At 40.6% G+C, this 124,605-nt stretch overlaps 4 protein-coding genes and 1 long non-coding RNA gene across 9 annotated transcripts; 2 read left to right on the top strand and 3 right to left on the bottom strand.

Annotated features, from left to right (window-relative positions):
• Positions 1-5,518: 5,518 nt before the first annotated feature.
• Positions 5,519-6,911, bottom strand: LOC119731634. Its single transcript, XR_005271477.1, has 2 exons — positions 6,640-6,911; positions 5,519-5,786 (listed from the first exon to the last, which is right to left on the bottom strand). It is a non-coding gene; the product is annotated as an uncharacterized LOC119731634 (long non-coding RNA).
• A 220-nt stretch (positions 6,912-7,131) lies between these two features.
• Positions 7,132-34,179, top strand: LOC119731633 (ras-related protein Rap-1b-like). Of its 2 annotated transcripts, none has more exons than XM_038204833.1 (8): positions 7,132-7,234; positions 8,979-9,052; positions 10,029-10,097; positions 17,910-17,966; positions 25,430-25,570; positions 27,632-27,729; positions 29,468-29,662; positions 30,607-34,179. In XM_038204833.1, exons 2-7 carry the CDS (start codon positions 8,996-8,998, stop codon positions 29,616-29,618), a joined length of 573 nt encoding a protein of 190 aa, XP_038060761.1. In that variant the 5' UTR covers positions 7,132-7,234; positions 8,979-8,995; the 3' UTR covers positions 29,619-29,662; positions 30,607-34,179. The 2 variants fall into 2 exon arrangements, with proteins under 2 accessions (XP_038060761.1, XP_038060760.1); XM_038204832.1 differs by having other exon boundaries at positions 7,133-7,248.
• Positions 34,180-37,162: 2,983 nt separating this feature from the next.
• LOC119731993 (intraflagellar transport protein 122 homolog) lies at positions 37,163-86,543 on the bottom strand. Of its 3 annotated transcripts, none has more exons than XM_038205334.1 (26): positions 86,424-86,543; positions 79,033-79,099; positions 77,452-77,615; positions 76,497-76,573; positions 75,479-75,612; positions 74,039-74,118; positions 71,306-71,323; positions 66,735-66,810; positions 64,264-64,455; positions 61,713-61,910; positions 60,277-60,420; positions 58,255-58,392; positions 56,764-56,928; positions 56,299-56,537; positions 52,583-52,736; positions 50,603-50,764; positions 48,612-48,778; positions 46,206-46,413; positions 45,221-45,287; positions 44,717-44,857; positions 43,877-44,075; positions 42,895-43,060; positions 41,963-42,074; positions 40,160-40,374; positions 38,496-38,660; positions 37,163-37,286 (listed from the first exon to the last, which is right to left on the bottom strand). In XM_038205334.1, the coding sequence occupies exons 1-26, from the start codon at positions 86,480-86,482 to the stop codon at positions 37,203-37,205; spliced, it is 3,591 nt and encodes a 1,196-aa protein (XP_038061262.1). In that variant the 5' UTR covers positions 86,483-86,543; the 3' UTR covers positions 37,163-37,202. The 3 variants fall into 3 exon arrangements, with proteins under 3 accessions (XP_038061262.1, XP_038061261.1, XP_038061263.1); XM_038205333.1 differs by lacking the exon at positions 71,306-71,323 and adding an exon at positions 69,381-69,476; XM_038205335.1 differs by lacking the exon at positions 71,306-71,323.
• Positions 86,544-93,656: 7,113 nt separating this feature from the next.
• LOC119731726 (ras-related protein Rab-7L1-like) lies at positions 93,657-108,770 on the bottom strand. 2 transcript variants are annotated; one of them, XM_038204951.1, is made up of 7 exons: positions 108,529-108,770; positions 105,449-105,682; positions 104,168-104,239; positions 100,025-100,060; positions 96,382-96,563; positions 95,484-95,605; positions 93,657-94,156 (listed from the first exon to the last, which is right to left on the bottom strand). In XM_038204951.1, exons 2-7 carry the CDS (start codon positions 105,564-105,566, stop codon positions 94,018-94,020), a joined length of 669 nt encoding a protein of 222 aa, XP_038060879.1. In that variant the 5' UTR covers positions 105,567-105,682; positions 108,529-108,770; the 3' UTR covers positions 93,657-94,017. The 2 variants fall into 2 exon arrangements, with proteins under 2 accessions (XP_038060879.1, XP_038060880.1); XM_038204952.1 differs by lacking the exon at positions 100,025-100,060 and having other exon boundaries at positions 108,529-108,769.
• Positions 108,771-108,886: 116 nt separating this feature from the next.
• LOC119731725 lies at positions 108,887-118,479 on the top strand. Its single transcript, XM_038204950.1, has 5 exons — positions 108,887-109,138; positions 111,933-113,121; positions 114,232-114,333; positions 116,298-116,390; positions 117,863-118,479. Exons 2-5 carry the CDS (start codon positions 112,218-112,220, stop codon positions 118,156-118,158), a joined length of 1,395 nt encoding a protein of 464 aa, XP_038060878.1. The 5' UTR covers positions 108,887-109,138; positions 111,933-112,217; the 3' UTR covers positions 118,159-118,479.
• The last annotated feature ends 6,126 nt before the right edge of the window (positions 118,480-124,605 follow it).

Genomic DNA, 124,605 nt, shown 5'->3' with positions numbered 1-124,605 from the left:
CAAAACTTCAAACATGTCAGTGTAACAATATTTGATCTATTATACTTACCCCTCAAATAGTTCATTTCTGAAAATTACAGCACAAGCCAATGATGTACATTCCCTTTAAGTGTCTTCACTCAATGGTATCGAGATTTACTCACCAAGAATATTTGTTAACAGGGGGTTTAAAATAATTTCTAAATTGGCTGATACACCACCAAATGCTTTTTATTAGTCGAGGTAAAATGGGTTTTGCTGAGCGAGTCGTTTTTGTAAACAACATGCTTCCAGTTGCCGCTGAATGTTTCAGGCAATAAATATTTTAAAGTTACACATTTCGACGTGTCGTTTTCTCTGCCAAAAATGTGTGCAAACTGTATGGACTGTAAGGGTATCTAAATTCACTGTAAAACTTTGGAGTGTTTTTGGTTATTTTGTTGTTTTAGTTTAGGATGTTGCTTTTTCAGATATTTTCAAGTTCTTGGTTTATCAACACTGCCATATTAGCAACGACGTGTATTCGTTATGTGATCAACGAAATGAAGAATTTGTTTTTTACAAGTTTTGTTCGGACATTTCAGAGATTACCGATGCCAGAGTTTAGTAAAAGTTGTTTCTAGAGTGTGTGATGCTTACAGTTAAAAATGGCTGCTTGCATTTAAAAAAAAAAGGATAGATGCTACAAGATGTGAATAACTTGAACTATGTACATGCCATTTTGGAACAAATTGTTTACGTCGTACAGGGCGAGTAAAAAAAGCAGAACCCAAACCCCATAAAATATATTTCATATTTAAAAAAATATATGGCACCAAAAATAATGACAGGGAAAGCCAATTTCATAAGCTACTTTTAGATGAAAAAAAATACTTAATTGCTCAATCTGTTCACAGAACATCACCATTTAAACACGATGATCCTAAAATCTGTCTCGTCCAAAAAAAACCCAGTTCATTGTGTGTTTTGACTGTTGGGAACAACAAAGAAAATGACACAGAATACTTGTTTCAACAACTGTCACCAACTGTAGTACACAATATCTTTATTAGCAAGCCCGTTTAGGCAAACAATATGATTGATAAAATCTACTTCTTTTTAAGGACAGGCCTTCAAAGGGATTCTGTTGAATATTTTTAACGTTTAAACTGAGTTTTTATCGCTGGTGAAACTGAGTTTTTATTGCTGGTGATGTTTGAAGACAATTGCGACAACGATTCTTGAAATCACATTTTTTGGACGAGACAGGTTTTAGGGTCATTGTGTTGAAATGGTGATATTTTCTGAACGGATTGACCAATTTCAGTCATGTTTTTTTCATCTAAAAGTAGCTTATGAAATTGGCTTGCCAGTCATTATTATTTTTGGTGCTACATATTTTTTTAATGAAATATAATTTGGGGGTTTGGGTTCCGATTTTTTTGACTCGCCCTGTATGTAACCATCACGCAATGTACTGTAAAGCTGTAGTGAAAAAAATTGGAATGTTATCGTAAGCCATTTGTGAAACTGAGGCTTTTCTTCTGGCTTTGGATTCTTTTTCCACTCTGGCTCAACCCATACACTCAAATAGTGTTCCCAACATCAAGGGGATTGATTTCAATGAGCTGGAGTCGAAGCTGAAGCCAGTGTTTGTGAAATGAGTGCAGTTCCATTATGTCATCATCCTAGTAGTTGTCACTGTACTTTTTGAACTGTTACGCCCAACTGTAGCAATTGCCCATACTATAGGTGGGACAAACCTAACTAGTCCCAACTATAGTTGGAGCCACCTTAACTATAGTTGGGACTGTTCCAACTATAGTTGGGACGATGCTACAGTTGGGGCATAAACAGAATCAATAGTTTGCGTGTTGTACATACCGGTAAGCCCAATTGTTGGGCGTTGTGGTGCTGTTGATGTTGTACGTATGTGTGGACAAAGTTGTGAAATAGAACCCTGCTATTTGTGAAGATAATATGTACCACAACCAAACCTGCACACCTATGCACAATGCAGCTACTGTGCTAAACAGTTAGCAGAATTGAACTAATCCAAGCAGATTAGCTGAGCTAACCTTGACTGTATTTCACAGCATGAGTGTGCTACCGCGTATGTAGGTTTCTATTGATGTTTTGGCAAATTTAAAAGAAAAAAATGACGGGGTCAGTTTACTTTACCATGTGCTTACTGCTACTGTCTCAGTAAAATGTGTGAAGACTATCACATACTGAACAGCACTGCAAAATGGAGCCCAACTTCCTAAGAATAGTAAATGTACTTATGTGCCAAATGTTACTGATTAAAATAACGTAGGAATGAAGAGACTATGAAATATAGTTGAATCATTGGGCATGTCAAATTCTTAGATTGTTTTTTTGAATGGCAATAAACAGACATCTGAAGAAAATTTTCAGTTTTTTCAATATTTAAAAAGTTGAACTGAAGAGAAGCTTCATAAATAGGAGCGACAAGTCGATCAAAACGGATAACCGTCTACCAAAGGAGCCGCAGGTTGTGGCATGTAGATGACGTAGATATGATGAACCCCTATTTGTATATTCGAATATTTTCTTTTTGCTTAATTTGATAAAAATAATACAAATTATTTGATTTTAATATGTTAATTGAAAAAGCAGCAGTACAATTTAATGTTTCTATTATTAAATGTGTCAGCAGTGCAAACTCTATTTTTTCAACTCAAATTGATGACGTACGGTGATCCTGGAGCAGTTGCCAAATACAGATGATATTATTATTTTAAGTATTTACAGTAAGAACATTGAGCTATATAAATAAGGAAATTGCTCTAAACTCCACCTTGGGAACTCACTTAGTTAATTGCCAAACACTTGAAAAACTGTCAAGTTTTGTTATGTAATTTGGGGGTCCGTTCATAAGTCCGACTCTTCATAGATCAGACGCCTCATAAGTCCGAAATTTATGAGGCTTCAGACTTATGAGGCGTCGAACTTATGAGGCATAGCATTGATTTATTCTGCCTCATAGGTCGGACACCGCATAAGTCCGATGAGTCATAGCTCCGATGTGTCAATGTCGGACAATGTCGGACCTATCGGACCTATGAGGCAGAATTTATGTCTCATAAGTCCGACGCTTCATAAGTCTGAAATTTCGGACTTGTGATGTGTCGGACCCATGATGAGGGGTCAGACTTTTATGATGCGGCCCCATAATTTGCATGCTTTCTGTGCTACATTCATTGTTATGTACATTACTCCTTATTGATGTGCAATGGTTAACATCATAATTGAAATTGATTGAATTCAAAAGTGTTCTGGCAAATGATTTTCCCATGAGCTTCTTGGGGTTTATCAAAAGAATCTTATTTGATAAGGCCGATACTTGTATAAAGACCATATTTGGAAATTCATGTAAATTATGTCAACCCAGTGTTTCTGAAAACTAGGGCAAGTTGCCACTGCGCAAAGTAACAAAACATGTGAAATTATGAAAGCATTTCATACAAATTACAAAATCTGAAAAGTTTTACATTTGCATACTTCCCCCCCCCCTCAATTTAGTTGAAGCCCCTCCCGCTTATTTACTTCGCCCAAAAAAGTAGGGTGGTGTGTTGCAAGTATGCATTATCACTGTCAAAAAAGTCAATGAGGTTATTTATGCATAATTTGTAAATGCACATCAGCCTAGACAAAAACAACAGTTAAGAAGAATAAGTAGAATACTTAATTGTAGAAACTAGTTTGTCAATTCCTTAATGAATCATAGTGTGTGATTTTGTTGCTTCCAAGCTCCACCCCCCCCCCAAAAAAAACATGTACTTATAAATTCTCCAAGTCCTAGCTAGTTTTTATCAGTGGACTTGTTAACATGGCATGTGCTTTGTCTTTAAAAATGTAGTTTTGGGTATGATATTACCCAATTATGTCAGTTTTGGTGTACTGTGTCTGATAGGCTCAATCGATGTTAATGCTCAAGTAAATGCCAACTCTGCAAGCTAGTATACCTAAGATAAAAGGGTAAAGTTTTTTGCTGGAATAAAATTTTGTCAGTCAATTGGAAAACGGCAGTTGTGAATTGTGTTTGTGTTAAGTTCATGGGTGGCGATTGTTTAAAGAGTTCCAAGAAGCAAACGGGGTACACATTACAGACCAGCAAAAATGGATGCTGCGAGGTATCTGTATATTATAGTCGATAAAGCATCCCAGGGGAAACATCACACCAATGTAGAGAGAAGACAATGAGAAGAAATTACAGTTTTAGAGGTGGGAGGAAAATCCCAGAAAACATTCTGGGGAAACCCACGGAAGCAGGTAGGGACTGAAAAGTTAAAACCCATTCCACATATTGACCCAGGAAGGATTCGAACCCGAGTCACAGCGGTGGAAGGCGAGGAAAGTACCGCTACGCCAACCCGACTCCATCACAAGTCCAGTCACAAGTCCAGTCACAAGTAAAAATCACAAACTTCTTTTCACAAGTCCAGTCACAAGAAACTTGTGGATGAATAACTAACAAAGGAATGCTGTTGTCAAAGCTCATTTGAATGATTTGAATTTGGACTGGAGGACTTGCAGTGGACTTGTGATGAACTCAACTACATGAAACATCCCAGCCCCCCCCCCCCCCCCCCCCCGGGCCCCCTCCCACCCAGTTCAAACTTTGACTACTTTCTTTAGGCCTAGGCTTTTCTTTCAAAGCCTTCCTGTTTTCTGCTTGGCTAACCCATTCCTTGTTCTATGGCTAGCCCACAAAGAAAACATTTTTGTAACCCACAGACTTTATGTACAGGCAATCTCCTTGCCTTGAATAATGAACATCTGCTCCATTCATTAACTCAACTTATATGCTACAGCTTTTCTTTTTGTCATGAACATTCATTCAGGGCCTATTGTGGAAAACTACCCTCCATGTTCACTCTTCATTGAACAGTGTTAGTCATTGATAAACAAAGAGTTGGCTGTGCATGCTTATAAGTGATGTGCAGTGAGGTGTGGGAGTAGGGGGTTACTTAGGCATGTCTTTGTGATACTACTGCTTGTAATTATTGTCTGGAATTTAAATGACAATAAGCTGTAAGTTTTGTCTCTTTCTTAACCATGGATTCACACACAGACACAGGACTGCACAAACATGCACTTCTCATGGAAGCATTCGGAATATGTTGGATCAAACACACTCAGAATTTGAAACCAAAACACTGGGACACTTGACAACTCCAAGTACTTGCAAGCAAAAATTGTCCAACTTTACGTGGTTCATCTTAAGCATATTCATAGTGATTTCACATTTACATCAAGAACAATGAACCTTACAGATACACACAACAGCATTCATGCCTACACCTATTTATTAAAGGCCTCTGCCAGACCCAAACTGGGGCACCAGTAGTAGTACTCCTCGTAATTTTGGACTTGGTCTGTCGCACTAGCATGACAGACCAAATCCAAAGAAAACAAGGAGTTCTCAATAACGCCACGGTCAGACAGTTACTGGATCTAGGCCTCTACTATGTCTACATGGGATGTATTGTAAAAAAGTGATGCAAATGAAGTAATTTGTTCGTGAAGCCATGAATGCTGGAAGTACTGGATCAGGCAGGAATGATTTAACCATATATCATTGACTCGTCATAGCACAAAGCTACAACAAAATAAATGATGGTCATCTATCCGTTCAGTGTCATCATATCCAGTAGATTTTAGTTTCTCAACTAAAAGGAGCTGTTCATTGCTAGATATTAAAGCTCACAGCATCCCGAGATATCATCACTTCGGGTTCATGAACAGTATAGTACATGAACCCGATCAAATAAGATCATGTGAACAATGTAGTGTAGTAGAACCTAGCCCGACTGCGTCTGGCCGTACAGTACTATCGCAAGCTCTGTAGTACGGCCAGACGCCCGATGCTTCCACAGAGACTGAATTTTGTTGGCCGCCGATGTAGCGATTTTGCTACATCTTTCGATCGCGATTATCTTTTCATCCAGGACACACATTTCCAAAGTTAAGGTTCGTAGTCGTAGAGCAACTCATACCTTTTCGAAAAAACGTTCTTTGGTCTCAATATTTTCATCCATCTGGCCACAAGACGAATTTCAGTCATCAGATTCCACAAATATCGTCCCCCATGCGATCCCCCATGCGATTTCAAAATGGCGGCCGCGCTGTAATGTATGCAATATGCAGGCGCGCCCGCGCAAACTCATGAATATGCATAAACAGTCTGTGACGTATGACCTCGTGTTTTTGGACGTGCGTGCGGACCCGTGCGGGGCCATACGTCACGAGGTTATACGTCACAGACTGTTTATGCATATTCATGAGTTTGCGCGGGCGCGCCTGCATATTGCATACATTACAGCGCGGCCGCCATTTTGAAATCGCATGGGGGATCGCATGGGGGACGATATTTGTGGAATCTGATGACTGAAATTCGTCTTGTGGCCAGATGGATGAAAATATTGAGACCAAAGAACGTTTTTTTCGAAAAGGTATGAGTTGCTCTACGACTACGAACCTTAACTTTGGAAAATTGTGTCCTTGATGAAAAGATAATTGCGATCGAAAGATGTAGCAAAATCGCTACATCGGCGGCCAACAAAATTCAGTCTCTGTGGAAGCATCGGGCGTCTGGCCGTACTACAGAGCTTGCGATAGTACTGTACGGCCAGACGCAGTCGGGCTAAGTAGAACCCTAGTACAAAACAAACGGACCACAGACATGACAGAAAGACTGCAACACACGTTTTTTGGACGTGACAAAAATCAACAACACGAACACCCACACAGACAACACCGGAATACCGACGAAATGTCACCCTGTATTGGGCAACATGACACGGACAGGAAGAAACCTGAACAAGTTATACAAAACGCAGACAAACAACCTGTAGTTTTGTGTTTCGGAAACCACAAAACGACCATACACGACCGACAAGACGGAACACACCACGCGTAATGATTTTGATCTGTTTGTCGCCCTCTCTAGGCGAAATATTCACCATTACGCCATACATGGGCGGCAACCTCCCTCTTTTTAAGTATGATTCTTTTTCATGGAATTTCTTAATTTTTCCCGAAATTTTATTTCTAACATAAACGAATGGTGTGTTTAATTTTGTAAATAAATTGCCCGATTCGAGACTTTGACGTATTTGCAGTTCAAAGAAAGGAAACAAATCTGATCTATTTTTAGAACAGCTCTGCATTTTATAAATGTGACGTCACGATCGGAGACCAACAGCTAGACGAGACCTCGCCCAACGCGTTGATCCTTACTGAGATTGTTGTGAGTTTTAACAGGTTTGTACCCATTTTTCGCTCTGAATTATTGTTTCAGTATATTCATGGTTGAGATTACAATGTACCTGTCTTTCTGTTGTCTTCACTTTGATAGGGAAATGGGTGTACTTATTGTTTTCATTTATAAATTGTGTCGATACATTTGATCGCCGGTGCGAATTTGACAAAGCGTGCGTAAATTCTATGGACAAAAAATGATTGGAACTAGGAAGAATGAACATGATGAATGTGACAGTCGACTGTACTGATGACAGTGTGGCCTAGTTCGGATTTGAACTGACATTTGTGGGTTCATGGGCCTTTACTTTTAACTATTAATTTATCATGTTTATGTGTTAAAACTGGTAAGATTTCACCACTGTTCACTGAATCATCATATCATTCATGTGCCAACAATAACATGCCAGAATTGATTGAAATTTGATGGGAGTCGGGGGGTGGGGGGGGGGGGGGAGGAGGCTATTTTCAGAAACTGACATGACTGATAAAAAGTGATATGATGTGACAGGCATGACAGGGCTCGGACAACTCTACCGTTTGCCAACTCGACTCGAGACAACTTGACCAGTCAGACAACTCAACCGTCTGTGCGTCAAACATGTCAAATAGATAGATCTATCGACAAGTCTTCCGTTGAGCAGTTGAGACAACAAGGAACAGATTAGCCCGTCTGCCTCTGGCCGTACACTATCACAAGCTCTTGTACAGCCAGACTGGCATTGCTCCCCTACACACTGAAAAGTGATGTAGCGATTTTGCTACCGATTTTGATTGAGAGGACAGAAATTTCCAAAGTTAGGGTAGGCTAGGCCTACCTAGTCAAAGAGGAACTTGTACCTGTTCGAAAACACGTTCCTTTATCTAGAAATCTTCATCCATGTTGCCAAAAAGACGATCAGTCTTCATCTCCCACGAATATTGTCCCGAAAAATGTGTCTACATGGGATAAATGTCGGACGCGTTGTAATGTATGCATTTATGCAGGCGCGCTTGGGCAAGGGTATGAATATGTCATGTATGTATTGTACAGTTCATAACCTCGTGTTGTTGGGCGCACACACGGCGCGGATGGCCATACAAACACTAATTTTACCCAAGCGTTCACTCTTGCCGTGAAAAATACAAATATGCAATCTCTAAACGTGCATCCCGAAGTCGCAGCTCAGTAATCAATCCCATTTTGTATACATGGTGGACAGAAAAAAAATGGCGGCTGAAAAAAACCATGGGTTCTGGTATTAGAGCCTCTACTCCATACTAAATGGGCAAAGGTGGTTAAAACCCTAACCCCCTAGTGCTTCCTCAGGACTACCCTGCTAAATCCAACAGAGTCCAACCGGACTCTGCTGCTCAATCCACTGTGCCTCGTTTTCAGTTGTCTGCTGAATCCAACGGAGTCCAACAATGCGTTATAATGCGGTTCAGTTGCCTGCTGAATCTAACATTTTGCATGAGGAATGTACACAAGGGGTTAACTGCTCAATCCAACAGGCTCCATCGGGTATGTGACATAGTGGGATCCTGTTGGATTTAAAGGTAAAAATGAGTCTAGTTTCAATTTGAGTGGCTATACTTACAGTTACTCTGCATTCAGTCAAACCTGCGATGCGTACTTGCCTCCAAATGTTCAAACACAGCCAACAAACAAGTGTACATTGCAATCATGTTCAAAGGATTTGTGCAGTGTTCTTTTTGTCTAACTTAATTCCATTCTTTGTGTGTTTCAATAGGTCCACAGTCATCAAAGATGCGTGAATACAAGCTAGTGGTCTTGGGATCCGGTGGTGTAGGCAAGAGTGCCTTGGTAAATGGAGTTTCTAATTTGTGAAGTCATTTATAACCTTTCTCCTTTTCTGACCCCCCCCCCCAATTTAAAAAAAAAAATTGGGCAATGTATTGAGAAGAATCTCTACAGAAGGCAGAATACTTTACCAAACTCAGTGAAACAATTCTAGCTTGTCAAGGTATCATCAATCAAGTACCAGCTCGAAGGAACTAAAAAATTATCGCTGCATGCACTGAACTGTTTGGCCAGGAAATAGTCCAATTTTCAGCCCCAGCTGAATGGAACAAACTATTGTACATAGTCATGTAACAAAAGCTCATCCTTGGAATTTTTAAAACGCTGCATACTTGCAAGAAAGTTGTTTTTTTTATCACAAGAGCATACAGACCTTAATACAGTGTATGTATGATGTAGTGTGATGATATTTTAGTATTTTACTATCGCTTATTTAGAAGAAAAAAAGATTGAAATGAAGGTATCTTTGGCCAGAAATAATGACATTACGCTATAGACCAATATCTTGTTGCAGCCATCTGATTTTTTCCCATTCAAATCAATGTAACCAAAGCGAGGCTGGAGGGAAAAATAGTCTGGTTCCTTCTTGCACAAAAAAATTATCATTCAGTACTGTTATTGGATACAGGGAACATGACTACAATGGTGGAAGCGTGATGTAGGTCTATACACACTTACATGTACGCTGTTTTGGAATTTATGTTTGAGACTAGGAATGCAGTGCATGTATATTTTACTTTCACTTTGCACAGTAACTTCCTGATGTGTCAAATTGTTGTTGTTAAAGCTCATAGCATCTAATGAATTATTTCACGACCCTTCGTGTATAGAGTAAACTCTAGCTTGATTTTTCCACTTTCCTGATCGTTATTTAAGGCTGGTTCCTGTTTTGCTTTCTTTTGTTTTGTATTTCATAACCCCAGTATCAAAACCTTGATCAGTTCTCAAGCGTTTCTTGTTTCTTCTTGCTCCCTTGCAGACCGTGCAGTTTGTTCAAGGGATCTTTGTGGAGAAATATGACCCCACCATTGAAGACAGCTACAGAAAGGTATGTGCACGTAGATGTTGCCTCTCTACACTCTGTATCTTAGGGCTGTGCGCTTTCGGTTAATTTAGTATTCAATTATTCCAACCAGGTCTTGATTGAGTATTCAAATATTCGGAATGGGCTGATCAAGTTCAACATTTGCAAGCCCAAACTGGATGCCGATTTTCAATTGTGTGTGCCCACACTTGTAAATATTTGACTCAAAGGGTATTTGACCGATTTCATTGAAGAAATTTGGGTTTTAAATAGTTATCACAAATTAGCGAAAAGTGGCTTTCGACAAAGCTATGGCATCTTACACACAACGTACATACAATAAAACAACCCAAGTTGCATGATTAACCCAAACTACATCAGCATTTTGCTAGGATGCAACCTCAATCCTGCAAAATCCTCCAACTACCTCTGTGTAAAAATTGCATACAGCCTCAGTCTTCCAAAATCATCTGTTATTTCCTGAATATGTTTCCTTGGGAGGGGTGACCACTGCCTCAATCCTGCAAAATCCTCCAGCAATCACTGTCAATATGTTGAGGCAGAGCCAGTGACATCCTGGAGCAGTGCAGAGGATTTCAAGTATAATCTACACGTAGGCCTTAATTTATGAACGGCTGAGCATAAACAACCCAAGGTCCAGCCCAAGACCTTGACACAGTGCATCCTTCACAATCAGCCACACAATTTTGCCATGTAGCCTCATTCCTTCGAAAACCTCCACTTATGCACGGAGGATTTTGGAGGATTTGGGAAGGTTAGGGTTTAAAGAATAAACTGGACGTTTTTCATCATCTCCATGAGACCACTCACATTTTAGAATATTTGAATTAAGAAAATGCTATGCGGATATCCGGTCGACAACTCGACGATCGAATATCCAGATACTTTGGCACATTCGACACAGCCCTAATGTGTTTGTGAACAGGAATAACTGAAAGCTCAATACTTGTTGCTATATTTTTTAGTAAACTTATCCCTTAAGCGCTCTCCCCTCACCCCCCCCCCCCCCCCCAACCAAAAAAAGAAAGAAAGATGTTTGTCCCAATCACCTGATCACAACCATGCCTGGGCATCGATCCAACTTTCCAGTTTAAGTGCTCATGACGCCCGAGGCTGGAGCATGCAGCTGAGCATTGGGGAGTTGCTAGTCTTGTTGTCCTTCCTGTTGCCTTTGGCCATGGATTTTCTTTTATCATTCAATATTTTTTGTTAAATATTTGTCTTGGGTTCTTCATACCCATTGGTTTAATAGTGTGTATGGTATTGACTACACAAAACCAAGCCTTTCATAAACATATAAATCTAGATGTTAGATAAAGAGATAAGAGAAAAAAACAATTGCATGGAGAATGGTGTAGTTTACATCAAGCAAACAATTTAGAGCTACAAGGTGACAGTATTTCTGTTTCTATCTCATGCTTGTATTGAGGCTTTGTGTAATAACAACGTTAGCACGTTACTAACCCTGTTTTCGTGAAATCCTTAGTTACGGGATGTACGGTACCCATGTGCACAAGCTAAATTTTTAAGTCAGCTCGGTATTCCAAAATAGTCTGGTGCACAGCATTTTTTGGGGGGGGGGGGATAACCGCGGCAGATAAATGCACACAAGGCTATGGGGGACGTGGTAACCAAATCTGCATTCTGTGCAACTTTTCGTGCATCAAAAAAAAAAGATGGAACTTTCATTCGCACAAAAGTTTTGACACAACAAGACACCTACCGGTAAAGAAACTTCACTGTCAAAAGTTTTTTGGCAAAATGTTTGAGCCTATACCTCCGAACACAATGATCTCTTCAATTTTGCTGGTACCCCGCTATGCTTTTGCACGCATACGATGAAATTTTTGTCCCGAAAGAAAAATCAGCAAATCTTGATGTGCACATCAGTTGGAAACACCGAACTCACTTATTCCCTGCTGACCCGTGAGATACGCTGACCCCTAGCACAGAATTTTCTTCTATAGTCAGTGGGAATTCTCGGCTCATGGTGAAGCAGAGGCATGAAATTCATCGCAGATCAAACAAAAGCCATTTTCCAAAACAAAAGGAAAAAGAGAAAGTACTAAAAACGTCAAACAAAATCTGCTTGTTTGTGCATTTGGCACGGACGGCAAATAATCGAAAGGGTTAAATGTCTGCAGTAATTTTCGATGGTTGGATATAAACAAGATGTAACTTCCACTTTTGAATGACATTATAATTCATTTACAGTCAAACACCTTTATAACAAGGTCCTTGGGACTTAACGAATTACCTTGTTATATAACAGGTACCTTGTATTAACAGTATTGGAAAACAAAGAAAAACAAAGATTTGGGGCCTTAAATTGTGCTTGTTATAAGCAGGACCTTGTATTAACAGTGCTCTTCTTATTAGGGTTCGACTGTATATCCTTCAACGTTTCGTTTCATTTTAACAAACCAAGCAGTTTTCCACTACACTTTTTGCTGATTCCAACAGAATTGCTACAGTAACGTTAGAAGCATGGTTTGGGTATCCGACCCAACTGCCCACAGTCGATATGGACTGTTCTCTCTTGCGTTCACAACAGCTAATACAGCTCTCTTCCTTAAAGGGAATGTACAACATTTGCTTTTGCTGCAATTTTCAGAAATAAATGGATCTGGAGGATAAGTGTGTTACAGAAAATATTGTTAAACTGACTTGCTTCACGTTTAGGGTTTGGAGATGCTGGAAAATCCAAGAAAACTAACCATGTTCTTGTAGTCTGGTTCCTTGACCCCACTTAAGATGAAATGGAGCAACTTGTAGACTTTGGGGAATCCAAGGTCAAAGAATCTGTCTAGCAGGCTTGTACCCATTCACAAGTGTGTAATCAATTGCAAAGAATGTGCAGAATAACTAAATATGAACAATTTGGAACAGTTTTTGAAGAAAAGCTAGTTTTCTCCAACGCTGGTCGGCCGACCAGCGTTGGAAAAATAGAAGTTTTCTTGAAAATTTCAGCACGCCAGAAGCCACGGTTTTACAGGATGCTTTATGCAGTCATTCCCTAACAATCCAGTAAAATATTTTGTGATAATTTGATCATTTAGTTTTTTGATGTTTGCAAATGTTGTATCTTCCCTTTAACTTGCTGCATCAGATCCCCCATGTTTTCCCCTTGCCGGATCTAGTGTGAACACAGTGATAGTGATTGTACATAATGTACATGTAGTTGTTTGCTACGTAATTACTGTAATCATACATGTACACTGCAGAAAAACTTTGAGTAGAATCCAATGGCGAATTTCCCTATAGATACATGTACTTGTAGATTTCAGTCATCAATATTGTTTTATGACTTCCTCATCTCATTGTGGTGTAATGAAGGCTGTTTGAAATCAGTCCAAAAGGAATCTTGGACTGGAACTACATGTATAACTCGCCCAATTATACACAACGTTAGCCCAAGGAATAGTTTTAAGTTCTTGGTTCGTTCTTCTCCTAAATACTCCGCGTGGGAGTTTATACAGGAGGCCAGAAACACCGGGGCAAACCCCTTCTCTTAGCGATAAGTGTCACTGGGTTCTTTTACGTGCATTTATGCAACACACGGGACCTACGGCTTAACGTCCCATCCGAAGGACGAAGCAATAATGGTTAAGTGCCTTGCTTAAGAGCACAATTGTCCGCCGGCGGGCTCGAACCCACGTCACTGTTGCCTCTGAAACACCAGAACATGAGTCCGGTGCTCTTAACCGTCGACTTGTTATTTGAAGTTTTAAAGGTTTGGGTTTGGAATGAGTTTGTTGATGAGTTGGTCATGAAAATTATTTCCAGTCAAGTAAATGTATTGTTTTTCTTGGGTGTTCACTTCGACAGCATTCCTTCGGACCAGCATAGCATACTTTTTATTTTATTTATTAATTAATTTTTTGTAGTGTAGAACACCAGACAGAGCTGGTACGGTAGGTTACACAATGAATCTGAAAAATATTTATTCTGGTTTGCCATCCTGTTTTCCTAGTACCGTGTGACAAAACATGACGTCCTTGACGTACATGTACAAAAACATTCTGTAACCACATTTTAATGATGCATTTTATGCACGTCACATATTACATGATATTGATGACAGGATATTTCAAATACTATGGGTTACATGTACACGAACCATATGGTGGGTTTTCTTTATTAATTAAAAGACATCGACCATTTTATTGCAATCAGAGGTTCGTTTCATGGCTATAGTATGAACTCTGACATTCTAGGATCAGTATTCAATGGTGGCATATCTAATTTTTTTTTTTTTTACAAAGTTGATTACTTCTAATTTACTGGTTTGTTTTAAGACAATAGATTAGGTTTACTTGTATTTTGGAAGACTGCTTTTGGTAAAGTCTTTGGCAGTCGACGAAGAAACTTCAGCGATGAATGTGATTTTCTTTTTCTTTTATTGTTATCATGACAACATTGAGTAAAAACTATCCAAAAGTTGTGCTGTAATTTGTGCCGTTTGATAAACAAACAACATGTACATGTACATATTGTGCAATATTTGTTGGGATTGATTTTAGTTTCATGGGCAGTTTCCTTGTTTTGCTGCGTCTCCGCCACACTGTTCATGGTTGCCCTATTTTCTGGCTGCCCCAGTTTTCAGTTTTGAGTATTTTCTTCTTTGCGAAAACTCATAAGGAAGGAAATAGTTGTATGCATATTCTTATGAACAACAATTTTTACATTGTGCACATGTACCGGTTTATAGAAAGTAGTACATGTATGTATACAGTGTGTATACATGTAATTGGTAATTCCGTAAAATCCAACATACGGTACGTCCGACCACATACATGTACATGTACCGTCGACTCTCTTTAGTATAAACTCTGTTAATACAAAATTCTGGTTATAACAAACATAAAGCCTGGGTCCCGACTGTGCATTTATGTGCACAATGAATGGGACTGATGTTCCTCTTAATACAAAATTCTGATATAACAAACAATTTGGCTAGGTCTGAACGAGTTTGTTATAACGAGAGTCGACTGTATGTACATGTAGTTCAGTTGGAGGTGTACCGGTACCTTAGTTTGGTCTGTAATTGTTTTCTATACAATAGGGCAATTCCACGGTTAGGCCAACAAAAAAAAATACTCGGTTTCTGGTCAGCGCGCGCGTCGATTTTAATCATGCGCATCAACCTTTTTTTTTTTTTCAATTAACACGGTAGCTACAACAGCGCCCTCTATTGCCGCGCCTCCTCAAATTTTTGTACCAAGGAGCACCAAGGAATGGGGAAATTGCACCAAGGCAAATGATAAAGGGCACCAAGGCAAATTATGGAGGACACCAATGTATAATGAGGACACAAAAAAGCAAAATAGTACCCGCCTTGTCTGTACAATACAAGCTTGAAAAAAAAAAAGCCACCAAAAAAAACACGTCACCGCATCAATTCCAGACTTTGGTCTGACCAGAGACCGACTATTTTTTTTTGGGCCTTACTCACGTTACATTTTTGATGTACTTTTGAGTTTCCTTGGGCTGTAATTACCATATACTGAAAAGGTTTAATAACTGTTATCCCCATGGTAGATAGAGTAGACCTAGACCTACCTACATGTAAGCACCAAAGATGACATCCAGGAAAATGTGTTATGTATGCCTATGATAAACAAGACACACAAAATCAGTTACTCACATTACGAAAATGTAACGTGAGTAACCGTGGAATTGCCCCTTAGATGTCACATTATTATAGTGATACATGTACATTTTGTACATGTGTCACATTCGCGTTTCCATCAGCAAGCAGCTCATTAGCCCTAGCTGAACTCAACCCATCAAAGCCCAACAGCAGGTTTTGTTGAAATCTGTTAGGATGGGTACAGTACTAAACTGATGGTCTTTTACATTGGGTTTGGAACTAAGTCCAACAGTGTGTGTGTAGGATTTCCCATGTGGGTGTTGGAATTTGCCAGGATGGGAACAGTTCCTATAAAATTATGCTAGGGAGTTAGGGTCAAAGTGTTTGAAATGTACAAATGTACGGTACGCTTGAGTTTACAGAATTGCCCTTAATACATGTATGAGTAGTGTTTACATACCAGTACATACATTGTACGGGTACATCAGGTAATGTGCTTGTACATCATAATAATATAACAACAACAATTTACTGGTAGCCGTAGGCCTATATAGTGCCAAAGTCCGCCTACAAGAGACACTGAAGGCACTTCATAAAGAAACAGCTTAAAGAGGTTGTGGAATGCTCGAAGACCTTTCTGTCATTTTTCGGGTATACATGTATGTACATGTAGCCTAAGGTGTGATGAAATAAAAACGACTATTGTTTCTGTCATGAAATGAATACAAAAGGTAGGCCTACTTTTGAGAGCTGTTTCTAAGGTCCTGTTTCGACCCGAACGTGCAATTTGTGCAAAAGTCGTCGTTGGGGGCAGCAAACAAAACATAGTAAATCGTGACGTAATAAACAGGACTCGTTTATACTACGCTGCATCGGGAGTCCTGTTTATTACGTCACGATTTACTATGTTTTGTTTGCTGCCCCCAACGACAACTTTTACACAAATTGGACCTGAAAAACAGCTCTCAAAAGTACCTTTTGTATTCATTTCATGACAGACACAATAGTCGTTTTTATTTCATCACACCTTAGGCTACATATACCCGAAAAATGACGGAAATGTCTTTGAGCATTCCACAACCTCTTTAAAATCATGTACTGAAAGCACAGTGTGCAAGTGCATAGTATTGGTATTGCACATGGAAGCATATAGTATGAACACATTGTATACAACCTGTACATTCGTGTACATTCCGAATGTACATGTACATTTGTATGCTCAGGTTGAACATAAATTATACTCAATGTAGATCAATGCCAATTTCCGCAGTGCCAATGCCAAAATAAATATGGACTGATATTAATTAAAAGACAATAACAGTAGGCCTACATGTATACGCGGTTACTCGTAACTGATAACGTGTAGCTTGTACACACGTACAGTAGGCACAGTTCACGTCTTTTTGCTGATGGTCAACTGGGAGTCGATACAGGCAGTATCTTGTCTGAACGGTGTGTGATACGTTTACCCAGTGTCATATTACCCTGCAATAATATCTGATATTCCTGGCCTGTTGTGAGTGGATATTGTTGGAATTGTCCACAGCCGACGTCGCGCACAAAAGAAACGATGATTTTTCATTGGACGACCCGTCAAATACGTACTGTTCATGTACATGTACATGTATTTTTGTGCACGTTCATACCGGGCTGAGCATGGCAAGTCTACGTTATAGTAATAGTGTTCAAAATGTCTCTAGGGTAGTTCCACAATGTTGTACATGTACATGATACATTTTGGACAATTTAACAGTGTACATAAATGTAGTTAAAATCAGTTGCATATTTTACAACATGTTCAGTGATAGTGAAAAGAAATTATTCATCCAACTTTTTTTTGCTGTCAAAACACAATGGTGTTGGATGTACTCAAACATATTGATTTTTTTTGTACCCACTACCCAATTGTTAATTATTTAGTTGCAAGTAACAGCCATATTATTGAACATTGTTAGAAATACACTACATTGTACATATATTCCATAAAAGACAGTAAATAAGCTTCAAACAGATGTGTCATTTGTGGCATTTTGACCATTTCTAAATGTTGGCATTGAGGTTTATTATTTTGGTGAAGTTGCCCTTTGTCCTTTTTGGTTATTTCTTTAGTGATAACTAATCAACTTTTAGCATTTGGCATGTTTGGCAACAAATCAGCAGTCCATTGAGTTTCTTTATCAATTTGATGACATTGTGAATTGTTTTCTTTTCCCCTTACACAGCAAGTGGAGGAGTGTGGACTATCATGTATGCTGGAGATTCTGGACACAGCAGGAACAGTGAGTACTGTTTTATTATCATACAGTTGGTGCTGGAATTCTTATCACTTGGAATTTCTGTTTTCCATTTCATGTGCATTTTTATCCATAAATCTGTGTTATTCAAGCAATCTAGAAAAGAAGAATCCACTGTAAAGACTGTGCGGAAGCTACAAGCCTTTTCTTTTTTATCCCCTTGCTTTTAAGCCAGAAAGGAGGATATTGCGATAGTGTACATTTTGTGTACAAGCATTACATTCACTGTGTGGACTTCCGAACAAAAGAGGTCCACATAAAGTCAGGTAGCAGCGACGTTGTGTGGACTTGCCCACGTCCACACAGTGTTTCCCCCTCTCTGGAAAACAGGTTTAGAGGCATTTTTGGGTTAGGTTTATCCGTCGCAAAATGAAGAGAAACCCTAAGGGAATCGTGGAAACAAATTTGGGTTGAAAGAGTTTTCACAGTGTGAGTAAAATGAGTTTTTTCACAGGTCTTTCTTAAAGTTACACGAAAACAAAGGAATGTCCACACTACGTATAATGTAAACATGTGTGTCCGTCTGTGTGTTACATTTTGGTTAGGTTAACTGTTTAGTGCTGTCATATGAAAAGTCAGACTTCAATCTCGACCAAACTTGGTGACAATAATCGTTGGGCAGGGGACTCCAGATGACTTCAGACATTTGAGGTCAAAGGTCATCTTGGGGTCAAATGAGGTCATTGTTGTTTTTGGCTAGTTAAACTGAAAAGTGCTGTCATATGAAAAGTCAGGCTTCACTCACAACCAAACTTGGTGACAATAATCGGTGGGCCGGGGACTTTAGCTGACTTGCGACATTTTGAGGTCAAAGGTCATCTAGGGGTCAAATGAGGTCATTGTTGGTTTTGGTTAGTTAAACTGAAAAGTGCTGTCATATGAAAAGTCAAGACTTCACTCTCAGCCAAACTTGGTGACAATAATCGTTGGGCAGGGGACTCCAGATGACTTCAGACATTTGAGGTCAAAGGTCATCTAGGGGTCAAATGAGGTCATTGTTGATTTTGGTTAGGTACACTGTTAAAAGTGTGCTTACTAACTTACTGTATAAATACTGCCACCATGCCAAGGGGATCGCGCACATTTAACTTGCAGTAATTTTTTTAAGTTAAAATATTGTGAAAGAACTCAACTGTTTGGAATTACCGCTGCTGTAAATGTACATATTTGGATTTAAACATCGCCTGAATAAATCCCTGTCATCTGATTGGTGGTTTGTTGATCATGTGTCATTGATCATGTGTCATATTCATCCCAACCCACGGCCCCGCCGCACCGCAAAAATAAAAAGTTTGTTTCCATGGTAAATAGAAGTTCTATTCCACGGTGACACTATTAGTGTTCAGGCATTGTATGTTCAAAACAAATAATGAATGTTTCACATTCGTGCGATGGAAAGAATACTTTGATTCGGCGACAGTTGGAATGTACCATTCCACTCTGCATCGCCTCGTGGAATGGAACGTTCCAACTGTCACCTCATGCAATTATTCATACAGTTGCACTCATAAACATTTATTTTGTGTATATTATTTAGGAAAGATTTCCATATACGAAGTTCACTCAACACCCTGTGTGCAAACCCTATGAGATTGGACTGAAAAATTCTAAGTGTTTTCTAAGAAAATGCTTGTATTTTCTCACTGCTCAAATTGACTTTGATGACATGAAATTGCTATCTGGGAGCTTGTTAGTCAATACAGAGGAAAATTAGTGAACTTCGCGTAATCTTGCCATTATTTATCAGTTCTGACTGATTCACGTGCGCTTAACTCTCCAGAATGGCAAATTCTTTGTATTGAACTTTCCAGGGACACTGAGGCCCATGATGGCCGGGCTTGTACAATCCTTTAATAATCCGCCCCAAATCCTCCCTAAGCCTGCCAGTAGATTTGAGAGGATCTGGAAGGGTTTTATAGAGAAACCGTAGAAGCCACAAAGCAGCGAACAGTCAAAGTATTGTCAGCTTAGACAAAAGGCACAAAGGACCTTTTCATGCTCAATCACGACGAGCATCTTTGTTGTAAATACACACAAATGTGTACATGTGCCCATTCGGCGGACGCATTTAAACATTAATTTAGAATTTCAGGTTTCAGGTTTATTTCCATACTAAGCCTAAGGTAATTAAGTTAATAATATACATCAGGAAAACATTTTAATGGAACTTGAAATAATAGTATGGGGAGGCCAGACAAGAAGCCGAAGCTTGTACTAGGTCTGCCCCCTTCACAAAGAATACATGTAGTTATACAATTCATGATTAATCGTAGGATATATCAATAATATGTGATTACATTAAATTCACGAGCTCATGCAAAACTTTACAAAACAGAATAAGTTACTTGAAGTAAATTTACCATCCTTGGCTTTACATGTGTGTTGTTAATAATTTTACTTGGCAACAATTTCAAATCAATTCTAAAAGACAATTATAATAGAAGTCGTAAAAAATGTAAGTATTAAAAAAATAAAATACTCCTGATCACGTTTTTAAACCATCTGCAGAAAGTACAGTAACCCTGTAAACGCTGATGGTGAATCAGACATGTAGGCGTGTACAGTTCCTCCATGATACAATGTACTATGTGTGGGCTATGTATGCCTGTATCTCCAGCGTTATAACACAAAGAATCCCGCGTGCTGTATGGTATCACCACTCAAGCATGAAGAATGCATAGTATCTCTCTTCCTAGAGCTCACTGGCCGTGAGTAATAATTCATGACGGGATACTGGGTGTTGCTTTGACACCTACGTCATAGGTGCTGCATAGGTGTGTAGGTGCTATGGGTCATGTGTAGGTGCTGCACATGTGTCATGTGTGGGGGCAATAGAAGAATTAACCATGAAAGAAATATGTACAAATGCTCTCCTGTGATTTTGTACCGGGTATCATTGGTTCAGTTTTAAAGGGAATGTACCGTACATCATTGGCTTTTGCTGTTATTTTCAGATATGAACTATTTGAGGGGTTAGTATAATAGATCAAATATTGTTACACCGACATTTTTGAAGTTTTGTATTCAAAAATGCTGGAAAAACCAAGAAACACAACAACGTTCAAGTAGTCTGGTTCCCTGACTCTGCTAAAGATGAAACGGATCAATTGATAGATGCCAGAAAAATGTAAGGTAAAGGAACCAGTCTAGCTGGCCTGCACCCATTCATGAACATGTAACCAATAGCTGATAGCAAACAAAATTTGAACCCCCCAAAAATGGTAAATTTGAAGCAGTAGTTGAAAATAGTTAGGTTTTTCCAACGGTGGTCAGCCGACCACCGTTGGAAATGTATACAAAAATACCGCTTTTCTTGAAAATGACTTCACACCTGGTGCCATAAATTTTACAGGATGCTTTAGACTGTCATTTACCAACTTCCTATTAAGGTATTTCGTAAAAACTTGGTAGTTTTGTTTTTCGATGTTTGCAAATGTTGTATATTCCCTTTAAGGGATCTTTCCCAATACTTGGAATACATTTTCACTCATGACTCATGTTTACAATCACATTCTTGAGAATGTAATTTCCTGTCTTGGAGCCCAACCCTCAGAGCGGCATACAATGTCTTCTTTGTTGACTGTTTACTAGTGAAAGATTATGTGTTGCACAGGCCAATATTGGTTTAGATGGGCTTGGTTCCCAAATTTTGTTGAGTCACAAATAATGCATACTTGGGTTTAAACTGTGCAGTGTCAAATTATTGAGGACTTGAGAAACTCCTGGCAGAAAAAAAACAGGAGTTGTAGAAACTTCATCAACGTTATGGTTTTTGATGTACACATACATGTACATTGTACATGGATAGCCTATTATGTACATAATTTAGCCGACCTCCCAAATTGCGTGTATGTACATGTACTGTCCAAAAATTTTATAACTCTGTTGTTTACCAATGGAATTAAAGGGAATGTACAACATTTTCTTTAGCTGCAATTTTCAGAAATAAATGGATTTGGAGATAAGTATGTTGTAGCAAATATTGTTAAACTGACATGTTTCACGTTTTGGGCTTGTAGATGCTGGAAAAACCAAGAAAACCAATCATGTTCTTGAAGTCTGGTTCCCTGACCCCCGATGAAACAGAGCAATGTATAGATTTTGGGACATTGTTAGGTCAAAGAATCAGTCTAGCAGGCTTGTACCCCTTCACAGGTGTGAAATCAATTGCAAAGAAAATGCAGAATATAAAAATAAGAAAAATTAGGAGCAGTTTTTGAAAAATATCCAGTTTTCTCCAACGCTGAGTCAGCATACCAGCGTTGGAAAAATACAGTTTTTCTTGAAAATGTCGGCACACCAGGAGCCACAATTTGACAGGATGCTTTAGACTGTCATTTCCTAATACATGTAATTCAGTAAGGCATTTCGTGATAATTTGATCATTTTGTTTTTTGGTGTTTGCAAATGTTGTATTTTCCCTTTAAACCAAAATTTCAGATCATGGAAACAAGGCATTACAAATTGTATGGAGCGAGTTTCATCAGCTTTGTGCAAGAGGGCGAGATTTAACTGCCATACAAAAATACCGGTACTAACTTTCAGAATGTCGATACAGCACTGCATAAGACGGCGGCGGAAGGCGCGTGCTGTGGACGAAAGCTTCTGAAGGTGTGCAGGATCACCCCTGATGTTATTGCACACCCCGGTCGTGTTGTGCGCCAAACGATCACAGAGATGTGCAATGACATCAGGGGTGATCCTGCATTTCTTCAGAAGCTTACGGCCACAGCATGCACCTTCCGCCACCGTCTCCAGCACTGTACCGACATTGAAGGATGCCAAGTGCAAAGTGGCAGATTCTAAAAGCGAGTACAGTCGACTCTCTTTAAATACAAACTCTGTTAATACAAAATTCTGGTTATAACAAACATAAAGCTTTGGTCCCGTCTGTGCATTTATGTGCACAATGAATGAGACTGATGTTCCTCTTAATACAAAATTCTGATATAACAAACAATTTGGCTACCGGTAGGTCGGAACGAGTTTGTTATAACGAGACTCGACTGTATTTTTTTCGTATTGCATTTAAATCTCACCTTCTTGCACAAAGTTGATAAAAATTGCTCCATAAAATTTGCCATGCCTTGGTAAACAACAGAGTTTATTAAGGATCAAATACATGTATAGGGCATATATTATAATACATGTTGCATTTTTGACATGTACTCTGTAACATGGCCTGCTTGTAGTACAACTGTATTCAATATGTAGCACTCCAGCTTATTAGAGTACAAGTACTTGTAGTATTTTTTAGCATTTGGTACCACACCCATTGTACTTTGTACACATGTACATGTATGTACAAATGCACATGTACATGTACTGTACGAGTACATTACATGTGTACATGTACATGTACACATGATGTACATACATGTACATGTACCGGTAGCTTGGTGCAAATACAAAGTACCGGTACATGTACAAATGTAGTATTGTGTACGCGTAGCACATGGTGCCTCATCCCAAATTAATTCTGTGGCGGTTAGGGTTAAAATGCATTACACTATTGTGATGTTACACGTATTATTAAAGTACATGTACCAGCACCCAATTTTCTAATGCATAGATATTTTACGCTGGCGTTTCTCTGAAGCCCGTAATTTGTTAGCATTAACATATTATTCTCGTAAATGCCAATGCTTCATTACACACAGAATTACATGTCATTTTCAAGAATACTTCCCCATTATCATTATTGCAAATGAGTTTTTTTCTTTCTTTTCCTTTTTCTGGTCTCCCCCACTTTTTCCCCCCTGAAACATCGGCTCAAGGTTCAACAGTGTCAAGTGCACAATAAAAATGATATACTTCTGTACCAACATAATTTTGGACATTTGCCTATTGTGCAGTACCACGGGTAATTGTACAGTGTGTGAATACATTATGTGTGTGAACAATTCATTTAATAACATTCTGAGCTGGATAGCATCTGGTTCGGGTCTCAGTACGGTATCTTGATTGATAGGTCTCACCGTCTGGCCCAAATCACATTTTGTGTGTGTGTTTGTTTTGATAGCAAGGTTATATTAAGGTTTGGTAGGTCATAGCCATTTTTAGCTCCAATTCAGTCGCCCAAGGGTCTGCAGCTAGGATTGGTCTGGGCAAAATGGTGACAGAATCTGTACAAAACGAGAATGAATTTTTCAAAGTGGCTTCGGGAAACACAAAATGACTTTCGATTTTGCATTGCCCGTAACCTTCCCTGCGAGAACCCTGTTTGTTTGTGCAAGAGTCCAGCTTCTCAAGCCCCGTGTGAAGTAGTGAACCCATAAAAATCAAAACCATTGCCTGTGTGGGGGTGGATAATGGAGGATTCAGTTTACTTTGAGTTCGGGATTTAGATTAAAAAGACTAGACTGCTACTTAAATGGGCATGTGTATTAAATGCGTACATGTACAAGGGCAGTCACAATTCATATCGTGGACAAGTTGGGGACATTGTAACGGGTTTAAGTTGCAGGATTCTGAGCAACTTTCCCCGCAATCTTCTCGCAATGAAATTATCAGTATTGGTGAGTCAAGCAGCTGCTAATGAAAATGTCCCCGGGATATGTCCAGGACAAATGCAGAGCTTCTTCTGGATAAAGTGAATGATTCCACCCACAACAGGCCAAACCTAAGGCCAAACAAAAAAAAAGGCTCCGGTTTCTGGTCTGCGCGCGCGTCGCCGTAGCCATGCGCGTCGGCAAAAATTAAAAAGTTCTTTTGCCAACGTAAGATGATGTCTCAAAACTGCCAAACTCACTAGTTTGACTGGAATCCTGCTGAGCACTGCACAATTTTAACGTGTTTCTAGATGGGTTACGATCGAGTAAAAGCTTTATGTGGCTTCTCTGGGCCCCCATTTACATGTAGTTTGCACTAAATTTAGTCGGGCACCATTTGCAGTCATCAGCCAACATTTGACGGAAAAAAAAGCAAAAAAAAAAAAAAAAGCCACGTTGCTGCACCACTTTTGGTGCAAGCTCCATACCAGAAACCAAAGACCTTTTTTGGGGGCCTAAGCTGGAGGATGTTAACCCATCACAATGTTACCCTGTTTCTGCTGTTATGGAACTTCTTTAGGAATTTTTAGGGATTTGAAACAGTACGGCCCAGCCACTCATATGTGGGTTCCAGGAACTAAGAGTTGCCCGTTGTGTGCTGGACAGTGTTGGATTTGGGTGATGAAGAAGTTAGGATTAATACCAAGCGCATGTTGAAATCTGCGGCAACATTCTTAAAGCTGATACCACAGGTTTTTGAAGCACAGATAAAAGGGCTACCAGCTAAACTATCATGCAATATACATTGCATGTTACTGGTACCCTGTTGATTTTGGCGCAGAACATAAATTTGCTAATCAAGATTTTCCGCTTAGAATTTTTAAGGATTTTGTCCCAGACCATCAATCCTCTGTGAGACCATTGTCTGACAATCAAATGCTTTTTTTGTTTTGCCAGGAACAATTCACGGCCATGCGAGACTTGTACATGAAGAACGGCCAGGGATTTGTTCTTGTTTACTCCATCACAGCCCAGTCCACCTTCAACGACCTGCTGGACTTAAGAGAACAGATCCTACGAGTCAAAGACACAGATAACGTAAGAACACACAAGTATTGCATTGCAGTTGACTTAAAGCTATAGTCCATCATTTGCAGCTATCCGAAAAGTAGCTGGCGTAATTATTGTTGAAAAACATACTTGGTTGAAAGATAGTAAGGGGACTAAACTCCCTGTGAAATTATTCTTTCTGGCAAGCTGTCATTTTGAAGTAATCAACGAAAGAAGGCCTTTCCAACGGTGCTTCTTAAGACGCACCGTAGGAAAATTTAAATTAGTAGTTCGTTTTGTTATTCGGCAAAGCGCGCGCAATCATTGGCACGACGCACACGCGCGCGCGGCCGCTATAATTCGTCGGATTGCTGCGCAACATCGCGTATAGCTGCAATCGGCTCAGCGAGAACATGTCTCGGACACTGAATTCAGGCGCAATTCAAAACATGATTCAGAAACTTTTGATTTGAAATTGAGATCCTAGAATGCAGTTTTTCTCGGAATATACAGCTGAAGCTGAGCTGAAACTTCATCAGTTTAGTTGTTCAGTACCCTTCTTTAGATTTTGAGCACTTTTGTTGCTTCAAACGAACAAAATGCACAAATTACAAATGATGGACTATAGCTTTAAATACTTGGCAATTCCAGCCTTATGAAAGGAAGTGTAATGTCCGTGACAGAGCCAATGAACCATGATATCTAATAAATGATTCAGAGAAATGCTCCAAACTCCTAGTCTGAAATCTCCTTGACCATTACTAGATGGTGGATGTATAAGATTTGAAAAATACATTCAGGTCTATTCACTGAGCTCTTAAATGCTCTATCATGGACATTGCATAACACTGGAATTTCCCTAGTCTAGGGGCTAGACGCTGTTCTTGTTTGCTACATGATAACCCGCCACCGCTATAACCAGCCACCGCGAGAGGGTGCTATCACGACCAACCAATATCACCCACAAACCTGTTAGAACAACGTCTAGGGCACTTGCTATTGTGTAATGCGCGCGCATCTGTTTTGCGTAATGTATGTAGCGCGCATTATATATGTTGCATAATTACCCAAAATAACATGCATATTCATAGTCTAATCCCCTGATGTACCACACCGCGCCGTATCCCGCGGATTGAATCATGATGTACAATATGTGTGTATACATGGGTGTACGTGTGTGCGTGTACTTGTACGGCGGTACTTCTCCGGCATTTCTCCGTCGTATTTTACGAACCAAACAGCGCAAGCGTACTGCAATGCTACCCCAGGCGGGCCCGGCGCCGTACACGGCCGGCTGGCAACCTGCGGCTCGGCTGACAGCAGACAATTATCCACTGTACATGTATATCTGAAACTTCCAGCCAGTAGTATAGCGAGCTACCAGACTATTGTGCAATTTTATGGCAGATCTGTTTCGTGTGCGCGTGCGTGAAGAGAAAATTACGTACACAATTGGCGCACGCGCACTAGTTTCCCCCATTTTTCGGGGGGAAATTTAAGCAAGTGCCCTAGACGTTGTTAAGACAGGTTCGTGGGTGATATTGGTTGGTCGTGATAGCGCCTTCTCGCGGTGGCCGGTTATCGCAGTGGCGGGTTATCGCGTAGCAAACAAGAACAGCGTCTAGCCCCTAGACTAGAATTTCCCTTGTACAAGCTTGGTTGCAGTGAATTTCTGGTTATTTTAAACACAGTTTGACATTTTCCAAAAGACAAACTTACATGTATTGTTAAAAAGGTAGAAATAATTTATTAAGATTCATTGATCTGTTCATAAAAGTTGTACACTGCTTCCACCCCCTTCTTCCCTGTCCTGCATCCCTTCTCTATATGTCTTGATGCTCTTCGAGTACAGGCTACTGTTATTGCGGCTTGGAAAAATTTGCTGGCATAGTACTGACAAAGAGCATTTCACATCAAAATGGTAAAATGTATAGACACATGATAGATGTGGTTTACATGTAAGTGAAATAAACACACAAAATGGTGATATAACCAGCTTGTTTTTTTCCAAGCTGCATACGTATCCCGTACACGTACCATTTCTAATGGTCCCTATTATGTTTACAACAGTTACTGTCATAATTGTGTTGTTGTTTTCTGTGTCTGTAGGTGCCCATGGTTTTGGTAGGCAACAAATGCGATCTGGAGGACGAGAGAGTGGTAGGGAAGGATCAAGGAGTCAACCTCGCAAGACAGTTTGGCAACTGGTAAGTACACGGGTCGTCTTGATATGGGTGTTTTTGAAACCACGGGCTTCGTCTCCAGTTCGGCTTCATCTCATCATCATCATTGGGCGGCCGCAGCCGAGATGGAGGCAACCGAACTCTTCCAGACTCTCTTGTCCGCCATGGCCGTGGTGATGTCATCAACGTGCTGGCTCACATCATTGCATACAGTGTCAACGTAGTTGAGGGGTCTCCTCCCTCTGTTGGGGCAAGGCAATCTCCAGCAGATGAGGTCAGAGACAACTTGCTCATTGGCTCTGTAGCAGTGGCCGGCAAGGCGGGCTCTGCGTTGTGCCACTGTAGTTGAGATAGGTTGGATGTTGCCATAAATTTCTGCCTTTGTCTTATGTTCGGCTTCATTTATGGCTTCAGCATCATGGAGAAGCCTTTGATTTCCAAACCAAATGAAAATACTCCGGACTTCTACCTTGAACTCCAAACTTTGACCTTGTGCATGCGGTTTTCTTTCTCCAAACAAATTTTATTTTGACATTTGACTTTCATATTTTTTACTGAAAAAAAATGAAGTTTTTTTGTTTTCGGATAACTGCTGCAAGCAGATCCGCAACCTGCTAGTAGACTGGTTCTTAGTCCCTTCCTAACCAGCTTAAAAGGGGTGAAAACCATTCTACGAGGCAAGAACTGGAATAATGTCGGGCTGCAATTATGTGAAATTTGAAAATTACTCCATAATTAGACTTGGGTCATTATTTGTTCGGTTGATGTCTAATGCCAAAGTGAATACCTTTTGCGTAGTTAGAAAATGTGTGGTGCCTTTAGGGACTCCGACTCCTGAGGCCTACCGGTAACTGGAAATGAAGCCATGGTTTCAAAAACACCCATAATGATGAGCTTCACAGAATCTTGTGAAGGAAGTGGGGATGGGATTCTAGGTATATTGACCTATGTATAAAGCATCTGACTGTAGCTGTTTAAGAGCGCAGTTAGCCAATGTGCGCAAATGCTATCCAAAAACTTCCCATAGAAATGCATACATTCCATACCGGATGTGATTTCTTTTTCATTGCGGACCATGTGGACAAATTTTGAGCGTAGCATTTTTGACCCTTTGTGAATTCAAAACGGAGCCTGAGCAAGTGACGGGAATTGAACATTTACAGAGTTTCCTACATTATTACGTTTTCAACGAAAAAAAAGGATTTATGAATGGGCATAAAAGAGTGTTGACTCAGTCTTAACGGCCATTTGAAACCTTGCAAGTCATCTTTGCCGTGATGAATTGCAGGTCACAGGTCACGCAAAATCTATCCCATCAGAGCGTAAACTCATCAGCCCTTCCCAACGTCCTGTTTGCAGGGCGGGGGGTACGAGCGAAATAATGTCCATGCTTCAACTATGGGGGCGCTTTGGGGTGAGCCAGCAGTTAAGGAAGTAAGCACAGAAATTAAAATTTGGTTAGCAAAAAATAGGTCACCGGCTAAAATTGTATCAGATGTGTATTGTTAGTGACTGGTACCCTGCCTATCCCTGCTTAGCATCAAAATATGATCAGCAATATTTTCTGCTTATTTGCTCTATGATTTTGAGCGCACCGTGTCAACCTAGCTTAGAAAGTTCGAAGACTGTTGCGTTGCAATAACGGCACTTTTTCAAAACAGCCACTTTTTCTTCAGGGGTTTTTCCCGTTTTCTTAACACAGACTCAACTAGGTTTGATAACACCCTATGTCTTGTACTCTCATTTTCCCTGCTTATCCCAGCACGTTTCTGGAGACATCGGCCAAAGCCAAGATCAACGTAGACGAGATTTTCCACGACCTGGTGCGACAGATCAACCGTCAGACGCCGGACCCACGAAAGAAGACCAATAAGAAGAAACAGGGCAGTGGCAGGTCCTGTGTATTGCTGTGAGGGGTCAGTGGGGCAGTCTACAAGTTGGATTGCATGCTTAAAAGGTGGGTTCATTTTGTCATCTTGGCATGTTTGTTTTTTTCGTTTGAAGCAACAAAATTGTTCAAAAAATCTTAAGGGTGCTAAGGAACAAACCTGTTTTAGCTCAGTGGATGCTTATGTGGATTTCGTTGCTTGCACTTCCGATTGAAAGTTGCCGTGTCATATTTTGAATTGCACCCTTTTGTACGACGTTTGAGGGCAAAATGGATGGGTAATACGATCAAGCTAAATGAGTCGTTTGTCGACCCCCGTCAAACGTTATTACAGATTTGAAAAGAGCACAATCTCAGCATTACTGCTGTGAAAACTGCATTCTGATACCATCTTTAGTTCAAAAATTATGGAAGTCGGAAATCCAAGAGATGTGATGAAATGATGTGATGAATGAAAATGTGCTGTCATAACTCAAATCTTTTTGTGATCACAAGTCAGCTTTTAGTTAGTCTACCGTATGTAATAGACCACAGCAAATGTCTATGATATGTGAGCTGATTAATTAGGCAAGACAACCGCCTCTTGACCTCTTGATTTTGACCAATCAGTGGGTGCTTTCTATCATGTCTATATCGGGTCTTCGGTCATTCACCCATTGCGTTTCATAGACAATGGATAAAAAAAACCTGTGTCACGCGCTTTGTATCATGCTACGCGATAATGCGCTCGGCTGTTGTATTACAAAACATTGCATTCAAATTGACCAATCAAACCATTCAGTCCTGAAGATGGGCATGAAATGACGTCACGATTTAGTGAAGTCGACTCCGATTGGCTGCTGCGCGGCTTGCATATATCTGCATGTCTAGATATATCAGACGTTATACAGGAGACTCTTGGCTCGGGTGATACTCGGACTAGCTTTTAGTCTCCCGACTGAAACATTATGACAAGACCTGTGGCTTTATGTGAGTTTTGCTAAAAATGTTTTCATCCTTTTGATTATCTGTAGGGGGATTTGTGACATCATGGCACACGTTTCATTCAGCATAAATGTTAGACTTTCAACACCGGATCACATATCAGCTCTGTTTGGATCCATCGGCAGTCAACTCTCGTCTCGTCATCTGCAAAGTAATTTCAACCAATCGTCTGTCCACATTGTACATCGCCCATTTCGCAAGAAAACCAACTGTTTTTGAAACTTTCCGGCTTGGTGTTGCAAAGGATGTGTATGCTATAATTTTGTTGACTCAACTCTCAAATTGTCGAGTGGCGTTTTGCATGGTCAGTTGTACACTGTAATATTTTATTACTAAAAATTAACAAAAAAAATCCTTATTTACAGTGTTTTATCGTAGGGTCCTTGAAGGAATCAAGTTTTACTGTGTACATTTTTTCGTAATATTTAATCGGAATGACATCTGTATTGTTTCTTTTGACATTCGTCCATTAATAAGTATACGGAGAACCTGCTGGACAGAATCATACACATGAACGTTAATTGAAGTTTGTAGGATTTGTTGCCAGTTCATCATTGATTATTTTTTTAGTTATTTTGGTGAGCAGGTAAAGGATGTTTACATGTGCGGCTATTATCTGTTCAAAGTTGACTGAATCCGAAGGAAATGGCTTGCTGGGGTTTTTTTAGTTTGTTTTTCAGCAGTACAGCTTTTTTTAGTTGCATCTTTAAGGAAGAAATTTAATGTCCTAACTACTTTCCTTCCTATGTGGTCAACACATTTTTTACAAAGGAACTTCAGGAAACACCAGTTAAGAGCAGTTATATTTGTTCTTAAGTACATTTGTTCATGTTAAAATGAGATCATGCATACAACTGTAATGGAAGTGGTGGAGCTTGAATTGAGTCTGGCGCCCCCTATTGTCAGAGTTGGGCCATTGGAGCACATTTCAAAAGCTCTTGGATTAAAGGGCCATTTTCCAAACCACGGCTTTGTTTTAATATGTGGCTTTAGGTATGCAGTTTGGCACTGGAGCTGGAGACACAGCCTAAGCCAGGGTTTGGAAAATGGCGACATTGGTGCTTAAACATTGAACGGTATAAAAGTCTGACTGCCTGACTACACTAGGGAGAATACTGTTGATGGATAGTAAGGAACCAGGAATTCATTGGTTTGGGATGATCAATTATAAACTGTTTGCTAACCTAAACTGAATTTTTTTAATGTTGCATGTAAGTGATGCCATAAAAAGTGCTAATTTTCTTCCCCTTTTTTTCAACTTATATATATCTGTAAACTTGTTTTTTTTAGTAGGAAAATCATTGTTAAGGTGACAAAATGGGGTGGTGTACAAAGGTTTAGGCATCTCGGGCTAGACCCATAAACGTGGCATCATTAACACCGCCACGTTCCAGAGTTGCGCAGAAACACTCAACGCACGCGATTATACGGGTACCATTTCGCGCGTGCATGACTCAGAGTACCAGCATACCCTGCGTGACCTCAGAAAATCTAAAATTCTGCTCGTACGTTTGTTGTCGTGTTGAGGTCTTTTTTCCCCACAAATTTCTTGAGAATGCCAGATCCTACGCTCGCGTAAATTCACAGAAAGCTTCATATGTAAGTACTTATAATATTCAGGCATGCAATTTTTCTTCAGATCTGCTGATTTCCTCGTTTTTAACTTCTCATGAATGCCATTACAAATTGAAAAATGCTATACAAAGACTTGTGTGGTTTGGAGTTTCCTTGTTTTTCTAAATTTTCAGTTGCATGCCTGAATACTGGCAACCCGACGTGCCGCATAACAATTTCAGAGTGTTTTTACGCGAGGCTGGATCATGGCGTTGTCATTGACGCCACATTCGGGTCTACTTGGGCCGATGGCATGGAGCAATTTCACAAGCAAGTGTACTGTTTCGCTGAATTTTGTTTGAAGCCAAGTTCAGCTAATAAGCAAGTTTTAGTGTTGTACATGCAAGATGCTCAGCGAAATCATACTGTACTGACAGGCATGCAACTTTTCCTCGGATCCGCTGATTTCTTCGTTTTTCACTCCTCATGAATGCCGATACAAATTGAAAAACATTGTACAAAGTCTTATGTGGTTTGGAGTTTCCTCGTTTTTTTTTCTAAATTCCCAGTTGCATGCCTGTGTACATGTGGCGTCCATTTGTGTGTGGCCCATGTGCACAAAAATGATTAAATAATGATGAAAATCGAGTTTCGTTTTCAAGTTTAAAATGTGGAGTTGCAAATTATTATTTTATGCAATATACAATACATACCTCTCTACAGCGGACCAATGCAGGTTGATGTGTGGTAGAAATCCTTGTCCCCCCCCCCCCCCCCACCTTGCCCATTTGTGAAAAGTGATTGGAATAACTGAATGATACTTTTGGAAAAGTTGGCAGCGCGAAAGTAATGCAAGGCTGTGAATGGACGGAAAGATTTCCGTATACGAAGTTCACTAATTTTCCTCTGTATTGACTAACAAGCCCCCAGATAGCAATTTCATGTCATCAAAGTCAATTTGAGCAGTGAGCAAATACAAGCATTTTCTTAGAAAACACTTAGAATTTTTCAGTCCAATCTCATAGGGTTTGTACACAGGGTGTTGAGTGAACTTCGTATATGGAAATCTTTCCGAATGGACTTCCGAGATTTGTATGCTGTGATCTAGTCGGTCAAACACAACTGTTGATTGTAGTTTCTACTTGTTTTCCCAGTTATCTTTTAAAAATTATTTGAGTTGTTCCAAGTCCGAAAAAGCTATTTAATATCCAATAAATAAACTGTGCTTTTGGATATTATTATTATTATTATTTTTCTGGTAAGTACAACTTTGTCAAAGGCCATGATGTCAGGTGGCAGATCGTTTAGTTAAAAAACATTAACGGAATCTAGGAATTGGTCAAATTTGTGTACTTTTTCCCCCGACTAGTTCAAAAAAGTTGAGTGCCTACCCCTTGCAAATGCAGATTACGTGACACTGAAAAGGCTTTTTCAAAAGCGAGTACACTCTTTCTTGCAGAAGAACAATTTTTTTTGGTCAAATTTGTTTCGCTTTTGCATCGGGTACGAATCAGTCTTTAAAAAATCGCGTGTTTCTAGTACACATTGTAAATAAGTCTTAAAAAGTCATCTTCTGTACAAATATTTTTCTTTTTTCTTTTCCTTGATTACTCATATCACATTTGATTGTATTGTAATTTTTGTCGCGTAGTTGATGCGCCACTTCTCCAGTCTGTGTTGTGGGCGGGCAGAATAACACAAGGCAATGCAATGTTGTGTTTATGTACGCTTGAGAACTTTACAAATTGACATAATCTAAACCATCCTTTAATTTGCTCGAAATGTAAGAAGGGACAGAGATTCCTCATTTACTTCATCTATATGTATTTAATGTAAAATATAAAGTCTTCGGTCACAACTATTCAGTAGCCTTTTAATACGCAAAACAAAAATAGCATGAAAAGAAATTACTAATAGTAGAGTTTTGTAAGTACATATTTAAATTAGAATTGAGTAAGTAAAATTTGTCGATTGAAGGGTTTGAGTGTTCTCTCAGAGTGGTGTCTTTGACCAATTAAAGTGAGCTCCGTTTCCCAGATGTTGGCAAAGTGAGCATGCATGGCTATTTTTTTGAAAGGAAGAGGGCATGGTCCAATTTCGTACAGCTGCTGAGATGGTTTCACGTCAACATTAGCTCAAAAGCCAGTGTCGTCGCATCAAAATGATAACCGTGTTGCGTCCCAACTTGACCACTGTCCCAACTTAAGCTGGCACTGCCAATGTATGTATTCCACTTGGAACACTTTACATGTAGTTGGGGCAGTCCCAGCTGCAGTTGGGACTGATAATCTATTTGGGGCATAACAACCCTTTTTTTATTGGAGCAGTTTGGGGATTTTTGGCACAGCTAAAGCTCTGTGAAATTTGGCCATGTTCACGACATTTGTGATGCGATCAAGCTAAATGAGTCGTTCGTCGACACTGGTCAATTTTTTTTTAACCCTAATAGTCCTGAATCCTCCAATTTCAATATAATTTTGCACACCCCCTAGGAGTTAGGGTTAAGTTTTGAAAAGAGCACAATCTGAGCATTACTGCTGTGAAAACTGCATGCTGGTACCATCTTTAGTTCAAAAATTATGGAAGTCGGAACACCAAGAGATGTGATGAAGTGATGTGATGAAGTGATGTGATGAGGTGGCCCTATTTTGGCCTAAATCTCCAAATGAAAGTTCCCGACAAAGGACTCATTTAGCTTGATCGCATCACATTTGTAATGTAACCGGTAGGATAATGGATTGGTTATACAACGTTGTGTAGTACACTTCGCTTACTGTACATGTACGTGCATCCAAAACTCAAAATTTCTGATTTCAAAACATTGGTGCATCGTTGGTAAACTGGCTGTAGGGCATTGTTGGGTCACGTACCAATTTCTCCCAATGCATCATGGGAAACATTCTTTAATATTGATAACCTTTAACCTTTGACCCAGCAATGCCCCACGGGTCAACAGTTGTCCGACTTAAAGCCTTTGACTCTTTTTTAATATGTGATTACGGTTTATTGCTAAGATAACAATTTTTACACAACTGTACACATTTCAATGAATACCGACAACAGCTTAACAATAAATGAAGTAGCCAATTCTACACTGAAAGTTCCGTGCTTTGGTTTTTATTTTGTACTTGAATACAGAAAAACAAGGTGTTCGTTTGTTCCTTCAAGAAAGGTCAGCTAAAAACATACATGTACAATTTATGTTAAGATAGCTGTGTATTTACAAAATTAAGTATTTTATACCACTGCAGTATTTACACACACATTTGCACTCTTCATTAATTCAAAAAAATAAATAAATACAGTGGTTTCCTAGTTCCAGATCGCTTCAAATGAAAACCTACCTCTTTTGGATATGTTTCCAATACTTTTTTTCTGATGAAGTGCATTTTGAAAAGTAAAATGTACTAGCTTTTTGATGCACAAATATATGTTCAATATAATCTCTAGAAACAGAATTTTGGCCAGAATTGTTCTCCCTTTTGCACTTCGACACGTTTGGACAGTTTGTAGAAATCACGGGAGCCGCAAATCGACAATTAATTTTCTCCTCGGTACATCACTCGGACTGTGCGATTTCGAATATCGCTACAGTCATATTAACTCTTGCATCAAATGTTAGTGGAATCAAAATAAGTTGAAGAGTCTCCAGTATTTGAAAATTTGCCAAAGACTGAATGTATATTTTTGCCTAGTTCTAGATCGCGTGTTTAAGTTGGACCTAACAACATGCGCGTAATCAATTTTATGTGACGCGTTCTGATGTGATGGGTCAAAGGTTGTTTCACCCTCCAGCTGAAAGTTTCAAAAACATTTACGCAAGTTCTCTTTTTAAAATTTACTGGAATTCTCTTCAAAAAATAAATTAATACTTTATCATCTGCTTGATTCGGGGTGGTTCTGGCTGCAAAATTGAATTTCTTGCGTAAATATTTTCATGCATGAAGCAGTTTTTGACCCGATCCAAAACTGTTTGAACCTACTCAGAACTAGGAAAAGTCGCGACGACACTTTTTGAGCTTGAAAAGAGCTTGAATTTGGAAAACAATTTTGTAGTATCTCCATCACTCAAGGTAAATTATTAATCCCATTTCATTTGAATTCATGGATTAGTTGAGCCGAAAGCAGACTGAATAATGTTCGTGATCAGGCACTCGGAAAACAACTGTAGCCCATTCCACAGTATTTATCAAATGATATTTTTGACAATCTGTACACCATAAGACTCTGGTCAGATCTGGTCCTTAATGACAGATCCTCTACAAAACAATGTGGAATGGCAGTTTACGGAATACAAACTATGAATATCATCTATATTCAAAACTGAGGTCGAACAATGAAGTTGACTGGAGCGCGATTTGAAACTGCAGCCTCCGGAACACCGTACTGGCCGAGGAGCTTGGTAAGGATAGCACAAGTGAGATGTTCGAGAGGCCACCGGTTCAATTGCAACTGCAGTCAATTTCTTTGTCCGACCTAATATTTATTATTATATAACCGACATACAGATCCTTGTCATTTGATTGGTGGAACGCACATCACGTGACACTCGTTACTACTCCCTTTACGACGGGGCTCAAAAAGTCCCATTCGCCCATGGGGAATGGGAAATACTATTGAACAGTTAGGACCATTCTTGTTCCATGACGTAGTATTAGTGTGCAAATGCATGCTGGTGTGCACGTTCAGCGTTGCGCAAAGCGCGTATTGTTCCAAAGAGCCAGCGCTACAGCGTTCGGTTCAAACATTTTCTTGAAGGGGTGGTTTGGAAGAGAGGAACACATTTTCCACCAATTTTGTATTGAAATAAAAGTTCAAGTATATCAAATGACAAGGATCTATATGTCAGTTATATAAAACAAATATTGAGTGGCTTTAAATTGTGAAATGGGAGGAATATTTTTGCTAGGTAAAACCTGGACTTTTCCAGTTCACTTGGCGAAAAGTCCAAATTTTACCTTGCGATAATATTCCTTCCATTTCACTCTGAGCCACTCAATATTTGTATAACATCGATCCCAGTTAGCTGTTCCCGCTGATCCACACAAGTCCCCTCAAAGATGTAGGAATCTCACTGTTCTTTGGCCGACTTGCGGCAGAACGGGCAGTGATTCTTCTGCAGCACCAGCAACTCAAACTCGTCGGTGTGAAAGAACTGGAGATGACAAAGAAATTATGGTTAAGTTTTTGTATGTTCAGATACGATGGATCACAAATACATCACAAGTCTGGGGCCAATTTCATAGAGCTGCTTAAGCACAAAATTTGCTTAAGCACAAAAACGTCTTGCTTAATAAAATCAGGTTACCGGCCAAAACTCCATGCGATTGTTATGCTAAGTAAACAATAGCTAAATACCAGTCACAAGCAATGTACATCACATGGAGTTTTGGCCGGTAACCTAATTTTACTAAGCAATGTTTTTTCGTGCTTAAGCAAATTTTCTGCTTAAGCAGATCTATGAAATTGGGCCCTGGTCATAAGTAAATCAAAAGTCAATACTTCTGTGTGCAAGCATCTACATTGACTGTGTGGACCTCTAAACAAAAGAGGTCCACATAAACCAGGTAGCAGCGACATTGTGTGGACTTGCCAACGTCCACACAATGTTTCCCTTTCTGGAAAACAGGTTTAGAGGAAATTTGGGGTTATGTTTATCCGTCACAAAATGAAGAGGAATACTCAAGGAAATCATGATAAAAAATTTGTGTTGAAAGAGTGTTCACGGTCATTGTTGTGAGTAAAATGAGATTTTCGCCGTTTTTTCTTAACTACATGAAAACAAAGAAATGCCCACAGTAGGTATGTGAGGTAAACGTGTGGGCATCCATGAGCAATTATAGGAGATATTCAACAGAGCTATATTAAATTACCAGAGCGCTAACTTTGTGTACAAAGTAATGCCTGCTGGGTGCATCCATGTTTGTGCACAACCCTATGGAGACCTAGAAATTTTGTACTTGTACGGCTATTTGCATATCTGCGTTTGTATTCCATACCGGTGCGTTATCGAAGCCAATACGTCCAAAACCGAAATGCACGATCAGCAATGAGCGTGTCATTTTGCTCTATGCAAACAGCGCAACGCGTGCGCGGATTCGCTGCAGATGCTTTTTGCCGTCACGTTTTTTTGAACCGTCATTGACGTATGTTCTACTTGCGTGTTGCATGTAGAGTACAATTTCAAAATTCAATCCATCTAATTTCATTATGTTCTACAGACCCGCACATGAATTCAAAATGTCTGCGCCCAGGACGGCTTCAAAGCGTCTCCGCGCGCAGAATGACGAGTTAGCGCTCTAGTAATTTAATATAGCTCTATGGGATATTCAGATTTGTGATATTGGTTTTCCCACGGCCCTACCTGGTTGCATGATGGGCATATAGTGACAGCCACATCAGGCATGATAGTCTTGAAGTACTTGTAGCGTAACGGCGCTGGCCACTTTCTGATAATGACATGATGACGCTCCATGGACTGTAAGACGGATCGACCGACCACCACTGGTACAAACTCGCTTCCACCTTGCTGTTAACAAAAGAATAGAATTACAACAGAGTTTCAGATACTTATCCTGGATAATATGTGCTTTGCGAGATCATAGTCTTGTTTGTTTGTTTGTTGGTTATTTATTTGACAATTTCTATGGATATCTCACAAATGTAAACAGGACAGCAACAAATTTTTAATTCTTGAAAAGCAAGTACGAATACTTAGTGTAAAAAAAATAATACCCAAGGCGTTGTCGAGGATAACACAAAAAGCTAACAATAGCATATTTCCACTGTTCTCGGTGCAGGATTAGAGATAGCCTATCTGGCCCACTCACACAGCAACAAAATATCGACAACATTTGGCACGTTCACAAGGGCCTAATATGTTGCACTTACATGCTTGTTTCAATGAAATATGCATCCAAGGTGTTGTTAAGTGGACGGTTTGGGAATGGTTTGGGTTACAAATCTCAGGCAAAGAGCAACCTGAGCAAGAAGTATGGTTAAAGGGAATATACAACATTTGCTTTTGCTGTAATTTTCAAAAATGGATGAATTAGGGGGTTAGTATTTTCTAGCAAATATTGTTACATTGACTTTTTTGACGTTTTGGGTTCGTATATGCTGGGAAAAAAACCGAGTCTTGTAAATGGTCTTGTAGTCTGGGTCCCTGACCCCACTTTAGATGAAACAGAGCAATTTATAGACGTCAGGGAATTGTAAGTTTAGGGAACCAGTCTAGCTAGCTTGTATCCGTTCACAGGGTGTGTAATTGATTGCAAAGAAAATGGGGACTAACTAAATATGCTAAATTGGGAGCAGTATTCGAAAAAAGTCATTTTTTTCCAACGCTGATCGGCCAACCAGCATTGGAATTTGATACAAAAATACCACTTTTCTTGAAAATGTCAGCACACCAGGTGCCATGATTTTATAGGATGCTTTAGACTCTGATTCTCTAACTGCCCAGTAGGGTATTTGGTGATAATTTGGTAGTTTTGTTTTCTATTATTTGCAAATGTTGTATATTCCCTTTAACCATCCATTATTCAACTATATTGGCTCAAACTCATAGTAGTCGACTGTGGTTGGACTAGCCTATTGGACTTTTCAGAACCAACCTACCAAGGTAGGTCGCATTGCTGGTTACCGATAGCCTCATGCATCATAATGCACAGTAGGGAACCAGGACTAAAAAGTTTCGTATTGACTTTCAACCATCATTTGAATAGTGACATTGTACACTGCTGTTACTGTAATTTTCGGAGTAACGATTGATAATTCATTTCAGCAACAGATCTTTTCTTATACCAGAACATTAAATGCACATTTGAATATCATTTTTATTCTTCAAGGCTCGGCGTATAAGCCACCCTGTGTATAAGCCGCAGTAAACATTTTCATGGGCAAAATCAACGTATAAGCCGCGGCTTATATTCCGAAAATTATGGCAGCACACAGGCATGAGTTACGTCACGACCTAAACGCTAGTCGACCAAGGGTCCACCATCAAAACTTTCTTCACTGACTGACCTCAAAGCTGAGCAGCCTAGCGGTGAACGGATCCTCCTCAGTCCCCTCATTGCCGTACTCATCAAGTCTCATGGACTGAGCTGCCCCTACGGCAGACTCCTGCCAACCGTCCCCTCGCTGGGAGGCCTTCCTGACCGGTTCCATCTGGATCAGACTGACTGCTTCATCGTCTGCTATCCCTTCCTCCAGGACAAACTCCACCAAGGGAAGGATGTCTGTAAATGAAAGGTTCAGGGTTTCTGGTTACGGCAAATCACGAACAAATCGTTCATATTTGAGAGGAGGGAGAGCATGGTTTTATACCCCCCTTTCACCAACGTAATTTATAAACACTGTATACTCAATGTTATCCAAGGGCTTGGGTGAACAAACTCACAAGCTTTCTCAGGTGGGACTCAAACCCACGACCTCATGCTTTAAGTGCAGACATCTAACTACTCGACCAATGAGCTTGCCGGCGTCAGCTGGCCCGTTTTGGATCTGATGTACATGTAGCATGGGTACCACTACCAAACTTTTTTTGAGGTGTAATTTGCATCGGGGAGATGTTGAGTGTACAGTGTTTATAAAATACATTGGCGAAGGACAAAAAAAAACCAGAATACAATATAAAATGTTCGTCTCCCCGATGTAAATTCCATCTCATAAAAAAAAAATTTGGTTAGGCCAAAAAAAAAAAGGTCTTCGGTTTCTGGTATGGAGCTTGTCCCAAAAGTGGTGCGGCGACGCGGCTTTTTTTTTTTTCCCTCCTTTTTTTTTCTTCAAATGTCACCTGATGTTGCAGATGATGTTTTGATCCCCTTAAAACTCTCAAAAATATCCTTCAGGGTGGAGCTTGAGGTGACCTCAGTAAAGCCATAAGGCTTCAGAATTCTCACCCACTTACATCTCGACCAACACGAACATTCTTCGGGAAGTTTGGATAGTCAAGACAAAAATCAGAGAAAACGGTAACGTCAGACCATACAGCGACATCGACTCTGTGCTGCCAGGCTGGTCATTAGTCTGCTCCCTTACATACCGGTATTGCGCTAATTAAAAAGTGTTTACAGGTTCCAGATACACGACCTTCGCTTCCACACACACGTCTGGCTTCCACACACACAATCACAAAAATACAACACCGTCTGCAAATGGTGCCCGGCTATTCTGTGCAAAATATATGGGAGCCCAGAAAGGCCACATAAAGCTTATACTCGATCGTAACCCCATCTAAAACACATTAAAATTGTGCAGCAGCTGGATTCCAGTCAAACCAGTGAGTTTGGCGGTTTTGATACATCATCTTACATTGAAAAAAAAAACTCTTTAATTTTGCTGCCACGGCGACGCGTGCGCATGCCAGAAACCGGAGCCTTTTTTTTTGGCCTTAGCATAACAATTGTGTCAACTATAGCAGAAAACCTGTGCTAACCTAGCTAATCTAAAACATTCTAAGTACAGAATTAATTACTTTACTAAGATATGAACATTACGAAACAGACGCTTTGAAATTGTTACCAGCATACTGGCTAGTCTCTAACACAATCTATTTTGTATTTTGCGCCAGTTTGTACTTAAGTCTATTTCACAGAGTCGATGTTCTCGCTTTTTACGTGCAAATTGTTAACCAATTCTCCCTTTAAACTTAGCTATTTGTTAGTTAGTAGTTAGCTTTTTGGAGATGTCACATTTGAAAAGGTTACTTTCGAAAACATTTAGAGTGCAGTTGTAATATGAGAATAGGAAAAAAATACACGAAATTGGCAAACAGGCGTTCTGAGAATAGCCAAAAATTATACCAAGAGAAAAAAAATGACTAACCAAATGAAGAGAATGAGTGAACGAATGGCTGAGCACAGTTGATGCATTGGTTGCCCTGGTTGTTGAGTAGAGGGTTGGTGGTGGAACAGCGGTAACACATGGGTAAGATGTCCTGTAAAAAAATAGAAAGACATAAAAAAAAAACAGTCTTATACACTAAATTTTGTTATGCAATCCTTATGATCAGAGTCCCACAGTTGTCATGGAGTCAATCACAAGCCATCACAAGTCAATTGCAGGGTAACCAGTTTGCCTCAGGATTATTTTGACAAGAACGGAACGAGGCGCGGGAATATTTTTCACTCGACCTCAAGCCAGGCGGGTTGAAGCCATCACCCTCCCAAAGCAGCACACTCATATTTCCGGCCTCGCTCGCTATGAGCGTGTCGCTTACAGATATTTCCGGCCTCGCTCCCTGGGTGTTTATCCCTCATCCGTTCCGAATACCGCAAAACCTTTGTAGGTATGTACTTCATCCAGCCTGAACTGGTTAATCAGTCTTTTGTGACAAGCTAATCTCGTGACAAGCTCGTCATTGACTTGTGATTCGACTTATGATTGAATTGTGAGTTGATCACAGTCCATCACAAGGCCTTCAGTCTCAAGTCACAAGCTATTCAAATGAACAGCGGCAAAAGCAGTCTTTATTCGCCCACTGTTGCTTGTGACTGGACTTGTGACTGGACTTGTGACTGGACTTGGGACTGGACTTGTGACTGGACTTGTGAAAGGATTTGTGACTGGACTTGTGAAAGGACTTGACTCGACTAAAACACTGCCGTTAGGCCAGTTCATACATGATGTGAAAGTGAAAACGAAGCAAATTTCATGACACCAAAAACTAAAAGTTTCATTGTGACGATTGTCGCTACCACACAAATTCGCTTCACACTGAAATTTGAGTGAAGTGTGAATCGACCTATTCTCTTTACCTCTGCATCGTGGAACGGCTTAGACCTGATGGTGATGCTACCGACGTCGATGGACTCCTGAAAGCGCAGAGGGATCCTGAGCGACTGCAACTTCTCGAAAGCAAAGCGTGCCAGCTTGTAGGCTGCTAGGGAGCGACTCTGCTTGGCCAAGGCATACAGGGTGTTACTGATGAGGAGAGGTGGATACCGTCAAGGAAAGAAAAGTCCTTCACAGTTTGACCAAGAACTCATACTCAGCTACTTCATTTGGGTTTGACACAGAGCCAATACAACAGCCGAGGGCCAACCTCAAGAGATTTAAATTGTTTCTGCTGGTAATGCATTTTAACAAAGCAAATTATTTCTGTGCTTTCCTCAAGACACTAAGGTAAAAAAAAAAAATCGCAAAGTAAAATTTCTGAACAAGAGTACGAGCTGCCTTAACTGTTCAGGAAGGGAAGAGTAGTTCCCATAAAAAGAAAGGTCAATCTAAATTTGAAAATAATAACAATAATAATAATAATTTGGGAGGCTAATCATCCTTACTCACAGCTGGTATGCTGAATTGCGAAGGACGCGGCTACAACGTGGTCGGGCCGCTGGCATATAAAGGCGCCTATGGCTGCCGGCCACATCGACCCATATATGACCACGGAGCACAGCCCGAGATGGAAAGTGTTTGATTTTTCTGGAGGAAGGAAAACCGGAGGGCCCGGAAAAAAACCCTCGTGGCAAAGGAGAGAACCAACGCACAACTCTATTCACATGCGATCCACAGCCAGGATTCGAACCGTGGTCACCTTGGTGAGAGGCGAGCGCTTCACGCACAAGCCACCCAATACTGCCTGAAAAAATCATGGCTCTATTTTCCCCACGAAAACGTCAAGGCTTGCCGAAGTTTCATTTTCAGTTTAAGACATTCGTTATACCCAGTGTCTCAGTCAGTAGACAGTAAGCTGGTTCTTTGGATTCAGTAAAAGAAAAAGACACGGGTAAAGGATACACTTTGCTGATTCCGTGTGGGATGTCCTTGATGATAGCATGCCACAGGTAGCGTGCCATGTTGAATAGAGCATCGGGTAAGTGAGATGTGAAGGGTTCGTCCGTGTAGCGCTGGATGGAGTGGTATACGTAGTACATCTCAGCTTTGGATTGGAACTCGTGAAACTTGGCCAACATGTCCTCTTGCTTGGCTTCATCGGCTGTGAGTAAAAATATATATAAATAGCATCGACAATAATAATAAACCATGAAATATCACACTTTGTAAAACAAGGGGTTTCATTTTTACTATCTATCAAGTTGTTTAAAGATGGGATTTGCGTCGGGGAGGTGTTAATTTTATATTGGGTTTTGCCTTTTGCCGACATATTTTATAAACACTGTTTACTCAAAGTTGTGAATTTTTTTCTCACAAGTCCTCGCTGTAGATGTTCTACTTTCAAGTTTCATCATCAAAGATTTGTTTTTTTTCTATATAGCTATTTTTCTTGCAAAACAAAAATTATTCACTTTTGAATGCGACATCGAATGAAATAAAAAAAAAAAATCACCCCACATTTATTAATGGAATGAATGATTTGCTAATTTCATTTTTTTTACAGCCCGACAATACTCAGTTTTTGCAGGGTAGACTGGTTCCCACCTCCCAGCACAATCGACAATGTAGGAACTGAGAACCAGTCTAATCGCAGGGCGGATCCGTTTGTGCACAAAAGCAACCCAAATATAACAGTTTTTTTCAGAATTTTTTATTAAAATGGAACTTGAAGTTGAAAATTTGGTTAGGTGAATGTTTCTTTAGTAGAGACAGATAGAACTTCTTAAATGTTGTCTTGCCTACCTCCTGAGATCTCCAGACACTGCATGGACAGCATCCAGAAGTAATAACCAGCGTCGTTGAATCGACTCTCCAGCACGGCATTGTGGGTAAGCTGCTCCAACACCCTGACCGCCTCGTCCTGGCGACCAGCCTTGTGGAATGCTGGGAAGGGTAAGATGTGTAACCATGGTAACGTGAAAGCGACTTGTGAAGGCCAAACTTTTATTAATTTTTTTTTACCATTGTTACAATTGGCCTATTGCCATTTGCCAGTTAGCCCACCCCTTAGACAACCTTATGGAATTTTGTACATAAAGTTTTGTTTGTCTCAGATTTTTATTGTTCCGCGTCTAAGTATATCATGTAATTGGACAATATTTCACAAGCTGCGTTGATGAGTTTCTACCGCAATTGGTCAATTGCAAGGGTAATTACTTGAAAACAATACAAACTTTCAAAGAAAGTTCATCAATTTCAAGCCTAACAGATATGATGTATCTATTTTATATACAAGAATCAACCTACCTCTTTGTGCTTCTTCAAATCGATCATTTTCAGCCAACCATTGGGCGTAGGGTACATACACATCATCCTATGACAAAACAGAGACAGTAAAAAGAGACTTGAATTATACAAAAATTATTCAATTTAGAATGAGACATTGAACAAACACAAAAAACAATAATAATAATAATATTACCTTGGATTGGACATTTGGGAGACATTCCCATAGCCTTGTACACAAAGTTTGTCGAACTTAAATGTGCCCTAACTCAATACTCCCTCGTCCTTGTCCTTTTTCCACGAATTTCGATACATTTACTAATTTGAACACGGGCAACAAATATAAACTAATTGCGACAGAAGAACTGCGTCTCTAAAGGGGGGCTGTGACATACATGAAAATGTCTCCCTAATGACCGATGTCTCCCACCGTTCGAAGAAATTACGATAACATTTCTCCTTAATGGTACATTTAGTGGAATAATTGTGCTTATATAGCGCTTTCCATCGTATCAACAATCTCAAAGCGCTTTACAATTAGTACCCCGTTCATCAGGTCATGAGACCACGCGGCAGCCGATATCGGCGCTCATATCGGTCCTCGACCCTCACAGGTACCCATTCATACCCCTGGGTGGAGAGAGGCAATTGTAGTTAAGTGTCTTGCCTAAGGGCACAAACACCATGTTCCTGGCAGGGTTCGAACCCACGCACCTTCGTACATGAGTCAAACACCGTAACCACTGGACCATGGCATTCTACCATAATAATCCACCAATGATTAGTTATCGAATAGTAACTCAAAAAATGTTCCTTATTTTCAGCCTGATCATAATTTAAGTGATGCTTTTCATGAATTTCAGGTGAAAATACAACTCAAATAAACAATCTTTCTGAGGGGTTGCAGATGCCCAAAGTAAATAGAAAAGCAGCTTTTCCATCGAAACGAAACAAACTGAAGTTCATTGCAATAATACGAAGTTTAAGGTCGACAGCTTTCCCATACCTTAAGCTCTGGGTGTTTCTCCACCAGTGTGAATGCGGCGTCCCAGTGTCTGGTCTCCACATGCAGCAGGATCAGAGCCTTGGTGTCTCCCATCTTGGTGTAAGTCTCGCTGGCGTAAGCGTACTGCTCCATCTTCTTGAAGAAGTAAGCGCAGCGGGACAGAGGTTCCCTCTCCGCCTTGTCCAGCTTACGAGCGACATCGATCAGCCTGCGGAATAAAAAATAAAATCGCAAATTTAAAATCCTCACATTTTATTCATTGAAAATGTGTGGTAATGTCACTTACCTTATATGGTCCTCATACAACTAAAACTTCATGTCAACCTAGTTTTGGTCCCAATAATCCCCATAATAATGTTATGGTTGCCATGACCGTGGCGGTACTAGCACATCATTTAAATCTAGCACTTTAAGGTAAATCTTGTTATGGCCTCTAGCACTTTGAAGTAAACCTAGTTACTGTCCCCACAATCCCAATTTAGTACTTAAATGTTACCCTGGTTATGGTCCCCACAATCCTACTAGCACTTTATGTCAAGCTTGCTATGGTCCCCATAATTCCACTAGTACTTCATGTACAATCCCCAAAAGCATTTCACTCTATGTATTATCCCAATATTTTTTCATTTCAACCCCTCAAGTCTCTTTAGCCCTATGTCAGCCCAGTTTTGGTCCTATAAAGGTTTCTTTAGCCTTAGATGTTGGCCCAGTTATGGGTTCTATAAAGATCCTTGTAGTCTTACATAGCAGTTCAGTTATGGTCCTACAAAGGTACCTCTAGCCCTACCTATCAGTCCAGTTACGGTCATATAAATGTGCCTCTAGCCATACGCGTCAACACCGTTTATGGTCCTACAAAGGTCCCTTTAGCTTTACACATCAACCCAGCTATGTTCATATAATGGTCTCCAGTCTTACATGTCAGCCCAGTTATGGTCCTACAAAGGTTTAGCCTTACATGTCAGCCCAGTTATGGTCCTATAAAGGTCTGCAGCCTTACATGTCAGCCCAGTTATGGTCCTATAAAGGTTTAGCCTTACATGTCAGCCCAGTTATGGTCCTTTAAAGGTCTGCAGCCTCACATGTCAGCCCAGTTATGGTCCTATAAAGGTTTAGCCTAACATGTCAGCCCAGTTATGGTCCTTTAAAGGTTTAGCCTTACATGTCAGCCCAGTTATGGTCCTATAAAGGTTTAGCCTTACATGCCATCCCAGTTATGGTCCTATAAGGGTTTAGCCTTACATGTCAGCCCAGTTATGGTCCTATAAAGGTTTAGCCTTACATGTCAGCCCAGTTATGGTCCTATAAAGGTTTAGCCTTACATGTCAGCCCAGTTATGGTCCTATAAAGGTTTAGCCTTACATGTCAGCCCAGTTATGGTCCTATAAAGGTTTAGCCTTACATGTCAGCCCAGTTATGGTCCTATAAAGGTTTAGCCTTACATGTCAGCCCAGTTATGGTCCTATAAAGGTTTAGCCTTACATGTCAGCCCAGTTATGGTCCTATAAAGGTTTAGCCTTACATGTCAGCCCAGTTATGGTCCTATAAAGGTTTAGCCTTACATGTCAGCCCAGTTATGGTCCTATAAAGGTTTAGCCTTACATGTCAGCCCAGTTATGGTCCTATAAAGGTTTAGCCTTACATGTCAGCCCAGTTATGGTCCTATAAAGGTTTAGCCTTACATGTCAGCCCAGTTATGGTCCTATAAAGGTTTAGCCTTACATGTCAGCCCAGTTATGGTCCTATAAAGGTTTAGCCTTACATGTCAGCCCAGTTATGGTCCTATAAGGGTTTAGCCTTACATGTCAGCCCAGTTATGGTCCTATAAAGGTTTAGCCTTACATGTCAGCCCAGTTATGGTCCTATAAAGGTTTAGCCTTACATGTCAGCCCAGTTATGGTCCTATAAAGGTTTAGCCTTACATGTCAGCCCAGTTATGGTCCTATAAGGGTTTAGCCTTACATGTCAGCCCAGTTATGGTCCTATAAGGGTGCAGCCTTACATGTCAGTCCAGTTATGGTCCTTTAAAGGTTTAGCCTTACATGTCAGCCCAGTTGTGGTCCTATAAAGGTTTAGCCTTACATGTCAGCCCAGTTATGGTCCTATAAGGGTTTAGCCTTACATGTCAGCCCAGTTATGGTCCTATAAAGGTTTAGCCTTACATGTCAGCCCAGTTATGGTCCTATAAAGGTTTAGCCTTACATGTCGGCCCAGTTATGGTCCTATAAAGGTTTAGCCTTACATGTCAGCCCAGTTATGGTCCTATAAGGGTTTAGCCTTACATGTCAGCCCAGTTATGGTCCTATAAAGGTCTGCAGCCTTACATGTCAGCCCAGTTATAGTCCTTTAAAGGTTTAGCCTTACATGTCGGCCCAGTTATGGTCCTATAAAGGTCTTCAGTCTTACATGTCAGCCCAGTTATGGTCTCCGATGATCTCGATTGCCTTGAGGTGTTCTCCGGCTGACAGGTACATCTCGGCAGCTGCCCGAGGCTCGTTGATGTTCTTAGCCCAGTCAGCTTGCTTGGTGATCAAGAGCTTCTTGTCTTGTGGATCTCCCGAACCAATGAACTCCTTTCAAATTAAAAAAGAGATAATCTTGAGATCTCTCCTGTTTGTGTGAATGAGTTTGGAGCTGAATCGGAGCTGAAGTATTTGGTATCAAGATTTGAAATGTTATTTCTTTTTCAAATAAATGGCAGAATGCAACTTATGAATATCTTGAATATCCACTTCCCCTAAATCCCCCCCCCCCCAAAAAAAAAAAACCCCACAAAACCGATAAAATAATTATACAAAAAAGTTACAATCAAGAAATCAACCATTTTAAACAGGGATGAGATTGTCAATTGAAAAAAAGTCTGACAATTGACTAAATGTATGAAAATGCATATCTTTCTACACTAATAGTGTCTTTCTCTGCGATTCAAAAAGTCTGATTTCAGACAAACGTTTGAAAAATCTCATGCCTGTTTAATGTTATCTCACACCTGTTTAATTTAATGGTCAGAGCAGACTGACTATAAAAATAAAGTTAATACATCTGATTCTTCTCAGAACCAAAATCTTTCAGTTAGCCACTTCATGCAGAGAATCAAATTAACTTCTCCCAATGTTAAAGCTACAGTCCATCATTTGCAGCTATCCAAAAAAATGACTGACGTAATTAGTGTCGAAAAACATACTTGGTTGAAAGATAGTAATGGGACTAGCCTTGGTCAATGCTCTCGTCGTTATTCGTCCCGTACGCGGTCAATGCGCTAGCACATGCATGTAAAAATACAGCGCGAACAGCGACCTCACACGGCCACTATTTTTATGCAAATCAGTTGGAGACGATGTCGAGCCTTGGTTCAATCGTCCATGTGAATTTTTGGGGGTGGTGCTCATTATGTTAATAGCCTTAGCTGACCTTAAATGTCGTTTTCTTATTGGTCGATCGTTGCGTGGAAACTTGCATAGTGAAACGTTGCACCGTACATAATCCATACACTAACACATTGTGTGTCTCTGCACACGGCACCAATGCACAAAAACTGTGGTTCCTGTCACGTCCGCAAAAGGCGGAATAGCTGCAAATAATTTGATGACGTCCGGATTTACCAAGGTGTGATTGGACACTCCACATATTAGCCCTGCCTACATTATCTGTATTCGCATACGAGGTCGTGCGCTGGAAATCTAGCGCAAAGTAAAGAAAAACATAAGCTTTGGCCGACGATTGAACCAAGGCTCGAGATCATCTCCAACTGATTTGCATAAAAAATAGTAGCCATGTGAGGTCGCTGTTCGCGCTGTATTTTTACATGCATGTGCATAGCGCGTGAGGATATATACGACCGCGTACGGGACGAATAACGACGAGAGCATTGACCAAGGCTATAATGGGACTAAACTCTCTGTGAAATTATTCTTTCTGGCATGCTGTCATTTTGAAGAAATCAACAAAAGAAGGCCTTTCCAACGGTGCTTCTTAAGACGCACCATAGGAAATTCAAATTAGTAGTTCGTTTTGTTATTCGGCGAAGCGCGTGCAAGCATTGGCAGGACGCACACGCACGCGCGGTTGCTTTAATTCGTCGGATCAGTGCGCGACATCGCATAGCTGCAATCGGCTCAGTGAGAACGTGTCTCGAACGCTGAATTCAGGCCCAATTCAAAACATGATTCAGCAACTTTTGATTTGAAATCGAGATCCTAGAATGCTGTGTTTTTTTTGGAATATACAGCTGAAGCTGAGCTGAAACTTCATCAGGTTAGTTGTTCAGCACCCTTCTTCAGATTTTGAGCACGTTTGTTGCTTCAAACGAACAAAATGCACAACTTACAAATGATGGACTATACCTTTAAAATACGAAGGATTTTTCATCCTTCCGTTGGAACACTTTTTGCTTTTACCTTTGCATGGTCAAACATTCGTAGATCGGTGTACATGTTCATGGCCCGCTGCTCTTGGCCAGCTCTCTTGTACAGCTTGGCAGCCTCAGCAAACTTGCCCTGGTAGGCGTAGACATCAGCTAGGAATAACTGGTCGTTGACTTCACCTCGACGCTTGCGCTCCTGTCAACAAAAAAACATTAAAGGAATCTGTGTGTCTGCCTATTTCTGAAATAAACCTGTTCAGTATGTGCCAATTGCAAGTACAGTTTGTACGAGCCAATCGACTCAGCATGTTTGTCTTTATCTCTAGTTTCCTTTGCATGAACTGACTGAGTTTTTCTATTTTCCTGGGTGAGGTGTCAGTCCATCACAGGTTACACCTGTTATAGTCCTATAGAGGGACCTTTATAGGACCATAACTGGGCTGACATGTAAGGCTAGGGAGACCTTTATAGGACTAGAATAGGATTAATATGTAAAATTAGAGGGACCTTTATACGACCAAAACTGAGCTGCCATGTAAGGCTGGGAACCTTCATAGGACCATAACTAGGTTTACATAAAGAGGCTGTGTTTCAGAAAATGAAACAGAACGTTTGAAAAAGCCGGGTGCCTGCGGCCATGATGGTCATTTCAATTTATTACTGGCTGCTATGTCACTAAATATTAGCAAGTTGGGGTCTAGTGGCTTGCTGAAGGACATGATACAATGACAGCAGCTGGATTCTAACCCCTGACCCTCTGATCATAAGTCACAAACTCTAACCACTAGACCACACTGCCCTGGACATCTTGAGCAGGATATGTGTTACATCTTCAGACTCTGCTACCAAATGTGCTACACATTTTTTGTTTAAAGTTTGGACAGCCTTAATGATCAAGTTGGGAATAACAAACTAGGCCATGTCATTGTTAGCATCTCCTGATGACGGAGAGGAACAACTGAGATATTCCAACATTGTGCTACTTACCAATATTGTGCTAACTTACCAATATAAACTGGGTCCAATTTAATTGCGAATAGGTGACAAGCAAAACTGCCTTGGGTTGTACTCTGCCTTTCAATGGGTCTCAGCTGGTTTTCACTTGGCACATAAATTTGCTAAGTAAATTTTCAAGGGCTTATTTCACAGAGCTACTAAGCAGAATCTGTTACTCCGCAAATTAATCTGCTTGGAAAAATCTGCTGTGAGGGTGAGTCAAAAAAGTGGAACCCAAACCCCATAAAATATATTGCATATTTAAAAAAATATGTAGCACCAAAAATAATAATGACTGGAAAGCCAATTTCAAAAGCTACTTTTAGATGAAAAAATTACTGAAATTGCTCAATCTGTTAAAAAAATATCACAACTTAAACACAATGACCCTAAAACCTGTCTCGTCCAAAAAAAAAGCAATTCATTGTGTGTTTTGACTGTTTGGAACAACAAAGAAAATGACACAGAATACTTGTTTCAACAACTGTCACCAACTGTAGTACACAATATCTTTATTAACAACCCTGGTTAGGCAAACAATATGATTTATAAAATCTACTTTTTTAAAGGACGGGCCTTCAAAGGGATTCTGTTGAATATTTGTAACGTTTAAACTGAGATTTTATCGCTGGTGATGTTTGAAGACCATTGCGACGACGATTCTTGAAATCGCATTTTTTTGGACAAGACAGGTTTTAGGGTCATTGTGTTTAAATAGTGATATTTTCTCAACGGATTGATCACTTTCAGTATTTTTTTTTATCTAAAGTAGCTTATGAAATTGGCTTTCCAGTCATTATTATTTTTGGTGCTACATATTTTTTAAAATATGGAATATAATTTTTGGGGATTGGGTTTCGCTTTTTTTTACTCACCCTGTACAAAACATAACATTTGTGTCGGTAATCTATTTTTCCTGAGCAATATTTTTTTTGTGTTAAGCAAGTTTCTATGCTAAACAGCTCATGATATCAGCCCCTTAAGCAGCTTGCACCACCTGGTGCACCATGCCACCTACCTCTATGCTGTGAATGAGCTCCAAGTAGCGGATATCTCGCACCCTGATGAAAGCCTTCTTGGCCGTGTCAAAGTCCAAGCCTTCCATGGCCTCGTGTGCCAAGGCCGTCCAGTCCTTGTTGGTAACACCCAGGCAGGCTACACGGTAGGCATCCCTAACGCAGAAATATAATCATTTGGGTTTATACATTGTATAGCGCCGTATACCATAGTCTCAAAGTGTTTCAAACTTTTTACCCCTGTTCACCAGGCCATGAGACAGTTTTTTCTGCAACAGCTCGAGATCAGTGCAATCTGGTCTATACCATCACAGGTACACATTTATACTCCTGGGTGGAGAGAGGCAATTGTAGTAAAGTGCCTTGCCCAAGAACACAAGCACCATGTTCCCAATCAGGGTTTGAACCCAGGTACCATCACATATGAGTGGAACACTGGGAAAGATTTCCATATATGAAGTTCACTAATTTTCCTCTGTATTGACTTACAAGCCCCCAGATAGCAATTTCATGTCATCAAAGTCAATTTCAGCAGTGAGAAAATACAAGCATTTTCTTAGAAAACACTTACAATTGTTCAGTCCAATCTCATAGGGTTTGTACACAGGGTGTTGAGTGAACTTTGTATATGGAAATCTTTCCGAACACTGTAACGTCCAAGTTTTAGTTATCAAAGAGCATCTTTGTAAGCTAAGTAGCTCTCCAAAGAGAGCTGATCTTCAAACATCTCACGGTTACTCTCTTCTTTTCCCCTTTTTATTTTTAGTAGATAATGCCAAGAAAAGACAGGAAGCACCTTTAGTCCAAAAGGACTCTTGACCCAGGAAATAAGACTAGGAACGTGAAAAAAGATTGAGCTTTTTGATGAAGCTCTTGAAAGAGTGTGGCTTTATAAAATGATGGGAGCATGATGGCGGTTTTCGATTCTCGAAAATACCTCATTATAAATTGTTTAGTTTTGGAAGCTAGCTTGTTCTCTTAGAACACAATCAAGCCAAACTAACAAGAATATTTACAAGAACAGTATTTTACAATAAGGGAATAAATGTGTGCTCGAGAGGTTTTTATCACTCTGTTTAAGACCGCTTAGAGACTGGGTGCTGATAATTACCCGAAGCGGTCTTAAACAGAGTGATAAATACCGACTGAGCACATATTTATTCCCATTCATAAATACCTTTTTGGTAAAAAAAAATCAAATAATTCGTTCAAAAAATCCTGATTTTGTTCAACAAGTTCACTTCATGCTTTTTGAAACATCCCTCTAGCAAAATAATGGAGTGTTCAGCTGGTGAGTAAGATGTAAACAACCCTTTTATGGAGATTGACGCGCGCGTAGCATGTTCTGCGCGATGTCGCGCAGAACGCACCTGGGGCGTTGCGTGTTGAATTTAGAACTATTAAATTCTGACTCGCTGGTAGTGTTGCGCATGCCCACGTGAGGATTGTGAACGTTCAACCAATAAAACGGTAAGAGGCACCGGATTTTTAGGAGTCCACATTTTATTGTGACACTGGAAAAGCGTTTAAGACTAGCTAGCCATGTCTTTATCATCCGTTTAAGACCGGCCACGTGACGGGCTCTCGACCAATAGGAATAGCTAAACTGTCTGAGGTATTTATGAATAGGAGTTTAACTATCACTTTGTTACTTATCTCTGTAACTAGACTTCAGAGTGAAATGGAAGAAATTCAGATCATTTTTAAGTATTGTTGATTGAGGGTATGACCCGGGATGCCACAGTCGTGTGTAGTGGTTTATGCTTCAGATGGCCCTTGCGCGAGTATCACTCAACTAACTATGCATGCTGCTTGTTACAGCGGCACGCATAGTTATCATGGAAGTCGATGTCACACATTGACACCAACTCCTATAAGCAACATCATCATCAGCAGGCACTAACACACACGGTGGACTGTCATTTTACAGAGACAATTTCTAGCAATGTCATAGTTGAGTCCATCAAGAGTATACCATTCAGATAAACTGTGACAAAGGGATTCCTTTGTTATTGTTCATCCCATGTTACTTGCGACTGGACTTGTGAAAAGACTTGTTAACCTTAACTCCCTATATAGGCCTTTTTTTAGGATGTAGCCTCATCCTGCAAATTCCTCCATTATCTTTTGAATATGGTCCGTCGAAGGGTGACCACTGCCTGAATCCTGCAAAATCCTGCAGCAGTGACTGTCAATATATTGAGGCTTGGCCAGTGACATCCTGGAGCAGTATGGAGGATTTCAAGCATAATCCAGGCCTATATTTATGCATGGCTGAGCAAAAACAACACAAGGTCCGGCCCAAGACCTTGACAAAGTGCATCCTACAAAATCAGTACCACACTTTTGCCATGTAACCTCAATCCTCCAAATTCCTCCACTTTGGCAAAGAGGATTTTGAAGGATTTAGGGCGGTTAGGATATATTACTTGTGACGAGACTTGCAACAGCGTGGACTTGTGATGGACTTGACTACAACTCTGTTTCCTAGTTCTTATAGTTGTTCTTTAATGGCATGAAACTTTTGAGACCAATTTGTGAGGTTGAGAAGTATGGGCCTTATGCACAAGTTGGCAATTTTTTGTCACATTCCCTGAATGTATTTCATAAATTGTGAACTGTTGAATGGGATGGTGCCAGACTATTTATTCACTAGAGCCTCACTTTTTTTTTTTTTTTTTTTTTATAAATGTGGCTTAAAACATTACAGCATGTTTAATCACAAATTATAAACTATTCATCAGAGCAGACTGATATAAATTTGTAACGTCATTGCTTTAATTTCTCTACACAAATTCCAAAAATGTGATGCATCAAGCTAAATGAGTCGTTTGTCGACCCTGGTCATATTTTTTTTTTTTTACAGATTTAAAAAGAGCACAATCTCAGCATCACTGCTGTGAAAACTGCATGCTAGTACCATCTTTAGTTCAGAAATTATGGAAGTCGGAACACCAAGAGATGTGATGAAGTGATGTGATGAAGTGATGTGATGAAGTGACCCTATTTTGGCCTGAATCTCCAAATGAAAGTTCCCAACAAACGACTCATTAGCTTGATCGCATCACAAATGAAGATTTTCACTTCACTCTCAATCCAATATGGCTGACTCGTGAATGAGGCCAATTAGCTCAGTGATGGAACAGTTGCTGATAGTACTGTCTGACGATTCCCTTGTAATCAAAACTCATGGATCCTTGTACACAGTGGAACGCCGCTAAACAGAACACCGCTGTACCGAACATTTGGCTGTACCGAACATCATCGTTGGCTCCCAATTTTTGTGTACAAAACGTACCGAACATTGTTGTTGCAAAATGTCCACAGAAGAACGACAAATGACTATGACTTCCCCAAGGAAAGAAGGCAAAAGTCGCCCATGTAGTGACATGATTCAATAGTCAGCACGTGTTCAAAGTCGTTTTTAGTAACTACCAGGGCGTACAAGGTGAAGTTCTGCTTATGGAATTGAAAAGATGAATGGACAAGTTTGGCGAATCAGCGTGTGGTTTGTAAATGCCACCACACTACAATTGTCAAAAGAGGGCGCCAATAATGTGTGAAAACCACACATTGGTAAGTATCGACCTAAAATCGCTACACAGAACGATCGCTATTACGAACAGCTTATGTGGATCCCGCGATGTTTGCTATAGTGACATTAAACTGTAACTACAATTTTCCAGCAAAATCACCCATTTGAGCCTCGTCTACTCACTTGAATTGTTTCCTCTCCAGATACTGATACATAGGCGCTGACTGCGGCACCTCCACGGTCGTCATGGCGTACACGTGCAGACAGAAGATCTTGGACCCGGCGAAACCGACCACAAACCCTTGCAGCTTCTGCTGGTGGACGGGGAAGTTACTGGCCTTGATGTTCAGCATGCCGTTACCTGAGAAGCACAACATGTCCTCGTATTGGGTGTTCCAGGCTACGCTGTTGGCGTTGGGCTCCTACAGGAAGAAATAGAGCACGCAAGTTGACTAGACCTTTCACGTAAAATGTTACGAGAATACAGCACATCCGGGCACCATGTACAGCATGTTACAACTGATAATGTATCACCAACCGATAATGTCACAAAAATTAACCGATACTGCATAACTAACCGATAATGTAACAAAAAATGACTCGGAAGAGAACTTGACCACAATACTGCAACTTAACAGGTAGGCTTACCTGAAACAGCAGTTCCTTCGTATTGACGTCATACACCAAACACGTATTGTGCTCATCCACGACGGAGAGCTTGGTCCGAGAACAGCTGATATCCAGACATCGTACAGAGGTCTGCTGCTTCAAGATCAGGATGGGAAATGGGTTGTCGGCAAACAGCTTCAAAATCTGAAGAAGAGACAAAAATTGTGTGTCAATAACTCGTGCCGATTAAGAACAACTCAAAAGATACCGATACCCTAGGTGTAGAAACTTTGGAGGATTCCAGCACGCTTAAGCAGCATCAACCCTAACCCACCTCACCCCTCCAAAATCCTCCTGGCAGTTTTGGAGGATTCTAGAGGATTGAGGATGAATGGTGATTGAATCAAATGAGGATTCTGGAGGATTGAGGATGAATGGTAATTGAAATTTGAAGCACATGAGGATTTTGGAGGATTGAGGATGAATTAATGGTGATTGAAGCACAAGAGGATTTTGGAGGATTGGGGATGAATGCATTTTGAGGCAGGACTGTCTGATGATTTGGAAAGATTTGGCATTGGTTATCCTTCATTTAAACACGAGTGCAAAATTTTGGGATGAGGAGGATTTTGGAGGATTGACGATGAATGCATTTTGAGGCAGGACTGTCTGACAATTTTGAAAAATTTAGGCGGAGTTGCAAAATTTTGGAGGATTTGAGGATGGTTCTTAGCAAAAAGGGCCTAGGGGGTTACTGCAGTGGTTTAGGTCACAGTGGTATCCAACTGTCAGGCCTGTGGTTCGTCTTGGCGGGGCACCGGGTTATTTTTACAGATTGGAGAACACTGCTTGGGTAGTAGAGATATCATTACAATATCTGTGCTAATCAAAAACGTATCCCAAAATAGTTCTTCGCTATACACAATTTGTTACGAGTACAGTGAAATGCCACTATAACGAACATTGCGAGATCCACAGAAATGTTCGCAATAGTGATCGTTCGAGATAGCGATTTTAAGCTACCAGTGCTCCAGTACGGACTTTTCAATAAATAGTGCCCTTCAGATTTTTACCCTGCACGCCCTGGTAGTCACTGAAAGACGACTTCGAACACGTGCTGACTATTGAATTATGTACTTACACAGTTTTTGAGCTTACTACCTACGTCAATGGGTGGCTTTTCCCTTCTATTCCTTGGGGAAATAATAGTCACTTGTCGCTCTTCTGTTGACATTTTTCAACAACAATTTTGGGTACGTTTTGTACACAAAAATCGGGAGCCTAGACGATGATCGGTATAGCCGAATGTAGCCACCAAATGTAGCCAAAAGTAGCCAAATGTACAGCGACATTCCACTGTACCTTGTCTGCTTGTGGATGCTTTCAGATTAGGTACTGCATAGCTCGTATCACGACCACACGCTCAGGTGTTTGTGAGGTACAGCGACATGTGTCTGTATTTTATTTCATAGCCCGTTATGTTTGATTGGCTTTTAGTCTTGCAATAGACAACTTCCATTAAAGACCCACCTGTCCGTTCTTGAGACCTACAAGCAGTCCTTCTCTCCCCGACGGCCCACCGATGACCTTGATGTATCGGATCAAGGCCTCCATCACCCACTCACGCTCCTTGATGCCTTTGAAGCTCAGACTTATCAAACGTTTCTCCTGAACAAAAAAGTGGGAAAGCAAAGGAAAGTTTATGCTATGATCAAATAAAGTTTGAGAAAAGATATTTCTTAGCCCATTTGTAGGCTAGTCTAATGACGGATCCTCTACACGAAGAAAAACAACTTTCCCACATTTCTGGTTAAAGGGAATATACATCATTTGCTTTTGCTGTAATTTTCAGAAATGGATGGAATTGGGGGGTTGGAAATATATAGCAAAAATAGTTACACTGACTTTTTTGAGGTTTTGGGTTCGAAAATGCTATAAAACCAAGAAAAACAATCATTTTCCTGTAGTCTGGTTCCCTGACTCCATATAAGAAGAAACAGAGCAGTTTACATACATTGGGGAATTGTAAGGTCAGGGAACCAGTCTTGCTGGCTCGTACCCGTTCATAGGTTTGTAATCGATTGCAAACAAGTGCGATTGTCAATTGGGGCCAGTATTTGAAAAAAAGCCAGTTTTTTCCAACGCTGATCGGCCGATCAGCGTTGGAAATTGATACAAAAATACCACTTTTCTTGAAAATGACAGTATAACAGGTGCCATGATTTTACAGGATGCTTTACACTGTCATTCACTAACAGTCCAGCAAGGTATTTCAAAATGATTTGGTAGTTTTATTTTTTGATGTTTGCAAATGTTGTATTTTCCCTTTAAAGGCGTAATACGGCACTTGCGCGTCGTGTGCGTGCCAGACTTGGCACAGGAATGCAGTCTTTCCGTGGTCAAATTTCTGTCAGGACGCCAACTGTCGGCGATCATGGCGCGCGCCCATTGTTCTACACGTTCTATGTGTTGTTCTATGTGTGGACGCAGCATATCACGCATGTAGACAATCTGTTCTGTACATTTTGTACACAAGCTCAGATGAGTCGTTTATCCTTGTGTAGAGGATCCGTGGTCTAATCTAGTTGACAACTTTTAAGGCCACATCAGTGGAATGTAAAAAACGTGATAAAGTTTTACAGCTACAGTCCATCATTTGCAGCCATCCGAAAAGTAACTGGCGTAATTATTGTTGAAAAACATGCTTGGTTGAAAGATAGTAAGTGGACTAAACTCCCTGTGAAATTATTCTTTCTGGCAAGCTGTCATTTTGAAGTGATCAATGAAAGAAGGCCTTTCCAACGGTGCGTCTTAAGACGCACCGTAGGAAAATTGAAATTAGTAGTTCGTTTTGTTATTCGGCAAAGCGCATGCAAGCATTGGCACAACGCACACGCGATTGCTATAATTCGTCGGATCAGTGCGCGACATCGCGTTTAGCTGCAATCAGCTCAGTGAGAACGTGTCTCGGACGCTGAATTCAGGCCCAATTCAAAACATGATTCAGCAACTTTGAATTTGAAATTGAGATCCTAGAATGCTGTCTTTCTCGGAATATACAGCTGACGCTGAGCCGAAACTTCATCAGGTTAGTTGTTCAGTATCCTTCATTAGATTTGGAACACTTTTGTTGCTTCAAACAAACAAAATGCACAAATTACAAATGATGGACTATATCTTTCAGACAGTGGCTTGGACATACTGAGGCCACATCTGAATGACATGGCTACGGCTAGCAGTCACACACATGTCTATGAGATGTGGCTGCAGCTGCTTCCAGTGGCTTGGACATACTGAGGCCACATCTGACTGACATGGCTACGACTAGCAGTCACACACATGTCTATGGGATGTGGCTGCAGCTGCTTCCAGTGGCTTGGACATACTGAGGCCACATCTGAATGACATGGCTACGGCTAGCAGTCACACACATGTCTATGGGATGTGGCTGCAGCTGCTTCCAGTGGCTTGGACAAACCGCATACTGAGGCTACATCTGAATGACATGGCTACGGCTAGCAGTCACACACACTAATATAGACGCGGCCTTACCTGGCACAGGATCAGGTTGAGGGAGCAGACCACCAGCAAGTTGCAATCAAACTTCTTGTTGATTTTCTCTTTGACTCTGTAATGCATGTCTGACGCGTCGTCCGAAATCAGTTCATACACTACGATCTTGTCTGATAGTTGGACCTGCAGATAAGAAGGAAACAAATATTATTATTAGGCCAAAAAAAAAAAATATTCGGTCTCTGGTCAGACCAAAGTTCCGGAATTGATGCGGCGACGCGGCTTTTTTTTTTTTTTTTGCTTTTTTTTTTTTTTTCTTCAAGCTTGGATTGTACAGACAAGGTGGGGTACTATTTTGCTTTTTTGGTGTCCTCATGTACATTGGTGTGCTCCCTAATTTGCCTTGGTGCTTTCGATCATTTGCCTTGGTGCAATTTCCCATTCCTTGGTGCTCTTTGGTAAAAAAAATTGAGGAGGTGCGGCAATAGAGGGCGCTGTTGGAGCTACCGCAGAACATTTTGAAAAAAAGAAAAGATTGACGCGCATGATTAAAATCGACGCGCGCGCTGACCAGAGACTGACTTTTTTTTTTTTTTTTGCCTTATTAATTATTTCTGGTAATGAAACCAAGGATTCCTCAAAAGCACCCTACGCACTGTGGCTCGCAAGCCTGAAGAAACCTGTAGAGAGAAGACAATGAGAAAGAATTACAGTTTTAGGGGTGGGAGGAAAACCCCAGAAGCATATTCTGAGGAAAACCCACGGAATCAGGTAGGGACTGAAAACCTAATCCACATATTGGCCCGGGCAGGAATCGAACCTGGGTCACAGCCTTGGAAGGCGAGGAAAGAACCGCTACGCCAACCTGACTCCCCAAATGTAGAGAGGTAATATATTGAGTTCTTAAGATTATATATAGGATATACCGTTGTTGCTGGACACTTCCAATGATCCATTTTAACTATGCACTTGGTCTTTAATTATTTACATATTTATTTATTACTTCTGGTAATGAAACCAAGGATTCCCCAAATAGTGCCCTCTAGGCACTGTAAGCTCAAAAGCCTGAAGAAACCTGTGGAGAGAAGTGAATGTGAAGAAATTGCAGTTTTAGAGGTGGGAGGAAAAACCCAAAAGAATATTCTGGGGAAAACCCACGGAATCAGGTAGGGACTGAAAACCCAATCCACATTTGAACCCGGGTCACAGCGGTGGAAGGCGAGGAAAGTACCGCTATGCCAACCTGACTCCCCAGCATCCCTCTCGCATTCCTCTTGCTAAAAATGTTACTGGTTTCCGTTCAGTTGAAAATGTTTTTCGTTCAGTTGAAAATGTTTTTCGTGCACCTTGCGTGAATAATCCACATGAATGAATACACGCACATAACAGACCATTCATTGGTTTTGATATGACAAGACCACACAAAAGGCCGCACACCGTCATCTACTGTTCCCTTCCGGATATCTATAACTTACCGCCAGCCTATGTTTATAGATGGCAATCTTCTTGACCATGTCCCGACACTTGATGCGGACCTTCTGATCCGTGATGAGATGTTGAATGATGACGTCGGTCATGTTCTCCCGGTAAGCGTAGCGGTCACGGTACAAGCCATGCACCGTGCTGAAGACCAGCTGGTAGAATGCTATAGTGCCGTCCTGACAACCAATGGCCTGCAAAAAAATCCACGTCAGAATTATTACACATCGATGTTATTACTGGTAGCATGTAAAATATTTGCCCAGCAAAATTTGGTTACCAGCCAAATTATCATGCAATGTACACTGCTTGCCACTGGTTCCCAGCTGTAGACAGAAACTCGCTAAGCACATGAAAATTTTGCTTAGAAAAAAATTTGACCAGCCAAATTTAACATTTAATATATACTGCTTGTCACTGGTTCCCTGCTATCCACAGAAACTCGCTAAGCACATGACCAGCCAAATTAACTTGTAATATATACTGCTTGTGACCGGTTCCCAGCTTTGCAAAGACTGGCTAAGCACAGAAGATGATGCTTAGAAAACAAACTTTACCAGTGGAATTAGCATACAATATATACTGTTTGTGATTGTCTGTGTTTTTTCCCAGCTAATACTTGCTGAACACAAAAGCAAAATTTTCAACTTCATGAAACTGGACCCAGGACATTTCAAGAACAGAATTATTTCTTGAAACGACCGGTAAGCTGCCAAAATGTCATTGCAGTTTATGCTGTAAGTGATGGTCTCAAGCTAACTGCTAAGCACAAACATTTTCTAAGCAATATTTTTTGCATTGCAGTGGTACTAAACTGAGCTCAGTTATATGCATTATATTAAAGATATAGTCCATCATTTGTAATTTGTGCATATTGTTCGTTTGAAGCAACAAAAGTGCTCAAAATCTAAAGAAGGGTACTGAACAACTAACCTAATGAAGTTTCAGCTCAGCTTCAGCTGTATACTCCGAGAAAAACAGCATTCTAGGATATCAATTTCAAATCAAAAGTTGCTGAATCATGTTTTGAATTGCGCCTGAATTCAGCGTCCGAGACACGTTCTCGCTGAGCCGATTGCAGCTACGCGATGTCGCGCACTGATTCCGACGAATTATAGCAACCGGGAGTGCGTGTGCGTCGTGCCAATGCTTGCGCGCGCTTCGCTGAATAACAAAACGAACTACTAATTTACATTTTCCTACGGTGCGTCTTAAGAAGCACCGTTGGAAAGGCCTTCTTTCGTCGATTACTTCAAAATGACAGCTTGCCAGAAAGAATAATTTCACAGGGAGTTTAGTACCCTTACTATCTGTTTTTCAACAATAATTACGCCAGTTACTTTTCGGATAGCTGCAAATGATGGACTATAGCTTTAAAACTATGTACTACTACCGTGGACCATATGGGCACAAAGCGATGTGGGCACACACACTAATGATGTAGTGCACAAAGAATAGATGGTACTTTTCAGCATTTTTGAAAGCCCCAGTAGGAAGGGCACACCGTGTGAGCCTACTGCTTTGTGTGTGTACAGTGTGAAACACACAATCTTGTTCTGTAATTGTGGAGACCGCACACCTGTTGAGTGATAGCTACTATGGGGACCAAAGACCCTATGGGGACAGCAGAAAGTCCCCATAACTCGGTCCAAGTTTCCTTAACCCTAACCCACCTCACTCCTCCAAAATCCTCCTGGCGGTTTTGGAGGATTCTAGAGGATTGAGGATGAATGGTGATTGAATCAAATGAGGATTCTGGAGGATTGAGGATGAATGGTGATTGAAGCACATGAGGATTCTAGAGGACTGAGGATGAATGGTGATTGAAGCACATGAGGATTCTAGAAGACTGAGGATGAATGGTGATTGAAGCACATGAGGATTCTGGAGGATTGAGGATGAATGGTGATTGAAGCACATGAGGATTTTGGAGGATTGAGGATGAATGGTGATTGAAGCACAAGAGGATTTTGGAGGATTGAGGATGAATGCATTTTGAGGCAGGACTGTCTGATGAATTTGAAGGATTTGGCGTTGGTTATCCTTCATTTAAACACGAGTGTGAAATTTTGGGATGAGGAGGATTTTGGAGGATTGAGGATGAATGCATTTTGAGGCAGGACTGTCTGACAATTTTGAAAAATTTAGGCGGAGTTGCAAAATTTTGGAGGATTTTGGAGGATTGAGGATGGTTGTAAGCAACAAGGGCCTAGGGGGTTAGGGTTAACAATAGAAAACTTCCACATAATGCAGTGTCGGCTGGGGCATATGAAGCAGAACATGTGGCAAAATTCTGAGGCATCTTTGCCTGAGCATCAGGAGCCAACGATGATGCGATCAAATGTCCTCTCCCTTTGTAACCGTTGAGGAGGTATTTGTACATGGGGTCCATAACTATTACAAGTGGCTCTAATGAGTAGGCAACGGTTTCTTCACAGCATCTCAACAACTTCTTTCTGGGTCAAAGATGAAACACAAATTTGCCTTGCATGTTTCCAAAAAAAAGTGTGAATAAATCAATTTCTGGGAAGGACTTGAACAGCTTACCACGTAGTTCTGATCAGGTCTAACCTCACAGCACCAGACCCATGAGTTCTGTTCCCCGATCACTCCTAGTTGCGCCCCGTCCCTGGTGTACAAGGCAGCCTGCTTGTTGGCGCCACCTATCACCATGTATTCACCACGGGAGAAGTAGCTCAGGCAGCATGGGTCAAAACCAAGGCTCTTCTCTTTGCCAGTCTGGGGGATCAACAACAAAATGGTGAAAATTAACCCTGCGCAGAGTGACCTCCGTACCGTGGGTACGCAGGTGACCAAATTTTTTGGAAAAAAAAAAAAATTGAGGGCCAATGACGGTCACCTTCCATCTAATCCGCATTCAAGCCATGCCAAATCAGCTGGTTTAATGAACTTTGCAGCCAGGGCTTCACCCAAGCCGTGTCAACAAACTTTCGACCAGGCCGCCTGCCAAGTCTCATTGAAACATATACAAACACCTGTAACTTGACACAGCCATCTCCCTTCATAGCCGCAAACCACAGCCGCCAGTCAATTATATTTTAAGTGCACTGTCTGGCAACTGCCTGGACACTGTCTGGCACGTGGCTTTTTGTTGTTTTGACATGAATAGGGTCTTGCGTAGTGCAGGGAAGTACCTGTGGCACCATCACTGCAATGTGACATATTAACACAGAGTTTAAAAAGGCATTTGCGAGTGACCTTCACCCTTTGGGATTTAAATTTGAAAAACGTCTGGTACACTGACTTGCTCGGAATGCTTGGCACATTTTAACTTTGAATTCTCCAGACCAAAGACACTGTTGCTAATCACACGATTCGGGGCAAGCTCTTGCATAGTTACGTAAGAGACGCTCAGCATCAATACATTGTTCACAATGGGTGAGAATGACACAAAGACACCAGACCATGCCGGAACTGGGAGTTGTTAGCATAAGGCTTGCCCGAAATCTTGTGATATAGTACTCATTGGTCGGGAGAATGCAAAGTTAAATTGTGCAAAGCATCGACTTATTAAGTCAGTGTTCCAGATTTTATTCAAATGTAACTTGCAAATGGCTTATTACTGGTAAGTCATCACGTCATCCGATCTTAATTCAAAACTAAACAAAAGAAATATGACAAAGGCGGAAGTTAAGCAGTTGGTATTTGTGAACTGACATACGATTTGACTATCAAGGACTTATGATAAACTTGATTAAAAAAACACTGCTGCAGCGCAGTGCAACCGTACCGCAACATAACACATGACCTTGCTAAATCCGAAGCATCGTATAGAGACAAGGTCCTTCCCATAAAGTGCGGAACTATGTGCTTTGCGTATGACCTGTGATTGGCTATTGATCAACTGTGATGGCTGTTACCAACTAGTCACAGGTTCTGACTAGTGAGAAACTGTGATTGACTAGCGATTAACTTGTGCCGACTTAGGATTGCTTGTCACTGACTAGTGATTGACTTGTGATGACTTAGGATTACTTGTCATTGACTGGTGATTGACTTGTGATGACCTATGATTACTTGTGATTGACTAGCGATTGACTTGTGATGACTTAGGATTGCTTGTCACTGACTAGCAATTGACTTGTGATGACTTAGGATGACTTGTCATTGACTAGCGATTGACTTGTGATGACTTAGGAATACTTGTCACTGACTAGCGATTGACTTGTGATGACTTGGGATTACTTGTCATTGACTAGCGATTGACTTGTGATGACTTAGGTTACTTGTCACTGACTAGCGATTGACTTGTGATGACTTAGAATTACTTGTCAGTGACTAGCGATTGACTTGTGATGACTTAGGATGACTTGTCACCGACTAGCATTTGACTTGTGATGACTTAACTTGTCATTGACTAGCGATTGACTTGTGATGACTTAGGTTTACTTGTCATTGACTAGCGATTGACTTGTGATGAATTAGGATGACTTGTCACTGACTAGCATTTGACTTGTGATGACTTAGGATTACTTGTCATTGACTAGCGATTGACTTGTGATGACTTAGGATTACTTGTCATTGACTAGCGATTGACTTGTGATGACTTAGGATGACTTGTCACTGACTAGCATTTGACTTGTGATGACTTAGGATTACTTGCCATTGACTAGCGATTGACTTGTGATGACTTAGGATTACTTGTCACTGACTAGCGATTGACTTGTGATGACTTAGGATTGCTTGTCACTGACTAGGGATTGACTTGTGATGACTTAGGATTACTTGTCATTGACTAGCGATTGACTTGTGATGACTTAGGATTACTTGTCACTGACTAGTGATTGACTTGTGATGACTTAGGATTGCTTGTCACTGACTAGGGATTGACTTGTGATGACTTAGGATTACTTGTCATTGACTAGCGACTGACTTGTGATGACTTAGGATTACTTGTCATTGACTAGCGATTGACTTGTGATGACTTAGGATTACTTGTCACTGACTAGTGATTGACTTGTGATAACCTATGACAACGTTTTTGCTTTTTGTCTTACCTGTTGTCCACTAAGATGATAGAATGACATCTTCTGTCCCCAATCCACAACAGCCAAGGTGTCTTGGGTCTCCTCCCTGTAAAAAGCATGTCAAAGTCACACCATTTACCCTGAAACTTTTTAGCAGGAACATTTGTGAATTGGCGACAAATTCCCAACACCATTTTATCCTAGGAAACCATCTTTAACCCTAACAACCCTGAGCCCATCAAGCTCCAACAGCGGGTTTTGCTTGATTTTGGCAGGGTTGGTACCGAACACTGGCCAGTTGGTGTTGGACTTTGATTGACTGGGTACCAAAGGCCCAGGGAGACCCTGTTGAATTTTGTGAGGTTCGGGGCAGAAGGGCATGAGATTTGTGAACACGTTGGAGTTCACTGGCATTTCTTCGTGGGTATGCTCACCCATGGTCCTCAGCACAGCTTGTGGTCAAATGTGCATGTACATATTGCTTTATTTTGTTAGGTTTGGTACCATCCCTATCCAATCACTCGACAATGCATAGGCCCATCCATACCAAGTCAATCATACTCCAACAGTTGGAGTTTGGCAGGTTTAGTACTGTTCCCCGTACAAGGCCTGTTGGAGTTTGGCAGTTTTGGTACCAGTGCTTACAGACCTGTATGCAGCTGTTGAAATTTGTTAGGTTTGGTATACTTTCTAGTGCAAGAGCCTAGGGGGTTAGGGTTAAACATCACTTATTTAAGTTGGGCCACAAAGCCCCAGGCGCGAATGGTAGCTTAGCTCAGTGAACCAAACAACATGAAATGAGCATAAAGTCAGATATTTTTATAAGTAACAAGATTTTTGGTATTTCTGAATTCTGCAGAACAAGAGCTTTCTATACAACATGGGGGGGGGGAGAGGGGGTACTAAGTTCAGAAATGCAAATATAAATCGCTAACTAACTTTCAGTTGGAAATTTCATTTGTTCAAAAATGACATTTAAAAATCCTGATGTTGTATTACAGTGAAAGAACAGTCAACTGCTTACATGTAAATGAGATGAAAATAGGTTTTCATGGTGTTTGATAGAACCAACAAATGGAAAAAAGATACAACAGGACTTACAGATTGGGTTCACCTGAAAACACAAACTAATCGACCATCCCTTCAAATTTTGGCTTTGCCCCACTGTGCTGCAAAATGGCAATTTCTGACTCAATGCTAATTTCATGGTGAAAGGTCACATATGAGCAAAACCAACTGTTAGATTTTTTTTCCAGATTTGGGTCGGTCAGTGAAATGATTGATTATTAGAAAAAAGTCACAACCTCAGTGCAATCCAACCAAACAGAACGTGTAAATATGTTAGTTTGCCAAGAGACACAACAAATATGAGATGAAAGTGTTTAAACTGTTGAAACAAACATTCTTGGAGGCTCTTGAAAGCTCATCATGTAAAGTTAGAAGAAAAATCCACAATCCACTTTTCGTCGGCTGTTAAAGGCAAAAGTTGAGATTTAACAGAAAACATAAACAAACTCAAAACATAAAAACAATGCATCCATGCTGTTTTGTAAACAGTTTTAAATGACGCAATTAATGGAAGTAAAATAAAATCACAGTACTAACATCTTGTATTTTATATCTATTATGATTTATCATTGAAAGAGCCTTTTTAGAAAAAAAAAATCATGCATGACATGCACTCATAATGTCCCTTTGGGAAAAAAATTATGTTGCATGCATAATTTTACCTAAATGTCTTTTCTAGAGAACTGCTACCAAAATAATCTACACGTAGCCATAAACATGAGTTTAAGGCATGCTTTCATGCTCTGGAAAAACAGATTTAGAAAAAAAGGCCACTCTTCATATGCCTTATGTACTTCACTTTTCATTACCATGATGCATTGATCCTAATTTTTCGGCGGAATCAGGATACCTCCATATTGAAAAATGTGGAGGATTTTGATGGATGCAGGACATGAAGCCAAGCGGTACTGCAGGATTTTGATGGAGTCAGGATACCTCCATATTGCGCAGTTGGGGATTTGATGGATTCAGGATCTCAACAGATTTACTCCCGGCTAACTGGTGGATTCTGATGGACTCACTGGCCACCAACATTTTTTTGCATGGCAAAATTGATGGATTTTGGCAGATTCAGGATACTTTCTAGTAAATATACCCAAGGGGTTAGGGTTAATTTGGCTGTGCTTTGTTTAGCTTTTTTTTTTTAGGGAGAAACGGAAAATTAACTTGTTAAAAAGGCCGGGCATATGAACACTATTGACAAAAATTCATTTTCATGCAAAAGACAAAACTAGCTTTTCCAACTATGATTACAGAAATACATAACAGGCAAAAGTGCCCAATCCATAGACAATATACTATGTATGTAAAAAAAGAAAAACCTGACTCATAATAGGAATTTGTAAACATGGTAAATGTTTTAAGTGTTTCGGTACTTCCAATTGAAAAAAAAATGAACACAAGTAGGAACAAAGATAAGAAAAAAAATCATAAAATTCAAATCGAAAACAATCTTTTTCACCGTTCAAAAAAACAAAAAAACTTGGAGAACTTGAAAACTAAACGTGTTTTTCGTTTTTCAATTAAAAACAAATAAAATCTGGACAAATTTCAAAACAACTTTCAAGATTGAACTAAATGGAATGTCTACCTCATTATACCACTAACCTACGTCGAGAATACAAACAACTAGTCTTTTTAATGGACTCGTTACTGCTAGAAGCCAGGCATAATTCCTCAGATTTGGCCCAGGAGGACTTGGGTCTGCGTGAAAGATTGTCATTTTATTAAAAAGACCTGAACAGAAAGTTAGTCTTTAAAATTACAAGGAAAAAAGCTACCACTGGGTTTTGTCTCCAAACAGTTCGTAATTATGCAGCCTACGCTATTTTTGAAAAACCTTTTGCTATAGAAATATTGTTCAAGACATTTTTTTCAATGAATTCGGGCGATTCACAATGCAGTGCGCCACCAAGAGTTTGCCATGGAGAGTCAATATTTAAAGGTTACGGTCCACAAAACATGGTCCATTTGAATGAGTGTCAGTAGACAACTTGAGCTAATTTGCTGTAGATAGGGGCATAGCGTTCTGCCCCCTTACAAAAAAACAAATTATTGATAAAAAGAAAAGGGCAAACATATACTCGAATCATACGCTTACGAAACTACTGACCAGAAAAACTAACAATTTCAAATGTCCCGCGCTACGAATTTGTCGACCATCTCCCACAATGCACTGGGAAAAATGAACTCTCCGTGGCAAATGCTTGGTGGCCCACTGCATTGTGAATCGCCCGAATTGTAACAAAACAAGAGAAAGACAAGTCTAATAGAGCTGGTCCCAGAGTTCACACAATTCTATTCAATTGCTTCAGAATGGCTATTTCCCGTTAGTCTTTTCATGCATGTGGCCGGATTTAGCCCATTCATCTATTTTACAAGCAGTCCCATTTTATACTTTTGGGCAAAGGTTAGACTGAAGCAAGTCTAATTCACAAGTGGCAGTTGGTGAGTGCATGCGTCTGGTGCAAAGCAGACTGTAGGCTGGTCCCTCTGAGAACAACTTTTCAGGAAGTAATGTTATCAGATACAACCTTGGGTTTTTTAAGTGAAAGGGTGCCATGCCATGTGATAAGTGCTTGTGCATCTCATTCTATTCTAAGGACGTGCAAAGCTGTGAATAGTGAAGTTGTGTGCCTTAGATACAAACATTACGGTTGTGCTATGTTTATCTTTTCCCACATAAGGAACACATGGGTCTTTGAAATCATGGCTATATTCCAGCTTCGGCTTTTTCAGATTTGAAGCCCCTGACTTGGGGAACATGTACTTAGGCTCAATATGGGTCCATGTTCTTCTTAAGGAATATCCAGGGCTCCCACAGAAACTGAGAAACGAAATTCCATGACTTTTCCAGGATTTTTCAGGACAAAATACATGAAAGGGCATTCCATGACCAATTCCCTGTTTTGGCATCTTAGGAGCCTATTGCAAGGGACACCACTTTCCTTAAGCCTTCCAGTTTGGCACAAGACCACTGAGCAGCACAAAAGCATCGCAATGGTGCACCGAAAGAGCAACAAGTACAGAGCATGTATGCATAAAGACGCAGTATATGTACAGTAAACTGGATACAAACGGGAAGACTGCCATGTAGGCAAATATTACACATCATCACGTACGGGATGAGCTAGATTCCATGACTTTTCAGTGACTTTTTTTCTTGGAATATCAACTTTTCTTGACTCTTTGTAAAACAACAAATCCCATGAACTTTCTACGACTTTTCATGACAGCTTTACATTCCCGGATTTTCAATAACCGGAGGAACTCTGAATATCAAATAATTTGATTGAAAGCCAACTATTTTCACCTTGTACGGATATTACATGTGGTCCATAATTCTGCAGACAAAGATGAAACCGGAGCTGCAAACAAAGCCAATGTTTCAAAAACCCTGATTGGTTTCTAACATTTCGCCTTTTTTTTTTACAATCGTTTGTAAAATTAAAAGAAACCCACACCATTAGAAAAAAATAGACAAGACAATAAACATCTTCACTTGAAGAAAATAACATTAAATCAAGGCCCACCTACTGACATCACTGGTGCTTGGAGGCAAGGATAACAAAAGGGGGGAACAGAAAAACATGTAAATAACGTGAAATATTGAGATATCACTCGATCGACTTATTTCCACATGACAATTTTCTGCACATGGGTTAGTAACACAGAGTACATGAATATTTTACATCATATTACAAGAAGGGAAGGCTGAATTAACCCTTTTGACACTGAACCTTTCTTCAGATGTGGCACAAAAATATTTTTGTTTAAAAATAGAGTATATCTTTTGGCATAAATTTGTGATTTTTTTTTTTCATTTGAAGCAACAAAAGCGCTCAAAATCCAAAGAAGGGTGCTTAATAATTAACCTGATGGGCAATTCCACGGTTACTCACGTTACATTTTTGATGTACTTTTGAGTTTCCTTGGGCTGTAATTACCTTACTGGAAAGGTTTAATAACTGTTATCCCCATGGTAGATAGAGTAGACCTAGACCTACCTAAGCACCAAAGATGACATCCAGAAAAATGTGTTGTGTATGATAAACATGACGCACAAAATCGGTTACTTACGAAAATGTAACGTGAGTAACCGATTTTGTGCGTCTTGTTTATCATACATGTACATAACACATTTTTCTGGATGTCATCTTTGGTGCTTAGGTAGGTAACGTGAGTAACCGTGGAATTGCCCTGATGAAGTTTTAGCTCAGTGAATGCCGCATATTCCAAGAAAAAAAATATTCTAGTACCTCGATATCAACAATTCAAAATTGTGAATTGCGCCCAAAATCAGCGTCCGGGACATGTTCTCATTCAGCTGACTGCAGCTTACACGATGTCACGCACTAAACGCGCGCGTGTCACTGAACTGAACGCAATATTTCACGCACGCGCGTGTGCGTAATGTCAACGCTTGTGATTGACTTGTGATGTCATGTGATTGACTTGTGATGACAAGTGCGTACTTGTTATGACTTGTGATGATTTGTGATTGACCTTTAATCAACTTGTGATGATTTGTGATGAGTTGAGTTTTCACAATTGTTGAGTGCTGTGGGGTGCATCGCCTCGGGTGCTATGCACCCCGAGGGGGTTAAAAACGTCTTATCCCACAGCACAGCAGTCAACAATTGTTTTGTTATATCGTGCCAATAACTCAAAAAGATAAATGGTTGTAATTAACTGAGTGAGAAACAAATTAAATCACTGCGATGTAACCTTTGATAAGTGAAAGTTTTGATGTGCTGCCGGACATGAGACTGAGCAATTGACGTTGTATTTCTCATTGCGCAAAGCTAGCGCGCTGAAAGGGTTCCACACGCGCGCAATGCATGCAATGCGGTATCAAACCTCGGTGTGCGCCATGCATTTTCATTGTCCGGACACGTGGCTGCCCTAGACCACTGAAAATTATAGTATCCAAGTCCACGATAAAACAATCAGTTTTAAAGGGAAAATACAACATTTGCAAACATCGAAAAATAAAACTACCAAATCATTTTGAAATACCTTGCTGGACTGTTAGTGAATGACAGTGTAAAGCATCCTGTAAAATCATGGCACCTGGTATACTGTCATTTTCAAGAAAAGTGGTATTTTTGTATCAATTTCTAACGCTGATCGGCCGATTAGCGTTGGAAACAACTGGCTTTTTTTCAAATACTGGCCCCAATTGACCATCGCACTTGTTTGCAATCGATTACAAACCTATGAACGGTTACGAGCCAGCTAGACTGGTTCCCTGACCTTACAATTCCCCAATGAATGGAAACTGCTCTGTTTCTTCTTATATGGAGTCAGGGAACCAGACTACAGGAAAATGATCGTTTTTCTTGGTTTTTATAGCATTTTCGAACCCAAAACCTCAAAAAAGTCAGTGTAACTATATTTGCTATATATTTCCAACCCCCCAATTCCATCCATTTCTGAAAATTACAGCAAAAGCAAATGATGTATATTCCCTTTAATGACATATATATTGTATTTATAATATTTGCTTAACACCTATGCATTATTCAAATAATGTTTCATCTCACTGTATTGAATTTTATTGTATTTGTAATGTATTGTGTAATTATATATGTTTGTAGTCATTATTTATTGTATGCAGGGCCCCAATGGAAACCAGTTTTAAACTGTTTGGGCATACCCTGGGTAAAGAAATGGAATAAATAAATGACATGACTAAAATATAGTAATTTCACCAATGAATTGATTTTGAAAGCGCTTGTACACAGGTTATTGGCCAACTGACACACCGGTTAGAAATCCACAGTGATGGTTACGTGTTCGAATACAGGTCAACTCGTACGCGAGCCAACTCGTACGCAACCAACTCGTACGCAGGACAACTCGTACGCGGACCAACTCGTACGCGAGGCAACTTGTACGTTTTGGGGTAAACTTTTGGCGATCGTAAACATCGTTCAATTTCTTTACATTCGCTAATTTCGGTCCGCGTACGAGTTGGCTGGCGTACGAGTTGGTTCGCGTATGAGTTGGCCCGCGTACGAGTTGGCTGGCGTACGAGTTGGCTCGCATACGAGTTGACCAATCCGCGTACAAGTTGTCTCGCGTACAAGTTGGTCCGCGTACGAGTTGTCCTGTTTCCACGTGTTCAAGCTCCACCCTAATATTCTTGCAAGGTTTTCTAACAAAGCATAGAACATACAGTGCTTAAAATAAACATTACATCAATGAAAAGCAAAACCCAATATGAAAACTGACAGTTATTTAAATTTATATTTTGGATTTACCTTGATGGATTCCACTGTATGCTCCATATGGGACTTAGCCCTCCACCAGGGCGCTCAATCTTTGCTTTCTCATCACCGTTCTAGGAATACATAAATATTTATACAAACTATAGAAATAAAACTCTGGGCACGATTCCTAGCTACAAATTTTAAAGCTTTTGACTAGCACCCTTGAACAAAGATATTGACAAGTAGGGGAACCGCCAACATAGGGCTGGATAGCTCAGTAAGTAGAGCACTGGAACGGTAATTCGGAGGTCGCAGGTTTCGATCCCCACTGCAGTATTTTTTTTGTTCTATTATGAGATATGTCAATTTAAGGCTGGAAATTGAAGAATGAAAGGTCTGAAAGATGCACTTCTTTCTACATTGATAATGTCTTTCTCTCTGATTACAAAAAGTCTGATTTCAAACAAAAATCTGAAAAATCAATGCCTGTATTTTATAACAATTACACACCAAGTCAGTTTCCCTTGGTGCTATATTTGATGTTTCAATTCAATGACCTGATTTGCAATCCAGTTAAACAAAAATCAAGTCACATGTCAGATCACAAGTCGGGTGATTGATATGTGATTGACGAGTGATTGACTTGTGACTGACTTGTGACTGGCTTGTGATTGACTTGTGATTGACTTGTGACTGGCTTGTGATTGACTTGTGACTGACTTGTGACTGGCTTGTGATTGACTTGTGACTGATTTGTGATTGACTTGTGATTGACTTGTGATTGACTTGTGACTGGCTTGTGATTGACTTTTGACTGACTTGTGACTGGCTTGTGATTGACTTGTGATTGACTTATGATCAACTTGTGATTAACTTGCGACTGACTTGTGATTGACATGCCATTGACTTGTGATTGACTTGTGGTTGCCTTGTGACTGACTTGTTATTGACTTGTGACTGACTTGTGATTGACTTGTGATTGACTTGTTATTGACTTGTGATTGACTTGCGGCCGATTTGTGATTGACTTGCGATTGACTTGCGATTGACTTGTGATTGACTTACAATTGACTTACAATTGACTTGTGATAGACTTGTGATTGGCTTGTAATAGACTTGTGATCGACTTGCAGTTGACTTGTGATTGACTTCTTACCAACTTGCGATTGACTTGTGATTGTCTTGTGATTGACTTGCGATTGTCTTGTGATTGACTTGCGATTGACTTGTCATTGACTTGTGATTGACTTGTGGTTGACTTGCGATTGACTTGTGATAGACTCGTGATCGACTTGTGATCGACTTGTGATCACCTTGCGTTTCACTTGCGTTTGACTCGTGATTGACTCGTGATTGAATTATGATTGAGTTCTTACCACCTTGTGATTGACATGCAATTCAAAGGTGATTGACTTGTGACTGACTTGTGACTGACTTGTGATTGACTAGTGGCAACTTGTGAATGCTGCCTGTGTGGCATTGCTTACGTACCTTACTACGTATACTGATACAGCCATTGTACATGCCCAGCGCTAGGTACTGGCCATCATTGGTCCAGCTACAACATGTGTTCCTACTGCTTGTCTTATGCTTGGACACCGACTTCTGCTCCATGGACCACAAACCTTTCAAACAAAGCAAAATAATGAATCAAACTATTATTTTTAAAACTGCAAACTCTGTTTATCGGGGCCCTTTCACAAAATGGCATAAGTCCACCTGTGCCACTATTTATTGCATAAGTTGCGCAACATTCCACGCTGCGCAACATTACAGTTAAGACAATTTCACGTAAGTTTCATAGTGCGTGAATCCGCGACTTGCGTAACAAATAATGGCGTAACTTGCGCAATCATTCTAGGTGGCATAAGTTGTGGCACAGCAACTGAAAATGACCTACTTTACTAGCAAATCATGATCATCGTGGAGCCTGTTATTGCACAACTAATCAAGGTTGATAAAAGACACTCACAGTTTTGTATATGAGGTAAGTTAATTGCTATTTTACTTGTGACCGAGTTTTTAGAGTTGCCACACGATTACGAAGAAAGTCAGACAAAACCATTTTCAAAATGGCGGGCGAAAGTGATTCAACGACATTATCATGAACATGATGAACGCACAAAATCATGTACACAAACAGCCGTCGTTAATGCTGTTATTATCCTTGTCCAAGATGTTTAGATTATTTAAAACGTTGTGCAGCTACAATCCCGGCCAAAACGGTTGGGACACTTCCTGAGCCTGCCACGGTCACCCACTCCCCCGCTCCCCCGGTCAATGTTGTTCTCTCCAGCTGATGGAGCACACACCGCGCAATGAGAGACAACATTGAGTGGGGGCCGGGGGGTTGGGGGCCCAGCGAGATTTGGCCAGGATCGTAGGCCAAGTTTCATGAAATATATTGTTGCGCAAGTCCTACACATGGTAAGTTCCACACTGTTTCGTGAAATCGTCTGCTATTCCAGCCAAAAGCTCATGGTCAATGTCAACTCTAGACTTAGCTTACCGAAGTCACTGCACGCACAGCTTGCCAGCTGATGTGTGATGGGGTTGAACGACAGGCACTGTATGGCGTCATTGTGACTGTACAGAAAGAGAAAAACCATCACAAATTCAGACATGCTTGGAAAATAATTCAGCATGACATGAAATGGCCACTTTTCTGCCCCACAAAGAATTAATTCATGATACAAAAATAGTTGCTATTTCAGTACAAATTTTGTTATGCTCGCAGTGCACCATTGAATACAAAAGGAGTTGACATTCCTTTTTCTGTTCATGTGCCAAAACATCTACTACAATTGTATTTTGGGTATTTTGTTCTTTTCTGAGGTTTTTTTTTTTGGGGGGGGGATTGTTCGTTTTGATTCGTTGTTTTGATTGTGTTTTGAGTTCACAATCTTCATTTATTTCTGTAAAATAAAGGCCTCTAAGTACACGTCTTGGTGTGGTACTGCATCAAGAATTCGGGCGATTCACAATGCAGTGCGTCACCAAGAGTTTGCCACGGAGAGTTCATTTTTCCCAGTGCATTGTGGGAGATGGTCGACAAATTCGCAGCGCGGGACATTTGAAATTGTTAGTTTTTCCGGCCAGAAAGTTTGTAAGCGTTTGCCCTTTTCTTTTCGTTTTATCAATATGGAGTGTTTTGGTAAGGCAGCAGAACGCTTTGCCCCAATCTATAACAAATTAGCTCAAGTTTTCTACTGACACTCGTTCAAATGGGCCATGTTTTGTCGACCGTGACCTTGGAAAACGAACTCTCCGTGGCAAACTCTTGGTGGCGCACTGCATTGTGAATCGCACGAATTATTAGCTACAGGACATGTCTGTATAAAGGGAGTTGACTTGAAGTACTCGATAATGACAATAAATACTTGAGATACTGTATAAAAAATACTTTAACTGTCCAATTCAATGGATGTTCCGCAAGTGTCCAATTTGTGGGAGCAATTTCTTACGTGTATTTGAGGATGCCTTCCAGTTTGGAGGTCCATATGATGACACTTTTATCAGCGGACCCTGAGGAGAATCGCTTGCCATCCTTAGCGTAAGCCACGCAGTAGACCGTGTCTTTGTGTCCCTTCAGAGGCTGTATCAGAGTCCCGTCATTGGCGTCATACACCTACAAACAACATACAGTTATAATGTCACTCCTTAAATTGTTCGATTAGTTTTGGCTAGCAGAGCCATCATTCCTTAAAGGGAATATACAACATTTGCAAACATCGAAAAATAAAACTACCAAGTTTTTAAGAATTACCTTAAGTCTAAAGCATCCTGTAAAATTATGGCACCTGGTGTGAAGTCATTTTCAAGAATATGGTATTTTGTATACATTTCCAACGGTGGTCAGCCGACCACCGTTTGAAAAACCTAACTATATTTCAACTACTGCTCCAAATTTACCTTTTTTCAGTCAAAATGTTGTTTGGTATTGGTTACATGTTCATGAACGGGTGCAGGCCAGCTAGACTGGTTCACTTACCTTACAATTTTCTGGCAACTATAAATTGATCCATTTCATCTTTAGTGGAGTCAGGGAACCAGACTACTTCAACAATTTTGTTTTTCTTGGTTTTTCCAGCATTTTCGAACATAAAACTTCAAACATGTCAGTGTAACAATTTTTGATATATTATACTAACCCCTCAAATACTCCATTTCTGAATATTACAGCAAAAGCCAATGATGTACATTCCCTTTAACCTTACTCCCTAGGAGTTTTGCTAGGATGCAACCTCAATCCTACAAAATCTAACTCTAACTGCCTCCATGTAAAAATTCCATACAGCCTCATTCCTGCAAAATCCTCCGACATTTTTTGAATGTGGTCCTTGGAGGGGTGACCACTGCCTCAATCCTGCAAAATCCAGTCCAGCAATCACTGTCAATATGTTGACGCAGAGCCAGTGACATCCTGCAGCAGTGCGGAGGATTAAAAGTATAATCTAGGCCTACATTTGTGCACGGCTGAGCATAAATAACACGAGGTCCGGTCCAAAACCTTGACACAGTGCATCCTCCAAAATCAGCCACATCTTTCTGCCATAGCCTCAATCCTACAAAATCCTCCATTTTGCAAAGAGGATTTTGGAGGATTTGGGAAGGTTAGGGTTAACCCTCACAGTCCCCATCCAGTCAAACTCTAACACCAGGGTTTGTTGGGATCTGTTGGGATGAGTACTGCACCAGTAAACTAAAAATGCTTTACATGGAGTCAGGCATACCACCACAATAAGAGTCCAACAGTTTGGGCATTGAGGTACCATGGTGTTGGATTTTGCAAGACTGAGGTACAAAATCACTCAAGGGGGTTAGGGTAAAGGCGCAAAATAATAACAGTTGGAGACCAGTCAGACTAGAATGTTTTTTTACTGTCATGTTTAGCGGATTTTAATGCCAACACTGGTTAACTTCATTTGTACGATTGTAGTCTTCTTTTTCTTCTTCCAATTGAACGCTAACTTCACAATTGAAGACTACAGCACTTTTGGTGGGGTGTGATGCGAGAGACGGCTTAATTTTTAGTTAGTACATACCAAGACTCTGTTACCAGCAGCTACTATGAGTTGTGTTCCATCTGGCCTGAATGCAATGTCATAAATGCTGGAGAAAAAGACAGAAATCAAATTCAAATTAAGATATTTCATGTGTTTGCATATCCAGCTAACATGGCTAATGCAATGTCAAGACTAAATTAATGAATAAATAAAGCACATCAAGATTTCCTTCTGTTAAGATTTGCACTATGTAATTATTGTTCTATAAAGTATTAATTATTAGGCCTATTAAATTGCGAATGTTTCCGACAGATCATCACCATGATCACCAAGGTTATGAAGACTTTATTCATTTTATTTATTTATTTATTTCATACATCAACCAACAGCGCAAGCGGCAAAGACGGATGGATACATTGATTAATTTACAGTAAAAAATTAAAAATTTGCAAATTTGCATAAGCATGATAATTGATAGATTAAGAAATTAGGCCTATCTGTGCAAGGACGGGCCTAATTTTTATTTTTTGTAAATTAAGATTAATTACTAAATTAGGCTATGGGGGTCTATTTTTAATACAAAGCGGTATGTTGCATTCTAGCATTTCTACACCCTGCTGTGAAGCCCTACGTGCGCATGCGTGTGGTTTAGACGTGTTTTTTATTTTCGCTACGTATTCTTGTTTTTTAATCCACAAAATTCTTCATTTTAGATCCGTCATCGTGACTTTTTAACCGAGCTAACTGCTCTTTTAACTTTGGTGACTCTAGTTGTGAACTTATTTTAGATTTTGGACGTATATTTTGGATGATTTTTAACTTCGAATTGGGCTACTGGAACTTTGCCACCGGGAATGCCATTTTACCAGTGCAATACATCGCTATACAGCTATATGGAACTACGCATCGGCGGATTAAAATCTTGTGCTACATTTCTCATCTGGAATTTTTAATCATCGCGCAATAACTCGTAACAGTATTGCCCAAACTATGCATTTATTTCAACGTTTTGGTGTATAAGACAGCAGCAGACAGCAGCATTCTTGCCCTTTTCATTTTCACGGGGATTATGTGAATCTGAACCTGAAGGAAGCCATCTTGGATTTTGTGACGCAGCAGACTTCACCTTTGACATACGATTTCTACAATGGGATGTGGAAAGAATCATCTTAATTTCAACGGTGCTGTGCTTATCTATGTTATCACCAGATTAATTGTGGGATTGTGTGATACTTCACAAGGGAATTGGGACTCGCAGACTGTAAGTACTTTTGACTTATTTTCTTCATGCTCTTTGAGGAATAAATCGTATGATGGGTACCTTCACTACCAGAATGTACATGTACCTTCGAACTGCATTTGCCTACCAAGCCCAGACACAAATGCTATCATGTGGAACATTTTCTCAAATCAGAAAGAAAGAAATGTCTAATTGTAGATCACGTCATATTGATCGGAAGTAGGAGATGTGTTTATACTCAACCTAGAGTTGTTGTCATTGGCCTACTCGCCTGTGCAGGGGATGTACATTTGAATCCAAGGCCTGCTGCATGCACATCACGTGTCCTACCAGATTGCATTGCATGTAGTAGGAGGATTAACAGCAAATATAAACTCAGATGTGCAGACTGTCAAAATTTTGCTCATCCGAGCTGTGTTGGGACTACACAAAAACAGGCTCAAATTATCATTGCCAACTCATTGCCGTGGTATTGCTCTGACTGTTGTGCCCCTTGTAGCGTGTGTGATGGAAATGTGCTTAGGGAACACCATGCAGTACAATGTGACAGGTGCGACAAATGGCTGCATACTGCGTGTTGCAACATTGATGATTTGACTTACACGTCTCTCATGTCGAGTGACTGCAACTGGGTTTGTCCACTGTGTGATGCCATAAACTTTTCGGACTCATTTTTCAACGAAGGGGACATTTCCGTTGAAAATTCTGTGGATGGAGAATTGACGGTTGTCGGTTCTGCTCGAGACTTGACAATGCTTGACAGTTGTCGGTTCTCCTCGAGATAACAACAAGCCGAATAATGACCAGTCATCTGCCATTAATGATCAAACTAAGAGGAAAGCGAGGGCAAAGAAAACCACTCCCAAGCTTAGAGACAGAATCAGGATCGTGTTGACTAATTGCCAGAGTGTTAAATCGAAATCTGGTGACATTGCCGTGTTGTCGGATACCATCAAGCCTGATTTCATTTGTGGGACCGAATCGTGGCTTGTTCCAGCATAAATAGTGCTGAGATTTTTCCCGAAAACTACGCTGTCTTCAGAAAAGATCGGAAGACTACTACTACTGGAGGGGGTGTTTTTCAGACTGTTAAAGGGGACTTACCTTCAACTCACTGCAGTGAACTAAACTCAGACTGTGAAATATTATGGACTGAAACCAAAGCAAAGGGATGTAGACCTATGCTAATTGGCGTTTTCTACCGCCCACCCAAGGATAATGGAGAAGCAATCGAAATATTGGGACAATCATTTGCCAACCTGGGAAATAAGATCAACTCTCATAATATTATTTTGACTGGAGATTTTAACTTGCCCAACATCGATTGGAGTGACAACAGTGTGTCAACCAGAAGTGGGTACAGCTCTGAAGCTGCAAAACAACTGGTCACCCTAGTTGAAGAACATGGGCTTACGCAACATGTCAATCAACCCACAAGAAAACAGGGAAACACCGAGAACATCTTAGACTTGGTTTTCACCAACAATCCTGACATGGTGGACAAGATCACGGTTGTTGAGGGTATTTCTGACCACAGCTCGGGGATAGTGGATTTAAGGATTGCCCCGATTAGAAAACGACCAGTGAAGCGAAAGATCTACTTGCGCAACAAAGCTGACACTGTGTGTCACACAAGCCTTGGAAGATTGTACAGACGAATACTTCAAGACCAACACAGGGAAGACTGTAACAGAAAAATGGGACTGCATCAAGACAGCAATTCTCCAAACCATGGAAAAATGTGTTCCTCACAAGATGACATCTAGCCGTTTCAACTTGCCCTGGTTTGATAGGGCACTGAGACGGGCTGTTAAAAAGAAGCAACGTCTATACAATAAGGCCATCAAATCAGGAAAGGTTGCTGATTGGGAAGTTTTCCGTGAATGCAGGAGAAATACACACAAACTCATCAAAAAAACTCGCTCTACATACATCAGAGAAACCTTGGGATCTGCCATCAAGGAGGAGCCTAAACAATTCTGGACATTTATCAAAAAGTTAAGGCAAGAAAACCCAGGAGTTGCAGACCTTGAGAAAGATGGAAAGATTATCAGCGATGATACAGAGAAGGCGAACATCTTGAATGAACAGTTTCAGAGTGTGTTTACCAAGGAGCCTCCTGGGGAATTGCCCCAACTTGGTGCTAGCCCGTACGAACAGATTGGTCAGCTCATCATCACCAAAGAGGGAGTTGAAAAGCTCCTCAGCCAGCTTAAGCCTAACAAAGCACCAGGTCCAGACGGAATTCCACCTTGGTTTCTGAAACTTGGAGCTAAGCAGCTAGCCTCACCACTTCAGGACCTGTTCCAAAGTTCAATCAACACAGGTGAAGTACCACAAGATTGGAAGGAAGCAAATATTACATCAATATTCAAAAAGGGGAGCCGTACTTGTGCAGCAAACTACCGTCCTGTTTCACTCACTTCAGTGGTTTGCAAGGCTTTGGAGCACATTGTACACAGCCATGTGATGAAACATTTGGAGAACCAGCATATTTTAACCGATTTTCAACATGGATTCCGGGCTAAAAAGTCAACAGAAACGCAACTCATCCTCACAATTCATGACATTAGCATGGAACTCAACAAGAACAACTTGGTTGATGTCGCAGTGCTTGATTTTACCAAGGCCTTCGACAAAGTCCCGCACCGCCGTCTTATCTCCAAACTTCAATATTATGGATTAAGTGGGGAGATCTCAACATGGGTTCAGGATTTCCTGACGGGGCGTACCCAACAAGTCGTAAATAATGGGCATACATCACTCCCAGCAGCCGTTACATCTGGTGTACCACAGGGCACTGTCACTGGTCCACTTTTGTTTTTGTTGTACATCAACGACCTGCCAAACAACATCACCTCCCAGACCAGGCTTTTTGCAGATGACTGCTTGCTTTACGCCCCAATTCCTACCGGCCGGGACACCAGCACTTTGCAGAATGACCTGAAACTCCTAGAAAACTGGCAAGACACTTGGTTAATGAACTTTAATCCAAGCAAGTGCTGTACCATGACCATAGGCAAGAGAAACCCACCTCAGCATGAATACAAGTTTTGCAATCAAGTTTTGGACAGCGTCTCATCTCAAAAATACCTTGGTGTTCACATATCTAATACCCTGAGCTGGAACATCCATGTTCAGGAGGCCATCAAGAAAGCTCAAAGAGTGCAGAATGTTATCCGCAGGAATTTGTGGAGCTGTAACAGTGAAGTGAAAACAACTGCCTATTTGAGCTTAGTGAGACCACTCTTAGAATATGCTGCATCCGCATGGGACCCCTCAACAAAGCAGAACATTAACTCACTTGAAAGAGTTCAACGTCAAGCAGCTAGATTTTGCACAGGAAACTACCAAAGGGATACGGGAACTGTTACTAGACTTCTTGATGACTTAGGATGGGACACACTACAGAACAGAAGAAATCAACAGAAATTATAGTCCGAGTAACTTGGACCCAACTTATCGCCTTTTTTAACATTTGGACATGGTCTGGCGATAGTAAGGTCCAAGCTAATACCAAGACCTAGACAACACAGTCCCAAAAACCAACATTTTCCAACAAAAAACATCAGATTTCACCTTCAAAACGGCCTCCAAATTACTAGATATGCCACCTGAGGTACAAGTAGACATCGATAATTAAGATGGTTGTACTGAAGTTTACTTACGATCCGGAAAAAAGTGAAATTTTCCGTTCAATTCTGAAGACCCCCTCTGCCTAGGTTGTCGTTGTTGTGCTCACGTTCAAAACTGCATGATAATGGCGTCTGACCTCGACCTCATGCAAATGTCGTGACGGCGCGCTTGCGCATAATGCACTGCATGCACGGCAGATTCCCCTGCGCCGCGCCGACGACTGTTTCCTGATGTAGAGTGCTGTGTAAGTTCGCGGTACGCCTAGGAGTCGCGCTGGCTAGCCAGGTGCATGGCTGGCGCTCTACATCAGGAAACACCCGATGACTGTTTCATGCACTAATATAAGGTTTACCACTCGCATCACAGCTTTGGTACTGGAACCGCAACCAATAGTGCATGAAACAGTCATCGGGTGTTACGCTTCCGCGTGACGTCATGCGCCAACAGCCAGCGCAGCCGGCAAAAACGAGTAGTTGACAGCGATCGCTCTCTGTGTCTGTTAATCGACCGCCATTCATTGTACACAATTTTTTTGTGCACAAACCAATTGCGGTCCTGGCCATGCCAGCAAGGTTGTCAGGTTAGCGGTTATTCCTCCTGTTTTCACTGCAATTGTAGGCTGAATCTTCATCGTGGATCGTTTTTTACTTCAAGGACCTGTGTAATGGTTATTCCAGGCAAGTTTGGGGTGAGTTGCAGTTGCAATTAGTGTGTAAAGGGGACATTAAAATTGAACATTTTCCAAAATTTTTTGCCTATACTACAAGTTACGAGAAAAACTCGCTCCAGCCCTAGATGACAACCCAATGATAAAACTCAGGGCTGGGTAACTCCAGCTACCTCAGCATGAATACAAGTTTTGCAATCAAGTTTTGGACAGCGTCTCATCTCAAAAATACCTTGGTGTTCACATATCTAATACACTGAGCTGGAACATCCATGTTCAGGAGGCCATCAAGAAAGCTCAAAGAGTGCAGAATGTTATCCGCAGGAATTTGTGGAGCTGTAACAGTGAAGTGAAAACAACTGCCTATTTGAGCTTAGTGAGACCACTCTTAGAATATGCTGCATCCGCATGGGACCCCTCAACAAAGCAGAACATTAACTCACTTGAAAGAGTTCAACGTCAAGCAGCTAGATTTTGCACAGGAAACTACCAAAGGGATACGGGAACTGTTACTAAACTTCTGGATGACTTAGGTCCTTTAGGATGGGACACACTACAGAACAGAAGAAATCAACAGAAATTATGTATGCTCTACAAGATGAAAAATGGGTTGGTCAACATTCCACTTCACAACTATGTTCAGCCTAATACCAGAGATACAAGGGGAAACAACCAAAAAATCATTCAAGTCAGTCACAAAGCTAGGGCCTTCAAAGATTCATTCTTCGTATCAACTGTTAAACACTGGAACTCACTCTCCTCGGTAGCCCCACTAGTGTGGCCGTCGGTATGCTGCGCTGAACCTTTGGCCACACACCGTGGTACCGCGCGCTACTGAGGACGAAGTTTTCATAAAAATTCAGGGCAGTTTCTTACATTCTCAGTTTCTTACTTTCTTATGGTTGTATTCTATGATGTCTCACCTGTCACTTCTGGGATGCTTAGGTCTAATGATGTTCCATTTTCCGAGATATTCTTCAATCTTTCTGGAGCCCATATGCACTCGTGAAACGTCTGGTGGTGGCAGCCATTTTGAATGTGACAAGAGATGACCTCAAGCTGTGACGTCGCGTTTATGCAAATTGCTTGTCGAGCGCGCGAGGGCGCGAGTTGCAAATGCGACGGCTGTTTCCTGTACCATGCATTTATCGTCAGGGGGCCACGTGCACCGATCTCTATTCAGGATCTACGGCACAGGAAACAGCCGTCGCATTTGCAACTCGCGCCCTCGCGCGCTCGACAAGCAATTTGCATAAACGCGACGTCACAGCTTGAGGTCATCTCTTGTCACATTCAAAATGGCTGCCACCACCAGACGTTTCACGAGTGCATATGGGCTCCAGAAAGATTGAAGAATATCTCGGAAAATGGAACATCATTAGACCTAAGCATCCCAGAAGTGACAGGTGAGACATCATAGAATACAACCATAAGAAAGTAAGAAACTGAGAATGTAAGAAACTGCCCTGAATTTTTATGAAAACTTCGTCCTCAGTAGCGCGCGGTACCACGGTGTGTGGCCAAAGGTTCAGCGCAGCATACCGACGGCCACACTAGTGGGGCTATCTCCTCGGCTGCTGTGAACAGTGCAACAACTAGCTGAATTCAAGGGACATATCAGTAATATCCACCAGTAGTCTATTTCCACACGCAGTGCGCAAGTTAGCGTTGATGTATCCGGCAGGATATTTTGCTGACTTAAACAATGGAGATGGAGATGGAGATGGAGTCAACATATTGTGTTCGGCATGTCCGGAAAGTGGGCAACGTATTCGAAAAAGTCAGACAAGTGAAGAAGCAAAATGTTAAGTAAAAATTGTCATTTCTTCAGTTCCTTCAGATCTTAAGCTTTGGTAGAATGTTTTCCTTATATCAAATCAAACCTACCACTGTTCAATTTTATCCTTGTCGTGCACTTTGTCGACCCATGTCGGTACGGCCCTCATGATGTTTTCTCCTCGATATTGAGGACTCCAAAAGTATGCCCAATTTTACATGAAGCGCATGCGTGATGCTTCATCACTAGGGACGCTGGCCAGATTTATTTCAATAGAGGGCGCTGCACTAATTAATTGCAAAGTGGACTTTTTGTGAAACTTTGCCTTTTGCGTTCTGGAAATAGGATTCAACATCATTTGTAGCTCCATGACGTAAATAGGGCTTCTAAATGATTCTGCATCCGATCATGAAGCCAGGCTTTCGAAAACGCAATAATTCCTCCGAATGTTTTTTTTTAGGGGGGGGGGGCATTATTTTTGTTTCCTGATAAATATTTTTACATAAATATATATAAGTTATAACTTGTTACAGATGAGTATACAGTGTTTAAAACGTCGGTGAAGGGCAAAACCTAATTTGATTTATATCACCCCGGCGCAAAAATTCCATCTTATAATTGTTACAGATGGATAGACAAATTTACAAGCTAACCTGAGCCATTGTATGACTTCATTAAGGTACCTTTTTTAACCCTCATTACACAAGAAAGCAGGGGAAGGTTCGAAGGTGGGAACTCTCGACCAATAGCAGCACAGATTGGTGCATGGTGTAATTTTATATTTCAAAAGTTGGTGTACATGCATGGCGCACACAAGGGGGGGGGGGGGGGGCCTCGGGGGACTTGCGCACCCAAGGTTGTTAATATTGTTTTTAGTCCCACGATTTGACCTTGTTGATATGTATGTGGCCTATTTTGGAATAATAGGGTGTACGTGGCGCCGTCAAAATAGTCCCCTCCCTCCCCCCCCCCAAAAAAAACCCTATTTTTTTTTCTGCAGCCAAAACGTTTGGGCACAATTTTTTGAAAAAAATTTACTTCTAAAAAAATTGAAACAAAGAAGAAAATATTGTGAGCCCCCCCCCCCCCCCCAACCAAATCCTGGGTGTGCCACTTAGTTGACACCACTTTTGTGAATGGTGCTGTTTTGGTAGTTCTGTAAAAACTTTAACCTGAAAACTGTACATGGCAGGATGTAGTTTTGGATGTATTTTTGGTGCGTTCCAATCATTTTAATTGGCACCAAAAGTGCACGTACCACACCAGTGAGTGTGGTGCTGTTTTGGTGCGGCACACAATGGTGCAGATTTGGTGCACGGGCAAATTTCAGCAGAAAAAATCCTTCAACCAAAACTGCTGGGGCACTATCTAGTGGTGCTATTTCAAATTATTTAAATGAGCACCAAAAGTACCCCCTAATTCACAGTGGTGCAGTTTACATGTAGGTGCGGCACTCAATGGTGCAGATTTGGTGCATGGGCAAAATTTAAGCAGCTAAGGGGCAAGGTGACCATAAGGTCAGGGCAAAATTCTGCTAAATGCACTTGAAAAATCTGTCAGATTTATCACAAATCTGCCAAATTCCCTAGAATTACTCGAAATACACTATAAACACTTAAAATCACATGCAGATGGTGTAGTATTGCCTTAATTAAGGTTCAAATTACATTATCAGTTATAAACAATCTGTAAAGATGTCATGAAATTGCGTAAATTTCAGGCAAAACGCGGTTGCGTCACGACAAAGTCCGGTTCCCAGTGAACCTCAGCACCTAGACCAGTCAACCTGTCCCCTTATGCAAGGGGCTGTTTGAAAAGATTAAAGCTTTTTTAAATAAATGTACCATTTTTTTTTCAAATTTGCTATGTTTTTCTGTCAAATAACCATTTTTGCAGAATTCTGCCAGAAATCTGCCAAAAAATTCCATTCTGTCAAATTTTCTGTCAAACTCGTTTTTTTTTACAAAACAATCTGTCAAAGTTCGGTCACCATGCTAAGGGGTCAAGCCAGAGAGTTCAGGAGAAGAGATAGTTTCATGTCCAAGGTAATGATTCCAAGTACCAATCTTGAAGAAATAAGCCAGCCACTTTTCAAATTCTAAATTCACATATGGTTTATTTACAAATTAAAGCTAAACATAGTAAGCCATCACATTGTGTAATTTGTGCTTTTTACTGTTTGTGTTTTCATCATGGTTATGCGAATAAAAAAATACATTCAAATAATGCTTCAGAATTTAATGCACGTTTCATAATCAATTACAGAATAAACAGCTACTTGAATAACTTTTTTTACAACTCCTTGCGTTGGGAAAATACGGTGGTTTCATTGTCAAATCCTGTTCTGATTATAAAAACATTGAAAAAGTGGTCATGTTAAAAATCAAGGTCGAATATAGACCATTTGCACAGGGGGCCCTAGGGGTGAGAAAAGGTGTTATTCAAAATACAGTAATAGTGTCTACTTATTTCTACCGCAGGGGAACACAGACCCGTGTGCTCTATACATGGGGTCTATACAGGGTGGATCAAAACAAACGAAACCGATATATAATTGCTAGTTGGAACAAAAGTAGGGCACATGTGAATCAAAGGGAGATATCCTCTGTGAGGGTTTAAAATGACACCCTTATTGTGTCTAAGTTACATTCATGGTTGACTGAGCAGGGACCAATTTTATGAAGGGTCTATTTAGAGACCTGCGCCACCTTTCATGGTAAAATCTCTTTTTTTTTCCCACCTGCCTTGTAACCATAGCCTTTCACTCTGTGACAAATGACACCACAAAAACCACAATTGAAAAGTGGCGAAATTCTCTAAGTAGACACTTTCATAAAATTGGTCACTGCTCAGTCAACCGTGATTGCAATGACATGTTCAGGGTGTCATTTTAAAGAGATTCAACCCTAACAGAGGATATCTCCCTTTGATTCACATGTGCCCTACTTCTGTTCCAATTAGCAATAATATCTCGTTTTTTAAATTTTTTTATATCCACCCTGTATATATCCAAGCACAAAATAATGATGGAACCTCGAGTCCTAAAAAAAACCACCTGTATGTGATCTGCTCCCACAAAACAGGGACAAAGTTGACAAATGTTGGTTTTTAGATGAAGGCATTCTTAAATTTCTGAGGTTTTCATCTTCAAAACTGACTTATGATTTTCATAGATAATATAATAACATAATAACAGAGTCTTATTTAGCGCACGTATCTACCAACAATTAGGTACTCAAGGCGCTGGTTATTATGTCTATTATTAACGAAAGGTAAATAAAGTATATGAGAAATATGAGACCCATTATGTAGCACCTTATAAGGGTTGACAAGGTGCTGCGGCGCATATTGCAGCCACTGCCAGAAACACCGGGGCAAACCCCTTCTCTTAGCGATAAGTGTTACTGGATTCTTTAACGTGCATTACACACACGGGACCTACGGCTTTACGTCCCATCCGAAGGACGAAGCAATAATAGTAAAGTGCCTTGCCTAAGAGCACAAGCACCATGTTCCCACGGTCAGGATTCGAACTCATGTACCACGGCACACAAATATCGAACACCGTAACCATTGGACCACAGCACCCCACAGGTACCGTGACCCTATCGCACTTGGATGAAGGATTATATGTGATAAAAGCCTGATAGCCCAATGGGAGACTTTTGCGATGCTGGTGGAAGCAACCACACCGGTTGGAGTGGGCTTGTCTTTGCCAATTTTTTTTATACCTGTTCCAGGATTTAAATTATTTTCGAAAGATTATTAATTTTCCCTTCTTTTCATTCAGCATTTTTAATTTGTTGGTTGCCATCTTGATTTTTCGGCCAGTTGTACTCCAATCGGCATCCAGAGAACGCTGTTCATGGATCACTCGAGAACGGGGTTTTCAAATACGCCCAGTATAACGGCTGTTTTTACCACATTTTTCACTTCACTGTATTCTTGAATTGTGTTTAACTCTAGATAACAGTCATTGAAACTGAATTTGGGCAACTGGAAGAGGGTGGCATTCCAAAAATTATTGCTTTTATTGCGTTTTGGAAGCAAACTCTTCATTTGATGGAAAACTGGAATAAGCAATTTCATAAAAACAGCTTCACAGTACCGGTATATACATTTACACTGCTACTATTTTCTTACATTTCTTAATGTAAGAACATATTTCTGGAGTGCTGTGGCCTCGTGGTTAAGGGCATTGGATTCGTGGTCTGTGGGTAAAGCTGCAGGTTGTGGGTTCGAGTCCAGCCTGGGGTCATGGTGCGTGTGCCCTTGGGCAAGTCACTTTGTCGCTCATTGCTTCTCTCCACCCAGGAGTAAATGGGTACCTGTGAGGGCAGAGATGGTTATTGTGATTGAATTAGCTTCCTTGCGCGTAACAGGCTGCATCGAGCTGTATACTCCCCAGGGAGCTGAGATGGTATTTGGAATGTTTCATGGGCCCAATGAGCAGGGGTAATAATGATGTAGCGCCTTGAGCACCAGTCCTGGTGGATACATGCGCTTTATAAATACCCGCCATTATTATATTTCTTGTTTCAAGAGATATTTCAAGAAATATTTTCTTGTCTCACTCAAAAACATTTTCTAGGAAATGAGACAAGAATTCTTTTTTGAAACATTTGTTTCTAGTTTTTAAGAATACAATTTTTAGTAGTGTACGGTAGACACTTTGCGCTAACTATAGAAAGAAAATTGTGCTAACATTTAAGCATGTTTGTTTTTGTTTTCCCATGCATGACTGCACATTTAAAAGGTTGATACAAACAAGCACCAAATTCACTTTTTTTTTTCAGATTTAAAACAAGTGCACTGATTCGATGGGGAAAACAGAAAAATATTGTAAGGACATTTTTCCCCGAAAACAAAGGTGGGAATAAACATCACTTCTATACTTGCACCAATAAAATCTTTTAAAAAAATTGCATATTTGTGATTATTTATTTGTTCCTCCAATTAAACCACTATTCATAAATACCTCGGACAGTTTAGCTATTCCTATTGGTCGAGAGCCTGTCACGTGGCCGGTCTTAAACGGATGATAAAGACCAGCAGATGGCTAGATGCTGGTCTTAAACACTTTTCAAGTGTCACATAAAATGTGGACTCCTAAAAATCCAGTGCCTCTTACCGTTTCATTGGTTGAACGTTCACAATCCTCACGTAGGCATGCGCAACACTACCAGCGAGTCAGAATTTTATAGTTCTAAATTCAAAACGCAACACCCCAGGTGCGCGACATCGCGTAGAACATGATACGCGCGCGTCAATCTCCATAAAAGGGCTGTTTACATCTTACTCGCCAGCTGAACACTCCATTATTTTGCTAGAGGGATGTTTCAAAAAGCATGAAGTGAACTTGTTGAACAAAACCGGGATTTTTTGAACGAATTATTTGATTTTTTTTTACCGAAAAGGTATTTATGAATGGGAATAAATGTGTGCTCGGTCGGTCGGAGCACACATTTATTCCCTTAACATAAGTCTACTCTATTTAACCCTCATATATTACTGTGCATTTTTTCTCTGAAAATCCCAAATCCTTCAAAATTCAAGTAACAGTGATTGGACTGCACAGCTCCAATACCATAATGCAAAAGCAAAGGTTGGATTTGGGTTAAGGAATTTATATAACAATATAATTTATTTTTAAAATAAGTTTGGTAATAATCATTTGGCAATTACGTCTGCTTATTCAGTTTCCCAAGAAATATACATATACAATCTGTATCAATCCGAAAACGCTTCTTCAATTCGTTTAGTCTCGGTGGAAGCTTTTTCTTTTCGAAAACAAAAATCAGTTTAAGAGGTGAAATATAATAAGCAAGCTACACGACTTGAAGTTTTGTTGTATTCGTGTGGGAAAAGTAGTTGGAACGGTGTTGCCGGCTCATGAGAGCTCCAGTGTGTTTTGACTTCTGAGGACCCCTCAGATGTAAAGAATAACAAGGTACACTGTCTGGTTTTACTACACGAGTGAGGACCCTTGCCGTTCCCTTCTTTTGTTTCTATTGTTTGGACTTAAAACTTTTTCTCAACATGTCCCATAAGGTTTGTACATGAAGACCCTCGGAGAACTTGAGCTCAGGTCCTCGGGTTTACTGTTATCACAGGTAACACACTGTCCAAGTCCTCAGATGTACAGGATCAAAAGGCACACTGTCTGGTTTTACTGGGGACTTTTACTGGTCCCATCTTTTGTTCCCATTGTTTGGTCTTAAACTCTCCCTCAACATATCCCATAAAGATTGTACATCCGCTTCTATGTTCTCACAGGTATACGTAACACACTGTTCCAAGTCCTCAGATGTAAAGAAAAATATGTAACATACTTGTTTCTTAGGTGTGAGTACCGCACGCCTAATCAGCGATTGTCATTGAGTGGACCAAAGACGCTGTGGGGACAGTAGAAAGTCCCCATAACTCGGTTGTAATATAAATTTCCTGACAATAAAAAAAAAAAAATTCCCCACAACACAGTCACTGCTAACGCACGCAGTTTTAGCACAGTGCACAAAACAGTTTCAGCCGAGTATGCACACGCCCCTTCATCAGATGAATGCAGCGGAGTATAGGGGTGTGGTGCCCATGGTGCTCTAGTGCTGAGTTGTACTGGCAATTGAGTAAATCACAAATCACAAGTGAGGTCACAAATGACAGCGGTACAAAATTGGCAAGGGAAGAATGCAAATTAAACAAAATAGTTGAGCCCTGAAGTACCCCGAGGTTGAGGTTGAACCCTGAGGTACCCCGAGGTTGAGCTTGAACCCCGAGGTACCCCGAGGTTGAGCTTGAACCCCGAGGTACCCCGAGGTTGAGCTTGAACCCCGAGGTACCCCGAGGTTGAGCTTGAACCCCGAGGTACCCCGAGGTTGAGCTTGAACCCCGAGGTACCCCGAGGTTGAGGTTGAACCCTGAAGTACCCCGAGGTTGAGGTTGAACCCTGAGGTACCCCAAGGTTGAGGTTGAACCCTGAGGTACCCCGAGGTCGAGGGTGAACCCTGAGGTACCCCGGAGTTGAGGGTGAACCCCGAGGTACCCCGAGGTTGAAGTTGAACCCTGGGGTACCCCGAAGTTCAGGTTGAACCCTGAGGTACCCCAAGGTTGAGGTTGAACCCTGGGGTACCCCGAGGTTAAAGTTGAACCCTGAGGTACCCTGAGGTTGAGGTTGAACCCTGAGGTACCCCGAAGTTGACGTTGAACCCTGAGGTACCCCGAGGTTGAGGTTGAACCCTGAGGTACCCCAAGGTTGAGGGTGAACCCTGAGGAACCCCAAGGTTGAAGTTGAACCCAGAGGTATGCCGAGGTTGAGGTTGAACTCTGAGGTATGCCGAGGTTGAGGGTAAACCATGAGGAACCCCAAGGTTGAGGTTAAACCCCGAGGTTGAGGTTGAACCCCAAGGTTGAGGTTGAACCCTGAGGTACCCCGAGGTTGAAGTTGAACCCTGAGGTTCCCCGAGGTAGGCCTACCGCTTAAAAAATCATTCTCCCAAAATGGAATGTCGTTCACTGCAATGGAGTGTGACTAGACCACAGACTTAATGACTTGTAGTTGACTAATAATGACTTGTGATTGACTTATGATAACTTTTGATAACTTGATTGCAGCTCTGCTCAAGTGTCTCTAACCATTCTTTCTCTATTGAGAGGATGGTGCTTTGTGCAAACAGCTCGTACTTGAGTTCACATTGCCTGACTACTTTGTTATAAAAGCCAACAGCACTTGCTCTGCTTGTCGTAACTGTGGGGCAGTTTTATCCTCCCGTCGTCGTCTGTGAACTCGGCGATAATTGACCCCCGACCTCTAGACTGGTGCCTCGCTAGAATCTCCTCAACTAGAAACCTGAATGAGGAATAGTGCAAATAAACACATAAAGCCCGCCGCACACAAGAGCTACATGCTGAGCAAAAAGTCTCTTGAGGCCGTTCGCTCAGCACATACTGAACATGTGCAGTGAATTTTTGCGGCGTTGTTTGCTGCCTCGCGAGGCCGTGAGGCCAATTTCTATCCTGTTTGATTTCTTTCACCTCACGAGGCAAAAAAAAAAATTTACAACACACTATACTCTGCTGAGTAAACTGCCATACATTTTAGCATCTTGAAAGCACATCTTGAATCGTGGATGGTGAATGTCAAACATTTTCTGGTGGGATCACAGACTTTTAACCATTTAAAAATTATATTGGGAAGACAAACTTGTACGTCTTTTCTGAATATGTCAAACTTGTGCTTTTAGATATTACTAGTGCAGTGCCCGTCTAAAATGTGCATGTTCGGGAAGCGCAAATTGCTTTGCCGCTGGTATAGGTTGCATACTTGCAGAGTTTTGGAGAACTGCTCGTGCAAACAACGCACGCGATTCAATGGTGTTGTTTTCACAGGTTGAACGCACACTTACGTCAAAGTTTGTGCCAAGTTTGAAGTTCGACCACCTACAATGGTCGCTCAGTCGACTGCAAAAATAATGTGCCCGTGTACATACGAAAACATGGTATGCAGTGCTATTCACCCGTACTGGACAATGTGTCGGCCTACACCACTGCACGTGCGTGTGTCCGTGCATTGTTTGCGTCATATTGAGCGCGCGCGCTTTAGCCTATACATGACGTAATCAATTGAAAAGAACGGCAGTGCGTGGTGTTATGTTCTAAGCTGCCATGTTTGCCTCCGAAAATACTGCTTTTTTGCAGCTTTTTCGAGAACCGAGAACCGCTGTTCCAAACAACTTCAAACTTGGCACTGCACATTCTGTGGCCCCGAGAAATACACCCGCCGATTCTCAACTTCATACGGTGCCCGGTTCTGGAGATAATCGGCGGACAGACAGACAGACAGAGATTCCTGGAATTATAGTAAGATTAGCCAGAGACTTTATGCTCTGGACCACTGCGTTGACAAACAATGTGCATTAACTCTGAAAGATCAGCCCGAATTTCACGGAACTAAGTAAAGTTATGCTTCAGATTACCAGCCAAAATGCCAAGAGATATACATATTACCTGTGACTGGTTTCCCGTTGATTGTTTTTGCTCATGGAAAATAACTTGCTTGCTTACATAAAGTACAGGTTAGGAGACCTTCTTGTCTATATTAAGCACAACGTTTTTGCTAACCATTTCACATGCTCCATGAAACTAAAGAATAACAATATGCTAAGCAAAATACTTACAGCATAGGCTCTTCTACATTGACATTGTCTTTGACGGAGATCTTGCTCCATCCTACAAAGTTGTGGTCCTGAGACATTTGTTTGATCTCCTCCTCCGTTACGCGTTGATCATCCCGATCCGACTTGATTATAAAGGAAAACAGTCAAGTTTAAATTATACATTTATAAATACCCAAGACAGTTTACCCATTCCCATTGGTCGAGAGCCCGTCACGTGGCCGGTCTTAAACAGATGATAAAGACATGGCTGGCTCGCTAAAACACTTTTCTAGTGTCACATAAAATTTGGACTCCTATGAAATCCAGTGCCTTTTACAGTTTAATTGGTTAAAAGTTCACATATTTTATAGTCTGAAATTCACAACGCAATCACCACAGCTGCATCTTTGCATCATCGTGCAGTACGCGTGACGTGCACGCCAATCTCCGTAAAAGCAAGCTGGACACTCCATTATATACATGTAGCTAAAATCGTTGGGAATTTTTTTATTTTTGACTTGCTTTGACTTTTGGACCGAAAATTTTTAATTTTTGATGGAAAAGGTATTTATGAATGGGCATTTTTTCGCCTCACGTAATTATCTGCATTCCAGTCTCCAACCAGTCTTAAACTTAGTGTTTAACACCTCCCAAGCACACATAACCCTTATTATTGGCACTTCCACACTGTTGCACCTGACATTAGGTCTCAAACCCACAACCTCCTGCTAGCAAGTAAAGACGTCTCCCACTTGATCACCAAGCTTAATTGACAGGGTAGGCTGGCTGGTTTGAGGCCGTGGGTTCGAGTCCCAATAGATTTTACACCACTCCGACACAAAAAAAAAGCAATAGTAAAAAGACAATTATATTTTGGAAGCCTTTATCCAAAAAATTACTAAGTGACATCACGGCTTACCTTATTTGCTAATAAGAGACAAGGAACAGGGCTCATATCTCGCAGGAAGACTTTGGAATCGACGTCATTCTTCCACCTGACGACACTCTTGAACGTCTTAGGTGAGGTGAGATCAAACATGATGACGCATGCCGAGGCATCTTTGTAGTACACTCTGGTCAGACTGCTGAACCGTTCCTGGCCTGTTCACAAAAATTGAAATTTGCGACCGATCAAAACATTAACAGTGGCAGATCTACGATTTTTCAAGGGGGGGGGGGAGGAGGAGGGGTGGAATATACCCCTCTTACTGGTAAACAGATTGTAAAGGGGGAGAATTCAACCAGATAAGAAAAACCAGCACTGCCTAGTGTAACTGAGAGAGTGAGATGTTAACTGTAATTACTTCTAACATGACCACGCACTTACTTTATTTGCAGGATATAATCACCCCTTAAGTCAGACCCAAAGTTTGCAATTAATAGCAAGTGGTCAGATTCATTCCCTCTTACCTACAAGTTCAAATTAATTTATTGCAATGTAAATATGCACAAAGTAGCAATAAAAATACTCATCTTCAGATGGAATGCGCTTTCGCATAAATGGGATCATTTTATCATGGAATTAATTACAATTAATTACAATACAATTACAATACAATTACGACATGTACATTTTAAAAAATGTGTGTGTAAGGCCAAAAAAAAAAAGTCTCCGGTTTCTGGTATGGAGCTTGTCCAAAAAGTGGTGCGGCGACGCGGCTTTTTTTTTTTTTTACCTGACTTTTTTGCTTCAAATGTCGACTGATGACTGCAAATGGTGCCCCACTAAACTTAGTGCAAATATATGGGAGTTCAGAGAGGCTACATTAAGCTTATTCTCGATCATAACTCCATCTTAAAACACGTTAAAATTGTGCAGCAGCAGAATTCCAGTCAAACCAGTGAGTTTGGCGGTTTTGAGACATCATCTTTCATTGAAAAAAAAACTTTTTCATTTTGCCGACGCGCATGGCTACGGCGACGCGCGCGCATACCAGAAACCGGAGACTTTTTTTTTTTTGGCCTAATGTGAACATGTGTCAATTTTTAACCCCTTAAGGACGGGTGTAATGGGGACATTCCTCCACACATAGAGCAAGTGGCCCGCATGACTGCACAGCCTTTGTGTGGTAGCAGGACTGCACAAAAGCAGCAGCTATGGAACTACCCACTAGCCGTGTGCCACGGTGTGCCACGGTGTGCCACGGTGTGCCACGGTGTGCCACGGTGTGCCACGGTGTGCCACGGTGTGCCACGGTGTGCCACGGTGTGCCACGGTGTGCCACGGTGTGCCACGGTGTGCCACGGTGTGCCACGGCATACCACAGCTGGCAACTGCATTCCAATGAGGATTAGCGGCCGCGGCCATGACCGCTCTCCGTCCTTAAGGGGTTAATGTGTGTAAATTAATGTTAATGCGTGCATGCAGTGACCTGTGTTAAAGTTTTATTGTTAAGATGTTTGTGTGCTCATGGGAGAGAGTTATTTTATAGGGACTAAGGGAAAGACAATGCCTTGTCCCCGCGTGTTATGTAAAACACAACTGCGTGCATTAGGGTGTGCATTTAAATTTTTTAACTTGTAGGCAAATAGAGTTTTTTCTAAGGGAACATACATTTTTAAAATTGCAAGAGCACAAGATTAAAATATGTACAATTGTTTCCAGCATTGCACTAAAATTATTGCAATCATTTTTTTTTATATATACTTGAACTTTTTACAATACAAAACACTGTCTGCAATTTACCAACACACACCTATCAGGGCTCAAGGTACATGTGCATAAAATAATTTAATGCTGATAACAATGTAGATATGAAAAATATCATTATTTTAAATGTCTTTCTACAAAAGGAGATAAGGAAATAACTGAAAGGACAACGATAAAGGATGATTTTGCATGTTATTCCTTTCATGTTATTGGGGGAACAGCATACATACAGCATGCTTCTACCACATGATCACAATATAACTGTTTGAAAATAGTACATAATTATTTAATGTTGCAAAGTGATAATAACATAAAATATGTATTTAGTCTTTATGAATACACGTACCACATCAAACACTTGTTACATTTACACAAATGGGTTACTACCATAGAGCTATATTAAATTACTAGAGCGCTTACTCCTCATTCTTGTGCGTGGAGACACTTTGAAGCCGCTCTGGGCGCAGACATTTTAATTTATGCGCGTGTTTGTAGAACAAAATCAAAACAGATGGATTGAATTTTAAAAGTGTACACTAAATGCAACGCGCAAGTAGAAGATACGCAAACAACTTAAGCGCGTCATGACGGTTCACTAACGTCACGGCGAAAAGCATCTGCAGGGAGGCGCGGAGCTAGGGACGCGCACACGTTGCGCTGTTTGCGTAGAGCAAAATGAAATGCTCATTTGCTGATCGTGCATTTCGGTTTTGGGCGTATCGGTTTCGATGACGCACCGGTATGGAATACAAATGCAGATATGCAAATAGTCGTACAAAAGCGGTACAAAATTTCGAGTTTTCCATAGGTTTGTGCACAAACATGGATGCGCCCATCAGGCATTACTTTGTACATCGAGTTATGCTCTAGTAATTTAATATAGCTCTATGGTTACTACTAGTTGAACAAATGCTGAAGGGATAATGAACACCTTTTTTATTATTTACAAAACTTCTGCCTCTGATTACATGGCATTTGAAAATAGGGTAGGTAGGTAGGGAATTTTTTTTTTTGCCAATTTTTTTTCGTGTACGATCATATGGAGGCGTCTGCATGTAGTCAAGGGTAATAGATAGAAATTGATGGTTGTGGGTGTTTTTTTCCCATATTTCCCATAAAAAAAAAAATTGGGTAGGGGCTGTCAGAATAGGGTAGGTAGGGAAACCGGAAGCAGAATTACTTTTTTTGGCCTTATGTTTATGATACAACTGAATAAACAACTGTGCGAAAAATTGTTAAATAAAAAACTATAAATTACAATAATGGTATTTTTTTGCGACATTGGGACCATTAACGCTCACTCATAAAAGTTTTGCAAAAGACTTGGGACAAGTGGAATTTTGGTATTTAGTAAAATCCACAAATTCAGCTTCTCAATAATCGAAAGATGCTTCCAGTTACAAGCCGAATGTTTTGACGTGCCGTAAAACATGAACTCAAAAAAAAATGATTCATTTTTTAATTTGGAACAGCTACATGTTAAACACAAATATGTAGAGCCTTTGCATGCATCATTTGAAATACACAAAACTATCATTTAGAGTTGTTCAACCATGGATGATTTTCAATTCCTGACTGAAAAGGGTTAATTTTGAACCTGGTTTTTTCCTGTTGGTTAAAGTCCAATGAGCTTGTGTGTGTCAAAAAAAACCAAACAATGAAACATTGATCCAACTTGGAGAGTTTTGGTGAAGTGTGAGAAGCAGTGTTCGTTTTAGGGTGAGTAGGGCCTACTCTGTCTACAGTACATTGAGCAAGAAAAGAATATATATGGCTGTCTGGTTTAATTCATTATTGCTGATTTGAATAGGGGTGCAGCATGCCCATTGTTATGGTTAACATGGTTACTGATTTGCACTGGAGAGTTATTCATGCAACTACAACCGACATACGTGTACTAGGCAGTGATTACCGTTATATCCATCCGAGAATAGTGCACTGCAGCCTCCTACATGCATGTTCAACAAAACATTCTTGTCAGAATATCATCGATTTGCATTGCGGTTAAAACTATTATGGGCAATTCCATGGTTTGATGGACATGGCTAAGAAAACAAAAATTTGATTTTTTAACCAAGTTGCACATTTTTATTACAGATGATACATTTAGGTATGAGAAATTAACAAAGAAAACCCAATTTTATCTGAAAACATTTTTTGAAAAATCGTGTCGTAAAGTCAACAATATTTTTTTACTACAATTTGGTAAAGTTTAAATATTGATTGCTATTAATGCAATTTGAGATATTTCAATCATAATCTTATTTCTAGCATGTATGATAGTCTTAATCTCTGAAACATATGTCAATTCACAGCCGTCATCCATTTTTAGATGTCAAATAGTAGCATTTTATACTTTTTTTGGTCAATGTTATGTGAGTAACCGAAAAGATATAAAAGTTTTCTCACCAACATTTCTAATGAACTAAATTTTGGTATTTAGGATTATCATTCTTTGCATGAACATAGATATAAATATAAGTGTTTTGTTGACACTAATAAACACATTTAAGAATAAAAGGCAACTAAATTTGGTAATGTGAGTAACTTTTGTAATGTGAGTAACCAAAAATGTAACGTGAGTAACCGTAACGTGAGTAACCATGTTTTTTGTGGATTGCAAAAAAATGGAAGATTCTAGAGGATTGTTTTACTCTTATTATGTGTGCCCCATGGCATGGTCTTTTATCCATTTAAAAGACATTTCCACAGGTTGCCTGTATGAGGACACTTTTTGCTCAAAGCATGTTGGCTTTTTATGCATGTCCAAAAATGTAACGTGAGTAACCGTAATGTGTGTCTTGTTTATCATACATAACACATTTTTCTGGATGCCATCTTTGGTGCTTAGGTAGGTCTACTGGTAGGTCTACTCTATCTACCATGGGGATAACAGTTATTAAACCTTTTCAGTAAGGTAATTACCCGGTACGGCCCAAGGAAACTCAAAAGTACATCAAAAATGTAACGTGAGTAACCGTGGAATTGCCCTTATGCCATTATGATGTAGATACCACTTTTGATAGTAGTGTCTTTATATATATCAGAACAAGTGTGCAGTACTAACCCTTGTGCTACGATTTAAACAGTCAGAGAAAAATTCCCATGAATTTCATCCACTTCCCCGACTACATCATGTACAATGTATACTTTTAAAGGGAATATACATCATTTGCTTTTGCTGTAATTTTCAGAAATGGATGGATTTGGGGGTCGGTAATATAGCAAATGTCGTTACACCTACTTTTTTGACGTTTTGGGTTCGTAGATGCTATAAAAACCAGGAACAGCAATCATTTTCTTGTAGTCTGGTTCCCTGGCTCCATTTAAGATGAAACAGAGCAATTTATAGATATTGGGGAATATTAAGGTCAGGGAACCAGTCTAGCTGGCTTGTACCCGTTCATAGGTGTGTAATCGATTACAAACAAATGCGGACTAACTAAAAATGGTCAATTGGCGCCAGTATTTGAAAAAAGCCAGTTTTTTTCCAACGTTGGTCAGCCGACCAGCGTTGGAAATTGATACAAACTTTTCTTGAAAATGACAGTATACCAGGTGCCATGATTTTACAGGATGCTTTAGACTGTCATTCACTAACAGTCCAGCAAGGTATTTCAAAATAATTCGGTAGTTTTATTTTTGATGGTTGTATCTTCCCTTTAACACAGGCTAGTCACTAGCAGTCAGATCATATGTCCAACAAGCACTGTGACTAGTCAAACTAGGTCAACGGACCATGAACAGATAAAGAAGGCAAGTTGTGGGCACAGCTGGCTTATCAATCACCCACAGTCAAAGCATAGCTGTAACAAGTTCCTTAAACTGTCACAGCCAGTCAATCCTGCTTTACGCAGGCTGGAAATTCCTAACTGTTGAAAACAGTCACTTGATTGATTTTGACTGAAAGGACTACTTGGCACAGAATGTATGTTTGAAAATTAATAAGCAATTTACAAGGCAAGAAAACAACAAAAACAAAAACCAATTTGCATGTTTCTAAAGATCCTTTGCATACAGTAGCTATTTTGTTGTATTTTTAAAAATTTAATTCAGACAATGAATGCACAGAGCGTCTACTCGTGCATATCCTTGTGAAAAAAATTCAGTGCACCTTCAATATGGCTGCCCTGCAAAGGGTCTATACTGAATCCCAAAACATCATGCCTGTACTGCAGGATTATCTAACAAGAGAAGCTGGTTGCTTGGATTAGATTTTAAAGAGAGTGTGTCAAACAAATTATAAAGAGGATAAAAAAGTTAGGACGATAACAGACAAATACTAAGAGTACCGATAGCAGCTCTGAAGATGTTTTAATTTCTACAAAACTGTACATTAACCCTTACTCTCTGAGGGTAGTTTACTGCATGTCAGTTGGTTATGCCAATGCCCTCCAGCTGCAGTATATTGGCAGATAAACTATCTTGACAGTGAAGGCTCCAATTGGCAGGAGTTGGAGGCCCTGGAGGGTGCCTGATACTGACCAGCTGGGGGCACTCACTTTGTTATCAGAGGACTCTCATTGTTCTCTGTGGCATGTATTGGAGTGCCTGTCCAGTTACCCTTGAAATGACATGGCAGATATTGGAGGGCCATGCAAAAAACATAGGAGATTTTCTTGAGGCACATATTGGCATGCGTTGGAGGGTCAAGTAGGGTAAGGGTTAGTCTATGAATGGGAGGTTTGCGGTAACACCATGTGAATGAAAGATATCTGTAAGTGAGTTGTGTGGTTTAACTCCACGTTCCTAACTTCTGCTCATCATCAGGCGTCTCCTGATGATGAACAAAGCATACTGTTTGAAACGTCGAGTTAAACCACTGGTTCTTCTCAGAACCACACAACTCACTAGGGATATCTTTCATTCACATGGTGTTACCGCAAACCTCCCATTCATTGTTCATGTCCACCATGCAAACCTTTAAGTCTTACATTAGTTTAATACATTTTATATATTTTTTATGATGTATACACTGTATATCTCTATTTAACCTTCACTTCCCCAACCCTTAATACTAATACATGATAAACCCCATGAATGTGTCTCAACTACCGGACTTCCTACATATTGTCAGCACATTTCCTGAAAAGTTGTTTCCTGAATTTGAAATCTAGATTTGTTTCCAATTGATATGCGCTATGGAAGCTACTTATGTGGTTAACAACCAGGAAAAACTGAATTCTGATACCTTTAGACTTTTAGTTATCATGTAATTTTCAGGCGAAATTTGGAGAGAGTTTGTCAAACAATGACTGCAGTATTTTTCTCAAGGTCATGGGTCAGGCACATTTGACCTCTTGATTTTTCCTGATTATGAACCAGGGCCCAATTTCACGGCGCTGCTAAGCACAAAAATTTGCTTAGCACAAAAAATGTCTGGCTTATAAAAGCAGGTTACCAGCCAAAACCCCATTTGTTTTTTATGCTAAGCAAACAACAGCTGAATTACTAATCACAAGCAACATACATTCCGTGGAGTTTTGGCTGGTAACCTGCTTTTATAAGCCAGCCTTTTTTGTTCTAAGCACAATTTTGTGCTTAGCAGCGCCGTGAAATTGGCCCCAGGTAAGTAGTCTATGGAATATCCACTTGTATACAAGCGTCTATGATATCTGAGTAGATATTGCGATTAATTATGCAAAACAAGACTGCCTCTTGACCTCGAGATTCTGACCATTCAGCAAGCGCCTTGTATACGGGTCCTCTGTAACCAGTTGTTGTATTACAAAAACATTTCAGCCCAAATTGATCAATCAACAGCTTAGTCCGCTTTGTGATCCAAACAACGTCACATCCAATCGGCTGGCGCACAGGCCCGCATAAAATTTGCATGATTAGTTATATCAGACGTTGGATACGGGGAGGACTCTGTTGGACAATGGGTGATAGTCAGACTACCATGTCAATAATCAGTATAGATTTCAAATTCAGGAAGCTCAGCTTTCAAAGAAAGTTAGCATGCATTGATGCAGAGCTCACAACACAGAGAAAGTCCAGTACATGAGACACATTTATGGTGCTACTTTTTGGAAGAGGATTGTTTGCAGCTTACCTGCAATATCCCAGAGCTGAATTCGGATCAGCTCATCCTCTGATCTTTGGATCTTCTTCAATGCAAAATCAACTGGCAAACAAAAGAAAAACCATAAAAAATCTAGTAAGCATATTGGTCAAGTATTGAAGTAGTTATTTGTCACACTGTCAACCAGTGTTATTGGGAATATGGTGCTTGACCCCAAAGTCCAAACGATTCCAACAATTTTTAAAACTGATTTCATGATAAAATTCAGTTTCTTTTAAATTGGCCCCATAAATGTGGCCAATTTACTTGACTACCTCTGTAAATAAGGGCCACACTTGGAACATGCATCCGAAAATGTAGAACTTTGTCAAGTTTGGATTTTCACATTAAAACTTATTTGTAGTTTATTAACGCTTTAGAAGCATACTCACCTCTTAGCAATAGAAAAGAAATCCCGCATTTATCAGACGTCTATTTTTTATGCACTTTATTATTGCATTGTGTTAGAATTTAGATACGCAAACGTATGGAAACGAACCTGGAATTTACACGAAAAATAGACGTCTGAGAAAGGAGGGAGTACTTTTCTATCGCTTTATTAGAGGGCGAGTATGCTTCTAAAGCGTAAACAAACTACAAGCGGTCTAAATATGAAAATCAAAACTTGACAAAGTTCGACATTTTCAGGTACATTTTCCAAGTGTGTGGCCTTTATTTACGGAGGTAGTCCAGTAAATTCGCCACATTTACAGGTCTACTTTTAAAGCTACAGTCCATCATTTGTAATTTGTGCATTTTGTTCGTTTGAAGCAACAAAAGAGTTCAAAATCTAATGAAGGATACTGAACAACTAACCTGATGAAGTATCAGCTAAGCTTCAGCTGTACATTCCAAGAAAAACAGCATTCTAAGATCTCAACTTCAAATCAAAATTACTGAATCATGTTTTGAATTGTTTTGAATTGCAGCTATACGCGACGTCGCGCACTGATCCGACGAATTATAACAACCGCGCGCGCATGTGCGTCATTACAATACTTGTGCGCGCTGCGCTGAATAACAAAACGAACTAGTTACTAATTTAAATTTTCCTACGGTGCTTCTTAAGAATCACCGTTGGAAATGCCTTCTTTCGTTGATAACTTCAAAATGACAGCTTCCCAGAAAGAATAATTTCACAGGGAGTTTAGTTCCCTTACTATCTTTCAACCAAGTTTGTTTTTCAACAATAATTACGCCAGTTACTTTTCGGATGGCTGCAAATGATGGACTATATAGCTTTAAATTAGCTCATAAACAAGGTCAACTCACCTCCAACAGTCACCTTGTAATTCTCATCAAATCTGCTGTGCACGTATCGCTGCACAAAGGCAGTCTTGCCTACCAGCGAATCACCAACCAGAATAACCTTGAAAAGCTTCTCCGTCATGTCTGAGGAACGCAGGGTGCCTACTGCACACTAGGCTAGAAATTGGTTTCTCTCATTCTACATGTAGGAATAATACTGTGCCGATTTGGAGCCTTGAAACATCACTTGAATATTGTCTGTCAAATAAAAAATTAATTGTCCACTTTAAAATATTTGAATTTCCGACTCCGACACAATTTGGCCTTATTACAAATGTAGCGGTGTTCCCCAACATGGCGCACTTCAACGTTTCTCCAACTTTCCTCATGCAGTGTTGCCAAACTTCTTGGTTGACAAACTTCAAATTCATTCAGTTAAAGGGAAAATACAACATTTGCAAACATCGAAAAATAAAACTACCAAGTTGTTATGAAATACCTTACTAGGATGTTGGTAAAATGACAGTCTAAAGCATCCTGTGAAGTCATTTTCAAGAAATATGGTGCTTTTGTATACATTTCCAACGGTGGTCAGCTGACCACCGTTGGAAAAACCTAACTATTTTCAACTACTGCTTCAAGTTTACCATTTTTTTTCCAGTCCAAATTTTGTTTGCTACTGGTTACATGTTCATGAACAGGTGCAGGCCAGCTAGACTGGTTCCCTATTGCCTCACAATTTTCCGGCATTTTTGATCCATTTCATCTTAAGTGGAGTCAGGGAACCAGACTACTTGAACATTTTTGTTTTTCTTGGTTTTTCCAGCATTTTCGAACGCAAACTTCAAACATATTTGATCTATTATACTAACCCCTCAAATAGTTCATTTCTGAAAATTACAGCAAAAAACCAATGATGTACATTCCCTTTAAAGGGAATATACATCATTTGATTTTGCTGTAATTTTCAGAAATGGATGGAATTGGGGGGTTGGAAATATATATAGCAAATATAGTTACACTGACTTTTTTGAGGTTTTGGGTTCGAAAATGCTATAAAAACCAAGAAAAACAATCATTTCCCTGTAGTCTGGTTCCCTGACTCCATTTAAGAAGAAACAGAGCAGTTTACATATATTGGGGAATTGTAAGGTCAGGGAACCAGTCTAGCTGGCTTGAACCCGTTCATAGGTGTGTACTGCAAACAAGCGCGATGGTCAACTGGGGCCAGTATTTGAAAAAAGCCAGTTTTTCCCAACGCTGATCGGCCGATCAGCGTTGGAAATTGATACAAAATTACCACTTTTCTTGAAAATGACAGTATACCAGGTGCCATGATTTTACAGGATGCTTTACACTGTCATTCACTAACAGTCCAGCAAGGTATTTCAAAATGATTTGGTAGTTTTATTTTTTGATGTTTGCAAATGTTGTATTTTCCCTTTAAGGGCAAAAAAAAACCCACAATAGTTCTGCTTCCAGTTACCATAGGTACCGGTACCTACCCTATTTAGACAGCCACTACCCTAATTTTTTGGAGGGAATATGAGGGGAAAAAACAAAAACCATCAATTACTTCCTTTTACCCTTTACTACTCGCAGATACTCCTAGAACTATGAGGCTCCACGTAGTGGAGCCTCATAGGTTCAGAACCCCGCAAAATTGTTGTCGGCACAAAACACTAATTAAGTACAAAAACGTCCATCCCAACCAAGCTGTTTCCCACAGAACCGCTGCACAGTTTGCCCCTAAACTCCGTACAATACCTCATGACATACTCACGTTATGTGCACCCAACAAACATCGGTGGATTCTGTCGGTTTTTCGGCAAAATGATGAAAAATATGCCTTTTCCGCACTAGGCCAACCTGACACTTGAAATTTGCACGCGCGCAGAATGATCGCAGTCATTTTCGGGTTCGATGCTCGGAGCGCGCCGCGGGGGGTACGTACTCGCACTTGTACGCATGCGCATACTATCGTTCCGCTCCTACACCATACCCCCCGCGGCGCGCTCCGAGCAATCGAACCGAAAATGACTGCGATCGTTCTGCGCGCGTGCAAATTTCAAGTGTTAGGTTGGCTCAGTGCGGAAAGGGCATATTTTCCATCATTTTTGCAAAAAACCGACAGAATCCACCGATGTTTGTTGAGTGCACATAGCGTGAGTATGTCATGAGGTATTGTACGGAGTTTAGGGGCAAACTGTGCAGCGGTTCTGTGGGAAACGGCTTCGTTGGGATGGACGTTTTTGTACTTAATTAGTGTTTTGTGCTGACAACAATTTTGCGGGGTTCTGAACCTATGAGGCTCCACTACGTGGAGCCTCATAGTTCTAGGAGTAACTCGCAGACACCTCCATATGATTGTATACCAAAAAAATTAGCCCAAAAAACCCAATTCCTACCTACCTACCCTATTTTCAAATGCCATGTAATTTGGAAGTAGAAATGTTGTTTTTTTTTCAGCCTAAATATGGGTTCTTCCCTCTTTTTAATCAGTTATTTACTTAATGATCATCCATGGGAATCGAACCATGCATGCCAAGAGCACTCTCAAACTGTCAAAATCAACACACACTAGTCTTACCCGCTCGATCGACCACCAGCGCTTGCTGCCGATGTTGAGATCATTTGATATTTAAGCTGAAATCTCTTTTTAAACTTAAAGGGACACTGCGACTGTGTCCTGGCACCTGGAATTGGAAAGTGGAATGAACACATGATGACTTGGAAGCGCCAAAGCTTTCCAATGACGATGCGTACATAGCAATGCGTGTAAAATTGCCCCACGGGTAGCTCTAATGCCTATCGCATTAAGGCAATTTAGAGCTGGAGTTACAGTCAAGCTACCCCACGGGCAAGATGGCGCAATACAGTGAAACAATTAATTTCATGAACCAAATTTTGGGGGTTAAAATTTTGACTAGAAATAGAATAATCCCTCAAAAATTGAGCTGTTGGTAGCTCTAGCACCCCCCCCCCCCACCGCCCACCCCCCCCCCCCCATGCCCCACCCTCCGCTACACCCCGTGACGTCCCACTTGTGGCCTCCGTTTTGCTGCGCTGTACGTCATGTACGTGGGACTGTCGACTACACTTACACTCTCAGGTATTGCTGGAGTTTGCAGGCTAGGCATCAAGCTCCAGTTCGATACGAGGAAATTCCTGTGCGATGTCACTCAAGTTTCTTTACCTGCCAGACAATTCTGACATTGTGTTTATTTGTGCAGGCAAAATGCAAACAAACCATCCGACTGCGAACGAAATGACGATCATATGGCTACTCCACAAAAGTAGAAGTGCGCCATCTATCTGCTGTAGCTGTTGACTAATTTTTGTGTGGGATTTATTTTTTCAATATAGACTGGTACCCTCTACTTAAGTGTATTTACTCGTCTTAATAGTCTTCCAGCTCAAGACTCCAATGGGACTTCCCGTTCTTTTCTCTCTACGTCCTATAGACTGGTTCCCGGATCTTTGGTTATCCTTTCAAATTGCATTGTATTCTGGGCGGGAACCAGTCTTTTCTCTTTCGCGCGTGTTTGCATTCCACACCATTTCCCAGGGCATCTAGCTAGCTGGGGAAACAGCGTCCTTTTGAGGTGGACGATCTTTTGGCACGCTGGCTTGAATTTTGTGAACAGTGTTGTGCTTGTTTGCGAATCAATTGCTCGACCTGTTTACAATGGAAGCTGAATAATCAAACTTTCTGTGAGTTTGGTTGAAAAATTTGGTCGTATTTGTGGTTGTTTTCTTTTAACCTGTTGATGTAAAAATAGTTTCTGACTAGTCTCAGCATGTCAACAAAGCTAGCTGTGCATGCTCTGCGCTATCCAGCAGCGCGTCCTGCCTGTAGTGTTAACATGCACGTGTTGAAAAGGTTCTGTCTGTGGTTGGATGCACGCTTGAGTAGTCTCACAATAACATCCATGCATTATCATGGTTTTCATACTGCAGTGTACATGCACATGGTCTACTCATAGAACTATGATGCTCCGCGGAGCGGTGTACATGATCTAAATAAATGAAACTTTATTTTGTGTGTATTTGCAAATTCGCCCAGTCCCATACTCTACATTTGTTTTCCTAATTAGTTCTGGATTTTTCTTAATCCCCTGATTATCTAGTCCGAGTAACTTGGACCCAACTTATCGTCTTTTTTAGTTTTTAACATTCGGACATGGTTTGGCGATCGCCATACCGTGTCCGAATGTTAAAAAGGCGGTAAGTTGGGTCTAAGTTTACTTGGACTACTGCTTATCTATATTTCAGCCGATTCGCTGATTAATTATGCAAGACAACCGCCCCTTGCATGACCTCCAGATTTCCAGCGGGCACTTTCTATCAATAATATCAGGTCTTCAGTCATTCACCCGTCATGTGCCAGTTGTCGCGTGGTATACCCCAACTACTCGGCCTAGTAGAACTATAGGTCTTGTGTATTGTGTAACAAGACCTATAGTTCTCGGGGTACGCGTGATGTAGACATGGATAAAAAAACCTTAACATAGCAACAAAGGCTGTGATCATGCGCTCTGTTTATATTATTATGTTACGCGATTTAATCTTGATTTGGGAATGAAATGATGTAACGATTTAGTAAAAGTCGACTCCGATTGGCTGAGGCGCGGGATCGCATAAATCTGCATGCTTAGATATTATCAGACGTTGCACAGAGTCTGGGCTCTGTAGATAACGGGTGATATGCTAATCCTAGGTCCGGATCACTTCAAATTAAAACCTGCCTTTTTTTGGATTGGTCTCAAAAATAATGGACCCAAACTGGGGTGCTGGAACCTCTTTTTTGCTCGAAACTTTGGATTGGGTCAAATTCAATAAAAGAAGTTCTAGCGCCCCAGTTTAGTGGGCCAACTCTAAAAAAAGGAAAGCTTCTTGATGAACAAAGATCTTTTCAACAAAATTTAGAAAAGAAATTTTGGCTAGATTTCCAACTTGGACCCCGAAATGTTTCAGATGGTATGTAGAAAGTCACAGGAGCTGCGAATCAATGATAATTTTGTTGGTAAGCCTACTGTACAGTCGTATAATTTCTTGCATAGAATGTTTGTTGAATCAAAATAAGTAGTAGATTCTCTAATACAGTAGTAGATTCTCTAATGTATTTTAAAATTTGCCATCAATGAATGTATCTTTTTGCCTAATTTCAGATTGTGTGGTACGTAGGACCCAACCACCCGGGCTTTATATTAAATTTATGTGATGTGTTCTGTGTTGGGTGAAGCAAAGGTTTCATATTGGCCTGTGCGTGTTTGTGCTGTCGCTCTGTAGACGAACGTTTCAAAAACATTTATGGTGACTCTCTGAAAAAAAATTAAATGAAATATCAGAAAATTTGCTGGATTCGAGGTGAATCTGGCTGAAAAATTGATTTTCTCGTGTGATTTTTTTTTTCATGTGAAACGGTTAGTCTGGATCTGAGTAAACCGATCCTGAACTAGGAAAGTGGCATCGGTACTTTTTGACGTCACATATTTTAAATTAAAGAGCTTAAATTGGTAAATTAAGCTCCATCACTCAAGGTAAAATATAATATAAAATGTCACTTGAATTCGTGGATCAGTTGAGCCAGATTTAAGCAGACTGAGTAATGTTTGGTATCCGGAACTAGAAAATAGGAAATCGACTGTTAGAAAATCCAGTTTTTATCTAAGCCAAGGCTTATGACATGGTAGATTTGCCATTTATGGCAAATCTACAAGTACCATGTCATGAGCAAATACTTTAATCTGTACCCAATCCTAAATTATGACATAAGGCCTTCGACTGAGCTTGGTTTTCCAAGCTACCACGATGCAATATGTGCGGGACTGCTTGATTTCTGAAATAATGTCATGTTATTACTTTAATTGAAGTTTGTTATGAAATTAAAAGCAGTTTATATTTTGTGTATAACTTATGTATGTTTGTAGGCCCCTTCAATTTGTGTGTGTGTCAATGAGGTGTCTGAAATTGTGAGAACCTCAATTTGTGCACATCAAAGACTGTAGTGAAAGAACAGTGCAAGTTTTGGATTATATGAAAGTATACATGTATAAGTTAAGAGTTAACACTACCTCCTTACTGTCTTTGACTATTAAGTACAGGACCAAGTCCTCCAAAATCTATCACTTACATGTATTAGTCTGCTACCAATTCCTGGTGGATGTTGATGGACTTAGTACACATGGCTATATATGACAACAGCAGTAGAGGATGCTAGGCAAAATTAATCGTGCTCCCCTAGCACTGCGTCAGGCCTCCATTCCAGGCCTAAGTCCATCATCAACATTCATTCAAACCACGCCTGGAACTGCTGGACCAAGTCCGCCAAAATCCACCAAAATGGGGGGATGGAATTTAATGGAGTTAGGGAGGTTAGGATTAAAGGAGCAATTGCAGAATAACTAGCCACCTGATAATCACTCCAGGAAATCATTGAAATTACGGTACTAGTTAGGTAATCAATTCTAAATTGTACTTGCATCACGTTTGATTCCCTTTCTAGATCTTGCCATCAGTGTTCATCCAGATTTTTCGTGTTGTCCTGCGGACCAGTCCCTAGTCCTCTACTCGTCATGTGACTTCAAGGCAATCCAGTGAAGCTCTCCTAAAAAAGGCCATCCCTGACTTCAGGAGTTCATAGTGTCACCACTTATGATTAACTAATATCACCATGACTTCGGTGTTACTTCAGTGAACAGCTACCGGTACATGTACTGCGGGATTCAAACATCCCAGGGCTCTGTGCAAAGAAGATATTTCAGTCTTCAACAGATTCTTCTAAGGAACAATGGATGAAGCAGACTGTTGCAGCTTGCCCAAGGGTCTCCGCCCAGCGATGGGTCTCGGAGGCAGTGGAGATGAGGGTTTTAAGACAGGGAAGCACGCTCCGGAGGAAATCTTTCGGGATGGGACTGCGCAGAAGGGTCCGTGGTCAGCATTGCCATACCCAGCAGCTGGAGAGCCACTGGATTGCAGACTAGCAAATGGTGCATCGCGTGAGAATGAATCTTATGATGAGAGAGACTTAAATGGACGCGAATGGTCGCATACTCCTGGAGCTGTTGACCAGTGCAATGATGCCTTCACTTTGGAATCGTTTCAAACTGGGGAATCTGTGAAGAGCCAGAATCATGACCATTTGGACAGTGGCTGCCACCATCTAATGACAGAACCTACCCCGGCCGACAGATATGACCGTAATACTTGTGAAATGACAAGTCTGGCCGACTGTTCAGTACCTCCCCACGGCGACGGTAGCCGTGACGACGCATCAAGCAGAGGAGTTGACGAAACCGACCAGGGCCAAGTCCTGCCAACGTTAAACTTGCCTGGAGTAAATGCAGAGTATTCACGGCAGCACCCAAGCAGCCAGTATTATGCCAATCCAGAGGGTGGACTGCCGAAGTCTCCAAGATTGGACGCAACAGTAACTGAGTCTTCAGGGCCCAGGAGTAACCGTCTACAATCTGCAATCGGTGAGGCCTTCAGAAATAACGACGCCGTGTCGTCTCGTGCAATAAGCCATACTGGTGCAACGACTGCACAGGGTCACCTTCAGCCCAACAGTAAGCCATCTCCAGAGTCCAGTCCGCAAGAGGTTGCCAAGAGGAAGGCGTCTCTTGCAGAAGAGAGAGGTGTAGATGTAGAAAGCGTGATGAAGAAGCAGAGAGTATCTCCAACAGTCCAATCAGGTAAGTGCACCAGAATGGTGTACATAAAAGTGTCTTTGTGAAATTACTTGTTTGGGGGTGAAATTATCACATTGTTTACACTGTCTGTCCTCAGGAGAATGTCAAGTATACCATGTTTAGACCATTATCATTTTGCGGCCATCTTGATTTTTCCCATTTAAATCAACGTAACCAAAGCGAGGCTGGAAGGAAAAATAGTCTGGTTCCTTTTTGCAGAAAAAGCATCATTCGGTACTGTTTTTTTCTGATACAGGGAACAGGACTGACATGGTGGCAGCATTAAGGTCTTGTTATATTGTGTGCTTGGATACTGTAATTTAATTGGTCTAGGACGGCCACGTGTCTGAACAGTATGTAAATGCATGTCTCACACTGAGGGACAGGGTGATATCGCATTGCATTCATTGCGCACATTGCATACACGTGTGGAAACTGCCGGCGTGCTATAGCTTTGCGCAATGAGAACTGCAACGTCAAACGCTCAGTCTCATGTCCAATAGGGCATCAAAACCTGAAGGTTTAATACATGGCAGTGATTTAGTTTATTTCTCACACAGTATTTACAACCATTTATCTTTTTGAGTTATTGGCACAATATAACATGTTGGGGAATGGATGAGTCAATACACAATTCTTTGGTTGTACTAAGAAACTGACCAATGACTTGTGTGTGAGCAGTGAAGGTCATTTGCTCTGTATAAAACTTAAAAGTATATTACTACACATTGCATAGGCACTGTGTGAGTGTATGTGTATACATGTACAAGGAAAACGATGAGTAATGCATTCAGGAGAATTAATCATTAAAAAGTTCAAAAGGAACATTGATAATTAAAGTGTGATAATTAACTAAAAATTAAGACGAATTGATAATTAAGAATTGATAATCTGAAAACGCTACAAACAAAACAGTTGTTGACTGCTGCAGGTGTTAAGAACATCATGTCGCACATCACAGCAGTCAACAATTGTTAAGTAAACAATTTTTAGCATAAAAATGACATTTTTTTGAGTTTATAACAGCCAATTTCCCAACCCACAGGTACATGTAACCAAATCCTTGTCCTTCTTGAGTTAAACTTTTTTCAATTTGTTTTCCTGCTTTTGTAGATGTGCAATACAATCAGAATGTTTTATCCATGCCCAAGGAGTACAAAGTACGCGGCACAGGCAACTACATCTTTGACTCTCCAAGCAACTGTACCTTCAACCGTAAGTTGCATAACATTCATCCAATCTTAGCAACAAAAAGAGAAACATACACACACAGAAACATTCAGCTATACCGAACATCATCCTTGGCTCCCAATTTTTGTTTACAAAATGTACCGATTATTGTTGTTGAAAAATGTCAACAGAAGAGTGACAAGTGGCTATTATAACACCTCACCCACAGATTCTGTGTCTTGATTGGCCGAGAGCGAGTCACATGTTACTTTCTTATTTTGCTATCTTTCTGTGCATGGCCAAAAGTACTATACCCGTAGCAATCAAAGTACTATACCATTAGCAACCAAAGTATTATATCCACAGCGCGGTATTTGTGTGCGAATGCATGTTGATGTGCGCGTAGCGCGTTTTGTTCCAAAGAGAGCGCGCTGCAGAGTTGGGTTCAAACATTTCGTGAAGGGGTAGTTTGGAAGAGAGAAGTACATTTTCCACCAATTTTGTATTGAAATTGAAATTTATTTCAACTGTGTTCAGATTTAAATAATTTAGAATATTAAAACCAAGCAGAATCTGTGGGAGAAGTGTTATAAAACAAATATTGAATGCTTTATCTCGTGGTGAAGTAAAACTAGCCTCCCTCGGTGATCCATGGAGCATTCTATTTTCCCTCGGCGATCACCTCGGGAGGCTAATAATTACTTCACCATTCGAAGCATTCAATATTTGTATATTATTTCCCAAGGAATAGAAGGGGAAAGCCACCCATTGCTGTATGTGACTGATGAATTAATTACAATGGTACTTGGGCCTTTTTAAAAAATTAATTTGGCTGTAACACTAATGTATTAAAATCAAGTTGTTTTCTTTTATCATTTTGGCCTTTGAATATCTCTTGAACCGGTTGCATCTAAATGTAATGATCGTATGGACTAAGGATGTCTATTGCATTTGGAAAATGATGAATGATAGTTATGTATTTCAAGATTATTAGACCTACAGATTTACTAAGTAGAAGACCAATTTGGTTGAGGCAATCTATGTCCTGAAACTTCGATCTTTGCACTACTTGTTTATATGCCATTTAGGTGGCCATGTGGCTAGGCTACAGGCCTATGCTTATTGTGTGTAAAGCATTCAGTGTCTCTGCTTATTCATCTTAATCTTTCTGTGAGAAAAATCTGTCCTTTGGCCCTGAGTGGGACAGCCACACATTCCAAGTTTCTGGGAAAGTAATCAACTCCAGGCAGGAGGCCTGACTAGAGACTTTTTTCCCAGCTCATTATTATTCATTAGGTCTTCTGCTATTACTAGTTCAATACACGTACTTCCTTTTATCACCTGCTCTGTTTATTCATGATCCCTGTGTGGTTTGCCCAGGAATGTGAGGCAGAGGCCAACATCCTGTGATTTAGCTTAGATGCATTCAGTCTTGTGTTAGCCACCATCTAGTGAAGACATGTTAAGTCTTGTGATTAAAAGAAAAGTTCTACAGTGCTGGTGTGCTCAGCTGCCATGTGGCCACTGAAGAAGAAATCAGTATATTCCATCTCAAAACTTGAAGAGCCTGTTTCCAATTGTTCACATGTAGGTAGTAAGCTCTAAAACTGTAATTACATTATTCAATAGTCGGCATGTATTCAAAGTCGTCTTTCAGTTACTACCAGGGCATGCAGGGTACCTAAGTTTTGTACAGCACCATAGTTTGTTGCACCGCACCGACTGTGAGGTCAGTCACTCTTCCAGTTTAGCTCAGAGAGCTGCTTTAGGAAGTCAACCACTGAAGACTGAGGGGTGACTTCTGAAGGGCGCTATTTATTGAAAAGTCGGTACCGCACCGGAGCACTGGCAGCTTAACATCATTTTCCCGAAATCAATTGCCATTACGAACATTTTTCTGTGGATCCCGCGATGTTCGTCATGTTCGTTATAGCAGCGCTCCAATGTACATCTATCATTATCACATCACAAGGTTTCCCAACTTGTTCTTATTTTTTTTTCTCTCTCAGTGTATCAGAATCATTCTGGCAGTCAGTCCCAGAAGCAGCATGCATTTGAGTGGGCCGGCGTCGCTTCACAAACTGACAGTGGCTGTGATGAAGGTATGGTCTCTATAATTTGTCAAGACGCCAGGAATGTCTTTGTCATAGTTGCTTCCTGTTTTACTCTAGACAGGATGAGTTGTGATTGACCTGTGAGGAATTTTGAGTGACTTGTGCTGACTTGAATGCATCCCTGCAATGTAACATGCACCTACCCACAAACATACTTTGCAAGTTTGTGGGCAAATGCAAATGTAATGTCTGTGACACAGCCACTTAATCGTGATTTCTGAGAAATGATTCAGAGAAATGGACCAAAACGCCCATTGAGTAAACTCTGTGACCATTACTAGAGGATGGATGTGTACGATTTGAAAGTTTCATGTTTATAAACTGAGCTCCTAGAGTAAAATTGTCTGATTTGTTATGCCTGTGTGCTAGGAATTGCCCATTTATAAGCAGAATTATAGCCTTACTTTTTCACCACTTTCAAGAGCCAATTGAATGGGATGCACTTGCGCATACTGGTTTGGCATGTGTACGGTGCAAAAAGTACTCATGAATAGTTTTATTCTGAATGTGCACGAAGCCATAGTATACAAATATTGAGTGGCTCAGAGTGAAATGGGAGGAATTTTATCGCAAGGTAAAATCTGGACTTTCCCATTTCACGAGGCGAAGCCAAGTGAACTGGAAAAGTCCAGATCCTTGTCATTTGATATTTGAACTTTTATTTCACTACAAAATTGATGGGGAATGTATTTCTCTCTTCCAAACCACCCCTTCAATAGTATTTCTCATTCCCCATGGGCGGATAGTAGCCTACTTTTTTAGACCTGGCGTGAATGGGAGTAATAACGAAAGTCACGTGATGTGAGCTCCACCAATCAAATGACAAGGATATATGTATGTCGGTTATGTAGTATCTTCACGTGAGCTTAGATGTCATCAGTAATGTGTTCAAATGTTCCTCCCAGAGGCCCCTATTATTATTATTATTATTATTATAGGCCTAATTGTTAATCATTTCTGGTAATGAAACCAAGGATTCCTCAAAAGTGCCCCAGGCACTGTAGCTCACAAGCCTGAAGAAACCTGTAGAGAGGAGACAATGAGAAGAAATTACAGTTTTAGAGGTGGGAGGAAAACCCCAGAATGTTCTAGAGGGAAAACCCACAGAATCAGGTAGGGACTGAAAACCCAATCCACATATTGGCCCAGGCGGGATTCGAACCTGGGTCACAGCGGTGGAAGGCGAGGAAAGTACCGCTACGCCAACCTGACTCCCTATTCCCACCCCTTTCCCCCCCTCCCCCCCCCCCTCTCCCTTTTGCAACCGTTAAGGGGGTACTGGTACCTACCTCCACATGGATTGTATAGAAGGATGCAAAGAATCAAAGACTTCCAAATGGAGTAATTGGGAGGGCGCTCATTTACTGATCAGAGGATTGGATTGACTTTCTTTGGGATGTGTTGCTGTTCAGTCCTAATGCCAATGTTGTAAATGTGGGGCATTCTGTTCAATTTCAAAGGGGATGTACCCGCCCAGGCCTTGGAAACGGTCGCTAAACTGGTCGCCAACACGACCAACTGGAAGACCTTCGCTCGTCGCCTGCCCATGTCCGAGAACGGCAACTTGGAGTCGGACATCAAGACGCTGGAAGACTGCCAAGGGACGACGAGCGACAAGACGGCAGCCGTGCTGATGAGATGGTGGAAGGAGCATCCCAAGCAGGGGGATGCAGTCGCCATGAAGATGCGGCTCAAGGAAGGTTTGGAGTGCTGCTCCCTGATCAGGTTGGCTCGTACCCTTGACAAGTATCTCTAGTGTCGTGGAATTTTCTTTCCGGGATTAGGAGAAGTAGCTTTTAATATTTGGGTTTTTGCCTTACACCATGTAGTCAGTTTTGTCTGACTTCTTGCAAGAAAAAGATTGTTAGCAATTTCAGCACTATGTAAGGAAGTGTACAGTCTGTGACAGAGCCAGTTATTAACTGTCCTGTACCAGTTAGACCATTCAAAACACCCCAAAATCTGGGTGCAGGCAAATTGGAGGGAAAAAAATGCTGGACCTTTTGAAATCCTCCAGAATTTATTGTTACTGCACTACCACACCTTTCAATTCCTTCCAAAAGGTATTGAAATGCAACTTACTGAATTTGCCCACAGAGTTGTTTCACCTTCCGAAAGCTTTCGAAAAGTCCCAACGTTCCAGCACTATTTCACCTTTCAAAACCCTTTTAGTCAGGCAAATTTAAAATGTTTTGAAAGGTCTGATAATTCTCTTTGCCAACTGCACTGGGCATAGCAGGATTAAACCATGATAACTAATTAACAATTCAGAGAAATGATCAAAACTCAAGGTCTTGGTATTTGCTAGGCCATTACTGGATGTATGAGATGTAAAAAAGAAACTTTCATGTTTATTCACTGAGCTCTTAAATGCTCTGTCACAGACGATACATAATGCGAGAATTGCCCAGTTGTAATTGAGTCACAAGTCCCATAAGTTAGACACAGGTCATCGCAAGACAGTCGCAAGTCATGATGACTCAAGTCAAGTTCGGTGTTTTTTTAACCCGAACCCTCCTGGGTATTTTAGCTAGAAACCCTGCCGAATGCAGCAACATGCAACACTTGTTTAAATGACAAGACTACCCAGTGTAGCAAGATCTATCAGGTCAAAAGGCTCAAGGTAAAACTGCCTCAGAGACTGTGGTCACCGCATGCAGCAGGATACAACTGTGGCATTTTTCGATGGGATTAGCTCTTATTGTTTTGGAACTGGCTGTTTAATGCTTTGGTGTTGAAAGCGGAATGCCTGGCAGGGTTAGGTTCAATGAACAGTGACAAAGGCGTTTCTTTGTTGTTTTCATCCTGTGTGTTGACATGACCTGTGCTTTGACATGTGGTTGACACAATTCGGGCGATTCACAATGCAGTGCGCCACCAACAGTTTGCCACGGAGAGTTTGTTTTTCAAGTATACGGTTGACAAAACATGGCCCATTGGAACGAGTGTCAGTAGAAAACTTGAGCTTATTTGTTATAGATTGGGGCAAAGCGTTCTGTCGCCTTACAAAAAAAACCTCCGTATTAATAAAACGGAAAAAAAAGGGCAAATAGATACTCGAATCATACGCTTACGAACTTTTTGGCCGGAAAAACTAACAATTTCAAATGTCCTGCGCTGCGAATTTGTCGACCATCTCCCACAATGCACTGGGAAAAATGAACTCTCCATGGCAAACTCTTGGTGGCGCACTGCATTGTGAATTGCCCAAATTACAATACATCTTTCAAAACTAGGCTTGCTGGCCGGGCCGTCGAAGGATGAAGACCCAATATTAAAACCATCTCTGGATTATTTGTTTCTGCTCTGAAACTTCCTCACTTGAAGTGAGAAAGAAGAGTAACAGTTTTGGCAACCAGAATCAGGAAAGCCTAAAAAATGTGATAATTCCTTGCAGAAATATGCCAAAGGCAATTAATACCAATAGTTTTCTTCCCAAGATAAAATAGTTTGTGTAAATGTTGTTCTCTGAGAAAACATTCCAATTTGGGGCTCAAATTAAAACTCATCCTGTTGACAGTGTGTTGTAGGTATATTAAAAAAAATTAACATTCAGTGATATCGTTGGAGGAAGAGAATTGTTTTAGTTGGGTAAACATAGAATCTATTTTATAATGCAATCAAAATATTGAAATCGAAAATAGATTGGAATATAGTCTGAAAGCCCATTGTTACAATGAAAAAACGAAAAGTCAATTTCAGACATTGTCTACAAATGCTGCAGTGTCAAACTTTTGAACAAATATGTGATGCGATCAAGCTAAATGAGTCGTTTGTCGACCCCGGTCAAAATTTGTTTTATTACAGATTTGAAAAGAGCACAATCTCAGCATTACTGCTGTGAAAACTGCATGCTGATACCATCTTTAGTTTAAAAAAATATGGAAGTCGGAACACCAAGAAATGTGATAAGGTGATGTGATGAAGTGGTCCTATTTTGGCCTGAATCTCCAAATGAAAATTCCTGACAAACGACTCATGTTGCTTGATCGCATCACAAATGTGTAACAATGATTTTGTTTGGTTTCTTAGTGCTCATTATGTCACTACAATATTTTACACAAAGTCTGCCTCCAATAAAACAAAATCTGAAACCCCAGGATATCCTAGAAAAAGAATCCGACAGTGTGACACATAATCCTGGATATCCTGGGAATGTACCTGTACATGTTGAACTGTTTGACATGACTCATGTACTTCAAGTGTTAATAATAATATACCTACAACACAGAGCTGCAACAGAATGGTAGTTTTGATAGAGTTCCTGAACTATGATTTGAAATGATAATCCTTGTAAGAAAAAGTGTGCCAATCTTTTACAACAGCCCTTTGTATTCACTACTAGTCCTCACTGCCACAAATGTTAGCTTATTAGTTCACTTTGTTTTCTTTTTGTTAAACTTGCTACGTAACTGCCATGGTAACTGCAATTTTAGTAATGATTGCCACAAAATAGGACCAAATATGAGATGTTTATGGGTGTGTATGCAATGCGCGTTCACTATCGCATGCAGACGAGATGAAGTGTACCTCGGCACTTCATTGTGTTTCTATTTGCCGGTTTTAAAAGTCTTTTTTTATTTTTTTTATTTCTGAAATTCTTACTCAAGGTGGCCTGAGTAAGAATCGGCCATTTGTTCCGTCTGTGAGCAGCCAACTCGACCTTGGTTACATGTCAAACATGCATTGCTGTAAGATCGTTTTCTATTTCTTAAGGTACTTGTCAAACAAGTCAATATGAAGGTGGAACAGCCTCTGCCTTCTTGAACGAATTCGCTTCCTTGGTCTTGCTTACACCCAGACCAAGAGATGTTTTCCCATACAGAATGTTCCGGGAAGTGAATAAGTCTGCATTTTTGGCAGGAAGTCGGCATTGCAAGAAAACACTCGCCACCTTTTTTTGAGAAGGGCATAATAGTCATGGGGCAGGAACAGCCGTCTTTCTCCGCCTTCCGCTGTCATCTACAAGCTTACGATGAACCTAGCGATTCCAGTGGCGATTCCAGTGGCCTTGATGTGCCTTGCTGTGCTGACCAGCATTATCACTTTTGAGTCTTTCCAGGCGACAACAGTTAGAAAGTTGGCCAACTTGGTCTAGCACCTTGAAATGTGCAGACTCTAATCTTGTGCAGTGCCCGATGCCATCCAAAGTCGTCAGCCTTATACAGCTCACCGTCTGTGCTGGGCGAGCTGGGGTCGTCTGGTCGTTGTCTGAATCAGGTGTATACCGCTGCTTCGCACACTTATTCCTCTTTTTCTTTGGCACAGTACTACCGATATGTCCTGCCTCTATCTCCTGTTCCTCCTCATTATCCTTCCCAGTCTCCTCTTCCATCTGATGCTGGTCTGCTTCACCCGACTTAGCATCTTCCTGTCACGGTTACGTGTAGGGTAATGCTACCCTAACGTGCAACAGATCTCCTTGTCAGTTAAAGAGGAAAACAATAAGAGATGAGCATGATTCAAAGCCAATGTTTACTGTCGAGATGTTTCTAATGATTTAATTAAAACTTAATCAAGTATTTGAGTGAGATGATGACAATTGGTGAACAAAAATTTATACTATCTAGAAAAGGTGTCAAGGTATATGCATGTATGTTCGTAGCCTATTGCCGGTGTAGTCACTTGGGGGTTACAAGTTTATTCTCTGGGTTGAGTATTACCATTTGTCCATGTTGTTCTGGAGACCCAGACTTGTCATCTGCTGGTGGATGGAGCCCCACCTCCACGATGTGTTCATACTGTAAAGTACGGCCAGTCTTAGCAATTACCTGAAAGACCACAAACAGTTGCATTTATATAAATGTAACCCGTGGTCCACCTTCATCAAGCAGGAACCAATTTCGAGTATTGACCCCCTCTGAAAGAATACACTGATTTACATTTAAAGATTTTGCATGCACAGAACTTAGTTTATTAATTAATAGTAGGCAAAGAAAATATCACAAGATTATAAATGGTAAAACTTCAAATATGCACACGAAACAATAAGATAAACACAAGCAAGAATCAAAGGCAAAATTAAGTAATGTGAGTAGAAGATTAAAACAAACTGAGCTCAGAAAAAATAAAAAGGCGCCAAAATCTAATATCAAAGTTCTTCACAGAAGCTCCAAGGCTCGGGAAGACGATGATGATGGTAGAAAACCCTCACGGTCCTCAGCTCCATTGGCTGATCATCCAGGCTGTACTCCTCTTGTTTACTGGTAGCACAGTAGGACCATGGGACACAGCGGTGTTCCTGCAGCACTGAGTGGACTAGGCCAGTCTAGCAGACGGCTGATGAAGGACAGTCTAGCACTTTGCCAAATTCTGGTCCTATAACAGAGAGCCAACATTTATTGATGAAACAAAGCAAAATTCTCCAATTGCGAGATTTAAATATATATCTCGGCTTCCAACAAGATCATGAGAGGAGATGGAGAGGCACAGTCTAACCTGCTCGGCACTGGCTTGTTAAATGGTGATGTGGCAAGGAGAGAAATGGCCAATATGCATGTACATGCAGTCACTCTGACCATCCAAATTTGTTTGGTCCAGCGTGGCACTCCCCAGAGAAAACCAGGCCAGCAAGCTCATGGCAAGGTCATAAATGGTGTTCCAGGGGATTTTCTGCTGAGGCAGTCAATTGCCCCTCAGAACACAAACCAACAGGAAAATAAGCCATCGGTATAAATTTAAGTACTATACTAACAATAAAAAATGGAGAATGTTTATACAAATAATTATAAAGAAAAGAAAAAGAAAATTAAAAGAAAGAAGCAGGAAAAATTAAAATAGGCTAAATGGAACACAATGAAAACTGAAATAGTAAATGTACATGTAGTCAAATATATTTTCAGTAACCTCAGACCTAATTGAGGTCGGGGTTACATCAAATACATGTAAACGCGCATAGGAAGTAGCAAACTGATTAATTTGGATGCATCCTTGTCTGTTTTTACAAAGCAACTTAAAAATTAATGTGATGATGTGCAAACCCGACTTGAAACTGAATAAAGTACCGAAGTGTGATGTCATGTAAAACCAGAAAGTGTACATGTAGTGCAAACGAATGGAGTACGCGTGCGCGTGTTGGTTCACTAAGTGGAGCGAAGGAACATACATGTACGTGTATGGCGGTGAACCCTGATCACAAAAGAAAGAATGTTCTACAATGTATGCTTATATGTAAGCACTGTATCACTATCATTACAAATATTCAACTTGTGATGAGAACTACAATAATATCACATCAGCTTAATATGACAGGGAGATAACATTGGTTTCATTTGTGTATCATCTTTGGCACGATACACGTTTATTATGCATAATCTATATCCCACAATGGTAGATGGCTTCCCGGATGCCTCTGCAATACTTTTGCATTTCTTCCACAGTTGGATGGCAACCATCTACAAGATATTTAGGATGATTCACTCGTCTCTGCGAGTACATCTCAATCATGTCAAACTTCAGCTATTATTTAGAATTTTTTTGTAATCTTTGACCCTGTGATTGAACGTTGAACATGTTACTTGCCCGGCCCTAGATATGATCGATCTCTTACTTACTGACAGAAATACGATACGTTTTGGAGTGATGTCATTCGATTTGAGTTCGTCTAGAAATTTCATCTTGGAAAGATAATGTGGCAAGCTATCAAAAAATGCGGGCGTATGAAAGACCTGGATGACCTTCTACAAATATTGTAAAGTGGTCATTAAGACTCATCAATTCTGATATCGCCTTACCCCGATCCCGAGATTGCCGCAACAACCTAGCTGGGAAGGAGTGGCCAAACAGGAACACCCTGGCTTTGTCCGATATGATGCAAAGTCAATCACAAAGATACAAAATACAAGATACAATATGATGCAGTATGATACTGCAAATTTGACATGCAGTACTGTTGGAATGATCATAGGAAACGAAGTTGTCTTTGTTGAGATGAGCAGAAACAGATGTAACAGTACTTTGGGTGTGATCATGAGAAATCAAACCTGGAATGTTGCTTATGTTGCTTAACATTGATTATGTGTGGTTCAAGTGGCATTGGCGTCATCCATGTCATGTGTAATGTCGACATCATCCTCATCAATGCTCTCGTCGTCTTCTTGATTTACAATTTTTTCGTGTCTTCAGTTGGATTGTCTGGCAATATGAAGTCAACCATTTCACAAGTGAAATTGTTGATTGTCTTCTACTTGATTTAGGATTTTTT

The sequence above is a fragment of the Patiria miniata genome, unplaced genomic scaffold, assembly GCF_015706575.1.
Source record: "Patiria miniata isolate m_02_andy unplaced genomic scaffold, ASM1570657v1 HiC_scaffold_24, whole genome shotgun sequence".
Taxonomy (NCBI): Eukaryota; Metazoa; Echinodermata; class Asteroidea; order Valvatida; family Asterinidae; genus Patiria; species Patiria miniata.
The sequence above is the reverse complement of the archived record's forward strand: the minus strand, read 5'-3'. Positions and strand labels throughout refer to the sequence as shown.

Bases quoted from the DNA above. Each gene is read 5' to 3' on its own strand.
- LOC119731633 (XM_038204833.1), top strand. From the start codon at position 8,996: ATGCGTGAATACAAGCTAGTGGTCTTGGGATCCGGTGGTGTAGGCAAG. The intron at 17,967-25,429 runs GTGAGTACTGTT...TTGTTTTGCCAG, and splicing joins TTCTGGACACAGCAGGAACA to GAACAATTCACGGCCATGCG. The intron at 27,730-29,467 runs GTAAGTACACGG...TGCTTATCCCAG, and splicing joins GCAAGACAGTTTGGCAACTG to CACGTTTCTGGAGACATCGG.
- LOC119731993 (XM_038205333.1), bottom strand. From the start codon at position 86,482: ATGAGGGCCGTACCGACATGGGTCGACAAAGTGCACGACAAGGATAAA. The intron at 74,119-75,478 runs GTACGTAAGCAA...ATGTATTCCTAG, and splicing joins GTATCAGTATACGTAGTAAG to AACGGTGATGAGAAAGCAAA. The intron at 50,765-52,582 runs GTAGGTGGCATG...TTTTGTTGACAG, and splicing joins AGCTCATTCACAGCATAGAG to GAGCGCAAGCGTCGAGGTGA.
- LOC119731726 (XM_038204951.1), bottom strand. From the start codon at position 105,566: ATGACGGAGAAGCTTTTCAAGGTTATTCTGGTTGGTGATTCGCTGGTA. The intron at 104,240-105,448 runs GTGAGTTGACCT...TTTGTTTGCCAG, and splicing joins TTACAAGGTGACTGTTGGAG to TTGATTTTGCATTGAAGAAG. The intron at 96,564-100,024 runs GTAATCACTGCC...TTTTGTGAACAG, and splicing joins ATTCTCGGATGGATATAACG to GCCAGGAACGGTTCAGCAGT.
- LOC119731725 (XM_038204950.1), top strand. From the start codon at position 112,218: ATGGATGAAGCAGACTGTTGCAGCTTGCCCAAGGGTCTCCGCCCAGCG. The intron at 114,334-116,297 runs GTAAGTTGCATA...TTTCTCTCTCAG, and splicing joins AAGCAACTGTACCTTCAACC to TGTATCAGAATCATTCTGGC. The intron at 116,391-117,862 runs GTATGGTCTCTA...TCAATTTCAAAG, and splicing joins TGACAGTGGCTGTGATGAAG to GGGATGTACCCGCCCAGGCC.